We start from the raw sequence: 141,434 nt of genomic DNA, 5'->3' as shown, positions 1-141,434 counted from the left end.
GAGAAGGGGACAACAGAGGATGAGATGGCTGGATGGCATCACCGACTCAATGGACATGGGTTTGGGTTGACTCTGGGAGTTGGTGATGGACAGGGAGGTCTGGCGTGCTGTGATTCATGGGGTCACAAAGAGTCGGACACGACTGAGGGACTGAACTGAACTGAAGTGAATAATGATGGTATTGAGCATCTTTTCACGTTCTATATTTTGTCTTTGGAGAAATGTCTAGATCTTCTGCCCATTTTTGATCAGGTTGTTTGGTTTTTGTTGTTGTTGTTGAGATGTATGAACTACTTGTATATTTTGGTAATAAGTTCTTGTTGGTCATGCCTACCTGCCAGCCAAGTCACTTCAGTCATGTCTGACTCTTTGCGACCCCAGGGACGGTAGCCTGTCAGGCTCCTCTGTCCATGGGATTCTCCAGGCAAGAATACTGGAGTGAGTTGCCATGCCCTCCTCCAGGGGATCTTCCCGACCTAGGGATCAAGCTTATGGCTCCTTCATTGCAGGCGGATTCTTTACCACTGAGCCACCAGGGAAGCCCCTTGTCAGTCATATCATTTGCAAATATTTTCTCCCATTCTATAGGTTGTCTTCTCATTTAATTTATGGCTTTTCTTGCTTTGCAAAAACTTGTTTTAGTGAGTTTCATTTGTTTATCTTTGTTTTATTTCTATCGCCTTGGGAGACTGACCTAAGAAAACACTGGTATGATTTATGTCAGAAAATGTTTTGCCTTTTCTCTCCTCTAGGAGTTTTATAGTGTAATGGCTTATGTTGAAGTCTTTAAGGCAAGTCAAGTTTATTTTTTAGCATGGTCTGAGAGTGTGTTCTAACTTCAGTGATTTACATGGAGCGGTTCAACTCTCCCAGCAGCACTTGCTGAACAGACTGTCTTTTATCCACTGTATATTCTTGCCTCCTTTGTTGAAGATTAATTGACCAAGGGTATGTGAGTTTATTTCTGGGCTCTCTATTCTGTTCTGTTGATGTATGTCTGTTTTTATACCAATACCACACTGTTTTGGTTACTGTAGCTTTGCAGTATTGTCTGAAGTCTAGGAGAGCTATACCTCTGGCTCTGTTTTTCTCCCCAGTATTGCTTTGGCAGTTCTGGGCCTTTTATGGTTTCATATAAATTTTTATATTTGTTCTAGTTCTGGGAGAAATGGATAAGTTGATATGGATCTCATTCAATCTGTCCATTGTTTTGGGTTGTATTGTCATTTACCAGTATTAATTCTTTCGATCCAAGAGCATGGGGTATCTTTCTTTGAATCCACTTTAATATCCTGTGTTAGTTTTTTATAGTTCTCAGCATATACATCTTTCACCTCTTTGGTCATATTTATTCTTTCATGTGTGGTTGTGGTGTTTATTTTGGTGCAATTTAATTAACTGATTACCTTTGTTTATGTATTTATTTGGCTGTGCTGGGTCTTAGCTGGATACATGGGGTCTTTGATCTTTATTGCAGCGTGTGGGATCTTTAGCTGAAGCATGTGAACTCTTAGTGGTGGCTTGTGGCATCTTGTTCCCTGGCCAGGGATTGAACCTGGGCCCTCTGCATTTGGTGTGCAGAACTGTAGCACTGGACCACCGGGGAAGTCCTTGTGCAAATTTAAAAGGTGTTTCTTTTTACATCACCTTTGTAGTATTTCATTGTCAGTGTAAAGAAATGCAAGCAATGTCTTAATGTTAATCTTGTATCTTCCTACTCTGCAGAATTCCTTTATTAAATCTAGTAGTTCTAGGGTGGAGTTGTTAGAGCTTTCTATATGTAGGATCATGTTATCTGCATCTAGTGACAATTTTACTACTTCCTTTCCAATTCTGATACCTTTTATTTTTATTTAGTGTCTGATTGCTGTGGCTAGGGCTTCCAATACTATGTTGAATAGAAGTGGTGAAAGTGGACATCCTTGACTTGTTCCAGGTTTTAGTGGGAAAGTTTTCAGCTTCTCACCATTGAGTATCATTTCGGCTGTGGGTTTGTCAGAAATGGCTTCTCTTATGTTGAGATGTGTTCATACTATACTCAGTCTGGTAAGAGTGGTTATCATGAATGGATGAGAAATTTTGTCAAATGCTGTTTCTGCATCTGTTGAGATTGTCATGTGAGTTTTGACTTCTGTTAATGTGATGTATTACATTGTTTTGTGTACGTTGAACTATCCTTATGAATTTAAGATTAATCCCACTTGGTTGTTCTCTGTGTCATTGGATTTGGATTGCTAATATTTTGTTGAGGATTTTTGTATGTATATTCATCAAAGATATTGACCTGTAGTTTTCTTTTTTTGGTGGTGTCTTTGTCTGTTTCTGGGGTCAGTTGGCTTCATAGAGTATATTTTGGAGTGTTTTGTCCTCTTCCATCTTTTGGGAGAGTTAGAGAAGAATTGGTGTGAGCTCTTTCTTTGTTTGGTGGAATTCTCCTGTGAAGCCATGTGGTCCTGGATTTTTGTTTGTAGGGAGACCTGTTTTTCTCTTTTTTTTCAATTACAGCTTCTATTTCATGTCTAACAATCAGTCTAAATTATCTATTCTTTTAAAAAAAATGTATTGGAGTATAGTTGCTTTATAGTATTGTGTTAGTGTTTTATAGCAAAGGGAATCAGCTGTATGTACTATACATATGTGTATATATACCCCCTCTCCTTTGGATTTCCTTCCCGTTTAGGTCACCAGGCAGCACTGAGCACAGTTCCCTGAGCTACACAGTGGCTTCTCATTAGTTATCTATTTTATACCTAGTAGTATATATATGACTATGCCACTCTCTCAAAGCATCCCACCCCTCTCTTTCCCCTCTTGGTGTCCATATGTGTGTTTTCAATGTCAGTAACTATTTCTGCTCTGCAAATAACTCTTATTGTTACCATTTTTCCAGATTCTACACATACGGGTTAATATGAACATTTGTTTTTCTGACTCACTTCATTGTGTATGGTGGTCTCTACAATTTTAGTGTCTTCTTATGGCTGAGTAATATTCTGTTATATGCGTGTGCCAGATCTTCTGTGTTTTAAATGTTTATCTGGCTTTTCTGGGTCTCACTTGCAGTGTGCTGGATCTATCTGTACTTGGGGCACGTGAACCCCTATCACTTGGCGGCATGTGGGATCTGGGTCCCTGAGCAGGGGCCGAGCCCAGGCGTCCTGCCCAGGGAGTGTGAACTCCTATCACTTGGCGGCATGTGGGATCTAGGTCCCTGAGCAGGGGCCAAGCCCAGGTGTCCTGCCCGGGGAGTGTGAACTCCTATCACTTGGCGGCTTGTGGGATCTAGGTCGCTGAGCAGGGGCCGAGCCCAGGCGTCCTGCCTGGGGAGTGTGAACTCCTATCACTTGGTGGCTTGTGGGATCTTGATCGCTGAGCAGGAGCCGGATCCAGGCGTCCTGCACTGGTAGTGTGAACTCTTATCACTTGGCGGCATGTGGGATCTAGGTCCCTGAGCAGGGGCCAAGCCCAGGCGTCCTGCCCGGGGAGTGTGAGCTCCTATCACTTGGTGGCATGTGGGATCTAGGTCCCTGAGCAGGGGCCAAGCCCAGGCGTCCTGCCCAGGGAGTGTAAACTCCTATCACTTGGTGGCTTGTGGGATCTAGGTCGCTGAGCAGGGGCCGAGCCCAGGCGTCCTGCACTGGGAGTGTGAACTCCTATCACTTGGCGGCTTGTGGAATCTGGATCCCTGAGCAGGGGCCGAGCCCAGGCGTCCTGCCCGGGGAGTGTGAACTCCTATCACTTGGCGGCATGTGGGATCTAGGTCCCTGAGCAGGGGCCAAGCCCAGGTGTCCTGCCCGGGGAGTGTGAACTCCTATCACTTGGCGGCTTGTGGGATCTAGGTCGCTGAGCAGGGGCCGAGCCCAGGCGTCCTGCCCGGGGAGTGTGAACTCCTATCACTTGGTGGCTTGTGGGATCTTGATCGCTGAGCAGGAGCCGGATCCAGGCGTCCTGCACTGGTAGTGTGAACTCTTATCACTTGGCGGCATGTGGGATCTAGGTCCCTGAGCAGGGGCCAAGCCCAGGCGTCCTGCCCGGGGAGTGTGAACTCCTATCACTTGGTGGCATGTGGGATCTAGGTCCCTGAGCAGGGGCCAAGCCCAGGCGTCCTGCCCAGGGAGTGTAAACTCCTATCACTTGGTGGCTTGTGGGATCTAGGTCGCTGAGCAGGGGCCGAGCCCAGGCGTCCTGCACTGGGAGTGTGAACTCCTATCACTTGGCGGCTTGTGGAATCTGGATCCCTGAGCAGGGGCCGAGCCCAGGCGTCCTGCCCGGGGAGTGTGAACTCCTATCACTTGGTGGCATGTGGGATCTCGGTCCCTGAGCAGGGGCTGAGCCCAGGCGTCCTGCACTGGGAGTGTGAGCCTTAGTCACTGGACCTGCTGTGTCTCCTTCATCCACTCCTTTGCTGTTGCCGTTTTTAAACCCATTATTTGTTTGAAATGTTTGTTGTTGTTCTTGATCACGGTGGTCTTCTGTGTGGCGCAGGGGCTGCCCATGGTGGCGGCTTCCCTTGCTGCGGAGTACAGGCTGTTGGTGCGCAGGCTTCAGCAGGCGGCACCTGGGCCTTAGGACACGTGGGCGGCAGTAGTTGCACGGGGACTCAGTAGTTGCGGCTCTCAGGCCCCGTAGTTGTGCTGCACCGGCTTACTTGCTTCGCAACATGTGAGGTCTTCCCGAGCCAGGGCTCGAACCAGGGCTCAAACCAGGCTCCTGCATTGGCAGGCAGAATTCTACCCACTGTGTCGCCGGGGGCAGCCATTCCTCTCTTGACGGACACTTAGGTTGCTCCCATGTCCTGTCTACTGTGCATAGTTCTGCAATCCACACTGGGGAGCGTGTAACTTTTTGAATTACGGTTTTCTCTGGGTATATGCCCAGGAGAGGGATTGCTGGGCCACATGGTAGCTTTAATTTTTAGCTTTTTAAGGACCCTCCACACTGTTTTCCATAGTGGCTGTGCCAGTTTACATTCCCACCAACAGTGTAGGAGGGTTCTCTTGTCTCCGCACCCTCTCCAGCATTTATTGCTCGTAAATTTTATAACGATGGCCATTCTGACCAGTGTGAGGTGATACCTCATTGTTGTTTTGATTTGCATTTCTCTAATAATTAGCGATGTTGAGCATCTTTCCTTCCTGGTGCCTACTGGCCATCTGAATGTCTTCCTTGGAGAAATGTCTATTTAATTAAAAATGCCTTCCACCCATTTTTTGATTGGGTTGTTTGTGGTAAAGTTTATTTACTTGTGAGTGCAGTGGTGGCTCTTTGTTGCTATGCACTGACTTTCTCTGGTTGTGGCGAGCAGGAGCTGCTCTCTCACGAATTCTCATCATGGTGGCTTGTTGTGGAGCACAGGCCCTGGGCCTATGAGCTTCAGCAGCTGCGGCACTTGAGCTCAGTAGCTCTGTCTCCTGGGCTCTAGAGTGCAAGCTCAGGAGTTGTGGCACACAGGCTTAGTTGCTCCGTGGCACGTAGAATCTTCTGGGACCAGGGATTGAACCTGTGTTCCCTGCATTGCAAGGCTGATTCTTAACCATTGGACCACCAGGGAAGCCCCAACTTTTGGTTTTATTGATTTTTTCTATTGTTTTTTGATCCATATTTTATATATTTCCTCCTTGATCTTTATTATTTCCTTCTGCTGACCTTCGGTTTTGCCTGTTGTTCTTTTTCTAATAGTTTTAGGTGGCAGGTTAGGTTGTTGGGTTTTGTGGGGTTTTTTTTTTGAGATTTTCTTTTTTTTTTTTTGAGGAAGGCCTGTATCACTGTGAACTTCCCTTTCCCATAGATTTTGTATGGTTGTATTTTCATTGTCATTTGTCTCAAAGTATTCTTTTTTAAAAAAAACTTTTTATTTTGAATTGGGGCATAGCTGATTAACAACGTTGTGATAGTTTTAATGGACAGCAAAGGCTCTCAGCCATACAGATAGATACATGTATCTCTCCTCCGCTAAACTCTCCTCCCATCCAGGCTGCCACATAACACTGAGCAGAGTTCCATGTGTTATACAGTAGGTCCTTGTTCATCATCCATTGGAAATATAGCAGTGTGTCCCTGTCTATACCAAACTCCCTAACTATCCCTCCCCACATCCTTCTCTCTGGCGACCATATGTTCCTTCTTTGTCTGTGAGTCTCAAGGTTTTCTCTAATTTCCTTTTTGATTTCTTTGTTGGCCCATTTGTTTTCTTGTGGCATGTTGTTTAGTCTCCATGTAACTGTTTTTCTTTTCTCATTTCTTTTCCTGTAGTTGATTTCTAGTTTCATGCCATTGTGGTCAGAGAAGATACTTGACATCATTTCTGTACTTTTAAATTTGTTGAGGTTAGTTTTATGCCCTAGAGATAAGGGCAATCCTAGAGAAGGCTCCATGTGCCCTTGAATGTGTTTTCTGGCTTTGTTTTGTTTTTGGAGGTAATGTTCTGAAAGTGTCAGTTAAGTCTAACTGTTCTATCATTTAGGATCTCTGTTGTCTTACTGATTTTCTCTTTAGAAGGTCTGTCCATTGATGTGAATGGGGTGTGAAGGTGTCCTACTGTGTATTCCGATCCATTTCTCCCTTTATGTCTGTTGGTATTTATATTACATGTTTAGGTACTCCTATATTAGGTGCGGAGAAGGCGATGGCACCCCACTCCAGTACTGTTGCCTGGAAAATCCCATGGACGGAGGAGCCTGGTAGGCTCCAGTCCGTGGGGCTGCGAAGAGTCGGACACGACTGAGCGACCTCACTTTCACTTTTCACTTTCATGCATTGGAAAAGGAAATGGCAACCCACTCCAGTGTTCTTGCCTGGAGACTCCCAGGGACGGCGGAGCCTGGTGGGCTGCCGTCTATGGGGTCACACAGAGTCGGACACGACTGAAGCGACTTAGCAGCAGCAGCAGCATATTAGGTGCAGGGCTTCCCGGGTGGCTCAGTGGTAAAGAATCGGCCTGCCAGTGCAGGAGATGCAGGTTGATCCTTGGGTCGGGGAGATCCCCTAGAAGAGGAAATGTCAACCCACTCTAGTATTCTTGCCTGGAAAACCCCACCAGGACAGAGGAGCCTGGTGGACTGTATAAGCCATGGGGTTGCAAAGAGTTCGACATGACTGACCACGCAAGCACGCATATTAGGCGCATGTATGTTGACAAATGTAAAATCTTCTTCTTGAACTGATCCTCTCATCATATGTGTTGTCTTTCTTTATCTGTGGCCTTCGCTCTAAAGTCTATTTTGTCTGATTTGAGTATTTCCACTCCGGCCTCTTGTCATTTATGTTTGTATGAAATATCTTTCAACATCACCTCTTCAATCTGTGTGTGTCCTTTGCCCTAAGGTGGTATATTGTGGGCAGCATGTTGGAGGCTCTTGATGCGTATATTGATACACATATATATATTTGTTGCCATTTTAAACCTTTTTTCCATAGTTGATTATTTCTCTGTTGTTCCTCTTTTTTTTTTTTTCCTTTTTTGTGCTGTGATGATTCCCCTTCATTTTATGCTTGTGTTCTCTTCTTTTTGGTTTTGGTGAATCTATTTTATGTTTTTGATTTGTGGTTGCCCTGGTTTTCAAGTATCCCTGCCTGTATCTGCTTGATTTGGACTGGTAGTTATATAGGCTCAAAGACATGTTAAAAAATTTGTATTTTCTTACTGGTGTTCATGTTTTATGATTTTTGTCTCCTTTTTTTACATCTTCATGTTTACCTTTTTGCTGTTCCTTGTGTTTGTCATCTCTTTCACAAATAGGTGTTTTTTTTTTCCCCCTTCTTGATCTATATACTGGCTAATTTAAATGATTTACTTTTAACATTCAGAAAACTAAGATCATGGCATCTGGTCCCATCACTTCATGGGAAATAGATGGGGAAACAGTGGAAACAGTGTCAGACTTTATTTTGGGGGGCTCCAGAATCACTGCAGATGGTGATTGCAGCCATGAAATTAAAAGACGCTGACTCCTTGGAAGGAAAGTTATGACCAACCTAGATAGATAGCATATTGAAAAGCAGAGATATCACTTTGCCAACAAAGGTCCGTCTAGTCAAGGCTATGGTTTTTCCAGTGGTCATGTATGGATGTGAGAGTTGGACTATGAAGAAAGCTGAGCACCGAAGAATTGATGCTTTTGAACTGTGGCGTTGGAGAAGGCTCTTAAGAGTCCCTTGGACTGCAAGGAGATCCAGCCAGTCCATTCTAAAGAATATCAGTCTTGGGTGTTCATTGGAGGGACTGATGCTAAAGCTGAAACTCCAGTACTTTGGCCACCTCATGTGAAGGGCTGACTCATTGGAAAAGACCCTGATGCTGGGAGGGATTGGGGGCAGGAGGAAAAGGGGACAACAGAGGATGAGATGGCTGGATGGCATCACAGACTCGATGGACGAGAGTCTGAGTGAACACCGGGAGTTGGTGATAGACAGGGAGGCCTGGCGTGCTGGGATTCATGGGGTCGCAAGGAGTCGGACACGACTGAGCGAGTGAACTGAACTGAACCTATTGTGATTTTTTCTCTCTATTTTTTCCCTCTTTATTCCTCTTTAGAGAAGACTTTTCAGTATTTCTTTTAGGACAAGTTTAGTATTGCTGTATTCTTTTACTTTTCGCTTTTCTGAGAAAGTCTTTCTTTCTCCTGTTATTCTGAATGGTGATCTTGCTGTGTAGCATGCTCTAGCTTGCAGATTTTCCCCTTTCAAGACTTTGGATATATTTTACCACTCCTTTCTGGCCTGCAGTGTTTTTGTTTTTTTTTTAAGAATTAAGTGATTAATGTGTTTTGGCTGCGCTGGGCCTTTGTTGCTGCACACAGGCTTTCTCTAGTCGCGGCAAGCAGGGTCTTCTCCTCATTGTGATGTGCGGCCTTCTCACTGGCTTGTCTTGTTGCAGTAAGGGTTCTCGGCGCGCAGGCTTCAGTAGTTGCAGCGTGCGGACTCAGTGGTTCTGGTACACAGGTTTAGTTGCCCCGTGTATTATAGGATCTTCCTGGACCAGGGATGGACCCACGTCCCCTGCACTGGCAGGAGGGTTCCTAACCACTGGGCCACCAGGGAGGTCCCTCTAGTTTCTTTTTTTACAGTGTTCTCCATTTCTGTTGACAGCCTTTTTAAATTCCCTCAGCATTTTCATTGCCTCCTTTTTGAACACGTCTGTTAGACTGAAAAGGTCTGTGTCCTTGCTCCTTCAGGGGAATTTTCTTGGTCTTGTAACTAGGAATGGTTCCCCTGCTTCTTCATTTTGGTTGTGTTTCTCTTACTATGTGAGTTAAGGAGAAGCAATTATCTGTTAGAGTCTTGGAGAACATTTTACATGCAGGAGCATCCCTGCATAGCTTGTGTGGTTTTCATTATTTTGGGAGGGCATGAGGGCAGTTACTGGTGTGGGTGCTTGCTGTCTCTTTCCTCAGCGTGTGCTGGCCGTTATCCCCTTGAGAGAAGATGTGCAGGTGCGTGGCCTGCACAGGCTCCAGGAAGGCGGGGGCAGCAGTTGGTGCCCGATCCCGGCACCCTCAGCAGCAGGAGCAGTCTGTGTCGGCCTCTGGAGTCTTAAGATGGCAGCAGAGGCTCACACCCACCCCTGGAGCGTATGTAGGTGGCGCCCTGCTGCCTGAGAGCGTGTGGAGAAGGAAGCTCCTATGGCAGTACCCCTCTCTTGTGCCCACCCCAGTCATAGCCCAGGCTCCTTCCCACACTCGCTGTTGTGGTGACCACACCCTAGCCCCTCAGGCTGCCCCACACAGCCAACCCCAGTCCTCTCCTGGGTCTGACCTCCGAAGCCCGAGCCCCCAGCTCCTGCTCACCCCAGTGCAAGCGTCTCAGGCTGGAGAGCGGACTTCCCAGTGTAGAGAAAGCTTTTCACGTTTACCGTGCCCTCCCAGGGGCTCAGGGCCTGTCCTGATTCCTTTCTCTCTCTCTCTCTCTTTTTTCTTTTGCCTTATGCAGTTACGTGATTTTCTCACCCTTTTGAAAGTCCTGGGTCTTCTGCCAGCGTTCGGTAGATGTTCTGTGAGAATCATTCCACATGTAGATGTATTTTTGATGTATTAGTGGGAGATGGTGAGCTCCATATCTCACTCCTCTGCCGTTTTGACGCAGTCTCTGTTATATTTTAGGTTCAGCATCTAAGTGGCATCACAGGCATTTCTCCTTCTGACCTCCTTCACTTAGTGTGGCTGTCTCTAGTTGCATCCACGTTGCTGCACGTGGCTGGGTTTCTTTCTGATGGCTGAGTCGTGCCCCATTGTGTGCATGTTCCACGTCTTTCTCCGCTCATCTGTTGATTTAGGCTGTTTCCGTGTCTTGGCTGTTGTGAATAGTGCTGCTATGAACATAGGGGTGCACGTATCTCTTAGAATTATAGTTTTGCCTGGATATATGCCCAGGAGTGGGACTGCAGCAATCATACGGATCATATGTAATTCTCTTTTTACTTTTCTGAAGACTCCCCATACTGTTGGTGGCCACACAAACCTATGTTCCCAAGAACAATGTAGGAGAGTTCCCTCTTCTCTATATCCTGTCCAACGTTTGTTATTTGTGTAGTCTTTAATAATGGCCATTCTGACAGGCGTGTGGTAGGACCTCTGTCGTTTTGATTTGCATTTCTCTAATAATTAGTGATGCGCCTATGGGCCACCTGTGTTTTGTCTTTGGAGAAATATCTGTGTAGGTGTTCTGTTCATTTTTCAGTTGGGTTTGATTTTTGTTGTAGTTGTTGTTAAGTTGTATGAGCTGCGTATTTATTTTGGAGATGAAGCCCTTGTTGGCCATGTCATCTGCACGTATCTTCTCCCGTTCCATAGGTTGCTTGCTTAATTTATGGCTTCATTTCCTGTGCAAAAGTCTGTAAGTATTATTAGGTCTCATTTGTTTGTTTATTTTTTAACACGTTAAGTATTCTTTTAATAAATATGTGAGTACTCTTCGGCCGTGCTGGGTCTTCATCGCTGCTCATGGGCTTTCTCTGGTTGCAGCAGGCGGGGGCTGCTCTCTACTTGTGGTGCGTGGGCTCCTCACCGTGGTGGCTTCTCTTGCCGTGGAGCACAGGCTCCGGGTGTGCAGGCCTCAGTACTTACAGCACGCAGGCTCAGTTGTTGCAGTGCTTGGGCTTAGCTGCCTCAAGGAAGGTGGAATCTTCCCGGACCGTTCCTTACCACCAAACCACCAGGGGAGTCCTTCGTTTGTTTTTTATTTTTTTTTTTCTATTGCCTTGGGAGACTGACTTAAGAAAACCCTGGTATAATTTATGTCGGAGAATGTTCTGCCTACGCTGTCTTCCAGGGGTTTATGGTGTCATGTGTCATACTGAAGTCTTGAAGGCATTTGCATGATGTGAGGGTGTGTAATGACGTCACTGACACAGTGTGACTGTCCGACTGCACCAGCTGCTGGAGAGACTGTCCTTTTCCCCTTGTATATATTCTTGACTCATTTGTTAAAGGTCAGTTGACCTCAGGTCTGTGGGCCTATTTCTGGGCTCTCTGTTCTTTTCCGTTTATCCATAGGTCTGTTTCTGTGCCAGTACCACACTGTTCTGAGTTCTGTAGCTTTTTGTATTGTTTGAAGTCTGGGAGAGTCTCCCCGCAACCGCCCCCCCCCAGGATTGCTTTGGCAACTCTAGGTGCTTGATGGTTCCACATAAATTTTTTAATTACTTGTTCTAGTTCTGTGACAAATGTTGTGGATAATCCAATAAGAATAGCATTCAGTCTGTATGTACATTGCTTTGGGTAGTATGGCTATTTTAACAATATTAAATCTTTCAATCCAAGAGCATAGGATATCTGTCCATTTCTTTGAGTAATCTTCAGTTTGCTTTATTAGTGTTTTATAGTTCTCAGCGTGTAAGTCTTTCACATCCTTAGTAAGATGAATTCCTAAGTATTAATATTTTATAGGAGTATGATTTTAAAAGCTAATCATTTTGCTTTCCCTTTCTAGTATTTCATTGTTGGTGTAAAGAAATGTAACCAATTTCTGAATGTTAATCTTATGTTCTGCTATCTTGCTGAATTTGTTTATAAGTTCTACTAGTTTGTGTGTGTGTGTGGAATTTTTAGAGTTTTCTATATAAGTAATATTAATGTCATGGGACTTTCCAGGGAAGGCTAAGGAGGGATCCCTCTGTACAGCCGTGAAACAGAGGCAGCACCTGGCCTGTGGCCAAGTTGGCCAGGGAGGTCAAGGGCCAGCCGACTGTCTAAGAAGTCAGAAAGAGTGCAGGAGGAGGAGGAGGGGACTAGCCCTACCCTTGGCTGATGGATTTTGTGAATGAGTGTAAGTCTGTGATCTGTTGAGGGACGTGGCCACCTGTGACTTCTGCTCAGGGCAGTGAGGCCAGGCCCCAAATGTAGTGGGTGCTCCTGTAGTCCTCTGTTTGGGCCCCTGGATGCAGTTCTGGGTCTTGGAAATGAACCGAGAATGGGTAGGGAGGGGAATTGGGCTCCAGGAGCCACAGAGGGAAAACTCGCCCAATGAAGTCACCATTGTGTCTGGGTGCTTGTCTCACGGATCTTCTCAGGTCCAAAGGGATGGAGTGATTTAACCGGAAGGTGAGGAAGGAGAAGGAGAGACAGCCAGCAGAGAGGGGCCTCAGGCTCGGCAGGCTCCTTACTAGCCAGAGAGCTGGTCTCTGCCAGGTGCTGTGGGCTGCACCAAGTCACCTAACTGGCTACTTGGTTTTCACGCCTCAGAACCCTCAGTCCCGGCCACGGGAGCTGTAGCCCAACAAGTGGGGCAAGACTATGCCCTTTGCGGTCCCTTCATGGTCACTCCAGGAGATGTTGCGGGAGAGGGAAGTGTCACGTCCTGGGACCCGCAGGGTCACTGGGACAGGCCACTGCCAAGGGAGGGTCCTCAGCTTCATGCAGGAAAGAATTCAAGATGGAGCCAGAGAAAAGCAGACGCACATTTGCTGAGCGGAATACATTCCATAGGCAGAATGTGGACCAGCTCAGAGCTTGAGAGCAGGCCTGGGGCTCGTAGGTGTTTATGGGATAAGTAATTTCATCGCTAACAAGTGGGAGGAATATTCTTACTATTTCAGGGAATGGTGGGGATTTTCCAGGAATTGGGCCACTGCCCACTTTTTGACCTTTTATGGTTCGTCTTGGAACTATTAAGGCGTAAGGGGGAGTAATTTTGAGTCAATGACCAGACTATTCTCAAGCCACCTTGGTTTCAGCTGGTTCCATTTGGTCTTTTTTGCATCCCAATAGCTGTGTCCCTCCTTTATGTATCTCGTGTTTGTGTCCTGTTCTTTCCCTCCTGTCTCATGATAACTGCCACATGGGAGGGTAACAGGGTGTGGGACTCCCAGAGGTGAAATCTGAGCCAGCTTCCTGGTGGAGGGGGCTCTGAGAGCTGCATGGCTGGGGAGGGAGATGGCCTGAGTCCCAGAGAGAGGACAGGGAAGGGCCATGGATAGGGAACAGAGGCCCACGCAGTGACCCGGGCGCAGTAGGCAGCATCCTCTGGAAGGACGGTGGGCGTGAGCAGAGCGCTGTTTCCTCCGGGAGGAGGCAGTCCCCTGGGGGAGGCTGGACACCAGCTTCTGGGACTGGTATGAGCCAGGGTAGTGGCTTCAAGGCCACAGAACAAGGTCCTGCTTAGACACGGTGGCTCTGACCCGCCTCCCCCGCCCTCGGCCACTCCAAGCATGAGAGAAGCAGCTTCCGGAAGGACAGTTTCTTCCCATAGCTTGCAGAGCTGGCCCCAGAGTGGGCCTGCTCTCCTGAACCCTCTCACCGGACGCCCTACATTCTGTAAGTAAGAAGGGGATTCTGCCGCATTGCTGGGTTCACTGGAGAACTGTAGAAGAGGACTATGCCGTGTCCGCCTGGCTGGATCACAGCACAAATGAGGTGTGACGGCCGTATGTTTGTGCAGCCCGGGAAATTGAGGCCCAGAGAGCAACTCTTCTAAGCCCACAGAGCAAACTAGAGGCTCACTGCTTCTCCTCCAAGTGGCTGTTTCCTCAGGACACATTCCCAGGTACAGATCTTCTGGGTTAAAGGCTGTGCATATTTTTAGGCCTTTTGACACCAGCAGCTAGATGGCCTTCAGAAAACGTCTCCAGGTCCATGCGCTTGGCAGGTTGTGAGGCAGTCATATCTGTGACCCAGCACTGCTCTGGAAGCTGTCATACTAGCAGCCTGGGACAAAGCCCCTGGGAGTCCCCCCATGATAGAACGACTCCCCCTTCTGTCTGTGGGGACTCAGGGCTATTCAAAGCAGCCCTGACCTCCTGCCGTCTCATGAGGGCCCACAGGTAGACAGGCCCTGATGCACTGATTAGGGGGTGATGGGCACAGCAAAGGAACTTGAGTCTATCCCGGTGGCTTCCTGGAGGAGGCAGTGCTAAGCCAGGTAGGAGGCAGGCTGGCTGGGGACAGAAGGGAGTGTGTGTGTAGCCAGGCCATGAGGTAACCTTGTCCAGAAGCCTCCCTGGGGCTGAGCCTGACCCGAGGATAAAGCACCCCAGTTCCATCATTCTTTCCCAGGCAAGGGTTGATGTGTGGGCAGCCCCTCCCGCCAAACTCCAAGTAACTGAACTTCTCTAGCGTTCAGTTTCCATGCTCACAGTAAAATGGGAGCCTGGTAGAGGAGTTTGGAGAGCTGATGTGAGGTCTTCAGCTTCGGGCGGAGGTCACTACTGGCCCCAGATACCCAGGAGGCGGCATTCTCCTGGGAGGGAGGAGCATGAGTCCACTGGCTGGGACCCCAGGACCCCCACCAGCCAAGGTTCAGACTTGGATCACAGCATGCAGAGTCCTGCTGGCAGAGGAGAGAGGCCTCAGGCCACCTTCCGGAGGGCCTTACCTCCCCTTTGCCCTCCCCCTGGACAGAGTGGCCCAGCACCCGCTCCTTCCCCCACCTGCAGGGTCACCAAACTGTGCCCCCCTCCTTGAAGGCGGCGCGTCCACCCCCTCCGGCCTCCTCAGGCAGGGGCCCGCCCTGCAGTGTGGCTGCTTGGGCAGTGCCTGCTGGTGTGTCCTGGGGGCCTTTCCCCAGGGGACAAGGCCCTGGGGGTCCACTGTCAGCCCAGGGCCAGAGGCTCTGAGGGTGTCTGGGAGCTCCCCCACTTCCCAGCAGCCAAACCCAGTAACAGCTGCTCCCACCGTCCCTGGGGCCTGGTGGCTCAGACAAGTCACTCCCACACCTGCTGAGACAGGTCTCTTTGTTATCCCCTGGAGTGAGGCTCAGGGAGACGAAAGATCACTTCTGAAGGTGGAACTGCAGAGCAGTCTGGAAAGTGAGACTCCCATCTGGGCCAGAGAACTCATCCGCTGGGTCACCCTGGCTTGGGTGTTTCCACACCCCCTTGTTTAGGAGACACCTCTGATCCTGGTCACAGTCCCCGGAAAGGGAACAGATTCAACACAGGGGTGGCAGCTGAGGTCCAGAGAAGGCAGAGCTGGCCTTCGCCCACACAGCTTGGAGCTGGTCACCAAGTCCAGGGCAACGGAGGGATGCGCAGCTACACGGAGGCTCTCGGGAGTCCTGCGGCTGAGGGGCGCTGTGTCCTCCTCAGAGTGACCCGTCCTGGGAGGTCAGAGGCCGGCTGAGGACAGAGGGGTCCTCCCAGGACCCTTGAGTCAAATGAGGTGACTCTTCGAGCCCATCGTCTGCTGACCAGCAGACCATGGTTCATCTGGCTTAGCAGGTGTCATACGAGAACTCAGGGTGCCAGAGCTGCGAGCAGCCCTCAGTGAGTCCAACAGTGTGTGCAGCTGCGGAGGCCGAGGTCCAGAGGGTGCAGGAACCCAGCTGCAGGCCCACGGCCCTTCCGGCAGCTGAGCCTCTCCCTCGGGCCTCAGGTGGCTTAGTCCAGGCCCCACTTGGGCAGGTGCTGACCGTGGCCAGGGCCCGAGCCTGGATTGAAGGTGGTGTTGGAGCTGTGATCCCCCACCTAGAGCTGGAAGTTGGTAGAAGCCCCACCCCCAACCCCCACCTTACCCTGATGGTCATCAGGGATCCTAGGAGCCCCAGTATCATCAGGCCAAGCTCCCACTTCCTCCCCAGGCATCTGGGAGGACAGAGTTCAGAGGCTGCCTGGGAGTCGAAAAAGGCTGAAACTGTGCTCAGAGCCCAGGTGCTGGTCTTCTGCAACTGGAGTTGTAGCGGGGGCTTAGCCCTTCCCCCTCTCCCAGGGTCCTGGGCTTGAGTAGGCCGGGGGCGCCTCGGGCTCCAGGGACTCTGAAGCCAGATGGAAGGGGCCCTTGGCCAGGTTCGGGTGGGAGAGCATCCACCTCCACTCCCAGTGAGCCTGGCCCCCTCCGCCCAGGGCAGCGGCCCCGCCCCAACATGTTCCTGGGAGTCCAGATGGGGCGGGGGGTGCGGGACAGGCAGGCGCTGGGGAGGGCAGGGCCAGGCATTTCCTGCTGGCGGGTGCCAGCTCCAGTGCCCTGAAGGAGGGCTTCTTTAGTCTTAGTCAGAGGAAGTGAGCAGGGCAGATGGGCAATGTGTGCGTGGTGCCGCCGGGCGGGGTGGGGCTGGGCTGGGCTGGGAGGGCAGGCAGCTGTAGGAACCAGGAGGCAGGCCTGGTCCTGCAGGTTCCTTGCAGCCATACACACGGTATCTGCCCTGGACAGCCAGCCTGTTTCCTGCACCCAGATGCCCGGGGAGACCGGCCCCAGACCCCAGCTCCTTCCTCGCTGGTGGCCGAGCCTCTGCTCTGCAGTGGTGTGGTTAGACAGGCCACTTCACCCTCTGAGCCTCAGGAGTCTCATCTGTAAAGTGGGGAAAACTGCAGCACTCACGTGCCCCTGGCTTTCCCCCTCCCAGTGTGGGGTCCCACTCCTGGGGTCCTGGAGAAAGAGCCCACCTGGCAGAGCCTGTGCCCTCCTTGAGCAGAAGGGCTGATCTGGGCCCACAGCACAGGGACTTCCCGAGAACCAGGTGCAGTAACAGTTGATTCATGCAGGTGCAGCCAGGGGTGACCCCCGACCCCCTGGCCTTGGCTGAGCTCTCTGCCTCCCCATCCCCTGGTGGCCCCCAGCAGTTGGAGCCCCCTGCAGTCCACTGGGGGCGAGTTACCCACATCATGCTGCCTGCAGTCCCAAGGCTGGGACGCCCGCCACGAGGTCACCACCCGTCCTGCAGCCCTGCTTCTGGGGTGGTGCGAGGGGCCACAGGGGTCTGGAGTCTCTCTGACACAGCTCTGACTCAGCAGGTAGGAGGCCCCATCCTCAGCCTGGGACCTCCTCCCTAAGGCCCCAGCTCTCTCCCTCTTGGGAAGCCCCAGCACCCTGTGGCCAGGTGGAGAAGGGAGGAGGTCTAGGGGCTTGGCTTCCAGTCCCCAGGCCCTAACAGGGGGAGGCCGGAGGCAGGGCTGTGGTGGGGAGCGTGTGCCCTGGCCTCTGGGCCAGCCGCGCATGGAGGGGGGCTTGCCCAAGGATGAGCGGAAGGGATCTTGAGCTGGCTCATGCCGCAGAAGGGCCATATGGGAACAGAGGCCTGGCGAGGCCTCAGACCACAGGCCTCCCCTGCTTCCCCACCCGTGGGCCAGGGCCCTCTCCCCACTTCGGCGCCCTCCCTAGGGGCAGGTGCCGTCTGGGGGCAGGAACACAAGTGGGATGTCTTCCCTTCAGGGGCAGGGTAGCAGATGTCGATGGAGCCTGGGAGTCCATCTCAGCCACTGAAGGGAGACTGAGGCTTGGGAGGGGGCAGGACCTCGGGTCCTCGGGGGCTCCTAGAGCGTGGCTCTAGCCCAGCTCTGACTGGGCCCAAAGGGGCAAAAGGCCAGGAAGGCGAGGGGGTCTCTGGACGGATGTGTCTGAGCCAGTGGGGAAAGGGTTGCCGGGCTCGGGCCCAGCTGGGCGGTCGGCCTCCCCAGCCCGGGAGCCTGGGCTGGGCGGGGGGCAGCGGGGCTCAGGGCGGGCGGGCTGTTGATCCAGCCCAACAATGATGAAACGGCCCCTTTGTCCCGCGGCGCCAAAGTTGCTGTGACTGAAGGAGGCGTGACGTGAAAGGGTCATTGTTCCCACTTGGACGGCCACTCGGGGAGCTGGAGGACCGGCCCAGGGTCGGCCGCCTGCCAAGCTTGCAGCCCTGCCTGCTGCGCGGCGGGCGGAGTGTCCCGGGCTCGCGGCCTCCCCTCCCGGGGCCAGCTCCCTCCTGGGCTGGGCCGGCACAGGTATCCACCCGGAGGTGCCCCTTCATCCCGAACTCCATGGGGCTGAGTCCGACGTCATGGTGCTGGGGGCTGGGCTCTTCACAGACATGGGAGCCCTGCTGGGCAGGACGCCTGGGTGCCAGGAGAGCCGGGGTGGGGTGAAGCAGGTGCTTTGTCCTAGGCCGAGGAGACAGGCCTGACCGCACACCCCAAGATGTTGGGAACCCCTCCCTGACCCTTGCAGCTTAGGGGAGAGAGGCCCAGAGAAGGAACTGGGTGGCCCAGACCACAGGGCATTAGCAGCCAGTCTGCTGACACCCAGGCCAGACCTGCCTCCCCACAAGTCTCCATGCCTGGCGGACCCTCGCTCTCTCTGGACACTGAAGCCCCCCCTCTTTGCAGCTCCCACCCCTCTCCTGCTCTCTAATCCATTCTCCTGAGCACAACCCCCCACCACCATACCCCCATCTTTCTAAAACCCAAACTGATCAGGTCCCTCCTCGGCCTCAAGCCTACCATGCCGTCCACATCCAGAGAAGATTCCAGCTCTTGTGCTGCCCTTCAGCAGCCAAGGGCAAGAGGCCCCTTTAGAGACCGGAGTCTCCCTTGGCCCGTGTCGGGAGGTGACCCCTTTGAAATCTTCCCGGGGTCAGCCTCCACCCCTCTGCTCCCGCAGATCCTGCCCCTTGCAGTGCCCACCCCCTCGCCTCCTCCTGGTCCACCTGGCCTCTGGAGCTCAGGTGAGGAGCCAAGAGGCTGGGCAGGGTGATTGGGAGGGGCTGGTTCACACCCAAGCTGGGGCCCCCTCAGCCCCCTACTGTGGTCCCCCTGGCCCCAGTACCCAGACTTCTCTCCTCCAGGGCTCTCCACTGGCCCCATCAGCTGGCATCAGGCTCAGCTTGACCCAGGCTAATTAGACCCTCCCCTAGCCCAGAGGAGGCTCTGGCTCCAGCTCTAGGCTTTTTTCCCTGGAGGGACAGAGCTAATTAACCGAGAGGGTTTAATTAATCAATTAGTGTGGCCTCCAGACCCCTCTACTTTGCTGTCACGGTGGCAGGTATTTATAAACATGAGTTCTGGCTGAAACCAGAGGGGAGGACAGGCGACCATGGTGGGCACAGGGGCTGCAGAGGCCAGAGCTCCTGCCGGGCGCGGAGGGGCCCAGTCCCACCTCCTCAGCATCTCCGCAGGCAGAGGCGCAGCCAGCAGCCTGAGGACACAGCACAGTGGGTTCCCTGGGCACACAGGCAGCATGTCTGTGTGCACAGGTCGCACAGGCCTGACGTCCTGAGCCAGGCAGGTTCCCAGAGGTGCCCCAGATGGTGCCCAGAGGGCCGAAGAGTCAGCATCCTGGGCATCGAGGCCCCCAGCGGGGATGGCTCTGCACAGAGGACCGTGGGAGCCAGAGGAGGCGCCAGAACGTCAGCTGCAGGGAGAAGCTGGGAAGGCTTCCTGCAGGTGGAGGCATTTGAGCCTCGCTTAGGGAGAGGGTAGACAGGTGTGGCCATTTGAAGGGAGTGATGGTGATGCAGAGGAAATAGCTTGTCCAGAAATAGCTGGAGGTGGGACCTTTGCCGCAGGATGTCCCCTTCTGCGGGAAGCCTCCTAGATGCCTGTTGCTGTTGCTCAGTCGCGTCTGACTCTTTGCGACCTGCAGCAAAGGCCAGGCAGCCTTCCCTGTCCTTCACTGTCTCCCAGAGTTTGGTCAAGTTTGCTCAAACTCATGTCCATTGAGTCAGTGATGTTATCTAAATATCTTATCCTCTGCCGCCCTCTTATACTTTTGCCTCAATCTTTCCCAGCATCAGGGTCTTTTCCAGTGAGTCGGTGCTTATCAGGTGGCCAAAGTATTGGATCTTCAGCTTCAGTATCAGTCCTTCCAATGAATATTCAGGACTGATTTCCTTTAGGATTGACTAATGTGGTCTCTTTGCAGTCCAAGGGACTCGCAAGAGTTTTCTCCAACACCACAGTTCAAAATCATCAATTCTTTAGCACTCAGCTATGTTTATAGTCCAACTCTCACATCCATACATTACTACTTGGAAAAACCATAGCTTTAACTATATGGACCTTTGTCGGCAAAGTGATGTCTCTGCTTTTTAATACACTGTCTAGGTTTGTCATAGCTTTTCTTCCAATGAGCAAGCATCTTTTAATTTTATGGCTGCAGTCACCATCTGCAGTGATTGTGGAGCCCAAAAGAATAAAATCTGTCACTGTTCCCACTTTTCCCCCTTCTATTTGCTGTGAAGTGATGGGACCAGATGCCACGATCTTAATTTTTTGAAGCTGAGTTTCAAGCTAGTTTTCTCACCCTCCTCTTTCATCCTCATCAAGAGGCTTTTTAGTTCCTTTTCACTTTCTGCCATAATGGTGGTGTCATCTGCATATCTGAGGTTATTAATATTCCTCCCAGCAATCCTGATTCCAGCTTGTGCTTTATCCAGCCCGGCATTTCGCATGATGTACTCTGCATATAAGTTAAATAAGCAGGGTGATTGTACTGAGGCTTGATGTACTCCTTTCCCAGTTTGGAACCAGTCTGTTGTTCCATGTCTGGTTCTAACTGTTGCTTCTTGTCCTGCATATACGTTTCTCAAGAGACCGGTTAGGTGATCTGGTATTCCCATCTCAAGAATTTTCCGCAGTTTATTGGGATCCACACAGTCAAACGCTTTGGCATAGTCAATAAAGCAGAAATAGATGTTTTTCTGGAATTCCCTTGCTTTCTCTGTGATCCAGTGGATGTTGGCAGTTTGATCTCTGGTTCCTCTGTCTTTTCTAAACCCAGCTTGTACATTTGGAAGTTCTCAGTTCATGTCCTCCTGAATCCTAGCTTCAAGGATTTTGAGCATAACCTTGCTATCGTGAAATGAACGCAATTGTCTAGTATGAACATTCTGTGGCATTGAAATGAAAACTGACCTTTTCCAGTCCTGTGGCCACTGCTGAGTTTTCCAAATGTGCTGGCATATTGAGTGCAGCACTTTCGCAGCAGCATCTTTTAGGATTTTACATAGCTCAGCTGGAATTCCATCGCCTCCACTAGCTTCGTTCGTAGTGATGCTTCCTAAGGCCCGCTTGACTTCTCACTGCAGGATGTCTGGCTCCGGGTGAGTGGCCACACCAGCATGGTTACCTGGGCCATGGAGGCCTTTCTTGTACAGCTCTGCTGTGCGTTCCTGCCAGCTCTTCTTAAACGCTCCTGCTTCTGTGGGGTCCCTACCCTCTCTGTGCTGTGTTGAGCCCATCCTTATATGAAATGTTCCCTTGATATCTCCAGTTTTCTTGAAGAGATCGCTACTCTTTCCCATTCTATTGTTTTCCTCTATTTCTTTGCATTGTTCTTTTTTCTCTCCTTGCTGTTCTCTGGAACTCTGCATTCAGTTGGGTGTATCTTTCCCTTTCTCCCTTGCCGTTTCCTTCTCTTCTTTTCTCAGCTATTTGTAAGACGTCCTCAGACAACCACTTTGCTTTCTTGCATTTCTTGGGGATGGTTTTGATCACTGCCTTCTATACAATGTTATGAACCTCCGTCCATAGTTCTTCAGGCACTCTGTATACTAGATCTAATCCCTAGGCACCTTACCTATTAGATTGTGTGTCCCTGAGCCTCTGCCCCTCCAGGCTGTGCACTCTGGGACAGCCTCCCAAGATGTTGCCAGCATTTTTCCTCTGCCTCCCCCACCCACCTGGCCTCGGGAACCCACAGATGCATGGTGATGCCTTCAGGAAGGTGGGGTACAGGCTCCCTCCCTTAGGATGCTGCTTTCCTGCAGTCGGCATTGGTGGGAGCCCAGGTGGTATTAGGCTTGGGAGTGGTCAGAGACCCCAGGCCTCGGTGGAGCCCTGGGGTAGCTGAGTGGTACTGAGTCCAAGCTTGTACTGTTGGCCACGCAGCAGGCAGGTAAGTTGAGAAGTGAGTTGTTGCTACAAGGATAGTGACTTTATTTAAAAAATCAGCAGACTGAGAAGGTAGTGGACTAGAGTCCCGAAGAACCACTTCACTGGAGTTAGAATTCAGGCTTCTTTTGTGTTTAAAGGGGAGGGGACGTGGTTAGTTGCAAACCTGGTGTCAGATCTTCGGTCTCGTGGCTGTCCCTGGAACTCAGGTCATGACGTCCTGTAAACTTCCAGTAAGACAAATGTGACTCTCCGTTACACAACTGTCTATCTCTGTATGAATGGGGAAGTGTCACACCTGTAAAAAGCAGAGTCCTGAGAATGGGCTAGCCTGTATATTTCAGGCTGTGGGCAGCATTCTTTTTTCTTTTGTAAATTTTAAAAAAATGATTATTCATTGGCCGTGCTGGGTCTCCATCGCCGCCTGGGCTTGTTAGTTGCGGGGAACGGCAGCGGCCCTCCAGCTGCGGTGCGCGGGCTTCTCACTGCGGTGGCCTCTCCTGTTGCAGAGCCCGGGCTTCAGGAGCAGGGCTCACGGACTCTAGAGCGCAGGCGGGCAGGTGGGGCACACAGTTGTCCCGCGGCATGGGGGGTCTTCCCAGACCAGGGATTGAACCCAGGTCCTCTGCACTGGCAGATGGATTCTTTATCACTGAGCCAGCAGCAAAGTCCCCTAGGCAGCATTCTTACTTTGTAGCAAAAGCAATAGAAAACAAAGGCTAGAGTGAAAGAGACAGGTCCAGTGCGGGGTCAGATTGGTTCTTCCCTGTGAGAAGAGTCAGCCAGACGGGCACCCAGACCCCAGTGCGGACCCCTCTCAGCTTGACTTCCACATCTGCCCATCAGGGATGGTCAGCATCTCCCTCCCAGGGCTGCAGGGAGGATTACATGAGTTTATCACAGAAATCTAGAGGGACACACTGGCCCAGAGTGAGGGCCATGCGGCTGTGTTATTATTACGAGTCTTACCGCAATTAGAAATGCCAGAGGATCAGATGCCAGCCAGACTCCCAGGCAGAACAGCTTTGAGGGGCAGCTGGAGCCTCTGGCCCTATGACTCGGCCCCCGGTGCCTTGCTGAGTGCCCAGCACTGCAGATACACGGCTTCTCTGAATTAGAAACAATAACGGCCAGAAGTTAAAGATAAACGGTCCTGCTTTCCTTTCAGAAACCAGCTGGAAAAAAGTAGAGCGCAGGTGTTTGACCCGGAAATGCCGCTTCCAGGCATAAGGCCCAAGAGAGGAGTCTGCAGTGCAGAAAACACTGCACCCAGGGTCCCAGCCCACACGTGCCGATGGGACAGTGAAAAAGCAGGGCAGCCCGAGCACCGAGTGACCGGGCAGGGCAGAGGATGGGGCTGCCGGGGCCTGGCTCCAGGCGGCTGGAGGGAAAGCGGGAGCCAGGCCTTACTCTGGCTGTTCCCCGTCCAGGAGCACCTTCCCAAGCCCCCATGCCGGGCTCCGCCGGGGCCGGAAGAGAAGCAGCTCCCGGCAAGCCTAGGTTTGGGGCCAGTGTGAGCAGAGGACAGACAGGGTCCCGTGGGTGCAGGTCCAGGGAGGGACAGGGCTGGGGAACTCAGGGGCTAGTGAGGAGGGTCTTTGGGCAAGCGACATAGGAAATGGAGCAAAGGGATTGAGTGCGGGGAGCAGGCTGAGTGCAAGGCCCTTCCTGATGGCCCCGGAAGACACTCAGGCTCCACGATCGAACCTTCCCCAGACGCAGGCTGGGACTGGGGAGGAGCAGGCTGTGGAGCTGTGAGCAGAGGCCAGGGCTCCCCCGGGGCCGCACGCTTGGCAGCTCTCTGTGAGTTTTTCTGGACCTTGGGTCAGGGGACACTGCGGGGAGTCCTCTGGGCAGGTAGACAGAAGGGGCAAACGTCCTCAAGGGGCTGCAGCAAAGGGCTCTGCTGGGCAGAGAGAGGCACCCCCCACCCCAGCCAAGGCATCTTGGCCCAGAACCCCAGCCTTCTCCCCGGGCTGGGCACTGGCTCCTAGGCGACTCCCGATGCCAGGCTGTCCAGGGCCTAGGACGGAACTGAGGGTCTGGGAGTGGGTCCCCTGGGTCACTTTTCTCATCAGGGAACCCGAGGACCTGGACTGGGGAGGAGGCTTGTCCAGGATTACACGGGAGTCAGCAATGGCCAGCCCCGGGCGGTGCCCCTCATCAGGGGGCAGGCACAGTTCAATCAGCATCACCCACTGCTCGTGTTCCCAGGGCCTGAGAGGAAGACCCTTCATCCTGCCATCTCCTCTGAGAGCTACAGTTCTCAAGCCCACTGTACAGATGAGAAGACTGCAGCTCTGGGAGGGGCCTCCAGTCTGTGCTGTCCAATACAAGGGAGGACGCTGGTGGTCTCAGCGTGTGGGGGCACAGTGAGGGGTGGGGGCAGGGGAGTAGAGAGTCCAGTGGCCAGAACCAAGCCCAGGTCCGCTTGCCATGCGCAGTCAAGCCCATCTGCTGCCCCTAGGTTGTGGTGAAGGACAGGCAGTGTTTACTGCAGGCGCCAGTGCAAGGGAAGGGGCGGCTGGCGCTCAAGACCCTTCCACTCCCCGCAGGGTTCCAGTGAAAGGCCAGGTGAGGGAGGGGAGTCGGCAGGCCGTGTGATCAGCTTATGCGTGATTCTCTGGTTGATGGTGAGGTCACGGGACGGTGTCCCAGGGGCTAGCCTTATCCATCCTTGGGAGCCAGTAGGTCTAGGGGCTGCTGTCCTCACGGTCATCAAGTCGCTGATGTCTTCCATTCGGTGGGTGGTTTTCACGTCTGTGAAACAACTCAGGAAATGTGCCTCTGACAGTGTTATCTGGGTGCTTCACCGAGGAGCTAGAGCAGAGGGTACGCCAGGGGCAGGGGGTGGGTCTGTCCTGGAAAGGCCCACAGGCTCCTGCTAAGTCACACAAGTCTGCTGGCCCTGTGGTGGCGTCGTCTTCCCGCCCCTCCCAGTCCGCAGTGGTCCAGCCCCAGTGCGCACCCTGACCATCCTAGCCTCCTCAGGGTCCCCTGTCCTGAAGACCTGCCCCTTAGCATGTTCTCCGCTTTCTTTAAAAAAAAAAATTTTACCAATGGGTTTTAATGGAGTATGGTTGGTTTACAATGCTGTGTTAAGTTCTGTCAGTGATTCAGCTCTATATGTACATACACACGCACATTCCTTTTCAAATGTTCTTGTCCACTATGGTTTATCATAGGGTGCTGACTGCAGTTCCCTGTGCTCTCCAGTGGGACCTTGTTGTCTGTCCCTCTGTATGCAAACGCGCACATCACTACCCGCCGCTTCCCACTGCATTCCTCCCCTTCCCCCCGGCAGCCGCCGCCCATCCGTTCTCTGCGTCCGTTTCATCACAGATGGGTTCGCGTGGGTCAGGCGTTAGACTCCACGCATGAGTGGTGTGGTGGAGCACTTGTCTCTCTCTGGCTAAGGGCGCTCAGCGTGGCGTCCTCGGGGCCTGTCTGTGTGCCGCGCTTGGCCGGAGTGCCTTCTTTCTCGTGGCCGCGTGGTATTCTGGTGCGTGTATGCGGCTCGTTGTCGTCACCCATCCATCTGTCAGGGAACATACAGGTCGTTTTCGTGTCTTGACTAGTGAATAGTGCTGCTGTGAATGTAGGCGTGTGTGTATCTGTTTGAATTACAGTTTTGTCCAGGTACATGCCCAGGAGTGGGACTGCTGGATCACACGGTAATTCTCTTTCTGTTTCCTGAGGAACTTCCATACTGTTTTCCACAGTAGCTGCACTGACTTACATTCTAGGGGGTCTTTCTAGTGACAATCAGATCTTGCCAGCCCTGGGCTTAAAGCTCTTTAGGGGCTCCCCTGTCCTCTGGACCACATCCCTCCACTCCCCTCCTGGCCCATCCAGCCCTGGAGAAGGGGCTGTGACTCCTCCTTGGCCTGCAGCAGGGGCGGAAGGGCCCTGGGACTGGAGAAGGAGGTGTGGGTGCGGAGCAGGCGGATGGGGTTCCTCCAGATGCACGGAAGCCGTGGGGGTAGGTGATGTACCGCCCCCCCCCCACCCCTGCAGGTAGGTGATGAGCAGCCCTGGGAAGGGGACAGCCTGCCTGAGCAAAGTGGATCTGGCAGGGGCTGGCGTCCCCTGTCGTCCGTCAGGGCTCATCTGGCCCACAGCCAGAGACGGTGTGGCTGAGGCCTCATCTTACCCCTGGGGAGTCGCTAATGATGGTCTATAATGGCCTTGCCTGGGAAGGGATGACCTCACCGGCCACACCCTGATGAGAGGAGGCTGGAGTCAGAGGCAGGCGGCTCCTTCATCACCCTGAGACCTGCTTGGGCTTGCCTTGCCTGAGAAATGAGGGGGCCGTGCGTGCACACGCGCCCGTGGATCTGGTCCTCCACAGGGCCAGAGGGAGAAGGCTCCCAGCCCCGTGGGCGTGAAGACTGGGGGAACAGGGTGGGCAGGCCTTGCTTCTGCTCAGCGTCTCTGGCTTCTGTTAAGGAGTGTTCCCGGCCACATCGGCGCTATGCGGAGGGCCTGCCCGCTGCAGACACGGCATCCGGGGACCAGCCTGCGTGTGCCGGGCGGTGGCGGCAGGTTCCAGCACAGTCTTGCTGCCTGCCCCTGCCCTGCCCCATTCACTGGGGATGACTGTGTTTGCACTCTGGGGAGCGGCCCTGGGGGAAGGGGAGAGGCGCCTCTCCTGAGGGCTGCCTCCCTCTGCCCCAGGCCCAGCGCAGGACCCCCCGAGAGAGAGTTCATCTCTTTTGTGGGCTCCTTGTCACACCCGCTTCAAGGTGACTCCTCCACAGGTTGCAAGTTCTTTCTTGTGTCCAGCCTTAGTCACTCCTGCTGTTGCACCTGATTCATATATCACAGGACAGCCGAGGCCCCATTATCCTGCCACCCAGCCTGACATCACTGAGCTTCCCTCAGGCATGTTCCCACTCCTGGGAACATGTGCCCAGTCGGCCCAGGAAACGGCTGCTGGATGAATGTGCAAGTGAGGGAGTGATTGGCTCAGATCCTCCTGCGAGAACGCTAAGTGGATGAGGGGGTCCTTGGGGGCCCGGGCTGAGATGGGGACAGAAACGGGAACCCAAAGGGAGGCGAGAAAAAGGAGGTCAGGAGGAGAGAGACGGACTGAGGGCACAGAGAGGGGGCCAGGCGTCCCTGAGCCCCGCTGGCGGCCAGACCTCAGCCAGACGCCTGGGATGGACGGTGCCCACGGGGCGGTGGGACAGCACGGCCAAAACAGACTGGAATCGCAAGCGCTCAAGAGTGAGGGCCCATGAGGCACGACCTGGGACCCAACGTGGGGACAGGGTGTGGCCTGGGCCAAGGTCAGAGCAAGGACCCAGGGCTCCAGCCATGCCCTGTCCCTCTGTCTCCATCTCAGCCAGGCAGGCAGTGAGGTGGGTGTTGCTGCAGATGAGGACAGAGGGTCAGAGAGGCCCCCAGGCCTAGGGTTGCGTAGGAGGCATCGCCCCTCAGCCCTTGGCTGGAGGACTGGCTCCGGAGGAGACTGCCGCTCCCCGCCCCTGCCCCCCCAGCCCTGTGCTTGGGCACGCCGGCACTGCCAGGCACTTACTCAGGCTGTTGAGGGCCCAGCCCCCAGCCCAGCACCCGCGGGCTTCCCCAGCCCAGGCGGAGGGCAGCGAGAGGGAACAAAGGTCTAGTCTCTGCCTGCTCAGGCCCCCACCCCCTTGCCTGCCCCTGGCACAGAAGGACCCAGGCCCCAGGGAGCCCACGAGCAAAAGCAGCCCCCGCCCCTTTGCCCACACTGTGAGAACCGCCTCCTCCCGCCCCTCAGGCCTGGTGTTCCCCAGTTCTAAAGATGGGAAGGCTGGGGACTTCCCCCTGGTGGTCTGGTGGCTGAGACCTCATGCTTCCAGTGCAGGGGGCCCGGGTTCCCTCCCTTCAGGGAACTAGATCCCCAGTCCCGAAACCAAGACCCAGCGCAGCCAAAGAAAGGAAGATGAGAAGGCCGACAGCCACACAGCTGGGGCTCGAACCATGGGGCCCTCATGACAGACGAGTGAGGCTGAGGCTGGACGTTGGATGTAACTCATGGCGAGATGGGGCGGGACACAGGAAGGAGCCTGGTGGCCCCAAGGTGGGGAGTCCTAAGGAAGCAGCTGAATCACTCACTCTTCCCACCGTGCCCACCTACCTGCCATCTGGAGCCGGTCCAGTGCTGGCCACAGCAGAAGGGATAACGCCAGGCGGGCAGCAGAGACGGGCAGACGGGAGTCAGCAACCCAGACCCCCAAGTTCCCGACTGGGGCCGACTTGGTCAGAGGTGAAGCCCCTGCAGTGGGGCTCCCAGTTCCCCGTCTCCCACTGGGGGCCTCGCTCCCTGGGCCATGGCCTTCCAGCCCCTCCCGGCCCCTTCTGTGTCCCCTGCTCCCCCCAGGGTTGAGTCTGAAGCCTCCAGAGGGGCCCGCCTGGAGGGCTGCCACTCAGCTGCCCTGAGGAAGCCAGGCATGGACCAGGCCTCCCTGTAGGCCCAGGTCAAGACCAGGAAATGAAGGTGAGGGGCTCATTGTGCCTGAACGGGAGTGCACTGGGCATTGGGGTGTGTTGGCCCCACCGCACAGAAATGGATGCTGTGGCTCGGGGGGCTGAGGGACCTGGCTCCCACGGGGCTGGCCCACTCACTGACCAGCATCAGGTCCTGCAGGCATCCTAGGGACGGTGCAGGGGAGAGTGAGGTTGACAGATGCACACCCCTTGTCCCATCCCCAAGAGCAGCAAGAGTAAGGGCCATGGCTGTGGGGACCAGTCAGGACCTGGGGCAGCTGGGCAGTCTGGGCAGCGTCTAGGTGGGCAACGCTGGGTGTGTCTGGGCAAGCAGGGGCTCTGCTGTGTGACCTTGGTGCACAGAACGTCTCCACACCTCGCTCCCTGTCACCCAGGGGGCCAAAGCCCCAGTGTCCCTGCCGACCCACACCCCAGCTGCTCCTCCCAGCTTTGGGCGCCTCTGACCAGTCCCAGTAAGTGCCCAGCAGGCCCCTGGATATGGCCATAGTGCTCCTCCTCATTGCTCTGGCCCTTATCAGACACCACTCATTTTAAAGAAAAAATAATATTTATTTGCAATATAAACAAAGTCCCGTTGCTGGTTCGGGAATATATATATATATATATGTGTGTGTGTGTGTGTGTGTGTTTGTGTGTGTGTGTGTATATGTAGGGTCACAAATCTTCCTTCATAAGATCATAAAGCAAAACTGGCCACCCTTGTTGGCATACCCTCATTTACACAAATCTGGTGCGTTTTTCTGGGTTTTTCTTTTCAAAGGTAAAAAAGAGAGAGAAAGAGAACCATGTACACAGCATGGAAGCTTCTTGTCAATTTCTTAACTGTGGCAAGATTTTTCACCTGCTGCCTTGAAGAATCCCTGAAAACCAGCCCTGTGAGGTAAGATGCATTGGGGCAGGGTTTCCGTGGCCTCGCTCACACGCCGAGTGTTGGCTCGCTCAGGGACCCCGGCCCTCCCCGGGGCCCCCACGCAGCTCCACCACCCGGGAAAACGGAGCTTGGAGAAGGAACAAAACTGGGGAGGATACTGGAACCCGTGGCTCTGTTCTGCGGACAGCGGGCTTGGGTGGCGGGATGGACAGGCCTCACGACCCTTTCCCTGTCTGCCCTTGCTGCCCCACCACCCCCACCCCCCGGGACTGAAATGGATGTGAGTTTCTTAATCCAAGGCATGGGCAAAGCAAGCACAGGGCCGGCTTCCACGGGTTGAGGGGCTGGGAGTGGCGGTTGGAACCCAAGCAACAACCAGGGTTGGGGAGGAGACCTGGGAGGCGGGGCTGCGCCCTCCACCTAAACTTCCCCAGCCACTGGGCCTGCACCCTCAGCTAGAAACAGAGAGAGAGAGACAGAAGTAGTGGGTACGGATAAAAAGGGCCTGGGGCCCTCCTCGGGGCTGAGCCCAGAGGGTTAATGCTACTGCTGGGCCGTCCCCTGTGGCCTCCTCTTCTGCCTGGGGTGGTCTGCAGCGACCACCAGAGGGCAAGTGGCTGGGCAGAGGAGGCCAAGGTTACCCGTCCAGCCCACCACTCACAGCGGTCATCACAGGCGAATGCAGCCCCAGGTTGGGCTCCGAGAAGCAGGAGATGCAGCCAGGCCTGGGAGACCCCTGCTGTGAGGAGTGAACCACCCCTTTAAGGGCCGCTGCAGAAACGGAGGCTTCACACATGTGCAAAGTGCATTTGGTCAAGATCAACGTGGGGTTTGTCTTTTCCATTAAAACAGAAACAAAAACTCAAGAATTGCTGTTTGAAATAGGAAGAAAAACAAACTGATAACACCTCTCTCTCTCTCTCTCACTGGATCAAGAAAGGGATGAAATACTGGTTTATACAATCCACTGTTGCACATAGCCTGAAAATAACACTTTCCATTACAAAAAGGAACAATCAAGCAGAGCTTCAACACGCTCTCTGCTCCAGGGAGCTTGGGTTTACCTGCCAAAAGTAAAAAGTAAACTCAGGTCCGTGGATGTGTCTTTTAAAAAAACAGCCAAACTGGCTGAGCCATCAGCAGAAAGGAGTGTCCTGGGACAAGGAGAGGCCCCGAGGGACTCCCAAAGCCATGTGTCTGATCGCCTCGGGCCCCTCCGGAAAGTCCTGCCGGCGGAGGCCTGGCTGTGGGACGCTGAGGGGAGCTCACCTCTGGGCACAGGTGATGTCTGGGTTCCTCGGGCCAGAGGCAGCAGGCCTGGGCCCTCCCGGCGGGCCCTCTGGGGGCCCGGGGTGGGGGGGGCTGGCCCGTCGCCCCATGCCCCCGGCCTCACGTGGACTCGAGCGTGTTGAGTGGGAACAGGTTGTGGTTGGTAGGTGTGGAGAAGTAGAGCTGCTCGCTGGGGGTGTGGTTGTCACACGGGCTGCTCAGCCCCAGCGTCCGCTCGAAGTCCAGCAGCTGCCCCATAAAGTTGAAGTTGGGTGAGATGTTGGACTTTTTCCTCTTGACAAAGTCGTAGGCGTCGTTGAGCGACAGGTTCATCTTCTGCATCAGGTAGGCCACCGTGACGGTCACCGAGCGGCTGATGCCTGCTAGGCAATGCACCAGGACCCCGCACTTCTTGGAGCGGGCCTCATCTGCAATACATGGGCATGGGTCAGGCTCGTGCCTCCTCCAGGGAGCTCCCGCGGGGCGGGCACAGAGAGGGGCACGGCAAGGGACTGGTGCCGCCCGACTCTCAAGGGACTTGGTGAAGTCCCAGGCGGGTGGGACAGCAACTTGGGGTCGAGGTCAAGAGCGTGACCGTGGCGGGGCTCTGCCACAGTTCCAGCTGACATGCCTGCACCTCGGTTTCTGCTCTGTCGGACGGACCTGCTTACTCACAGGGCCCTTAGAGAGATCTGAGCCCAGGGAGGGCTCCACGAGCCCTGTGCCTGCTGCCAGTATTCCCGCTGCTGGAACTGTGTGCTACGTGTGACGTGCCGAGGAGTCACCTGCGTCCTCTCGGGTCATCTGCAGCATGGCTACCAGGGTTATCTTGTAAATGAGACAGGCATACACACACAGTGACAAGGCCACACAAGGGTTCCTGCTAACACGCAGCACTCACCCCTGCTAGCCCACCTCCTGGGGCAGCTCCAGGGGTGCCCCGAGAGCCTCCTCGGGCCATGGGCGTCATGAAGGCCCTTCCGCAAGGGACCAGCGGGCAACGCTCAGCTCTGGACTGGACCCAGCCAGTCCCTGGGGGCCTGAGTCCTGCTCCTGAATAGATGGGGGACCAGGGCCACGCCTAACAGAGGATCTTAAGTGGGGCCCACCCAGCCCACTTCCTCCACTGTTCCCCGGCCCATGTGCCAGTGACACCTCCCAACACAGCCACTCAAGTTCCGTCAGCTCTCCCTGCACCCTCCCCAGTGTGGTGCCAGGCTCCCGACACGCAGTCGGAGCTCACATGCTGGCTGAGCCGCTGACCTGCTCAGTCCTATGCTCTCCCCACCAGACCCGAGGGCAGCTGCAGCGCTGTGCCAAGGCCGTGCTGGGGACAGATATGAACGAGAGGCAGCCCTGGGGCCTGCAGGGTTCCCGCCTGAGCCCCGGGAGCCGGGCCCACTCCTGCAGGAGGTGCGGAGGTTCACAGACTGCTCCCCGGGGGCGCACACTGTCTCGGGCCTGGCACGACATCCCTTTTCCCAACCCCACGTGAGGATTCCCAGGGCTGAAGATGCAGTAGGTGCTTTATCCAGACTCGGAGACCGACTGGGGGCAAGACCAGCAGGGGAAGAGACAGACGCCACAGATTCACGTGGAACACGTTGTCTGACCTTGAAATTTGGGGCAGGATAAGGGGGGGGTGGAGAAAAGCCTCCAGTGGTGGGTGATACACCAAGATAATGGGGAAGCCTGGTCCCCAAACCCAGCTGATCCCAAGTAAGACCACTCCCTGCTGGCTTTATTTTTAGCTCTTTAAGGGGTGTGGCTGGGTCTTGGGGAGGCCGGTGCTTCATCCCCTCTCCGCCCCCGCCATCCCCGAGTCCTGTGGGATCTTGGAGCCTCACTTCTTCTCTTGTGACACAGGGAGCAGGGTTCCCCCCACCTCTACTTCCTGTTCTATCCCTTCCCCTGATGTAAAGGGGCCTTCAAGGAGGATAAAAGCACCTACAAATCAGGCTCAGCCCTGGAAAGTCGTGCGGCACCCCCTTCACCCCACACCTCGCTGGGGAGACCACGAGTGCTGAGGTGGCACCCACACCCTCTTGGGCACGTCCTCAGGGCAGAGCGGGGAAGCTCCGGATAGCCCCTGACACAACCCCTCCCCCGCCCCAGCTTCCTTCCTTCCTCCCAGCCAGGCACCTAGTTTTGGTTCCCAGTAAGCGGATGAGGCGGGGAAGCCTCCCACTTCCTGTTATTAAAGCTAGCCCGGCCCAGCTGACACCAAAACGCCCTCCACTGGACACGGCCGCCAGCGGGAAAACGCTGCCCGGAGGCTGGGCAGAACACTGGTCACCAGCCTCAGAGATTACATTCACCCCCTCGTCCCGTATCCCTTTCCTGAATCCCGGGGATGGCCGAGCCAGGGACGGTGACCTGCCGACTGATAGCTTCCAGCTGGCCGAGAGGAAGCGGGCAGGGAGGTCAGAGATAAGGAGCCCGAGTCAGCCGAGGCTGCGGATGCAGGGGCTCAGAGGGCGCAGAGCCAGATGGCAGAGCACGCTGATTTGGGGGAGGCCTTCCCCTGCCTCCCCTCGCCGCCTGGACACCAAGCCAGCCCCACAGGCTGCCGGGAACGTCTGAGGCCACCCCGAGGCTCTTTGGGTCAGCACATCCCAAGAGCTGCCAGGTCGGGGTGGGCCTCTGGCTCCAGACTACCCTTCAGCCCCCTCAGGTGCACAGTAGAGCCCAAAGGCACTGTGACAGCCCGTCCTCAAGAAACACGTGCTGAGGTGTGACGCAGGGCAAGTGAGACCGTGGGAGGTCTGAGCTCCAAACAGCACAGCCAGAAAACCCAAGGTGTCTGGACAGCAGAGTCCACACTGCTCCAGCAGCTGTGGAGAGCCCGCAGGTCGGGGCCCCGCTCTGGCCCCGAGGGCCTCGGTGACTCACAGTGGGCCCTGGTACACCCATTGGCACAGGCTGGCACACGCAGGACTCCACACAAGCCTCGACAGGCCCAGAGGTACCCAAGCCAGGCACGGGTGACACCCAGAGCCCACACATCTCGACACGCACGCCTGCCCCCCTGCCTGAGCGCGGGAGCTCTTACCAATGAAGCTGATGGCCTCGGGGAAGAACTGGGAGAGGTTCTGGCTCCAGTGGTCAGAGATGGGGATCTGCTTGTAGGTGAACTCGCCCCCGTGCTCAAAGGCGTTGGGCAGGTTGGGCGTGACGTTGAGGATATACTTGATGCCGTACTTGCCGAGCACGTCCAGGTTGGTGGAGTCCTTGGCACAGCCGAGGTAGAGGTAGGGCAAGATCTGAACAGGGAAGGCCGGCTGGCTGGGCGGCGCGGGGCTGCCGTCCGACTCGGTGGCGCTGCTGGGCAGCTCTCGGTCTGACTCCCCGTCCGAGCAGTCGGAGCTGATGCGCAGCCCCCCCAAGCCCAGCACCGCGGCGGGCGGCGAGCCGCTGGGTGAGGACGCGCCGTCCACGGTGGTCTCGCAGTGCTCCGAGTATTCTGTCTGGAACTTGTTGAAGCCACCTGTGGCCCCGGGCGGGGGGTAGGGGTGGACAGGGCCCGCGTGAGGCCGACAGGGCCACTGGCCAGTGTCCCCAAACGGGGCTCCCCACAGCAAGGGCCCGCCACCAGCAACGGGCAACACAGGCAGTGCAGAGTATTTACACATGTACCCTCTCTCCCGCTTTCTCATCTGTCCTGTGGCCCACTTTACAGATGGGGAAACTGAGACCCCAAGTGGTACAGTAACATGCCTGAGCACCATACCCTAACCCATAGGGCCTCAGGGCGCCAGCCACACCACTGACTTTAGGGCACTTGAGGACAGAATCCAGCCCATGCCTCTTCCACAGCTCCCCTGCATCAGGCACCCATGGGTGCTCAGTAATTGCTAAGCAGTAAAGGAAAGCAAACAACCCCATCTCAGGCCAATACCTCTGGGTTTGCAAACCCGCTTACAGAAGAGATCACAGGCCAGAGCTGCATCTGGGTCAGCTCCAGGCAGAGGGCCTGGGCCTTCGACTGGGAATCCGGCGCTTGCCCCCACTCCCCACCACTGCCAGGGAGGGTAGTGAAGGTATCAGCTGGTTCTGTCCCCCAGCAGGAGCAAGTTCATAAAAGGGGTCCTGGCTCCTCTTCTCCATAACCCACCTTAGAACTCAAGGTACCCCGACCCTGGCCTTGGACCCACAGAAGGGGAGGCTGCTGGGGGCTATACAGGGACAAGAAATGGGGAGCGCGCTGCAGCTAAGCATGGGCCCTGCGCCCGAGGGTGCCGCAGGCCTCCCCTCCCCTCCCGTCTGCCCGCCCCGCTGCCAGCAAGAGGCCATTTTGGAATGTTAATTGGAAACACCGGCTGCAGTCACTCGCCTCCCAGGGCTGCCTCCCCCTTCCACCACCTCTGGGGTGGCTGGCTAAGGACTTGGGGGTCTCGGAAAACCAGAGCTGGGGCAAGGGACACTCCTTACAGCCCTGCCCCAAGCACTTCCAAGAGGTGGCGATTCCCCAGTGACAAGCCCCACATGGGGATCCTCCGAGTCCCCCAAACTCTCCCTCTGCCCTGGCAGGGCTGAGGGTGGTGATTAAAGGTTCCTGTCCTAACTCTGGCCTTCCTGGGACACCCATTACAGGCTGGAGGAGCTGAACTGGTGCCCAGGAGGGCACCCTCCCTCCTTTGCCGGGGTTCAGGGGGGAACCTGGGAGCTACCATGGCCCCAACAATGGGGAAAAAAGGAAAGCCCAAGTGGGGAAAAGTTTGTTCAGACCACTCAGATCATGCCCGGAAAGGGATGTAGAGGGGGCTACTGTACCAGCCTACACCCGCACAGCTTGGGCCGGGAGCCCTGGAGGGGAGGATGCGAGCGGGGGAGACGTGGCGCCGGCTGGACAGGCCGGGCACGGGGAGAGAAAGCCGCCTCCGTCGGGGGCATCCGGGAGCCACGGGAGCGCCCCAATTCCAGACTGGGTCTCGCTGCCGCCCTTACCTTGGAGGTAGTAGGCCTGGCAGCCGTCGTCGCGCAGCTTTTGCAGGAGAAGGCCAAGCACCGAGGCGGGAGCGCCGGGCTCTGGCTGCCATTCGGCCGTGGCCTCGTCGTAGAGCAGCACGGTGGCCGCCTTGCAGCGCGTAGCGAAACGCTCCTTGTCGGCGTGGTTGGGGATGATGGAGCGAATGGGCAGGTTGCCTTTGCGGAGGCGGCGCAGCATGAGACCCGGGATGGCCAGGTTGATGGCCGTCTCGATGTGTGACGACTCGAAGAGCTCGTGCGGCCGGCAGTCGAGCAGCAGCAGGGACGCGCCGCCGCGCGCCTCCAGCTCCTCCTGCAGCCACTCGGCGCTCTTGCAGGGCATGGCCCCTGCGCCCGCCGCCGCGCCTGCCCCGGTGCCGGCGCCAGATCCAGATCCCGCACCGGGCTCCGACCCCGCCCCGGTGTCCCCAGACGCCGACGCCCCCGAGGCCGACATGTGCGCCCGCGCTGGGGGGCCGCGGAGCTGGTTTTTCATGGGGAGCGCGGGCGGCCCGGGGCCGGGGCCGGGCAGCCCTGCTCTGGGACGGCGCCCCGGCCGCGCGGGCCCCAGCCGCGTCTCCGGGCGCCCGCCTCCCGCCGAGCTGCTCGCCCGCCGCCCCGGCCTCCCGGCCTCCCGGCCTCCCGGCCTCCGTCCCGCCCGGCCCTCCGCGCGCTCCGCGGCCTGACAGCCCCAATTAAACAGAGTCTCAGGCGGCCGCGCGCCCAGGCGTCCTCGGGGGGGCGGGGCCGCGCCGCGGCTCCCGAGCTTAAAGGCGCCGCTGCTCCGCCGCCCCTCCCCACGGGGTCTGCGGGCACGCGAGAGGTGCCCTAAGCCCGGAGACCAGCCCCCTGGCCTTCGCTCGGCCTCAGCGCTGCCGCTCAGAACCCACTACAACTCTCCCAGGGGCCCAACCAAGACACTCCTGGGTCCCTATCCCGGAGCTCCCAGTTCTGTGCCTGTCCCAAGAGCTGTCCTCGGGGGACCCGCTCCAGGGATCCTCTCCCCTACATTCCCGCAGTCTCCCGGGGATGGAGCGGAGGAAAGGGGCGATCAAGCTGAGCCGAAGTCCTGTCGACTCCACTGGTTCATGAACAACTCCCAGCGAGTTCAGCACACGGGAACTGAACACCTACTCCGTGCCATTCCCTGGGCACCTAGGCTGTCACCGTTTCAGGCGGCTGCACAGTCCCAAAGAGGGCTCTGCGTTTGGAGACCTGAGGGGTCGTCTCACTCCAGCAGGTCCGAGGGGGAAAGCAGGACTAGGCAGCTGCGAAGGTAGAAAGGCCCAGGGCCGTGCCACCCTCCGCGGGCTAGATTGTAGAAATCCCCAAAAGGACCGGCCCTGGGAAGAGACAGCGGGACCTTTAAGAAAGCTTTACAAGCGGAGTGGTGACAGGCGCGGAGTGAAGCGCCACGTGACTTTTCCACAGGACCGGGGTGGGAGGGAGGGGGCCCCCTCTGTAATCTGCTCTCCTCCCACCTTTCCTAACTCACGAATCAACTTTAATGACAGGCGGGACGCACCACGCAGAGCGCCAATCGCAGCCGAAGGAGCGGGGCAGGGGGAAGGCGGGGCCCGCCAAAAGTTCCACCCAGCGCGGGCTGGGCGGGGCCTCAGCGGCACTGGCTGCGGGTGGCAGGCTGGCTGGCTCGGCGGAGGAGGTGAATGGAGCCGCAGGTAGCCCTGGAACAAAGCGGCTCCACTAGCGCGGCGCGCCTGCGCGGGGCCTGCCGCGCTTCCCATACGGAGTCAGGGCTGTCTGCGCTGGGGAGTCCGTCCCTGGCTGATCCTGCAGTCCGTCCGGTCGGTTCCCTGCCCGGCGGAGTGCGCCCACATCCTTGGGGCTTACCCCCTCCCACTCTGCCCGAGGCTGGGCGGCTCCTCGCCACCCTGCCTCTACATCCTGGAGGGAATCAGGGTCAGAGATGAATGGCGGCGGTGCCTGAGATTTGCCAGAGTGCGTGCCTCTGGAACCTGCAGGATTTGAGCTTTCTGACCAGGTAGAGGAGCGGCCCTGCGGCATTCCCCGCTACCCACCTCCCCACCAACGCCCTTTTGTCCTCATGGAGGAGAGTCTACCAGGTTTCATCCCAACCGCAGGGCTGCGTGGCAGAGGAGCAGGGATCTCTTCCACGGTTACACTTCCGGAAAGACCAGAGTATTGCAGACATAGATGGTCCTAGCATCCGAGATGCCAGGCCCAGGGAGGTGATAGGAAAAGCTGGTCTCTAGCCTCCCACGCAGGCTTGTCCTAGGGTTGCTGGGCAGCGCCTTCTTGCCTGGGGATCCGGAACGCGTGGAAAGGGCTCGCCGAGCCTGAGGGGCTCAGATGCACACTCTGCTCTGCTGCTTGCTGATAAGTTGTGATGGTTCTCACCTCTCTGGGCCTCAGGTCTCCCCAAGTGGGAGGGTGCTGGGCCCGACAGTACCCAAATAGTCCATCCCAAGTTTGTCACCCCAAGAAGGGTCCCGTTGCTGGTCGGCAGGGATGGAGACAGCGCTCAAACGAAGAGTCCTGGGATTGACTCCTCTGCGTTTCCAATGAAGGGGCAACAGGTGCCACCCCTTTGTCAGGGAACTAAGATCCCACATGCTGGGCTGTGCAGCCAAGTAGTAGACAAAAAAGAGGTATGAGCAGACACACATGGGAGAGGACCTCCTCGCTAATGAGCATTCCTCAGTGGGCTTGTTGGGGGCCTGTTGGAGTGTGGACTACAGCAGTGTTCTCATTAGTGGGGGCCCAACGGAGAGGGGCCTCTCTGTGCCCCTCCCAGGAGAGGGAGAGAGCCCCACCTTCCCACAAGTAGCTTGTGATGGCTCCCTATTCTCCCTCCCACTCCAGACTCCTCTCAGGGACAGCCACCCTGGAGGAGAAGCCTGTGACGATGCATGGAACTGGGAAGCCTCCCTGGGGGTGGGGGCCTCCTCCTGTAGTACAGGACAAGGGGCAGCATTTGGGGAGGGAGGAGGTACAGTGGAAGCAAATCAGCCTGGCCACCTGACGTGCAGCCTGGTCCCGGCCCGGTCACCCTGGCTGGAGAAGAGCCCAAAGCCTTGGTTCCTGAGTGGAAGCCCTGCCTCCAGCTGTGAACAGCTGGGCACAATGCACACAGTGGTCCCAGCAGGGCTGCCCCTGAGTGTTGGGGGAAGGGGCGGTGGACAGACACAGAACCCTCTGATGCACATACAGGGCTCAGAGCCTGACAGGATCTTGCTTAGGGTCAGACTGCAGACGCCAGAGCTGCCCCTACCCAGGGCCTTGCTCTACAACTGTGAGCCTCTCAGGGATCCTGGAAGAGGGGACCGGGTGGCCTGAGCCAGGCCTGGGATCAAAGGCATTCCTCCTCTTCAGGAATGTGGCCTTTCCTGCCCTTCCAGGTTCAGATCCTTCCTCACCTGCAGCCCCTGGAAGAGGTGCCCCACTCACTAGGGTCTCCTTGAAGGACAGGGTGGGTCCCTGGCGGTGAGTGGGGAGCTGTGGGGGGGTGTGGAGTTTTCTGCAGAACGGACCCCTCTCCCACATGCCTCAAGCCTTTGCACACACTTTCCTCAGCCTGGAGTTTTTGCACTCACTCTTCGTCCATCTTCTAGAAGAATATCCCAGCTTCTAGATTCTCTAGGCCAGGTGATCCCAGGACCCTGCCCCCATCTTTGCTCTGGACTCTATCACAGTCATAGTCACAGCCTCCCCTGCCCCACACTCCCCCTTTGTATGTCCAGCGGCCTGTCTCCCTTCCCAAGTCCACTCCTCCTGCCTCCTCTGTCTCAGCCCTCGTCCCTTAGTTGCCAGGCCTGAACCCCATAGACACGTTTGGAGCCATATGCCCTGTCTGTACACGTTCAGCCCCAGAACCACACGGTGGAGGGGCCTTCAGGTCAGTTCAATCGCTCAGTCGTGTCCGACTCTTTGCAATCCCATGGATCGCAGCACACCAGGCCTCCCTGTCCATCACCAACTCCTGGAGTTCACTCAAACTCGCGTTGATCGAGTCAGTGATGCCATCCAGCCATCTCATCCTTGGTCGTCCCCTTCTCCTCCTGCCCCCAATCCCTCCCAGCATCAGAGTCTTTTCCAATGAGTCAACTCTTTGCATGAGGTGGCCAAAGTACTGGAGTTTCAGCTTCAGCATCATTCCTTCCAAAGAAATCCCAGGGCTGATCTCCTTGCAGTCCAAGGGACTCTCAAGAGTCTTCTCCAACACCACACTTCAAAAGCATCAATTCTTCAGAGCTCAGCCTTCTTCACAGTCCAACTCACAGCCATACATGACCAGTGGAAAAACCATAGCCTTGACTAGATGGACCTTTGTTGGCAAACTAATGTCTCTGCTTTTGAATATGCTATCTAGGTTGGTCATAACTTTTCTTCCAAGGAGTAAGCGTCTTTTAATTTCATGGCTGCAATCACCATCTGCAGTGATTTTGGAGCCCCCAAAAATAACTGTTTTCACTGTTTCCCCATCTATTTCCCATGAAATAATGGGACCAGATGCCATGATCTTCGTTTTCTGAATGTTGAGCTTTAAGCCAACTTTTTCCCTCTCTTCTTTCACTTTCATCAAGAGGCTTTTTAGTTCCTCTTCACTTTCTGCCATAAGGGTGGTGTCATCTGCATATCTGAGGTTACTGATATTTCTCCCGGCAATCTTGATTCCAGCTTGTTGCTTCTTCCAGCCCAGCGTTTCTCATGATGTACTCTGCATAGAAGTTAAATAAGCAGGGTGACAATATACAGCCTTGACGTACTCCTTTTCCTATTTGGAACCAGTCTGTTGTTCCATGTCCAGTTCTAAATGTTGCTTCCTGACCTGCATATAGGTTTCTCAAGAGGCAGGTCAGGTGGTCTGGTATTCCCATCTCTTTGAGAATTTTCCACAGTTTATTATGATCCACACAGTCAAAGGCTTTGGCGTAGTCAATAAAGCAGAAATAGATGTTTTTCTGGAACTCTCTTGCTTTTTCCATGATCCAGCGAATGTTGGCAATTTGATCTCTGGTTCCTCTGCCTTTTCTAAAACCAGCTTGAACATCAGGGAGTTCACCGTTCACGTATTCCTAAAGCCTGGCTGGGAGAATTTTGAGCATTACTTTACTAGCGTGTGAGATGAGTGCAATTGTGCAGTAGTTTGAGCATTCTTTGGCATTGCCTTTCTTTGGGATTGGAATGAAAACTGACCTTTTCCAGTCCTGTGGCCACTGCTGAGTTTTCCAAATTTGCTGGCATATTGAGTGCAGCACTTTCACAGCATCATCTTTCAGGATTTGAAATAGCTCAACTGGAATTCCATCACCTCCACTAGCTTTGTTCGTAGTGATGCTTTCTAAGGCCCACTTGACTTCACATTCCAGGATGTCTGGCTCTAGGTGAGTGATCACACCATCGTGATTATCTTGGTCGTGAAGATCTTTTTTGTATAGTTCTTCCGTGTATTCTTGCCACCTCTTCTTAATATCTTCTGCTTCTGTTAGGTCCAGACCATTTCTGTCCTTTATGGAGCCCATCTTTGCATGAAATGTTCCCTTGGTATCTCTAATTTTCTTGAAGAGATCTCTAGTCTTTCCCATTCTGTTGTTTTCCTCTATTTCTTTGCATTGATCGCTGAGGAAGGCTTTCTTATCTCTTCTTGCTATTCTTTGGAACTCTGCATTCAGATGCTTGTATCTTTCCTTTTCTCCTTTGCTTTTCACTTCTCTTCTCAGCTATTTGTAAGGCCTTCCCAGGGGGTAAAGCTTGGTTGTGACAGCAGGGGCTCTGATGTGAACTGAATAGAACTGGTGTGCACCACCCCTACCGCTCCCCGCCCCATGTCCATGTGGCATGGTGACCCAGGAACTGGCACCAAGCATCAGCATCTTGGAAGTGAGTCTCCCTCTTCCCACTGGTGCCCCTGGATTTCTTAGAGGTAAGCCACCATGTTTTCAATGGCACGGGCAGGAGGGGGGAGGGTTGTCCGTTCCTGGCCCTCACATCCTAGCACAGATTTGGGGTGAGCTCCTGCTAGCTTCCACGAGGGCAGATTTTCCCACTGTGAGAGCTGAGCAGAGGCAGGGGCTGGGCACTCCAGTCCAGGGTGTCTGCTCTGGTGCATGGTGAAGAGCCAGTCTCTACCCAGGACCACTCCACAGGGTGGAGGAGATGTGCCATCCAGAGCCCTGCCTAAGACCCAGACTAGCAGTCTCTGCTTGCCCCTGAACCTTGATAGCTTCTCCCGCATACCTTGGTGAGGTGCCTGTCTGGGTTGCAGTCAGAACAGCTAGTGTTTAAGCCAGGCCAGGAGTGGACTGTGAAAGGCCTGGCAACTCTCCTGTCCCGGATAGAACTCCTGGCTGTACACATCTGTGTGTGTGCACATACACACACACACTCTTAAGGACACAATACAGGCCCAAACACACAGATCTATGTGTTCACACATACATGCTCACAGGCACAGATGTGTGTGCAGAAGAACAGAACACCAATCCCTGGTGATCCAATGCTCTGCCTTCCAGTGCAGGGGACAAGGATTTGATCCCTGGTGGGGGAACTAAGATTCCACATGCTGCGGAGCAACTAAGCCTGTGAGCCACAGCTACAGAACCCACATGCTCTGGAGCCCACGTGCCACAACTGAGACCTGACATAACCAAAAATAAAATAATTATAAAAAAACACACAAATACAGTAACTGGTTGGGGTTGGAGCCAGACCCTTAGGTAAGGCATTCCCTTCCTAGGCCTCGGTTTCCTCGTAAGATGGACAGCCGAGCCCTGCTTTGCTCACCTCACTGGGGAACCTGGGGTGGTGCAGGGCCAAGGAGGTGACTGCTGCACTGGCGTGAGGGCAAGCGGTCCAGCCTTTGTGCGGGGACCAGGCCTGCTGGACGGCAGTCCCAGGTCAGCCAGCCGTGAGCAGGGCTTGACGTGTTGCCCAGGCCGACCAGCCCGGCAGACCCGCCTTCTGGAGGGGAACCCCAGGCCTGAGAGGGCTTGTAACAGAGGGCAGGTGGGGTCATGAGAAAGGCCTGGCTGGGCCATGAGCAGGGCTTGAAATGTTCACTTGCTCACACAGGGGGCCACAGAGGCAGGATACTCAGCCTGCTGCAAGCTCAACTGCCCATAAGTAGGTAGAGAGTGGAAGTGCACTCGTGCAGAAATATCCAATACACATGTGCAGATACTCTCTGTGACATGTAGACAGAGTATGTCTGGGCACTTGCCTCCCAGTTAAGAGGGGTGCCCACAGAGAACCCAGAGGGGCTGTTACAGGCTGGTGGAATCCACCGTCACCCAGGCCCACCCTTCCCTACTGGCCCAGGTTGGGGTGTTCTGGGCTGACTAGTTCTGGATGGAGTAGAAGGATCTATCCCTGCCTGCCTCCCCGCGGGGAACGCCAGGCCCCGGTGATGGCAGAGTTGCACGGACAGGCTGCTGCCTGGGACAGCTCTGCAACTGCAGAGCCAGCCTATCCAGCCTCCTCCCGCGCGGCCCAGGTGTTGAGGCCCTGAGGAGCAGGGGGGAGAGTGGCTCACACCCGGGAGAACCAGAGGACAAAAGCCAGCAGATGGAAGCCAGGACAGAGCTCTGGGAACTCCCCAGGGAGCCTGGAGAAGGCAGAGGTGGGGAGCCTCTCCTCCCAAGTGGGCTCATTTTTTGAGAACCTGCCCTGGACAAGGGAACGTGGGAACCTCAGAGGGAGACTAGACGGATGTCATCCTCTCTTCCCCAGCTGCCCACCCAGCAGCAACTGCAGGCCCTCGGCCAGCCTCCCCAGGTGGATTCCTGGGGCTACTCATTTGAGAGTGTGGCTTTCCTGGCCAAATACCAGCCCAGAGAGTCAGCCTGAGAGTCAGCAGCTCGGCCATGATTCTTCCCGGGCAGGCATTACTAGTCAATCACAGCACTTGCTGCACTATCCTCAGGCCTCAAAACCAGTTGATTACCTGTGGTAGTCAAGGGAGACAAGACCTATTTGCTGAATTCCCAATTCATAGCCGGCCCAGCTGGCTTCACCCTAACCTCCTCCTGCTTCCTACTCAGTGCCCCAGACACAGAATCCCTGCCTCCACACACTTCCTCCCCTGCTCTCTACCTACTTATGGCCGGTTAAGCTTGCAGGAGTTGGGGTACAGCAGGGCTGGGTATCCTGCCTCTGCGACCTCCCGTGTGTGAGCCTCCTTGCATCACCAGAGTCCCCCATGAGGTCACCCAGAGACCTGGGCCCAGCCAGGCCTTTGCCATGATCCCACCTGCCTTCTGTTCCAAGCTCTCTCAGGCCTGGAGTTCCCCTCAAGAAAGGGAGGTTCCACTGGGCTGGTCAGCATAGACAAGCTGAACACGTCAAGCCCTGCTCACGGCTGGCTGACCTGGGGCTGCCGTCCAGCAGGCCTGGTCCCCGCACAAAGGCTGGACCGCTTGCCCTCATGCCAGTGCAGCAGTCACCTCCTTGGCCCTGCACCACCCCAGGTTCCCCAGTGAGGTGAGCAAAGCAGGGCTCGGCTGTCCATCTTACAGATGAGGAAACCGAGGCCTAGGAAGGGAATGCCTTACCTAAGGGTCTGGCTCCAACCCCAACCAGTTAACTCACTTACCCACAGCGCAGTGAGTCACAGTGGCCAAGGTGATGGAAAGGAGACACACAAACACAGGCAAGTGGGACGGGCAGATATGCCTGCCTGGGGCTCCCACACACAGGCCCCTGTCGTCTTCCTGATCAGGGGCCTGCCTGATATTCTCAAGGCTTGTTTCCTTCTGGTCTCATGTCCAAGCTTTGCACCAGCCCTGTGAGGGCTGTCAACTCTTTTTGACCAGTGGGGAAACTAAGGCCCATGGTTACAGCCTCAACTGGGCAGGGGGCTGGGCCCCAGACTAAGAACCAGAGCTCCGCTCCCCCAGTCCAATGGTGCCCAGGTGGCTCTGGCCTCCGCCGGAGCCCCTTGCTCTACCAGCTCTCCCATCACTGGAATGGCGGGGGGCCCTCACTGGCAGGGTGGGGGACAGACGTGGGGCATGTGCAAGGAGGCGTGTGCTATCCAGTGTGCTCCCACGGCTCATTCTTCTCACGACCCAGACCCTGTCCACTGCGGCTCCAGTCTCCCCAGGACCATCTCACTAGCCTCCTTCCCTGCCCCCTGCTCCATCCCCACAGTCCATTCCCCACCCAGCGGCCAGAGGGATCTTCTGAGAATAAGACCTGGTCCTTCCCTGCTTACAGACCAGCGTGGCCTCAGTGATCTGGCGCGGCCCCTCTCCCGCCTCCCCTCAGGGTCCAGGGTCCAGGGTCCCCCAGCCCAGGCCCCTGCAGCACCCCACCTGCTGTCTCCGCAGGGCCTTAGCACTCACTGGTCTGACTGACTGCATGCCCCAGCCCAGGCCCCTGCAGCACCCCGCCTGCTGTCTCCACAGGGCCTTAGCACTCACTGGTCTGTCTGTCTGCATGCCCCAGCCCAGGCCCCTGCAGCACCCCGCCTGCTGTCTCCGCAGGGCCTTAGCACTCACTGGTCTGACTGACTGCATGCTTGTCCCCCCCATCCCCGCCCGGCCTCCAGAGCCAGTGTGGGCACCAGAGGTGGCTGAGTCCGAATAGGGATCCGACTTCCTTTTGGACTCCTGGGTCACCAGCCATGAGCAAGGTCCTGTGATTTAAAATGCCTCTGGCCCTTCTCTGCCACACTGGAGGATCCCAGCAACCTCTCACTTCCATTCATTCCTCACTTGGCCCTCAGCCTGTCCTGCATGGGCTGCCTGGAGTCGGAAGTCTCCTTACTGTGACGGGGTGGCTCCTGCTCCCACCGAGCCTGGCAGGCCGTCCTCCCTGTGCTCAGGCTGGTGGCTTCGGTCTCCCTATTTGACAGCACAGGCCCCCACCTGACCAGGGGCATCTCATCCTCCCTCTGTAGACTGAGCGCAAACTCCCACTCCCGGTGGACCCAGGGGGTCCCTCAAGTCCCAAGTCTGAGTTCCAGTCCTGCACACCACCATTTGCGAGCCTGGAAGAGGGGCTGGACTGGGTGGGGAAGCCCCCTATGTTGAAACTGAGGTCACCCCTAGAGGCCCAGGAGAAACAGCTCAACAGCCCCGAGAAAGCAGCAGCCAGCTCCAATTTCCTTGCAGTCTGGAGGAAGGTGGAGGAGAAGAGCTCAGCAGGTCCCCTGCCCTAAAGTTGTGGGTGAAGGCGAGCCCTCTCCTCTCACACACCTCTCCCCAAAACCTCTGCCATGGGCTGATCCTCCCCTTCAGGATTGTGGACAGCACCACATGAGCCCACCTGGGGCTCAGGGATGGAAGCCAGGGCTCTGGGGGTGGAGCAGCCACCCTGTCACCCTTGGCCTCCTGCTTGACTCCTCTGATTCTTTCTGAAGCCATCTCTGCAAGGAAGGGCCTGGAGCTCCAATGGTTTGTTGGGGCAAGGGGTGAGGTTGCGGGGGAGGTGGCCAGAGGGTGCCTCTGGCAGGTATTCCCAGCCAGAGCAAAGACAAGGAGCGGTGATGGAGTCTGGGGTGGTGCTCTCTGTCTTGCGCAAACCAGCTGTGGTTTTTCAAGTAGCTAGCTAGCAGTGGCAGGCCCCTGACAGTAAAGTCAATCCAACCTTCCAGGCTGGGAGGGTGGAGGTGGCCGGGAATTCCCAGGGCACCTGGCGGGCGGATGTGCCAGGGGCCTGGGATGGGTGCTCCTGGTGGGCCAAGGGGTGGTGCCTGGTAGGTCTCTCTGTAGCTGCCAGGCCCAACTGCCTCATTAGCATCTGCCTGCTGCCAGCCTGGGCCTGTCTGGTCCACTCCCCATCGGCCCACACACCGTCTTTCAGGAATCCCTCCCATGAGGCCCTGGCGCTGACAGTGACGGCGATCACGGTCACGTGACCACGACGAGGCTGCTGGGTTGAGGCCTCAGTGCTCAGCCCCGTTGCAGGTTTCATGGCCAGCAGTGTTTCCACGTGGGCTCAGCTGTCCGCTGGCCGCCTGGTGCTGAACGTCCTGTGCGCACAGGCAGGCAGGTGTGGGTGCTTGCCCTAGGCAACAGTCTGGGCAACTCCTCTTCTTGATGTGGCCTCACCCAGCCCTACTCCTGCCACAGGGGCACATGCCCCCCAAACCTGGGGCACTCCATCCGTGCAAAGACTAGGGTCCCCTGGGAAGAGGAGGGACCAGTAGAGTCTCGGGGCTCCTAGTGGGGCCCTCGGAGGTGGTCACAGGGAGGACCTGGGGCCGGCTTGGCTTACGGGACCCTGCTCCCGTCCCTGCCCCTCGCTGTGGCTTATGCAGTCTCCAGCGAGAAGCCAGCAGTGCCCTGACGGCACAGCCCTCTGGCCTGAGCCAGAGCGGTGGCTCTGAGACGGGCTCGTGGGGGTGAGGCACTGAGGGCAGTTTGGCCAGAGCTGGAGCCCCCTGTCAAAACGTCCCCAGCGGGACTTCCCTGGCAGTCCAGTAGCTAGGGCTGCACTCCCGACGCAGGGGGGCCGGGTTCAATGCCTGGTCAGGGATGATGCCACATGCCGCAACTGAGTTTGTATGCCGCAATGAATGATCCCGCATGTCGCAACAAAGACCCCGAAAAAATTTTGGCGCAGCCAAATTAAAACACCACAAAATAAAAACCTTCCCCAGAACCACTAGGCCAGGCCAAGAACTCAGGCTGGGGAGTGGCTGGATTCCTCAGGCCATGAACTCTAGTGGGACACGGAGCACCCACCGTGGGAGAGCTGGGACCCGCAGATCTGGGGTGCTGCTGTGGACTTGGCTGGCTCCCGGAGGTGCCCAGCCTTTCCATCTAAGGGGGGGGTGGGGCAATACCTTGGCTTACTACTCTAACTCTCAGGGGTGCGGGACAGCCGGGAGGGTTCCACCCTGGATTATCAGAGGGAAGGGTTGCTTAGGCCTAAGGCGCTCCCAAGCGGCCCCATGCATGGCGGGCAGCAGGGACGGGAGGAGTGGAGACTGGCAGCCTGACCAAGGGGCCTGGCCGTAATGCTGACTCCACCAGCAGCCTCCCCACTCCGGGCCTGCATCCTCCTCTGAACACTGGGGTCCATACAGAACACCACACGAGGCACGAGAGAAGCGCTTGGGAAGGGTCCCGCCCAGGGCCGAGCACGTGTTTCCCCGTGCTCAGCCCTCTTGTGCCTGGACAGTGGGGAGAGGGCCCTGGGGGCGGGCGGCGCCCCCTGTGGGAAGGGCTCCTGGAGCAGAGGCTCGGGCCTGGGGCTGGTATGCAGCTGTGCTGTGGAGTGCGGGCAGCAAGGACTCAGCAGACAGGCTGTGGCACCAGCAGGAAGGGTGACAGGAGACAGCAACTCTCCTGAACCTGGAGCGGGCAGCTGCCTGAGCTGAGGCTGATGTGGGCGGGGAAGGCCCTGTCCCCAGCCTCATGCCTCAGTGCCCACAGCAGCCCGCCGAGCTCCCATGGGGAAGGGCAGGGAGGGACTGGGCATCACGCCTGGCCCTCCCTCCAAGGCTCAGCCACACTGGCCCCCGCACACCCTTGCTTAGCTGTGGCTGCCATTCAGTCCCCACCCTTTGCTCAGTCTGGGCAGACAGCAGCCCCTGTTCTGACCCTCGGGGAGCCTTTCCTAGCAGGGGGCTTTGATCATGCCTCCTCAGGGCTCTGCCTGTACAGCTGTCCAAAGCAGGGTTCACAGAACGCTAGTCTCACCAAGCGAACCTGGAGAAAGAGGCTCACGTGGTCAGATGTCTGAGAAACACTCTGAACTCTGGCCCTGGCTGCAGAGCCTCAGGGTGTGCTACAGGCTCTGAGAAGTCCTGCAGGGATACAGCAGGCTTAATTTTGGCCATATGGACCACAGCATCCGTTTTTTTGCATAACCTTCACTCCCAGCCCACAGCACTGCCCTCAGCCTGTCCTTCAGGAGAGAAAATGGCTTTATGTTGCCCAGCAGCTGCTCAGACCACGCTCTCTTCCCTGCACTTCCCTTCCCATCTTCAGATGAGAGGCTGAAGGTCATCAAGAGCTGCTCAAAACCCCATGTTCTCCCTGTGATCCGCCCCAGGTGCTCTGAGGTCTGCTTTCCACCAGCAGGTCCAATGCCGCAGTGGGACCGGAAGTCATCCTAGCTCCTGGGGAGGCCAGGATGATTAAACGGGCGCCGGACAGAGATGAGCCGGATGCCTGGCCACACTTCCCCTAACCAGTGCAGCTCCCGTGGTTTCCAGCTCAAGGCTGCACAGGGAGGCTGCTCCTCTCAGCATGGGGGCTGTGGACAAGGCCCCCTCCCCAAGAGTTGTGTTACCAGGCCTGAGGGGCTTCTAATGAGTTCCACATGCAAGTGAGGGCCTCTGAGAGGAAATGGGAAGGGGCTGGGGAGGGGGAAAGGGGCCTGAGAGGGGATTGGAACCATGTGTTTGGAGAAGGGGGACAGCGAGGGAGAGCAGAGGCCAGAGGAGGGAAGACTATCCTCACAAGTCCTGCTGCCCTCCTCGCACAAGGTGACTGCCAGGCTCCCAGCCCCGCAGGAGGGCCCAGGCCAGCCGTCTGCAGGGGTGGAGTGGGGAAGGGTGGCAGCGGCAGGGGAGACCCCTTAGAGGGCCCACTTCTCTCCTTCAGGCAGAAAAAGCCCCAAATCCCTGACCCTCTGGACTGGGGTTCTGAGCCATTAAGAGCAGGATAGAACCAGGTAGGTGGCAGGGCCCACGGGGGTGTGAGGAAGCCCCTCCACAGCTGGCCAGCAGCAAGATGCTCATTCAGATCCAGCCCAGCTACCCTGACCCCACTGGAGAGCCCTGGGTGCAGCAAGGCCACTGACCTGTCCGCTCTGTCCTCTAGGCTCAGAGGTGGGCAAGGAGGCTGGGCATGTGGGCTGGCTGCTCCTCCTGCCCTCCCTGTCCAGTGGGGGCCATGCCTGGGCACTCAGATTGGCCTGGTGGCTAGAAGCCTCATAAGAAAAGGCTCTGTAGGGTCCATGTTGGCACGTGGAGTGGGGTGTCTAATCAGAGACGGCGGTTAGGGAGCAGATGGGAGGGCCTCACGGGGTACAGTGGGTCGCCCTCCCAGGAGCACTGGTTGAGCCCCAGGTTTCCAGCAGGCCAACCAGGGCCAGGCCTGCAGTAGGTATTGTAGCCAGCTAGCTGGCCCACAGGAGTGGATGATGGGGGCCTGGCCCTTTACCTCCCACTTACAGCCACCTCCCCAGGCCACGCACTGGAGCCCTGCTGGGACAAAGCCTGTTCTTACAGCCTTGTGTGAATAGTCTCAGCACATCTTTCCAGCACCTCTACCGGCCTCTATTGTTCTTACCCCATGTTGTGGATGGGCAGACCAAGGCAGACAGGTGAAGTCAAAGCGCTCCTGGCAGCAGAAGAGCAGGTGCAAAGGCCCTGGGGCCGGAATGTTCCTGGTGTGTCCAGAGCGGCCTGAGGGGTGGCTGGAGGGTGGTAGGAGATGAGGGTCGGGCAACAGGCAAGGTTGAGTAGGGCCTCCTGGCTGCGGTGAGCATTGTGGCCTGTACTTAAAGGAGGCTGGGGAACTGCTGGAAGGGGTTCAGCAGGGCTGGCATGAGCTAGCTTACAAGTTTTCTTTTTATTATTTATTATTTTTTAATCTTACAGCTTGGCTGACTCTGGCTGCTATGCTGAGAACAGATGGAGTGGGCCAATGGCAGAAGCAGGCCAGGCAGGAAAGGAGCAAGCCTCATCACAGCAGGTCTGGCTGCTCAGGGATGCTTGCTCCAAGTGCTGGGCAGACTCTCACCTAACCTGCCTCAGACTAACCCCTGGCCCCTCAAGAGGAGCCACCAGAGCTGAGGTTCCCCTAAGCCAGAGGCAGTTAACCCAACAGAAGACCCTGGGAAGAAATATAGATGGCCAACAGACACATGAAAAGATGTTCAATATTGCTGATTATTAGAGAAATGCAAATCAAAACCACAATGAGATATCACCTCACGGCAGTCAGAATGGCCATCATCAAAAAGCCTGCAAACAGTAAATGCTGGAGAGGGTGTGGAGACAAGGAACTCCGCCTACACTGTTGGTGGGAATGGGTAGCCATTATGGAACAGTATGGAGGTTCCTCAGAAAACGAAGAATTACCATGTGATCCAGCAATCCCTCTCTGGGCCTATATCCAGAAAAAACTGTGGTAATTCAAAAATACACATGCAAACCTTTGTTTGGGCTTCCCAGGTGGCTCGGTGGTACAGAATCCACCTGCAATGCAGGACATGCAGGTTCGATCCCTCGGTCGGGAAGGTCCCCTGGAGAAGGAAATAGCAACCTACTCCAGTACTCTTGCCTGGAGAGTCCACGGACAGAGGAGCCTGGCGGCTGCAGTCCATAGCATTGCACAGAGTTGGACACAACTCAGCAACTAAACAAACACCACCACCACCACCTGTGTTCACAGCAGCACTATTCACAATAGCCAGGCCATGGAAACAGCCTAAATGTTCATCAACAGATGAATGGGTAGATGCGGTACACACACTCCGGGGGCTACTACTCAGCCACAAAAAAGAACGAGAGACTTCCCTCGTGGTCCAACAGCTAACACTCTGTCTTCCCAATGCAGGGGGCCTGGTTCAATGCCTGGTTGGAGAACTAGAGCCTGCATGCTGCAACCAGAAGACCCTGTATGCCACAAGGAAGACACGGTGCAGCCAAATAAATAAATACTAGAAAAGAACAAAATGATGCTGTGTGCAGCGACGTGGACGCAACTAGAGATTATCCTACTATGTGAACAAGTCAGAGAAAGACAAATACCACGGGACGTCACTTCTGTGTGGAATCTACAATATGACGAACTGATCTATCAAACAGAACCATGAACATACAGAACCAAGCGGTGGTTGCCAAGGGGGAAGGGGCTGGGGTTAGCAGATATAAGCTTTTGTATATGGAATCGATAAACAACGTCTTACTGTAGCACACAGAATTACATTCACTATCCCTTGATAAACCACAATGGAAAAAAAGAATATATATAACTGAATCACTTTGCTATACAGCAGATATTCACATTATGAATCAACTATACTTCATTAAGAAAATATTAGAACTGGAAAAAAAAGAAGACTCTGGGATATGTTTCAAGGGGCATGGGCATCCTTGTGGGAACCTCACTAACGGCCCTATTCCTAAGCACACCCCAACTGAGGGTGAACTGGACCTAACCTCAGGACCAAGGCCACCCTGGGAGCAAAGGTTAACTTCACAGTTGGGGCCAAGAAGTCGCACTGCAGCAGCCCAGACTCGGGCCGGCCCAGGCCTCCACCACAGGAAGCACTTTCTGTTTCTAGTTAACAGGCACCTGTGAGGTGCTGCCTGGAAGGTCCGGGAAGACTAATTACGTTGCTTCTCCTGCTCCAAGTCCCAGAGGCTTCTAGCAGACCCAATCCAGGAGCAGCTGTCATGGGGAACAATTCTGGGGGCTGAGCTGAGGTGGGGGTGGGTGCTGGCCCCGCAGAACACAATCAGCGCTCCCAGCCCCACCTTGGGCGTGAGGGTGTGTCCTTGGGTGACTCTGGCTGGGGTCAGTTTGAGGGGCTCAGAGCAGAGGTGGCTGGGGTGTCATAGGAGCTTCTGGGGGAGCTGGCTGGTTCCAGAGGGACCTGCCAGGTCAAGGCGCGTCCCTGGGCGGAGCCTAGCTGGGCAAAGGCAGGGGCAGGGCAGAGGTCTGGAGGAGAGGCCAGCTGAGCAGAGCATCTGCAGGGCACCGGTGCCCTCGGCCAGGCCTGAGACCAGGAGAACAAGACGGACTGGGTGAACATGGGCCCCAGGTGCCTGGGGACGGCCACGGCTCTGCAGTCGGTCTCCACACCAGGGCTGAGGCCAGCTGCCTAGCTGGAGGAGGCCGGAGGCCAGAAGCTGACATCAGTGTGCGCGGCTGAGGGACACCATGAGCCCACTGGCTCCTCCAGGCCTGGCCTCTGCACACCGAGCACCCGAGGGAGAGTCAAAGTCCCGCTTTCAGAAGCAAGTGCTCGTGCCTGCAAGAGCAGCTTCGGGCTGAGAAACAGAAGCTGCAGGACAGGACTTCCACTCCTGCCCAGGGCCCTTATCTAGCGGTGCAGGTTTCTCACAGGTGGTAGGAGACTGGGGGGCAGGGGTCGAGGTTCCTGCCACAGCAGCACACCCAGCAGCACACCTGAAGTGAGACCATGCTCAGCCTTGCTCTATAAATAGGTTCTTGGGAGAGTGTTTCCACACAGCAGCTCCCAGCCGGAGGAGGGGCTGGCACAGAAAACTTCCTAATGGCTTCGCCCCAGGCTGTCTGGCCTGGCTCCAGTCTCATCCTTGAACCTGGATGTGAGGGCCCCACGCACTGGGTCTCTAGAGACTTCCCCAGAGTGACTGAGAGTGAGCCTGGGGTGCTAGGGTGACAGCTGGGGTGAGTTGGAGCCCACCCAACAACGGGACATGGCCTGGTGTCAGGGTGGTGACGCTCACAGGAAGTGAGCTAGCGCCTTCAGTCTGCCACTGCTGCCTTGGCAACGTGGTTCCCTTGGCAGCCTGGAACAGGGCAGGGTGGAGGGGATGCTTGGAGAAAACTCTGGGGCTGATGTCTGTGCCCCTTAAATGACCACACACCCATGAAGGCTGGAGCCATCAGGGGCTCATCTTGAGCAGATCATTTAGGAAGACAAGGCTAATGACAAAGAGCCGGGACAGTGTGACTCACCACCCTCGAGCCTGCTCAGTGGGCTGGGTTTCCGGGATTCCCGGCAATCACAAACACCCACCCCCAAGCCTGCGCTGGCCCTAGTGGCCGCCTTGGAGGGCCTGCCTTCTCGGGTGGGGGTTGGGGGGTCTGTCTGCCAGCCCAGCTCCCTCACCACCACTGGGGATGCCCATGGCAGCGGTCATGGGGTCAAGAGACCAGAACTCTGGTCACGGAGAACTTCAGAGCCAGCACAACTCTGGGACCATCAGACTGCGTCCTCCTGGACACAGGCCAAGTTCTGGAAAAGGGGTCTGAACCGCCAGAAGTCTCTCTCCAGCCACACACTGAGCACACTTGCTCTGGGCACCTTCTGTGCCCAATGGATCAGGAACTAGCTCACAAACCGTCTCCACAAGGTTACTGAGCCTAAGGTCACGGAGCTAGCAGGGGGCAGAGCGGACTGTGGTGGTGGGTCAGGGGCCCGCACCTGCCTGCTCTCAAGCAGCACACCCCTGTGGAGATCAGGAGACCAGGGACAAGGTTGCTGCTGGATGTGAGGATGGCAGTCTCCAGGACAGTCTGGCTCATGCCCCTCAAGTCTCTGGAGGGACACAGGTCTGCGGGGACCCGTTGACACTTAGCCTGTCTGGGCTCCTGGGAGTGGTGCCTCAGGAGGAAAGGGTGGTGGGCTTGCCACAGACAGGGGTTGGACTCTGCTGCTGCTTTCTGTCTCGGTTTGGAGCCTACCTGACCTGCCTCTCTCTTTCTCTGGCAGGAAGTACAGATCCATTCCCGGAATCTGGCAAACGATAGGTAGGGGGCTGCAACTCAAGTCAGAGACACTTGTTTCATTCCGCATGGTAGGAAAATTAGAGCATGAAGGGATGGGGGTGTGGGGTTGGGATCTGCCATGAAGACGTACTTCCTAACAAAAGCCCCCTGGCCTAAAAACATCTTCCTAGGCAAAAAAAAAAAAACACCCTGCAGTTTGGTTTTCTGGAATCTCAGTTATCAAAATCCAAAAGTAGGAGAGAGGACAGCTAAGCTGAGGCATTTACATTTCTAGAGGACTGCTTCTGAGCTTGGCAGCACAACTGGGGGACTGGTAAGAGCCCCAGCCACAGGGGAGCTGCTGGGGTGGGCTAGCAGGGAGTGTCATTTGGGGAGACAAGAAAGGCCGTCACGGGGCCTCCAACCGGGCCAAGTCACCTCACGTTCCCCGTCGCCAGCCGCTTGTGAGAACCCCCCAGCAGACCTGCCAGCCACCAGCACAGCCAGCATCACCTAGCTGAGCCTCGCACTGCGCCTCAGCCTGGTCACTCACACTGACCCCCCGGCTTGGGGGCGGCAGGTCTCTGTGATGTTTCAAAGACAAAGACAGCTCTCCAAGAACCATCCTCCTCCCCTGTCCCAGGCCTGGCTGGTGACTCCATCAGTGCAGGTGAGGGTGGCAGGAAAGCCTTCAGGAGGCCCTGGTCCAACCCCTCGTGCAAAGCCCTCCCAGACAGCCCGTGGGCACAGCTCTGTCCCCCTCCATCTGGGGAAGCCCAGGTCACGCCGATACCTTGGCACCAGACAAGCTGTGTGCTCTTGGGGGGTGGGGGTAAGCAACCCTGTCTAGACTGTTTATATCTGATAATGGTGGTGGGGAAAATACCACACTACAGCCTCCCAGGCCATTTCCCAAATCCTTAACAGACTCTCAAACCCATTTTTTCTCACTGAAGAGGGGATATTTCAGAGAAAAATTAAAAACTCGATCCTGGTATAAACTGAAGGCATGACGGGCAGCAACCCTGCCTGGTCTGCGAGCAGAGCTGGACACAACGCCTTGGAGACCCAGCTCCTGTCCTGCTGTCCCCAGCAAGGGCCACCTCTCCTCTGGAGAGGACCTCGCCTGGACAGGCTACTCCAATCGCCATAGCCCCAACATCTGGGAGCTCTGGCTCCACCGACCACAACAAGGCCGCCCTTGTCTCGTCAGGGGCAGGGCAGCCAGCCTGGGAGGGACGGACAAGCCTGGCCCACAAGCTGTGTCCCCCCGAGCAAGCTGACTTGGGGCCACTCGGACTTTCCTTAAAGGCCTCCAGGGCAACCTCCCCAGTGGTCCAGTGGCCAAGACTCCATGATCCCAGTGTAGGAGACCCAGTTCGACCCCTAGTTGGAGAAATAGATCCCCACGTGATGCAACTAAAAGTCTGAATACCACAACAAAGATCCCACATGCAGCAACTAAGACTGGGCACAGCCAAATAAATATTAAATAGATAAACCATATCTCCTTTAAAATAAAAAAGCCTTCAGAGACTGGGAACCATGACCTCCCGAGGCAGCTGAGGAGCTTACCTGACAGTTTAGACCAGCAAGACTTCCGGGTTCTTCTACATACTAGCAGGGCCATGTGGAGGACTGCAGCAGGTTCCTGGGGCTCTGAAACGTCCTGAGTCGTCAGCCTCTTGCCCATCCAGCAAGCTCCATCCTCCTGGAGGGACAGGTGGGCCAGGGAGCACGGCCCTGTCGAGTGCCTACCTGGTGGGGTGGTCACCACTGCTACCTGACACAAGACCCTGAGGTTCAGAGGTCATATCTCCATGTGGAGGTCACACAGCTCAGCCAAATGCAGAGCCTGAGGCCTGACTCCAGACTGAAGCTCTCTCCCCACCCAGGTGGCAAAGCAGCTCCCCCAGGCTCGTTCACCAGGACTCTAACAAAGGCTGCCTCTTGCCAGCCTCAGCTCTGAGGCATTCAGCCTCTGCTCCCACCTGGAACCTGCAGCAGCTGGGAACCTCACTAGCTGCCTGGTACTGACAGTTCCTGGGACTCTACCACCACCCGCTCCCCTAGGCCCCTGGGCCGGGCAGGTATGTTGGAGGGTAAATACCTCCCTGGCTGGCTGGGCCCCAAGAGGCTGAATGCAGAGATATGGACGACACCCAGAACACTTGCCTGGCTTTCCTGCACGGATGCAGGGAAGCAGCCTATGGAACCCTCATGAGCAAGGGGACAAGCAGGTGCCTGAAGCCTCCAGGTCCCAGCTGAAGCAGCCGGACGCGCCAGCCAGAGGGACTCTGGCTGTCCTTGCTCCTGAAGACCCTGAACAGAGGCAAGCAAGGTGTGCAGGGCTCTGGAGGTGATGCTGGCAGGGGCCCTCCCCAGATGTCATTTTGTTCTCCCTTTATGGACCCTGGGGATGGAGGGACTGATTAGGTCTCACTCAGAACAAGCCATTCCAGTGACGAGCTCCATCAAGTTCATTTTAATGTTCAGGTTCCTTTGCCCTCATGGATGCAGAGGAAGAAGCCCCCAGGCCCCAGGAAACATGTGGGATAGAAATCAAGGCCACTGCAAAGCCACCATCCCCTCCAGAGGGCTTGTTCCTGGATAAATCGGACAGATGGGCCCACTTTGGGCCTTTTGTCAGATTTAAAGGAAACTATTGGCTCATCCAACCAACAAGTGGTCCACCTCTACTCTGGAATGCAGGACAAAGCCAGTCACATGGCAGGAAGGTCAGTAAGGGACGAGTGAAAAGCAGGGTGGCTTGGGGCTCTCGCCTCCAGAGGAGAGCTCCAACTCAGGGCTCCTTAAGACTCCAAGATAACAAACATTAATGTGAAGCGGCTCCTTCACAGTAAACTGGGCATATCATTTGTGCATACGTGGGCCTGGCCTATGGGGGTCTCCCATCACCAGGTGGAGTCTCAGGCAGACAGTTGGGTGGAGGGCATAGGTGCACAGCCCCTGGGCTCTGGGGTGGATATGGATCCCAGGGCTGAATCTTATTTATTTACCCACGTGTCCAGTACAATCCCCGACCTGCCACCCCCCGAATCGACTGAGCTCTTGATTCTCGCTCCCCTGATCAAGGTGTTGTTCTCTGCATGATTAGCTGCTGGTTCTCCAGACACTGCTTCAGCTTGTCTTCTGTCAGTGTCAGCCGCTGCTCCAAGATGGAGACCGTCTGCAAAATAAATGGTCAGGCTCAGGATGGAGGGGCCCCTGGGCTGCCCTCAGCCAGGCCTGCTCAGCTGCCCTGGAACAAACGCCGTCTTTTCCCACCCAGGCTCCTGCTTGGTGCCCTGTCCCTGGGTCCTCATGTCTGCTCCTGCTGGTGTGGAAAGGTGGTTCTCTGCTGCTTGTGGGCAGCAGAAGGGCACAGTGAGGGACAGCAGGCCTCGTGGCCTGACATTTAGGCTGAGTTACAGAGCAGCAGCACTTGCTCACCTGGGCCAGGCTCTGTCCTTGCAGAGACCATCAACCATCTCCATCCCGAAGGTGAGAAAGCTGCACCCACAAATGAAGGGACTCCACCTGGGCCCTGCCCAGGCCTTTGATCTGTACAACTGGAGAGGCTTCCCAGGCTTGGAGGTGAGAACCCTGAGCCCATGAGGGCCACTGCCCGTCCGAGTCCACTGGGGACCGCTGCAGGAATGTGCTGTCTGGGGCTGAGGCCCTAACGCCCTATTTCTGAGTCCATTTTCTCCACTATAACAGGAACGATAATGTCAAGCTCACAGCAGTCCTGGAGACTGTGAGGTGACAGCATGGGTGCCCAGCACGTGTCAGCCTGGCCCATGTGGCCACGGCGACAATTCTCATCATGTTGGCCTCTGGGGGGCAGAGACTGACTCTCTGGCCTCTCCTGCACACCCGGCATGATGGCTGCTCTGCCAACCTGGCCCTCAGACAAGGCTGCAAAACCTGCCCACCCCCCCGCTCTGCCTTTGGACAGAGCATTGGCAGAAAGGCAGGAGTGTCCAGGCCCACGCAGGCCCTGGGAGAGTGCACCAGGAATGAAGTAGGCTTGGTTCCTTGCCTTGTAGCCTACAGGCATTAGAAAGGGCTCAGATTAAGAAACAAGACTTTCTCTTAATTTCACCCATTTGTGGGCTTTCCCAAGAGGTTTTGCCACCTTCCCTGAGGCTCCATGGAGGCTCTGGGCCTTGGTCCAGTAGAAAGGAAACTTTCCTTTCACATATTTAATAAAACACTGAAACATTTGGGGAGGGAGTTTCCCCTCTAAGGCTGCTATAAATTCTCGCAGCATCCCACACGGATATCAGCCTCATGGAGGCTGCTCCTCCTGGCGGCTGGCCCCTCCTGAACAAGCTGGCTGGGTTGCAGGGGCTCTGAGCCCCAGGGCACAGGACAGAGCCTGAAAGGCTGCTGCCTGTGGAATACGAACTGGCAGCCTGAGAGGCAGAGCTGAGCTGAAAGAGACGATCACATTCCCCTCTACTGGCCGGCCAGCCACGGAGGGGGTCTGCGGCTCGTGAAAGTGGCAGCGGAAATAGCCCCCGGCTGGCCCAGAGTAGCATTCCTGGAAGTTTCCACTGGCTGCTGCAAAACCCACAGTGAGCCAAGCTCCAGAATCATTCCTCATCCAGACTTTTTCCAATGGCCCTGGACTCCAGGCCGCAGTGGGGAGCCAGCCAGCTTGTCCTCCTCTGGCCAGCACTGCCCCCCAACACACACACACTTAAAAGAAATGTTTTTCCATAGGGACTGAATTGCCAAATGTGGAGGCAGTGGGTTTTGGGCCAATGTCAATATCAGGGGTGCCACGCATTTCATGGGGCTAACTAAGTAGAGTGTTCCATGGCGGGTAGGGAGGCGGGGGTTACTCAAGCTCAGTAGAAATATGGTCATTAAATTTGATGATGTTAAACTTCTTTCAACAAAAAAGCATTATCTATTTCACCTCAAGCCACTGAAATGGAAGGTGTTGGGAGGTCCTTCCTTTGGGAGCTATAAATGCTTGAGGGGGTGTTTCATACCATGTTATAGACAAATGGGCTGGGAAAAAAAAGCCCACCCCTCTCAACTCTGCAGGTTCTCCCCTTCCCCTAGGCAAGCTTCTGGAAGAGCCGCATCATCTGTTTGGTCTCCACTCCCCCACTCCTGGTGTGCCCAGCCTAATCTGCCAAGATGCTGGCTGGCAGCCACCAGGCGCTGATCTAGTCCACCAGACTCTTCCCAGTCATGTAGGATCCCACCAAACCCCTTCTGAGCTGGAGGAATGGCCGGTGAGACCAGCACAGCTTTGGAATTCTGTATGTCAGAACAATCTCTTCTTCACAAATCTGTCTTAATAATCCTATCCCACTAGAGCATGGGACCTCATTTTCATGGGAAACAGTTATCCCTTCTGATAACGTGAAGCCCGGAAGCCCTGATTTCTGACTTGCTGATGCGCCTTCCTTCCACCAGAGAGAGGGCTTCCCCAGTGGTGGAAAGGCTCCGATGGGGGCAGCCAAGTAGCAGGAGTCAGACGTGCTCAGGGCTGGCAGCACACGCAGTGAGAGGCCAGGCAGGCCACCTGCAGGGAGCAGCCAGGCCCCCACTGTACTCCCCGGCTGCTGGCAGCAGTGAGGAGGCAGCAGAGACCCTCACAGGGACAGATGAGATTCTGGGCCATGTCCTGTGGCCAGTTTGCACTGTGACCTTTACCTGTGGGCTCAGCATGCCTCCGTGAACACGTGCTGCCTCGGCATCCAGGGCAGAGCCCTGCCCTCAGTCCTGCGCACCTGGGGCCACACCAAGCAGGCTGCTCACAGCTTACCCCACCTCATGCCCTGGTCCAGCCCTGGGACTTTTCCTCCTGCCACCTGGTGCCCATACTCCCCCAGGCCTGGAGACAAGGCCAACCTGCCCTGGAAGGTGAGGAGAAGCACTGGAAAGGCAAACACCTCTGCAGTCCCTCTGAGTCCATGCTCCCAGCCCAGTCACCTCACTTTCCTTTTATTCAAGGGTGAATGACCTGGTCCCAGCCTCTCACAAATCCCCCACAGGGGTGACAGTCGGGTGTTGTGGCAGGTCCCAAAGAAGGAAATGGTCCAGCTGGACGTGGTGTCATAGGATTAGCAACTTAATTTTAAGGAGGGCCAAGGGAAACGGGAGAAGGGGCCGAGGAGTCAAGGGTTCTGGCTCCTGGGCAGACTGGTCTGGGCAAAGTGTCTTGGAAAGACAGCCATCACTGAACTGGTGATTCAATGGCTAAGACTCTGCGCTCCCAGTGCACGGGGCCTGGATTTGATCCCTGGTCAGGGATTAGATCCCACACGTCGCAACTAAGAGTTAGCATACCATAATGAAAAGATCCTGCACGCAGTAACTAACAGCCAAATTAATACACAAATAAATGAATATTAAAAAAAAAAAAAAAAAAGACAGCCATCAGCCGGGACTCTGGGGTCCAAATTCTTCCACAGAGAGGGCCCTCCCATCTGTTGACCTTGGAGAAACCAGGCAGCTTCATACACTCTCCTTGGCCCTGTGCCATCCAGACACGAGGCCCCCGAAGCCCAGACCTGAGGGAAGACCCAGGATGGGCTCGGGGTGGGGGTGAGGCAGTCCTGACTCTCTGCTGAGCTTGCTCTTTGTTGCTGTGCGGGCTTCTGTCTCATTGCAGTGGCTTCTCCTGTTGCAGAAATAGGCTCTATGGCTTGCAGGCACGTGGGCTTAGCTGTTTGGCTGCATGTGGGATCTTCCCGGACCAGGGACTGAACACGTCTTCCCCTGCATTGGCAGGCAGATTCTTTACCACTGAGCCACCAGGGAAGCCCCATCTTAATTCCTGACACACACAGCTCCAGGGGCTGTTCTTGGCAGCTGACATGGAGTACTCACAATGTTTCAAGCACTCCAACATGACCCCTTAGGGCGGGAGCATTTATCATCCCATATTTTTCCAAAGAGGAAACCAAGGCACAGTGATATTAACCTGCCCACAGTCACACAGCATACAAATGACAAACCTGGACTGTGAACCCTGGTGGCCTGGCTTCAGAGTGAGGGCTAGCGTGCCATGAACTGCACACGTCTACTTTATCCCCATCCATGTGTAAGGAGAGCCCCAGCCTAGTCCTCTTCCCCTGGCTCACTGTGGCAGGGCCTGAGGACTACCGGCCCTGGGCCCCAGCAGTTTTGATCGCCCCTCGCCCTGTGCCCAAGCTCAAGCTGCCTGAGGACACAGCCATGGATCTCTCTTTTGACCCAGTGGTAGCCACCTTCTGTCCAGGCCACTTGGTCTGGTGGCTCTGGATTAAATGAGCAGAAGCAGCCGGAAGGGATACCCCCGACGGTCACCCAGCACTGTCCTCACATCATCTGGCTACTCTCTGAGGCGGTTCCCAGGCCTCAAACACCTCCCATGCCCACGAAGCAGTCTCTTATCTAGCTGAACATTTAGGTTTGGAATTACCATGAAAGTCACAATTTTGAGCTATGAAAAGGCAATGCTGCTGCTGCTAAGTCGCCTCAGTTGTGTCCGACTCTGTGCAACCCGACAGTCGGCAGCCCACCAGGCTCCCCCGTCCCTGGGATTCTCCAGGCAAGAACACTAGAGTGGGTTGCCATTTCCTTCTCCAATGCGTGAAAGTGAAAAGTGAAAGGGAAGTCGCTCAGTCGTGTCCGACTCTGTGCGACCCCATAGACGGAAGCCCACCAGGCTCCTCCATCCATGGGATTTTCCAGGCAAGAACACTGGGGTGGGGTGCCACTGCCTTCTCCGATGAAAAGGCAGTAATATAGGGGTACATCGACAAAAACCTTTTGATTTTAATATGTATGCAATGACAAGCGACCCTAACACCCTTATTTTAGATACTATCTCTCACTGGGGTGCTCTCCCTACAAGACAAGCAGTCAGACCCCAACTAAGTTGTGGGACTCGCCCAGGTCACCACTGGCACCTGACCCCTCACAAGACTGGGCTCCACTTTAAATGAAGCACCTTCCTCCCTGAATCAGAGCAACAGGAAACAGAATTCGGACTCCATGCCTGGACAGTATCACTCTTTGCCCAACACTGTCTGCCTCCCAGGGTCACAGCCATCGGGGAACCAGAAGTTTCACTTTCAAAGTCACACCTGTCAAGAGAATCACCTGGGGGCTTGTTCCAGAAACACCTTCTCCTGCTATTACCAACAATTTCCAGGAAGCCACAGTCCTCAAGGAAAAGCATTCCCTTAGAAACACTCCTGTTCGCTGTTCAATAAATTCTGTTGTTTCTCTAGACCAAGGGCTGGCACACTCAGTCTGCGGACTGGTTTTATAAAAAAGGTTTTACTGCCATGCCCATGTGCTCACATTTGTCCATGGCTGCCCCAAGGGCAGGTGGAGTGGTTGTGACAAACTCTATGGCCCACAGAGCCTAGAATATTGACTGTTAAGGAAAAGCTTGCCAACCCTTGCCGGAGACACTTTCCTCACTCCCTCAGATCATCTGGGGCGTCGCCCTGTGCTGGCCCCTGCCAGGTTCCGGGTGACAGTGGCGCACAGCACACAGGATCAGTTGGCCCCACAGGATGCGCAGAGAGTGCGAGGCCAGTGCTAAGCAGCTGTCGGGACTGCAGTGTATGCTGGGAGATTGCTGGGTGCTGCCTGGTCAGAACCAGGGGAGGTGGCCCTAGGAAGTGAGTGGGCTAAGACCGAGGGGGAGCTCACCAGGAGAGAGGGGCAGGAAGGCCCTGAGGTAGGAGGGAAGGCAAAAGGCAGGAGATGCCTGGCAGGAGGCAGGAGTGGGGTCGGCCCTGCAGGCCATACCCGGCAGCCCCAGCTTCAGCCTCAGAGCAGCAGGAAGGGGCTGGGCGCCTGAGGCTGGGTGAGGCCCCTCTGGCTGCTCCATGGCGATGGTCTGGGAGTGGCTGTGATTAGGTATGATGGTTGGTTGGTCTGGAGGTGGTGATGGGTGGGCTAAGGACGAACATGGACAGACTCAGAGCCACGAGGTATGACCCACCACCGCCTGGTGGTGAGTCAGATGGGGAGAGAGAAACGAGAACACAGGCTGAGAGCGGGCACAGCCTGAGGCCCCTCCGAAAGGGCCAGGCAGGCACGGGAGGCAGTGGAAGAAGCCTGGGCCAGCAGCAGGGTTATTTTGCATTTCTGAGATGATCCTCATTAATGGGGGTAGAGGGGGCCAGGGGAGACAGGAGAGGAAGAGGGCATTGAATCCACAAGCCCCTGGGTACTGGAGAGCAGAAGCCAGTGCAGTGCCGGGGACTCTGGCCAAGGTGCAGGACCACGTCAGTGATGGCACTGAAAACCCCTGGAAAGAGCCTGGCCCCTTCAGCGGGTGCCAACTGAAGGACCACCCAACCCAGGGACTCCATAGGAAGCAGGATGCTGGAGGCATTGGGGACCAAACCCAAGAGCACGGGAGAGGCCAGCTGGGGCCAATGGGTGGGGTTCCTATCATGACCTGGTCAGAACCCGCTGAGGAAAACCCCCTGGGAGAGACTCAGCAAGGCTGAATCTTCTGAATCCTGATTTTCCTGCTGAGGGGGGAGAAGACATTGTGACCTGTCTCCTACGGGGGCGACACTGACAGGGCGAGACGCTCCTCTCGCTCACAGTTCAACAGTGAACTGTGATGCTTTACGAAACACCCTGAAGGGCCTTCTGAATGTGGTGTAAAAATAACCAATTTTAAAGAGACAGGCTTTTATTTTTAGTCCCTTATGAATTATAGTGACGCCTGAAGGAGTTGCACCAAAATGCCAGTCCTCGGTGCTAAGTCTGGCACCTGGGGCCCCAAACTCCAAGTGGGAGGGAACGCAACACGGTCAGATGCCTCTTCTCTGCTGGCATCGAGTCACCAGGTGTCTGTGCCCCCTCAGGGCACAAACTGCAGGGACAGAACCTGGGTGTGTGTATCTCCTCTGGCCTCCAAGGTGGCCAAGGGGAGCCTCAACCCTCACTCCTGCCACGGGGCCTCGGACATCTGCGACGCTGGGAGAAGTCAAAGCAGGTACGTGGGGCCTCTGCCCGCGAGGGGCTGGGCAGCTGTACTCCCAGGGGCTCCGCTCCGGTCCAGGGGAGAGTTCTGTGGGCATCACACGGGGGAGGCGAGAATCAGTGCTCCCTGGGAGAATAATCCCCCACCTTGGGAAGCCATGGAACACAGCAGGACAGGTTCAAGTTACCTGCAGCCTCAGGGAACAGCGCGGTCCTTTCAGGCACACATGCTCCCTGGCCTGGTTTCCTCTCAGGTGAGCTTGTCCTGCACTTTCCCTCAGCTCTTTCCCCCATCTCTCATTTCTGGCTCCTTCTTAAGCCTCTTTTCCCATCTCTCTTTTTACTTTGTGTTTAGGGAGAACGCAAGAAGACATGTGTTGACCTGGCCCACAGGGACTGAGCTCCGCATGAAGTCCAGCCCCCGACCGGGCTCACCTGCTCTGGGGCTACAGCCCAGGCCAACCCCTGTGGGAAGGAGAGTGCCAACCCTGACAGGAGGCCCCAAGGCCTCTGCGAGGAGACAGCGCAAGACAGGCCAAGCGCCAGGTGCACAGGGGCAAGGTCCCAAGGCAGAGAACACAGCACTCTTGTGGCACTGCCAAGAGGCCACAGCGGTAGGTTTGGAGCTACCAAACAGGGAAAAAAGAGCAGTGGCCACAAGGAAAGTGGAGGAGGGACCCCAGGGCCCTCAGCCAAAAAGGGACAGGAGTTGGGGAGCCTCCACTCCCCGGCACAGCCTCAGCAGACTCAAATTTGAGCAGGTCCATCCAGGGAGAATGGCGCTCCTGTGGCCAGTTTTCCAAGTGCTGGATCCAGAGGGGACCCTGGGAGCAGAGGCTCAGCTGGGGAACTAACCACGGCTCTTAGTTTCACAACAGGTAGTGAAGCGGGGCTGAGTAAACTGGCACTTCAGAACACAGACCTAGCTGCACCCTCCAAGCCAGGTCCCTCCCAGCAGCTGCCACTCTGTCCAGAGCCACCACTGCCACCATCTTGACTGACGACCTCTTGCACACTCCCGTGTGCAAATGCAGCCGGAAAACTACTAGCACCCTAAGTTCTGCAAAGCCCGGAGGGGCCTCAGGACACCCCGAGCCCTTCTGACATCATCAGGCCCTCGCACGCCCATCGGGGCCCATCCCCGGCGGTAACCGAGACGCTGGCTCCTGGGGGCTCCAGGCACTGCAGCGCTGCAGCACCAGTCCTATCTGGGCAGGCTGCTGGCAAAGCTGCCACGACTGACAGTGAGCACCACCTTGAAGGAGGGGAAAGAATGAGGATGTTCTCTCTACATTTTTCTCAGCTATCGGGCGAGTTCCTTACAAAGCTTCCCGTGCGCAGGTGACTCACTGCAGGCTTCCCCGCCATCCTCCCCGCTGCCATCCAGCTCGGGAACAGCCCTTCTTCCCGCAGCCCTCGACCCGCAGCCACGGCGCTTCCCCATCCACACTCTGCTGTGAGCAGAGCCCCAGGGTGCTCGGGGCCCCCTGTGGAGAGTAGTATTGGATTCTATGGTTGAAAGGCCCTCCTGTGTCTCCCTGGAGCAGGGGAGACAGGTGGCTCAGAGGTGGACACCGTGGCTGAGCCCACACAGATGACGGAGGAAGAGAGCTGACATTCAGCCACATGTCCCCTCCAGTGCACTGACCCATGGTGAGGGGAGCTCAAATCACCCTGGGAAGGCAGTCTCATGGGAAACCAGGAGACTGGGGGTCTCTCAGTCTGGAAGGGAAGAAAGCTGAGAGGGCTGGGGGTAGGAGAGCCACATGAGCACACATCTGCTACAGAGTGGGAAGGCGGTCAGGCTGAGAAGGGAGACATGCAGGGCAGAGGCGCCACCGGGGAGAGGGTGGGGGAGGGCAGGGCAGTGGGGAGCATCCAGGGCGCTGAGCGGGCCGGGGAGGCCTCAGGAAGGGCTGCCACAGGGGGCCCCTCTGCGGCCGTGTGTGGCTGTGCGCGGCAGCGCTGTCAGGACTCTGCCCAAAGAGCCTCCTCGCCTGGCCCCAGGACCCCCCTCACACAGGCAGTGCTGTGGGCCCCCCACGCGGATGGAGGACCATCCCCGGAGGGAAGGCCTGGATGACCACTCCTCAGTCCTCATCCCTTTGCCTTGGCTTCCAGGACACATCCCACCCCCCTGCCCTCCACACCACTTCTGCTGTATTTCTTTTCTGTTCAACAGCACAGGACGAAAGGCCAGGCTCCTGGGCCTGGCACTCAAGGCCTGTGTTGCCCATCACCACTGCTCTCCTGCCCCACCCTGCCTGCTCAAAGCCCCACTCCAGCCCTGCGCCCCTAAGAAGTACTCCTTGTCCCCACCCCAGCGCCGGTCCCTGCCCTCCTCCTCTCTCAGCACGTCATGGTGCTGACACGGGTGTGGGCCTTAGAAAACGCCGGCCTCCCCCTTTGTCCTGGGCAGTGAGAGCACAGGCACCGGGGCTGTACTGCCTGCGTTCAGACCTGAACTTTACCACTACCTTGCTGAGTGGTCTTGGCAAGTTACCTGACCTGGACTTCAGAGTCCTTATCTTGTAGAGCCATCGTAACACTTTAGCTAACATTTACATGGCACTTGCTCTGGGCAGGGGTTCACCATGGGAACATGGCCCTCTGGCTCACAGGGGCCCTGGCTGAGGCCCCAAAGACAGCCTGTGGTCAGGCCTCGCAGAGTCTGAGCCATCAGGGCACGTGGTGGTCTGGCTGCTTCTTAAAGTTCTCCTGTGACGGAAAGTTCCTTTTAATCACTTCCAGGCTTGTGGTTGATTCTGGCTCCTCCAGGCAGTCTCCCCAGAGGGGCTGAGGCACCCCAGCCCCCTTCCCTCAACACAGGAACCAGATTCCTGGGGGGAATGGAGGGTCCCATGTACCCCGAGTCTCAGGGAGAGGGCACAGTCACCCAGCCATGCCACTGGGGCACTCATGTCAGGCGGTGGGCAACATCCATTGGCTCAGCGCCCCCGACTCGACTGTGCTGCACAGAACGTCTAACTTTCCTTGGGTTTCACTGCAAAGATGGAAACATGTGGAATTAATCTCCCCTGTAGCATGCTTTTGACTTCACTCAGATTTTAAAGATCTAAAACAGATGCAATAAAAGGGGAATCTCTTTGCTGTGGGGTCTTGTGAGCTATCAAAACAGCACAGGGCTGCTGGGCCCAGCGCCTGCCTGGCTCAGCCTCGTCTCCTGGCAGCTCCAGCTCCAGCTCTCAGGGTGGTACACGTCCGTGTGTACACATGCGGGGCTCTAACTCAATGGTACCCTGGCCAGCCAGCCGCCACATGTCAGAGGTGAGTGGGGGCGGAAGAGGCTAACCCATCTCCCTCGGGAAGGGCTGCTGGTCTGGGCTCGGCTCTTCCCATCACCAAAGGTCTGTGTCTCGGCCCCAGCCTGAGACTGGCGCCTGAAGGTCTGTGGGCCAGAGGCCTTCACGTCAGAGGTGTGAACGCCCGCTCACAAGCAGCCGGCTGATGGCCATCAAGTGCCAGCCTCACAGGCACGGAGTTTCTGTCTACCCTGCTCCCAGGCACAGCCCCGGGCATGTCACAGGTGCACACTGACTGCTGGATGGACACACGCCAGACCGAGTGCCGCGAGGATGCAGAGCAGGCAGGTCCAGGTCCCGGGGCACCCGAGGATGACCCTGCCTGGCTGCTGAGGGACATTCCCCCAGCTTGGTTTGGATCTGGGGAGGCTTGAGGGAGCGGTGGAGGAGGGAGAGGAGGGCAGACAGCCTGGAGCCCGAGGGGTTGCTGCCAGCTGGCCTGGGGAGGGAGGAAGCCTCCTGACCTCAGCAGGAAGTGAGGGTGTGCAAAGCAGGACAGAAATCCAGGAAGCAGCCCAGTTCCTCCCCTTCCCCCGCCCCCCATGCCCGACCTGTTGGGACTGAAGGCTTCGAGGCCTGAACTTTAAAGGTGAAGGAATGGAGATTCCCGCTCATGCTGATGTCTGTCTGATAGGTTAACTCGTCCAGATCACACACAGCTGATGCACAGAAAAACAAGCTTCTAAAGACATTCCCCCCAAGCTGCCTGGGCTCAGCAACTGTCTTTTTAACCACTCCTCATCATCCCGCAGCCTGCTGCCAACATCACAAAATGAGCTTTTGTCCCTTGAGCCCTCTAGTCCACATTTCTGCTTCACATTATCTCAGGGATATAGGATTTCTCCAGCGTTTCTGCACCCCCCCCACCCCCACCTCTAATGAGGACTAGTTCTCTTCAGGAAGTACACGGAACACTATTTTCTATTGGTGGATTAGCTATGGGATTAGAGAATCTTGGCTAATTTACCTTCCTTGTGACTTTATAACAATTCCTTTTAAATAAACACAGGCTTTTCCATATTACTGCTTACCCCCAAAGAAGAGGCTGTAAAAAGCAGGTCCACTCACCACCATCCATAAAACTGGATGCTCCTGGGACCATGAGGTGCAACCCCCACCAGGAGGAAGACCTGAACCATACACTCTCCACCAACCCTGGCTTCTGCCAGCCATGAAGAGGCCACCTGGGAAGCCTAGGGTCAGGGAGGGACACGACCCCAAGGGGCAGGATACCAGGCACTACGCAGGCTCTGCTGCGCTCTGGCTCGAGGGAGAGTCCAAACAGGGCATGAACCTTGGCCACCTTCAGTATCCCATTCCTTCAGATACTCAGATTTTTAGCAGTCCATATACAATAGTCAATTAGCCAACACCCAATAAAACACAACTGTCACAAGTCAGAGAGATTGCTCGATAGCTTGCTAGAGGTCTGAAAACCTCAGTACAGCCTGGCAAGTCAGGTTGTGGCCCTCATCCAACAGGCCTGCCACAGGCATACAGGACTCACAGGCTCCCCCTGCCCTGCTGAGTGCCCACTGCCCATGCTGGGAGACCCAGCCTCTCATCTTGGGCAGTTTGCTAAAGCCACCAGCTAGGTACTGTTCAGAATAGGGGTTACAGAACCATTTCCCCCAAATGCCATGCTCTGCTCAGCTGAAAGCTCCTTTCTGCTTTTTCTCCTCCACCCAGCCATGGCTACCATGGGGAGAATGAGGGTCTGTACCAACAGTCCAGGCCCTCAGGGCCCCCTGCTGAGAGGCAGAGAACAATGGCAGGCCCGACAGCAGCCCCTCGCAGCTCCCGTGGTGCTTCATTCAGGAGGGCACCAAGGGGCCAAGCGGTCAGCTAGGGCTTGGTTAATCTCAGAGCTGCATAGGCCCATTTGGGGCTGCCCGTCACAACCAGAAGACTCATGGGCCCCTTCTCATGACCTGTGCTTGACCCTTCTCGGGACGGCCCTTGGGTCCCCAGAGCAAATCGCCCGGGTCCCCTTCCTCCGTCCTCTGAGAACTATCCAGAGCCAGGCGGAATGAGAGGTCCCTGCTCAAGACCAGTGCTCCAGCTGCTGCTCTCCCCCCGCCCACCACCGCAGCTCCAAGCCTGCTTGGGGCCTCCCAGGAGAAATCTCATACGACCGTGAACACTCCCAGGCCCAGAGGTAACCGCAGCCTTCCCGAGCCCATGTGGTGGGCGGGAGCATTCCATCTGCAGCTTCTTTGGGGAGGGGGTGCTTCTGCCACAACCACAGACGGGACAGAACACAGAGCTGCCACCCAGCCCCCTTCACGGCCCATCTCTGAGTATGGCCAGCAGCACCGGCCCTGACTTGGTACTCCCCAGGCCTCTGTATTTGCAAAGCCAGAGAAGCCTGTGGACAAACTGCCAGAACGAGCAACAGGGCTGGGGGAGGGCCAGGGCCAGCTGCTCTGCAACCATCTGGAGGGGGACCCAAAGTGTCCAATAGACCAGAGTGTCTTCAGTCCCTTGTCCCCAGGAAGTAGCCTCTTAACAGGAAAAACAAGTCTCTTGTCTCCCAATCCCGAGAGGCAGGAGCCCCGTCTGTCCTGAACTCAACTGTGGCCCCAGGGCAGCCCTTAAATATCCATAAAGAGGCTGGCAAGCCCACTTGGGATTGTACACAGGCGAGGCAAGGTGGAGGCATGCAGCTGAGGGAGGGCCTGCTCTGGCAGAAACCAGCAACAGTCATCCCCGTGGCCGTGTGTGCGTGTGCCGTGGGGGAGGGGTCGGGGGGACATGCACACACCCCACAGACAGGGGTCGCTGGCACTTTCACTGTACACCTTCCCAACAAATTCCATCTAGACACCCCTGGGAGGACACGCCCCCAGATAAAATGGAGAAACTGCTCGAAAATCTGGAGTCTGTTTCCACAAACAACGGTTGGTCTGTCCAGGAAAGAGGGACTCTGAGAGCCCCTCAGAGCGGTCAGGCAGCTCAGTCCATGGCACGAGGGCCCAGGAGTCCCACACCTCCCACCAGGGTACAACCAGAAACCCCACCTGAGCACCCCATCAGAAAGGAAACTGCAGGGACCATGGCGGGCGGGGGGCTCAAAGCAATGTGCCACTGTATCCAATTCCCCAAAGCAAACAGGCCAAAATCCTTATCCTCGTTGAGTTAGGTCATCAGAGTCACAACAACCTGGACCTTCTAACCAGCAGGGCTGGGTGGCCTGCCCCCGCCTGCTTCCCACGGCTTGGGTTCCAGTCCTGGAGCCCAGCAGCCCCGTGACTCACAGGAACCTAAATGTCTGACATCACAGTCTTGAGCACGGCTGCCATGAAAAAACACAGTTGGGACAGGAATTTCATGGCTTGATATTTTTAAAAAGCAGCAAGACGTGAAACTGGAGTCAAAAATAACTTTGCTGTGGGTTTCTGAGGCGAGACCACTGGTCGCCTGCTGGGCCCAGGCCCCTCACTGCAGCCTCCCTGCTCCCAGGTACTGTCCACACGGCCGCGCCTCAGCCCTCGGCCCTGAGGAAGATGCAGGGCCTCCACAGCTTCCAGTCGCCACCTACCCTCTGTCACTCAGAAGGAAGCAAAGGGTGCCAGGGTGGGAGGTGAGGACGCTGACTGTGAAAACAGCTTCTCCCTGCTCACTGGTTAGTTTCCCAGCACCTGGGAAAGGGACCCTGAAATCATTTGGCAGCACCCCCACAAGAACACAAAGGGAAAGGTCAGGGCCTCTGTAGACACTCACGGAATGTCTGTCACCAAGCAGGCAGGCCAGGCAGGGGTCCACCTGGAGCCCTTCCTCTCGGAGTAGCCACAAGGGGAGGGGCCCGGCCAGGGGCAGCAGGGAGCGGAGACTCACAGAAAGAAGGCCATAATAGTCTCAGGCCCCACCTGAGATGCTAACCCCTGCTGCCCACCTCCAGGACAGATAGATGGGCAGGGTCTAATGTCTCCCCTCCATGGAGGAGGAAACCACAGCTTCCCCAAGTCCACACAGACGCAAAGAGGCCAGGCTGTGCCAGAGCATTCGGGGCTTCCGACTCCTGGCTGGAGCTCTGCTCTGGCCTCACGCGGGCCTCTGCAGTCAGGCCATCTATCTCAGGAAGAGACGACTGACTGGAGCAGGCCCAGCAGGACGGTGACAGGGTGGCCGCAAGACAGAATGGGGGTGGGGGGCAGGACAGGCTCCCAGAAGGAGGGGGAGGGCACATACATGGTACACAGCCGCCACATCCATGACCTCAGCCCGAGCTCCTCTTGAGAATTCCCATGAGGGGTTTTGAAAAACAAGAAGTCTCCCAAAGAAAAACCTAAATCTCATTGTTAGGGAATACATTTTCCGCAACCACCATTACAATGATTCAGTTCAAAGGATGGCTGTCAAAAGATGTACATACATCTTTGCAGAGCTTCAGTCTTGGCCCAGCTGCCTGGATCTGGGTTCAACGCTCCCATCTAGTGCCAACCCCCCACCCCGAGCCACCTGATTTTCAATAGGCACCCCGGTCCCTCCTGCCACCTCCTGGACCTGGGGAAAGACCTCCGCTTTATCTCCCTCCCATCCTAATGCCTAGTCAGACCACTAGAGCCTCCTGGCAGCTCAAAAGCACACCTGGGACTCCAGCAGTTACAGAGGCCTGTGGCATGTCTACTCCTGGGTCACCTGACCACACTGGTGCGCTCCCACTCGGATCCCGAGAACATCTCCCTCAAGTCCTGCTTAACAGTCGGCACCAGTCTAGCACCCAGGTAACCTGGAGCTTCCCCACTGCGCTCAGAGGACACGAGCAGGCTGGGCTGTCCCCACTTCACATGCGAGAAGGCTGAGGCTCTGGGAAGCCCCGTCCCTGCCCAAAGTTACCAAGGTAATGAGCAACTGGAGCTCGCCCCCAAGTCCAGGAGAGCAGGTACGCCCAGGCTAATGGGCAGTGGCTCACTGAACTGAGCAGAGCAGCCTTGACACCCAAGGGTAGACCACGGCTCCCCACAGGTAACAGGGACGTGTAAGGTGGCCAGGTGGGATCAAGGTCCTGAGGAGCTCAGTGGCAGTGAAAACCCAAACAGCAACTCTACAGGGGCAAAAGCAGGGGTTCTCTCCAACACAAAGAAGGGCCAGGACAAGGGGGTGTGCTTTCTGGCTAGTGGCCTCAGAGGCTGGGCCACTGGGCTGTAACCACAGACCACTAAGCAAAAGCGTCCAACTGTAACCTTCAGGAAGGTGAGGTTTGGCCTGCAGATAAACTCAGCGGGTCACACCCGCAGGAAGGCAGGCTGAGGACCATGAACCTCCACAGCGGGGTGCCGGCTGTCACCTGGGACTCTGTGACTCCACTAAACATCCTGGCCACTGCCCACTGCAGCCCCAGGCTTCCTCCCTGAAGGATGTTCAGCAGGACAGAAGCCCGTTGTCCCTCTCAGAGGCTGCTCAGAAGTAGACCTCCTTGTGGGGGAGGGGAGGGGCAGTGAGGTAAGGGAGAGGGGACTTTGAACTAAGTAGGAGTCAGTGTTGGGGTGGCCGAGATACCCTTGGCTCCTCCAGAGCACAGGCGTGCATCAGATGGTGAGAAGCACTGCCAAGGGGCAGCATCTGAGGCCAGTACCCACAGGAGGCGCAGAGCCCGGCTGAGATATCCACACAGGAACAAGGACGGCAGTGGTCATCCAGCTCTACATCTGAGGGGAGCCTCCAGAAAAGATAGTCCACGGCCATGCTGGTCCTAAAAGGAGGGGCCAGGGACCCTCCAACCTGAATGGGGCAGCTCTCGCTGGGGCTGAACACCTCAGTGAGAGCCTCAACTCCAGGAGAGGACGTGAGCATGGAAAACAACCGACGACCGAGCCCAAGGTGGCATGAGATTTAGTGCAGACACTCCCCCAACACACACCATTTCGAAAACAGGTTGCACTCTAAGACCTCGATGGGGACTTCACCTTGAACCCAAGCCACACTCTAGCTTCCAGGAACGCACACCGCCCAGCACAGCGGGTGACTGGCTGACGGGCTGGGCCTTTGGTCAGGCGCAGCGCTGTCTGGACTTGCAAAGGGGCTGAAAGGTGTGAGCCCAGCCACAGGCCAAGGCAGAGAGGCTCACTTCTTCCCTGGGATGCCAGTTTCTTACGAAGTTGCTATCAGACTCCTGACTGCTAACACATAACAGAACCTTCTGTGTATGCCTTTAAAACACAGTGACAGGAAATGTTTTTAGTGTTATACTCCTCTGGATGCAATGAGGCTATTTTTAACCACCCTCTCAGACTTGATTTCCAATTTTATCCTATAAAGTTCTAATTCATTCCACCTCCCCTGATCTCTCACTTGACGAGGCTGTGAAGAACACGAGGCAGGCTGGGCGCTTTCTGACGGCTCTGTGGTGGGGAGTGTTTTCTAAGTCTTTGCTTCTCCCCCTCTCAGCACAGGCCTTCTCTTCCAAGGCTCAGGGCGCTCAGGGATGTCAGTGTGATGTGCACACAGTCTCACCATCCCCCCTAGTTACCGACGCCTGACATTTCCCCTCAAATGTCCGTTCGGCAGTGGGTCCAAGGCGTGCCGTACTAGCTGGGATCCTGTGACACGTGGACCATGGGACGCCACGTGGAGGAGCTCTTAGAACTTAGCCTGGAGCCAGCGGTACAGAAGAGACACCATGCCACTTCACCCCCATCTCCATCAGAGATTCAAGGGTACTCTGCCTCCTTCCTGCGCCCTCCCTCTACCTGTGAGCTGGCACAGAAGAGGGGTCTACACCCAAAGCCAAGATGGGCAGGAGCCTGAGGACCTTTACATCCTGTGGTCGCCCAGGCGCCATGCCACCTACATGCCTCACGCTGGCTGTGCTGGACTCTGCCCACTGCTTGGATGCGCTCGTGGATCCCACCTCCACCCCCAGCCCAGCCCTGCAGGCATCCGCTGCTCCCTGCGCAGAACTGCTCTTCTGCCCCAGGATGAGAGGCCCCCTGGGTATGCCCACGGTGCTGGCTGCCACCTCTCGCCAGGGCATTCTGCTTCACTGAAATCTCTGCACTGCACAGACCGCTGTCCATGAGCAGCCCGGTACATGTGTGCGCCTGGGGGAGGGGGGGCCACATGGACCTCAGGGATGAGGGTGGTCAGTGCCGCAGCTAACATTTATGGAGCAGCTACCCAGGGGTAGGCATAGTCCCAACACTGCTTGCAGACTCATGGTCTTTAATTCTGACCACAAATAGGGCAGGCTCGGGACTTCCCTGGTGGTCCAGTGGCTAATACTCCGCACTTCCCAACACAGGGGCCCTGGGTTCGATTCCTGGCCAGGGAACTAGATCCCACATGCCACAACTAAAGATCTTGAGTGCTGCAACTAAGACCTGCTGCAGCAAACAAATGAGACGTGGCAAATGAGTGACAGACAAGCACGCTGGGGCCTGAAGAGCCACAGGGGTATCTCTAAGGCTGCTCGGAGGACAAGGAGCAGTGCCAGCTCAAACCCAGAGCCTGGCTGCCTCTTGGCGCCTTGACTCTCTGTGCACAGTTCTTGCATGTCCCCGGAGTGCCCACCCAGTGAAGAGTCGAATGAACGGACAGTGTTTCTTTCAAAGCTCTGCTGTGACCCAAGCCAACACTGGGTGGGCACTCCCTGACAGGATTCAGTGTTGGTGATTTTGGGGTCCAATGGCTTGGTCAGGGATTGAATGGCTCTGAGAGACAGGATCCCAGGGCAGGCACTGCCATTTCATTCATTTGGGCTGAAGAGTAAGTACACTATAATTATGTTTTTTTAAAAACCCAGGACTGGCAGGCCAACTTCAAATGGCCTGAACGCCAGGCCGAGTGCAGATGGGGGGAATCACGTCACAGCCTACCTGGGTGAGGACGTCCAACTGGCCCACGATATGCTCCAGCGTGCTGGTCAGCGACTGGGGCAAGCTCACGGGCTCCTGGGATTGGCTCTGCATCGATTCCTGACTTCTGCCCCTGCCTGGCGGGACGAGGGGGTCCACTTCTGGCTGAAGACGATGAAAGGAAAGAGAGCCCTTTAGTCTTAAGGAAACAATGAGGAAAAGAAGAGCCCCTCAAAGGATCAAGGGGAAAATCACCAGCAAACTTGAGAAGACGAGTTCCAAATGCTGGTGAGCAAGGGCGGGACTCCACCTCTGGGCCCTCCTTTCCAAGTGGAGACTGAGAGCAAGGAGCGGAATCAAAGTAATTGGCAGTCCAGGCTGCAGGGCCCTGAGAGGGATATCAGGTTGGGCTCTTCGAGGTCCTCAAGAGAGGCCGCGGGCTGCCAGCTCTTTACAAGGCCTGTAACCTTCAGAGTGACGCCTCTCCGAGTCCAGGGCCCCTGAAGTCTATGCTGGACCCCGAAGTCACCCTTCCTCCTAGTTAGCCCAACGACCACTCCCCACCCCAGGGATGGGATGGCCCAGAACTAAGGGAAGGGTCCGGCCCTGCCCTGGCACAGATCCCCTGGGGAGACAGATTCTCTGTGAAAGTGCTGGTCCAATGGCTGGCGGAGTCAGCATCCACAGGACAGGTGCCCCATGCTGCTTCAGAGAAGACTCCAGGAACCTGAAGGACTTGGTGCTCCTGTCTAAGATCCTCAGTCCCCAAATGCAGAAGCCATTCTCCCCTGCCACCACCGTCACTGGACAAGTGACTTCCTAAATGGACTAATCTAGTCCAATGCGTATCTCCCCAAAGTTAGGCACTGCCCTACACACAAAGGCTTTTCCAGACCCCGGAAGCATCGTGCACGTGTGCAGCAGAGCAGGATGCTGGGAACCACCTGGTTCCCAAGGACATAGTGGCAGATGCCTCAGGAAGATACAATTCCTCTATGGACTTGTTCCCTGTGGGAATGACATGCTCAGCGAGGCTGACACTCTGCAGTGTCAGTTTTGAGGCCAGCCCCAAACCCCAGTAACTTGTAAATGCAGCCACCCTTAGGACTCCATGTTTTCAACCACAATCTGACTGACAGACATTCAAAATGTTACATGTCATTCTTTGGCTTCTGCCAGTCCTCCAGGGCTCGCCACAGGCTCTGAGAGAAAATTCAAGCCCCATGACAGGGGACCCTGCTCTAGCCTGCCTCCCTCCCCAGCACTGCTCCCACCTCTGCCCTCTGTGCCCAGCTCCCAGGCTCCCCTCATGCACCCTTTCTTTCCCCTGCTCCAAGCATCCTGATCCTCCACTCACCCTGCAACCCCTCATCCCCAACCAGAAGCTCCTCTGTGCTCCTGCACACCTGGACCTGCCCGACCCCTATCCTGCTCCTCCAGCCACTGCATCTCCAGAGACAGGACACATGAGCGGGAAGAATCAAAGCCAGACCGCCCACCACCCGCCCACGTGTCCGTGTCTCTCCCTGTCTCCTGCCTGCACGCATCACTCCTCTCCCTTCTAAACCCAGGACACATCACTGGGCTCAAAGCCTGTCAACTCCCCAAACACAACAGAGCCCAGGCACTCCAGCCAGCACTGCCCCATCCTTCACAGCCATGGCCACTGCAGGATACCAGCTACGACCGCGGCTCTCCTAGGATCAGCAGCCAGCGGGCATCTCATCTGAGCTGGCCCATCTCCGAGACAAATCCAGTGGCTCTGCGCTGGGCGTGCTCCCCTGGACAGGCCTCAGCATCCTTGAAAAAAATCCACCCAGAAGACAAGTACCGACCAGCAAAGAAGGGGAGCTCAGCACATGGCCCCTACCTGTGTATTTCCCTTTATTAGGAAAGTGTTCTAATCTCATAGCTAACAAACTCTCAAGTGCACGTCAATTTGGACTTGGAAAAATGCAGGCCCCAGTGCTTAAAGAGAACTTGAATGTAAGACACAAATCTGAGGAGCATAACTGAAAACAGGGGCAGTGCCACATCCACACGCCTGCTGTCTGCTGTGGCCATTGTTAAGACCTTGGCCCGTGGGGCCTGGGGGTCTTCCAGTCCTCTACAAGTTGTTACACTTCAGCTCTCAAAGCCCATCCATCCCAAAGGGAAATGCTTCAGAAGCCTGGACTGGCCTTCACCACAGCGGCCCCCAGACCCAGGCAGTTCTGTTGGGAGACAGAGCAGAGTGCAGCAGGAAGAGCAGGGACTCAGACAGCCCCTGGCCAGCATCTGAGCTCCACCCCGGACAGGCTAGGTGGCCTGGGCAAGAGTTTTAGTCCCTCTTAGGGCCTCCACTTCCTCATCTGTAAAATGGGGGTGACAACTGGGCCTGCACTTCCAAGGGCTGGACTGTGAGGAACGCTTATCTACGAATCACCCACAGGGAGGAGCCTATGCCCACTGCTTCCAAAGAACCCCGTTTCAGACACGCACGCTCTTCCTTCTGTCACTGAGTCCCCCTGGCTCCCTCAGGAAAGGCCACCAGAGGCAGGATGGGAACCTGGCAGCCCTCTGTCCTGACAACCAGTGTCCTCAAGGAGTGACCAGTTGGGCGCTACCTGCTGCCTGGGAAGGACGGGATGGAAATTCTGAGTGTTTCTGCAAAATGGCTCAGAAACAGACAGTGCCAAGCCAAGCCTCTGGAGGCAGGGGTGGGGATGAGTGCCACTGACTTCAGCAACAGGAACCCTCCTTCTGAGCCCAAGCCAAGCCACTCCAAAGGAAGACTGAGGACAGCAGCCACATGCCCCAAACAGGGCAGCGGCCTCAGGAAGAGAGGCTGCAGGAACCTGAGCTCAGACAGGAAGTAACTGCCAGAAGGTACCCAGCCTCCAGCCTTGCTCACAAGTCCAGGGTTCTGCCTGCCCTGGGCTGTCCCTCCAGCCACACCATTTGCTCTTGCTCTTGCTTTCACCAGGACTACAGACATTACAGCGCTTACCACACTGCCAGTCCGGCACATAAAGGACTCTGCTGGGGTTTACTTGTCGCCCATGAGCCAGCATTGTAGAGGCCACTTAACTTAATCCCTACAGTGACCCTTCACAGCAGGCATCACTGGCCTTCACTTTCAGATGGGGAAGCAGAATCACGGAGGTTAAATAACTTATTCTAATACAGGAAATTACAGCTAGGATCTAAACTCAAAGTACAGGCAGTTCCTGACAGGAAGCAGCCTCTGACAGGGGACATCACCTGTGGATTTGCTTCCACATGCCCAATGCCTCTCTTCCATCCTCATGGAGGCTCCCAGCTCCTGGTTCTAATATTTTTTACGTCATTCCCCAGCCCCACCTGCCCTGGAATGCTTGCATGGCAGAGCTGAACACAGAGCTGGCAGGCCCTCCACACACACTCGATGACACCTCAAAGAGCCACCATGACAACATTCCTGTGGAACGACACCTCCCCGCAAGGCAAAGGGCCAGCAGTTCCGCCCCACATAGCTGCTCACCTGCACTCGAGCACTTTGCAGATGTGGCATTCCTCAAGAGCTTGGCAAGTAAGTGACAAAGCAGAGATAAGAAGAGGATGGGCGAGAGTAGGGAGAGGCGCACGTGACAGGCTGTGGGTAATGACAGTGACGGGACATCAAGAGCAGTGCTTAAGGGATTGTCTGTTCAACATCAAAGGGTACTAGGGGCCCTGCCTGGCGGTCCTCAGCTAGGTCTATCACAAGTAAAATTGTAACAGCATTCAGTTCAGTTCAGTCGCTCAGTCGTGTCCAAATCTTTGCGACCCCATGACTGGCAGCACGCCAGGCCTCCCTGTCCATCACCAACTCCCAGAGTTCACTCAGACTTGCGTCTATCGAGTCAGTGCCATCCAGCCATCTCATCCTCTGTCGTCCCCTTCTCCTCCTGTCCCCAATCCCTCCCAGCATCAGGGTCTTTTCCAATGAGTCAACTCTTCACATGAGGTGCCCAAAGTACTGGAGTTTCAGCTTCAGCATCATTCCCTCCAAAGAACACCCAGGGCTGATCTCCTTCAGAATGGACTGGTTGGATCTCCTTGCAGTCCAAGGGACTCTCAAGAGTCTTCTCCAACACCACACTTCAAAAGCATCAATTCTTCAGCGCTCAGCTTTCTTTACAGTCCAACTTTCACATCCATACATGACCACAGGAAAAACCATAGCCTTGACTAGATGGACCTTTGTTGGCAAAGTAATGTCTCTGCTTTCCAATATGCTACACATACATATGTAGGGAGCGGCACCAAGTCAACAACTTTTACTCTTACCAAATAAAAATATCTTAACATTACAAGAAAAAAAAAAGGTGCAACTCAGAATTATGCTGTTGTTCAGTGGCTAAGTCGTGTCCGACTCTTTGTGACCCCATGGACTGCAGCACGCCAGACTTCCCTGTACTCCACTATTTCCCAGAGTTTGCACAAACTCATGTTCATGGACTCAATGATGCTACTGAACCATCTCATGCTCAAATATATGAGTCAATGTAACTTTGTGGAAATCTCACTTGGGCTCTGCGGGTTTCCCAACCCTGGCACAGGATCCTGGGCTCTCACAGTAAGCTAACCTGCTTGCCTCAGTTTCCGTTGCTGCCAGCCTGTCATATGCTACCAGGAGGTCAGCACTACACACAGTAGGAACTGCATAATATCTGTGGTTGCTGACAGCCACTCCAATACACAGGTAAGCAACCCATGCATCTTCATTATAAAACCAAGTAAGAGCAGGGCCTGCAGGGCCTTCCTGGACAAGAAGTCAAGCCATCGGGGTAACTTCTTGACTGTTCTCCGCACTGACTACTCTGGTCTCACGTTTCCATCATCATCAAGAAGCAGACACGGATAACGAGCTCCCGCCCAAGATAACCCCCTCCTAACAAGAAAGAGACAGACAATCGAAAAGGGTCTGAACTTACCTCTGGAGAAGGGAATGGCAACCCACTCCAGTATTCCTACCTGCACAATTCCATGGACAGAAGAGCCTGGTGGGCTACATTCATGGGGTCGGAAAGAGTTGGACATGACTGACAGTTCAGTTCAGTCACTCAGTCATGTCTGACTCTTTGCGACCCCATGGACTGCAGCACGCCAGGCCTCCCTGTCCATCACCAACTCCCAAAGCTTGCTCAAACTCATCTCCTTCGAGCCGGTGATGCCATCCAACCTTCTCATCCTCTGCTGTCCCCTTCTCCTCCTGCCTTCAATCTTTCCCAGCATAATGAGTAAGTTCTTTGCATCAGATGGCCAAAGTATTGGAGTTTCAGCTTCAGCATCAGTCCTTCCAATGAATACCCAGGACTGATCTCCTTTAGGATGGACTGGCTGAATCTCCTTGCAGTCCAAGGGACTCTCAAGAGTCTTCTCCAACACCACAGTTCAAAAGCATCAATTCCTTGGCACTCAGCTTTCTTTACAGTCCAACTTTTACGACTGACAGTTGACTTATCTTAAATCAGAGTGTAGAGATCACAGAGCAAACAACTAGCCTGGAATGTAAGTAGAGACAGACTCTTCCAAGAAAAACAGGAAGTGAGCATCGGTCACCTCCGGCAAAGCCTGCAAAAGTGGGACACCGAGTGCCATCAGGTTCCATGTTGCAGCCGCAAGGTGGAGGCCAGTGGAGGGGAGAGCCCGGGACGAGGGGAGCCTACACAGCTCAGAGGGCCTTCCAAAATGGGGAAGGAGCACATCCAGGCTGTACACTGTCACCCCATTTACTTCACTTACATGCAGAGTACATCACGCGAAATGCTGGGCTGGATTAAGCACAAGCTGGAATCAAGATTGCCGGGAGAAAGAGCAATAACCTCAGATATGCAGATGACAAAAAGTGAAGAGGAACTAAAGAGCCTCTTGATGAAAGTGAAAGAGGAGACTGAAAAAGCTGGCTTAAAGCTCAACATTCAGAAAACTAAGATCATGGCATCTGGTCCCATCACTTCATGGCAAATAGATGGGGAAACAGTGGAAACAGTGGCAGATTTTATTTTCTTGGGCTCCAAAAATCACTGCAGATGGTGACTGCAGCCATGAGATTGAAAGACACTTGCTCTTTGGAAGAAAAGCTATAACCAACCTAGACAGGATATTAAAAAGCAGAGATATTACTTTGCCAACAAAGGTCTGTCTGGTCAAAGCTATGGTTTTTCCAGTGGTCATGTATGGATGTGAGAGTTGGACTATAAGGAAGGCTGAGTGCCGGAGAACTGACGCTTTTGAACTGTGGTGTTGGAGAAGACTCTTGAGAGTCCCTTGAACTGCAAGATCAAACCAGTCCATCCTAAAGGAAATCAGTCCTGAATATTCATTGGAAGGACTGATGCTGAAACTGAAACTGCAATACTTTGGCCACCTGATGCAAAGAACTGACTCATTGGAAAAGACCCTGATGCTAAGAAAGACTGAAGGTAAGAGAACAGGATGACAGAGGATGAGATGGTTGGATGGCATCACCGACTTGATAGACATGAGTCTGAACAAGCTCCAAGAGTTGGTGATGGACAGGAAAGCCTGGAGTGCTGCAATCCATGAGGTCGCAGAGAGTCAGACAAGACTGAGTGACTGAACTGACTAATTGAACTGAATGGTCTTCTCCACAGACCTCCACTGGGCATTCATTAGAAAGATGGGGTGGGAAGGGTGGGGTGCAGGGATGGAAGAAGACCATCCTTGAGGGTGCAGGCCTGGAGGAGGAGAGTAGTCACAGAAAAGGCACGAAGCCCCACCAAGATCCTTGTCACCTGTGGAACACAACTCTTAACCTATGAGAAGAGCAAAAAGAGATAAAACCCTTTATTCCTGTGGGAAAGGCAGGAAACCATCCTGAGAGATCACTGAGGTCTTCAAAGGCTGAGGGAGGGGCAGCACTACTGAGAATGCCCTACTCCTGAGACCCATGGACACGGAGCCTAAGCCTGAAGCTGGCCCAGGACACAGAGAATCCCTCCAACAAAGCTAGCGAGCAACAGGCAACAAGCAGTAACAGCCTACTGCCAGGGCTGGGACAAGACCACGGACACAGACACTCTCTGAGGGGCAGGCCCCCAGGCTAGACTGAAAGCTTGGGGTGAAGCAGGAACACTGAGAAAAATTCTCCAACACCCAGACCTCACTCTAAATGCAAGGTAATGCTAAACTAAGCTCAACTCCCGGTAAGACTATTTACGTCAGCCTCTGCCATCCTCAACATGTTGACTGGCATTCAATAAAAAATTATGAGACACTCAAAACGGCAAAGAAGAGACTTCCCTGGTGCTCCAATGGTTAAGACTCTGTGCTCCCAATGCAGGGGCCCAGGTTCAATCCCCGGTCAGGGAACTAGATCCCATATGCCATAACTAAGTTCCAGTGCAGCCGAATAAATAAATAATAAAAAGAAGAAGAAATGACTACTGATAAATGTAACAACATGGGTGACTGTCAAAATAATTAGGTCGAAAGAAACCAGAGTAAAAGGAATATATATCTGTATGATTTCATTTATATCAAATTCTGAAAAATGGAGAAAGCAGATTAGTAGTTGCCTGGGGCTGGAGGTGGATGGACAGGATTGGCTACAAAGAAGCACAAGGAAATCTGGGAGATGATGGAAATATGCTATAGTAGTATAGAATATTGTAATCACGGTAGTGATTACATAACTACTGAAACTCACAGAATGGTTCGCTTTTAAAAATGGTGAATGTTACTATTTGGATATTAATAAGTCTGACCTAAAAAGATGCAGTTACAACTGAAATGTCCTTGGGACCCCACCAGCCCATCACACGACACTGCGCTTGACGCTACCCATCACTGCCACTCTGTTCTCAAGGTGAAAATCCCTGCCCGGCCAGGGGACATTAGCAGTGGGTGAGACCTAAGGCTGAAGACCACAGGTGAGGTCTGTGAGGGCCATCACTGGTCTGGGGGTGATGGTTTCCAAATGTAGACATCCCTGGTTGTTAGCAGATGTCCCAGGCAGGGTTTCTTAAGCAGCAGCCACCCAGTCTATGGAACTTTGGCCTCAGCCGCTCGGGGTCCATACACAGCTTGCCAGTCACGAGCGAGCGAGGTCTGCATACAGCTGGCTGGAAGCCAGGAGTGGCTGGAGTTTTACCATAAAGATGTCACAAGCTGACCTGACAGAATGGCCCCCTCTGGTTGGGTGGGGTGGTTAATTATTAACATTTGCTCAAGGCTGAAATTTCTCCTTTTCTTCTAATCTCTAACACTGGAACTTGTCCTCTGCCCAGGCTGCTCCAGAAACAGAAACTCTGTAATAGACCAAAATATCCAGAAACTACTGCCCAAGGCTTGGGTCTGACTAGAGAGGGGAAATGGGAGTGACCTGGGTGGGCTCACTGGTACCCTCCTAGTACAGACCCTGAGTGCAAAGCTGGAAGAAATGGACAGACACACACACCATGGTTAAATCTCTTCAACCTAATCTCTCATCCAACTGCTCATCACATAGTCTGCTAAGCAAGGGTATAGACTCACACACACAGACATTTCTTGGTTTTCACCTCATGCCTTTGGCTTTGACACTTGGCCCCACAGAAAGTTAACAGTCATCCAGTCTGCCTGTCTCCCTGTCTGCTAAACCTGGCCTTGGCGAGGGGAGCAGGGGACAGAGCCGAGCTCACTCGGGCTCCCCTCAGCTCCGGCCTCTCCAGTGGAAACAGGCACAGCTGTTTTCTCAAGTCAAAGCTCAAAAGAAAGCTGGTACTGTGTCCCTGCACATATTTGTGGACTAGACCTACTACAGTCTTGTCTGCCCTATAATTTAGGGTTCCGGCCTGGAGTCCAACAAGAAAGGAAACTTCTGGTTCTAAACATAGCCCTGAACCCAAGAGGAATTCTGGCTTCTTAAAATCATCTAATTGTTCTGCAGTCTTGCCAATGTTCTTTCAAGCCAGCCCAAGCACGAGCACTGAGTTTGGTTGCCGCTGCTGGCTTCTGTGTCGGGTACGAGCATGCAGGGTGCCGCTACGAGTCCTCCACACCAGACTCCCAAGAGGGCGGGGCCCTGGGTCTTCTGTGCACTGAGTGAGCCAAGAGGCCCAGCAACAAGGGGCTGGACGACATCCTCTGAACCTAATCAGACTCTAAAAAATGACAGATCCCAACTCAGTGTAAGAGCCACCTTGTGACCCCGGGCTCCCACCAATGGGAAGCAGACAGGGAGTCCTCTGAACTAAGAATCTGTGACCTGTGAAGAGGTCGCAGGATGGGTCTAACATGGAGGACGAGGGATCCACATGCCTGACCCACACCTCCTCACTCAGAACCGGTGCTGTCCAAATGGCAGGACAGCAGGTGGCTTGGCCCACTTTCACACCTCACAGTCCCCTCCTGAGACACCCTCTGAGGCAAAGACCATGCCGCCTGAGTCCTCCTATTACCCCTGCATGGGTCATGTGCCTCCCTGGCATGCAGGAGATGTTAAATGTACAACCAGGGAACCCGCTTCTTCTCAGTCAGGCCCAAAGCAAAACTGAGGCCCCCACCCCCAGCTATGTCAGCCACTCCTGGGCTCAAAGCCAGACATCTCCTGCTGACTCCCCAGCCGCGCTGTCCAAGGGTTTCCAAGTATCTCCCCCTACACAAGAGGGCTGGTTTATGAAGCCAAATGTCTCAAAGGTATGAAAGGAGGGCCTTGGTTATACACAGGAAACGGAAAGGCATTCCAATGTCCAGATATGCCTCCAGCAGCAAAAAGTAGGACTGTCCTACTGAACTGACCCATGAGAGAAGCTGCAGGGAGAAGGGAGCGAGGATGAAACGGGGAGAGAGAGGCTAAGTGACTGCAAACTGGTAGCCGCAGCCAGGAAGCAAGCAGACCATCGTGCAGGGAGAACGCGCCTGTGTGCAGGGGAGATCCTGGCCCTCTCCTGGTCCCAAGGCTGGAAGAGACCAATCAGGCCTCCAGGAGCGGAAACCCCCAGGTCATCACACCTGGTACAGCCAGAATCCCACACTGCCAGGTAGCAAGGCAGAGCCCAAGGTCAGGGACACAAATGATAATGAAGAGGGCGGGGCAGGCCGTGGGGTCCTCCACGCAGCCCAGGGAAGTGCCAGGAGGGCGCTATGAGTGGAGCACCTGCTGCCAGTCTGCCCGGAGTTCCCGGAGCAGGCGCACCTCTGGAGCACTCTGAGAACCAACATCAAGAAGCAGACAACGCCACTGTGCGGTGCCCAGGGGGTGACTGACACCTTTGCAGGAGTGCGCTCTGAAGTTTTTCGCTCAGTTCACCGCAGGCTGGGTGCAGAGTCCCTACGGTTGCTACCTCCTGCCGTGAGACAGAAAAACCTGCTCTCCACACCACGAACACCTGAACCGAGACACCCTGGGTGGGAAATCAAGGCTTCCGATAAAGCTCAAGCATCAACGGCAGTTTTTGTTTTTTAAACTGCTCTAATTTTAGACTTAGAGAAAAGCTGCAAAATATAGTACAGAAAATTTCCATATATCCCTCCCCCAGTGTTAACATCTTACATAATCATTAGTACAATGGTCACACCAGGAAATGAACACGGAGACAATTCCATTATCCAAACCAAGGAAGGGCTCCACTCAGGCTTCACCAGTTTACCTATTAATATCCTTGAATCCTGACGTTCCAGAACCCTATCCAGCATCTCCCTCCATATTTAGTTTTTTCTCCTTAGTCTCCTGCGATCTGTCCAGTTCCTCAGCTTTCCCTTCTTTTCCATGACATTGACACTTTAGAAAGATTACTGGTCAGTTACGTTGTCAAACACCCCTCAGTTTTGGTCTGTCTGATGTCTTCTCACAGCTGGAATGAGGTTATGCATTTTCGACAAGAGCACCACAAAAGTCATGTGTACGACATCACAGGGCTCATGGGGACAGGTCTTCTGTATGAGCGACACTGACCCCGCTGCCAGGTTTCTCCAATGCAAAGCTATGTCTTTCCCTGCACAGTCAGTCAAGGGGGACTGTGGCTTTTTAAAAAGGAACGTGTGGCTGTCATTACGCACTGTGTGTGTCAGCCCAGCTTGCTGATGGCTGCAGCTGCCCAGCAGATGAGAGGCATCTAATGAAGATGAGCAGCAGAGCCGACGTCTCTGGAAGACGCCGAAGCTCTCGGTGACAAAGAGGAACAGTAGCAGTTTATTTATAGATCCACTTGAAGACAGCTCATTGTAACTACTGGAGTTGAATGTTTAAAACCTCGGGAACAAAGACTGGCTATTTTAAACTCTCCTTGCACTTGGTTCAATGGAGAGAGAGTTAGAGACACTGATCGTCCCCAGGCACCACTCCCACCATTCGGTAATTCATATTTTGTGCAGCTTCTCAGGACGTGAGCAAAGCCTGTGAGACAGATAGCCAGGACTGGCCCTGCCTGCCCAGCAGGGGCTGTGGGCCTCCAATGAGCCAAAGCCCTCACCCTGGTGCTGCCTAGGGAGGAGCCATGGGAGGTGGCCTCCTCCCAACCTGGGGTCTCACAGCACCCCTTTCCTGGAAAATGAAGTTGCACACAGCTGTTGTGACTCAAGGCTACAGCACCTCTCCACCTCCCTCCCCCTGCAGGCTGCGAAGGGGGACAGCGCACCCCAGTGGACGCCTGCCCTAGGACAGCTGGCGGTGGCAGGCCCACCTGTGCTGATGCATGGCGGGGGGCGGGGGGCGGGGGGTGGGGGGTGGTGGCGCTGGGGACAAGGGCTTCCCAGAGCTCAGAGCACACAACTGTCCATGACAGTGGAGCCCCGAGGCCGGCCTGGCCTGGCCCACCTGCAGCTCTGAGCTAGAAGCACTGAGCCTCTCCACGTCCCAGGACCACGCTGGGAGGGAAGATGTGGGGTTTCTCAAAGACTCCCACATCCTTCTTTGAACAAACAGCACAAAACAACATTCTTGACCCAATGAAGAAAAATGTGAATATGCACTAGGCACCTGATATTAAGGAATTATTCATTTTGTTGGATGTGGTAAGAGCTTCAGTTATTTAATCAAAAAGAAGTCTTTATTTAGGGTAAAATAAAATAGCTGGATTAAACAAAAATATTTCAATTCTTTTAAAAACTGTGGGAGGAGACAAAAAACAAGGTTGGCAAAATGCTGGAGTGAGGTAACAGGTACATGGTGGGGTTCACTGTATTATATTCTTTTTGTGCTAGCTTAGTAATTTCCACAAAAGGTTTTTTTTTTTGGAGGTTAAAAAAAAAAAGCTTCCAAGTGACAGGAATGAGTTGTGGAGTCGAAGCCAAGCAAGTGGGACCCCAGGAGGAAGGTGAGGTACAAGATCACTCCCACTCTGGTGTCCTGACACTTTTAAGCACAGGAGGCAAATTTGGCTAAATCTACAAACATCCAGGATAGCCTTTGGCACAGCCATAGAGAAAGCCCCAACTGCACCAACAGCATTCAGTGAACCGTGCAGCAGTGTCCAGAACTTCAAAGAAACTAATTTTAAGATAATCTCCATGGAAACCATCTATTCTGATTTTTTTCCATGGTAACCAATGAGAACATAAACATAAGCATTATTCAACACCCTTATACCACACGGGCCATGCTGCCATCCAATCTGGAAAATATAAGCTGCAAAGGGCTTTTTTCCATTGAAAATGAAAAGGAATGAAATGAAAGGAAGACTAAAACTTATAGTCCAAACATGCGGATTCTCCCACCCTCCACAACCCACACCACCCCATGCCACCTAACCCTAAGCTGACAAACCAGGCCAACAAGTGGTTTCCTTCCTTTAGCCTGGGACCATCAAACGTGCCAAAAGCCCAGAGCCAGAGCCTGCCTCCAGCCTCACACACTCCACCCATGCTGCCCACAGACAGCAGGCATGTGTCCACTGAACTCAGATTTCCTGTTCCAGAGGCATGCTGGGCACCACATGGATACAGAGGAAAAAGTTAGGCCTGCAAATAACTGACTGCAGCAGAGAGGGGCTGCTCTCGTAAGCAGTGCTCTGGGTGAACAGAGCAGGAAGAGTCTGCAGCCTTCCTTCTGGGAAGGCTGCATGGAGGAGGTGCCATCTGGAAAGAGACTGAAAGGATGAACGCAGCTCTGCTGCGGAACAGAGAGGGTGGGGCCGAAGAACCACAGTCAGATGTGAGCAACTGAGTCTATCATTTCTTCCATTTTCAGGTTTCTGAGTTTGAAAGCTCCATGGAAAAAGCAAGCAAGCGGGGGAAAGGTGAAAGAAGGCAGGCAGGCTGTGGCTCCAGATGCCAGTGGCCTCAGGTCTTGCCCACCCTCCCTGCTTTGTGTGCATGGCCTCTGCTGGCTTTCTGTGGAGAGGAGGCTTGTCGGCATCGCCTAACCAGGCTGTGGGTGCTCATCAGCACTGCCACCAAAATGGCAGCATCACAGCAGCGGCCCCACAGGTGAAATAGAACACCCAAGGCCTGGGGCCTGTGCCTGCCCGGGACCTTTTAACCTCAGAGCAAAGCGCCACAATGTCAAGGACCCACTGTCCTGCGATTTGGGCTCACATGTGCAACTGTGGGGGCTTCCCAGGTGGCGCTAGCGGTAAAGAACCTGTGTGCCAATACCGGAGACAAAAGAGACGCAGGTTCCATCCCTGCATCAGGAAGATCACTTGGAGGAGGGCATGGCAACCCACTCCTGCATTCTTGCCTGGAGAATCCCAAGGACAGAGGGGCCTGGCGGGCTACAGTCCATAGGGTCACAAAGAGTTGGAAACAGCTGAAGCGACTTAGCACACGCATGCAACTGTGCAATCTCCACTGACCCTGAACCCATGCTTTGGCTGCCAGGGGGAAAGGAAACCCAAAATAGCTCTGAGACCCTTGAAAGAGGTAAGAGAGCTCTCTAAGGTGTGAGCGCACGCCCAGGTTCCTGCACCAGGTGTATTCTGACACACTCAGAGCGGGACACAAGGGCATCCAGGCTTTGACTGGATTCCAGAGTCAAGTTCACCCATCTTCATGGCACTGTGACTGTGTTAATGTGCCTTGCCCTGGATTTCGGAGACTACACCCCCGTTGGTTTAGTCATTAATAGGCCTTCCTTCCTAGGAATTGTGCCTTTCTCCTCTGGATAGGGACCTTGTGACATAGATGGGACTTTTTCAGTGGCAGGAAACTACCATCATCCCCTTGAGAGGGCAGCTGGAGAAGGGAGTCCAGCTTCTGCCCATCCCACCACCCCAGCCTCTGGATGTCACAGCTGTCAGGGCCATTTCAGGGCTTGTTCCTGCTCTTATCTGGAGGCACTTCCCCAAAAGGCTCTACAAAGACGACTTCCACCTGGGGGTTTAAATGTTGGGCCACAAGCACCGAGGCCATCTCAAGCTCAGGTGGCCCACCAGAGACTCACCCACCAACTTTTCTAAAGGCCCTGCAGGCCCTGGAGGACCAGAGGTGACCTAGGCACCCCCATCTGCAGGGTAAGAGGTGAACACTGAGGACAATGCAGGAGGCAGCTGGCGTGGAGAATGTGGGTTCAAGCACTGATGACTGGACTGACGAAGCGGCACGAGGGGCCAGGACAGCAGCCCACAGAGGATGACGGGCTCAGCAGAAGCTCAGAGGGCTGCCTGGGGTCCCACCCCCCCCTCTAACTGACCGGTAATAAAACCGCACATCTGCCTGCTCAGTTGTCAACAGAGCCCCGCAGGTTTAAAGAGTGCCTTTAGGTCTAAAGAGACCACAGGGCAACACTGGGATTTCTTCTAACATGGCACAAAGACCAGAACCAACTACACCTCTTTCCAAATTGGGCTGAAGGGGCGCCAATTCTCCAGGCGCCTCTCCCAAGTCGTAGAAACTTCCTAAGATGGACAAAGGTTCTCTCCTTCCAGCCATCTCCCTGCCCAGCATCCCAGGGTCTCAATCTATTGGTTTCCAGCAGCATCAGCATCATCAGAAATTTGTTAGAAATGCAAATTCCCTTACTGAATCAGACACTCTGGGGAGGGGACAAGGTGAATTTTAACCCCTCAGGGAAATTCTGATACATACCAAAGTTTGAGAACCACCACAAGAGGCTTGCTGCAGTAAATGTCAAATGTTTAAAGGCTTGTCTCCTCACTACAGGGCCAGGAAGCCAAGTAACTTCTCCCAATGCACTTCCACAAAATCCTTCTCCTGCTTGTGAAAAACAACCTGTCCCTTCTGGGAAGCGTAGTAATTATTTAACATGTGCCTGGTGGCAGCCCTGACCCACCTCCCAGTCAGTCAGTGCAGCCTTTGGAAGGAAAAGGAGGGGGGATCCTGCCTGCTTCCCAGAACTGGACACAGCGGGTCGGAGGGAAGGGTGCTGGCCTCAGGGAGCTCTCTGCTGCGTGTATTGGGATCTCTGGCACTCCTGGACAGTGCACAGTCATGGCACCCATCAGCCACGTCCAAAGCAGGGAACTTTCTTTAAAAATTGTAGCCTGGTGGTACAGTGGATCAGAATCCACCTGCCATTGCAGGAGACATGGGTTTGATCCCTCATGCAGGAAGATTCCACATGCCACGGAGCAACTTAAAGCCCAGGAGACACAGCTACTGAGCCTGCGTGCTGCGAGCCCGTGCTCCACAACCAGAGAAGCCATCGCAATACAGAGAATGGAGAGTGGCCCCCGCTCTCCACAACCAGAGAAGAGCCCGGGGAACAACAAAGACCCAGTGAAGCCCAAAACAAGTTAATAATTAGAGTCTGGGGGCTTCCCTGGTGGCTCAGATGGTAAAGAAATCTGTCTGCAGTGTGGGAGATCTGGGTCGATCTCTGGGTAAGGAGGATTCCCTGGAGAAGGGAATGGCAACCCACTCCAGTATTGTTGCCTAGAAAATTCCATAGACAGAGGAGCCTGGTGGGCTATACTCCGTGGAGTTGCAAAGAGTTAGACGTGACTACTGGAAAAAGACAGAACAAACACTGAGCTTCTTTATTTCTAGGATCCTCTAGCTTCTCAAGGAAACTAAGAAACCTGGAGCACTTTCTAGGACTTCCACTCAGGTAAAGGTGGGGGAACATGCAATCCCAGTGTGGAGTGAGGCATCTTGTGTGAGGACCTGTCACCAGAGTCAGCAAAGGCTGCTGCAGATGCCCCGCCCCACTCCCACCCCACCAGATGGTCTTCTGCAGAGTGAGCTCGCAAAATGGAACATGCCCGAAGGAGTAATGTAGGCTGGTGGGGAGAAATCAGGATACAGAGACTCCAGATGACCTGCCTGAGGTCACAGAAGCAGCCTCAGCCTTGGCTGGGGACAGGACACAGGGGCAGTACTGCCAGCCAAGGTCTTAAAGGGACTCCCAGAGTCAGACGTTTCCAGCATCACCCCCCTCCCCAGCAGGGCTGCCTAAGAATCTTTCCCCGGCACCCATCCTAGTAAGAGTGCTGTACTCACCCCAGGAAGCGCCTGGCCAGCCAGGTCTCTGGTTGTCCTATACGGTGCCCAGCCCATCTCAGGTGATCTGGAGATGCCTCTCAGAAGAGGAACCTTGGGGTCTTAGAGTGGGTGATAACAGGGATGGGTAGTGGGAAGTCAACTTTCACTGAGGGTGATGGGCATGCAGACACCAGAGGCCCCAGGGGAACTGCCAGGGGTCAACAAGCACATACACACAAGAGAGACAGAGGGCTGTGTTTCTGAGTCACCAGTCTGTCCTGTGCAGGGCTCGGCTATCTGGCCCGGAGGCTGAGGAAGACAGGATGCTTTTGCCCCTTTACGAAATGGGGAGAATACCTCTTGCTTGTTTCCAATTAAGAGTCTCTCAATTTTCCTAACAGAAAGGCTGAGACCTAGGGACACAGCCTTCATCCGAGCCTGGGTTGCTCACCAGCAGGTGACCTTAGGGCTCAGGTTTCTCCTCTGCGCAGCACCAGGGGTGGGAACGAATGCCACAGGAGTCACACAGAGATGGCCTATCCACTAAGTCCCAGGAAACATGAAAACAAAGTCCAGACCCTGCCAGGCCCAACAATGGCCAAACCAGGCAAGCAGGCGCTGGGAGGGTCGGGGAGGCTCTGCTTTCCTGTGCCTCTCACCAGGCTCTCGATGCCCGTGCGCCTGGCACTCTCTGACTGCTTGAGGATCAGAGATTAGGCACTTTCAGGGTGGCATGGCCTTAGACCACTGCTTGAGGATCTGCTGCCAAGAACCCCCTTTAATAGCTTGGAAAATTCTGAGCCAGAATTGGCCTCAAGTAGAGAAAGGAGAGGCTCTTCTCTAAGACATATAAACTTGGGGTTCATATCTGCTCTAATTACTCACAATGCCCCATCTACAGATCCATACTTCTCTTCACTATGAAAAGTGAATGCTGGCCACAAATGTGTGTTCTCACCAAGAGACCCAAGTCTCCCAAGTTCCTGAGCAAGAATGCAAATCTATGAGACAGGTGGAGATGGGTCCCTTCCCTACCTTGATCTGATGACTCCTCAGGCCAGGGCCCTGCATGAGAACCCAGATCTTGAGCAAACGCCACCCAGGACTCCCAGATCCTCAGCATGGGACAAGATCCAGTGCCAGGGCTCTCTGGGCCAGGAATCAGGGCCCAAGAACCCTTAAGTCAAGCCCAGTCTGCAAACAAAAACTGTGGGAACTAAAGTAGGGGTACAGGGGGTGTCAGGGGCTCCATGGACCAAAGGAACTAAGAAGAAGAAATGGACCACCCTGAGTGAAGGCTGAGGCCTTGGACAAACAGCCTCAACTAACCTGGCCTCCTCTTCCTGGGGACAGAAGAGGAGGGCTAAGGTTCGGGGGGTCCTAGGCACTGTGCCCCAAGGAGTTGCGGAGGCAAGGGGGAAAGGAGGGCTGCTTCCTCCCAGCTCATAGATTTGCTTTCATGTGTGGGAGCAGAGAGGACTCAGGCTACTCATCAGGATGTATAACTGACACCTGCAAGAGTCTGGAAGCCACACCAGCCCTCACAGGGACAACCTGCTGAGCAGAGTCAACCTCCAAGATGACCTGGTCAGAAGCGCCCCAGGCCCTGGCTTGCTGTCCCTCATCACAGCAGGGGCAGGGGGCTTGTCTAGTTCTGTCAGACAGAGGAAGGAAAACGAACATTCTAAAAATAGAAAAAAGGAAAACAAAATTTAAAAATAGAGCTTGGTGAGCACTTGCCATGTGCTAGGCATGGTTTCAAGTGCCTGCTTGATGGGTAACACCTCATGCGATCTCATAGAGGAGGAGGAGTCCGCATCTTCCCACCTGAGCTGAGTGGAGAAAAGCCCTTGGCCCGAGACCTCAAGGTTCTCTGAACTGGAGGGCAGCCAGCTCAGAGAACTCAGGAAGTGGTTTTCTAGTTTTACTGAATTACCTAGAATTTGGCCTTCTTAACCTCCCGCCCCACCCAGCACAACCTTCCTTCCTAATTGCACAACAGGCTCTCAGATGTTTGGAGGGAGGCAAGAGTAAGATTGTTATCAGAATAAATGCATCCTTGCTATGAAGAACGATTTTAGGATGCTTCTGTGGTTGAGGCAGAAGTCAGCTACAGTGGCTGGGACTTGGAAAGCAGGTGCCAAATCCAAGGTCGGCCAAGACACAGTGGTCAACAGCCGCAGGGACTGAGCAGAAAACACAGGAGGGAGTGAGAACCCTGAGAGTGAGTGAGAGAGGGCGAGGTAGCCAGGGCTGGGGTAGGAAACAGAGCTCGATACAGTCCCCCAAAGACGCCAGTAAAGCCCCTGCCACAGACAGCGTGCAGGGACCCCACAGGCCCCTCTGGAGGCATTCACCTGCCTGAAACCTCCCAACCTTCTTCCATCACGCAGCACACCACAGGGCAGAACGTGGTGTTTCCTGCCCATTCTCAGCCCAGGGCACGGGCTGTAGTCCTGCCTCTGCAGGCTTCCAAGAAGAGAAAGCTCTTTAGCCATAGTCCCGAGATCCCTTCTCATCACAACTCAGCCAAGAATAGAGGGAAAATGGAACCCATTATTCTCATTCTGAAGGGCTGGGAAATGGCTTTTGCTTTTCAACATGAAATGTGTCTAAAAATAAGCTGTGAATTTCAACCAGAGGTTGAAAATAGCTCCGGCACTGAACAGAGCTCTGTTCACAGTGGGCTCAAGGATGGCCTTCATTCCAAGAGCAAGCACTGAAGCCACAGCCAGAGCAGGGGTCCAGGCCAGGGGCTGTCATAGGATCACAGGGCCGCCCCTGCCATGGTCTGCCCCTCTGGCTTTAGAATGCCAAACTCTAACAGGCATGTGGTCCAGAATTCAAGATCCAGCACCTGGCCCAATGTGCTTCTAACATCCCCAAATGCCCAGGGGTGACTCATGTGGCATTTGAATCTGAGACCCAGAGTGTAAACAGGGCTTGGGGGGAGAAGGGGGGAGGTGGACATCGGGATCAAGAGCTCCCTGGCACGGCGGTGGTGCTCAAGGCTCTCTGGGAAGCCAAGCCACCAAATCCTCACCAGGCACTACACCTCAGAGCCAGGGAAAGCCTGCAGGCAGGAAGGGCAAGAACACACTTTAAGTGTAGTAAGGAAAATCAAACTGTTAAAGGTCTTTTTCTGCTGTTTACCATCACCCCTGGAGATTCCAAAGTTTGATAAGCCAAACATTTCTACAAAATGGGCTTGTGTTACAAAGCCAGACTAAGAGACCTGGGCCACAGTTGCTTGGTTGGGGGAGAGCCCAGACCTGGCCCATCAAGCAGGATCACAGGCTCCAGAGTTAGTGGCATCCTCAAGCCCCTCCCACCCCCAGCCAGCCCTGCTGCAGAAGCCCCTCTCCTGGGCTCACTCCCAAGGCGGAGTCACTGTAGTGACTCTCAACCAGGAGCAGCGCTGCTCCCCACGGGACACCTGGCAGTGTCTGAAGACATTTCTGACCATTACAACTAGGGGTGGGGGGTGCTACAGGCAAGCCAGTGGGATGCTCCTAAACACCCTACAATGCACAGACAGCCCCCACAGTGAAGATTCATCTGGCCCAAGGGATCAACAGCACCAAGGCAGAGAATCCCTGCATTGCTGGAAGAATGGTATGTGGACAGAGTTAGAGGGGTGGGGGGTGCCTGAGGAGCTGAGACACCCTGGTTGGCCACAGAATCAATCACCAGCGCTACCTCAGCGCCTGGGAAGCCCATGGGCAAGAAAGGAAGACTACACTTGTCAGCCTGCCTCCCCACCTCAGGGGAAAACCTAGCCACTGAGCTGCACTATACCAACTAACTCACCTCAGTTTGGGAAGATGAAAAAATTCTGTGTACAGTGGTGGTGATGGTTGCCCAACAGTGTGAATGTCCTTAATGCCACTCAACTGTACACTTAAAAATAAGCACAATGGGGGCTTCCCTGGTGACTCAGTGGTAAAGAATTTGCCTGTTAGTGCAGCGAACACAGGTTCGATCCCTAGGTCTGGAAGATCCCACATGCCACGGGACAATTAAGCCTATGCACCACAGCTACTGAGCCTGGGCTCGAGAGTCCAGGGGCCATAACTACTGAAGCCCGCGAGCCTACAGCCTGTGCTGCACAAGAGAAGTCACTTCGATGAGTAGGCCACACACCGCAACTAGAGAAAGTCCTCCAGAAGCGAGAGAGGCCCTATATAGCCCCCCAAAATGAAGAAATCTTAAAAAAAAAAAAAAGGCAAAATGGTCCACACACCACAATGAAGATCAAAGATCCTGCATGCTGTTAAGATCCAGCACAGACAAATAAATATACATACATATACTTTTTTAAAAATAGGCAAAGTGATGAATTTTATGTTACATATATAAAACAAACCAAAAACCCCTCAGCTCTCCTCTTTGGCCTGGGAGTCCTGAGGTCAGAGCTGCCACTGAAAGTGCACGCTGGTGGTGTGTGCGTATGGGCGTGGTATCTCTGGAGGAGGACCTACACGCCAACTCAAGAGTCTCAAAGGGGCCTGTAACAAACGGGGAGAAGAGCCTGAAACAATGACTTTAGGATTAAAAAGTCACATCACTTTCTGGGTTAGCAGAAGTCACCTACATCAGACGTGGGGTCCTGGGAGCCTGCCTGTAGGGGTATTTGGGTCCCACTATGGAAATGGAGGTTTGAGAAGAGTGAGTGTTTTCGGACCACGGAGCCAGGGCGCAGACTCTAGATCCCACACCCCTTTCCTGATTTGAGCCCCACGGGGTAATGCCCAGTGGGCAGAGGGCTTGAGGCTAGTTCGGGAACAAATGTTTTTCTGAGGCCTGCTAATGGTTCGGCCAGACCCTACCCTGCCTTGTCCTGTTGGCTTTCCCGGCCCACACCCTCCATCCTAGATGACCAGGCCCTGCAGCTGTGGGAAGCAAGGGTGCCCCATACCCTGTCTCTGGCCCAGACTTAAGGGACATGGGGCAGCTGTCTAAGTTACTTTCCCAAAAGCTACCAGAAAAGGAGCATGGGATTCTCCCCTTGCTGCTGATTACTAACCATTCCCAAGAGACAGATAGCAGACCCCTCTCCTGGGATGGGGAAGAGCTTCCAGCCAGCGCTCTACCACCTGCAGTTTCTAGCTTAGTCAGCCCTGCTCAGGGGGGCCAGCATGGTGGGCTCCCAGGACTATACACTGTGGCCGGTGACTACGCCCCAGGTGTCTCAACCGTGAACGAGAACAATCACTCAGAGCACTCATTGTGACGAGGTCAGGAATACACAGGGCACTACACGTCAAGGCCTCAACAGGGTGTGGTTCACCATAAATATCCAAGAGACAGGAAGCTGTAGAGGAGGTGGGCATGGACCCCAAGGGATCCCAACCCCACTGGAAAAACCCCCAGTCCAGACAATGCTTTTATAGGTGGAAGATGAAATAGCAGCAAGCAGACCACTGGGCAACCCCGCCACCACTCTCCCAACAAAACCAAAAGCTGAGAACTGGACGCTCCTTTAGCAAATGGGGAGGAAGAACAAAACCTCTGGGCCAAGGGCAACTCTTGGAAGAAAAGCTTTAAACCCCAACCTGGCGTGTTCCTAGAGGGAGTCCCACACATAAGACGGGCCATGGGCAGGGTGGGGCCCTCTGCTGGAGCCAAAGAAAGCCCTGGGATGGACTTAGAGGCTTCCTGGTTCTATTCTGGGCCAACCTTGACTCGCTAGGGGCCTTGGGCAAGCCGCTTCCTGTTGTTCAGGCCAGCTTCTGCATGTGGGAGAGGCCAAGCTGCCACTAAGGTCCAAGCAGGAGAGATTTAAGCAGCCTGCACCAGAGCTTACAATCGGCACGGCTCCACCTCCTTGGATCAATGTTTATTTCAGCCAAAGCTGAAAGTTACCTTCTTCAAAGCGTGAGACCATATTGGTTATCTTTTTTACCCCAAATATTTGTCCAAAAAATATTGTAACTATTGAATATTTTAAATTCAGGAACACTGAAAGCCCTTTTACCAACAAAGGTACTAAAAATGGTTTGTGACTGAGGAACTTCCTTTCCATGGTTTAAAACGAAAAGGAAGTGAGAACAGGGCTGGGGCCCTTCCCATTCGTCCTAGCTGTGGCTTCAGGCCCTGCACCCTCTAGGAATCTGACAGTGCGCCCAAGGCTCGGCACCAGGGAGGTCCTTCCTCTCCTTAGGCCTCAATCAGCCAGTGGCCTGAACCACAGAAACAATCCCCCAGCAGACGACACGGGGCCTAGGCATCCGGCAGTCTACGCTGACAGCCTCCTCACATCTTGTTTGTTCACTCCGGATTTGAAACAAAGCACCACAACCGCCTAAGAAGTTTCTGGTAAATCATGACATCTTACCAGGGTCTCTTTCCTGGAGCCTGCCTAAGCCTGCAGCGCCCCCACTGTCCCTGAGCCCAGTGCTGTTGACCATGACGCAGTCAACCAGCCACAGGGCTCAGTCAGGGTAACGCCTGTCAGGCTACTTACCAGAGTCCCAGAAGAGCTGGCCCGCGTGGCCGGGGGCCTCTGCTTTCTTAGCACTTCTCCATAATCGACGACGTCAAAGTTACTCTTCCAAACCATCACCTGTCGAGACCGACAAGTGCACAGAATCAGGAGGAGAAATACCCCTTACCTATCCTTCACGGAGAAAATGGGCCCAGAGGCTACCGCCAAAGTTCTGGGCCAATGGTGGGACTGTGGTCCCCACCCGGCACCCCACTCATCTCTGGACCTGCCCCACCTCCCTGGAGAGCAGACTTTTTGAACAGGCCCCGAGAGGATCGGGCGTTCCATCAGGGTGGAGAGTCGCCATCACCACTGGGCCTCCACACTGGCTGCTCCCTGTGCCTGGGGCATCCCAGGTCCAGGCTCTGTATACCTAGCACATCAGGCTAAATGTCTGCCCTAACACCACCTTCTAAGAGAGGACTTCCCTGGCCCTCTTGCTAGTTTTGATCATAGCTCTCTATTTCCTTCAAGGCATCACTCAGTCGTTGTTTAAATCTCTGTCCACTTTCCCATGTTTATCACCTATCTCCCCACCAAAACAGAAGTTCTTTACAGTGGCAGCCTGGCCAGCCTCACTGTGAGAAGTGGTTCAGATACAGACTCCAGGCCATACCCCCAGGGTTAAGATCCTGGCTACAGCCCTTAGTGTGTGGCTCTAGGCAAGGGACTCAATCTCTCTGTGCCCTGGTTTCCGCATCTGTGAAATGGGGATGAATGGTAGTTCCCACCTCACAGGGCTGCTATAAAACTCAGACACTGGCCCCAGGGAGAAGTCTGGCCCCAGAGAGAAGTGGTTAACACATCCATTATTCTACATCCCACTGGGAGGATCTTCACGCCCTGAGGTTCCTCTTACAAAAGCTGCGTAAGAGTGCTCCCTGCTGGAGGGTGTCAGCACTCCTCCAGGGCCTCTTCCAGGACGGCAGGAATTGTGAATTGTGTCCAGCAGTCAACTGAGGCCACAGAAAAACTGCTGGATCCTCATAAGATGGAAACTCAACGTCCCCTGATGCTTCCCCCATCAGGATGCAGCCATAAGCCTGGTTCTGTGGGAAGCTGCTCACCACCCACAGAGCAGCACTGTTCATCAGCCCCAGCTGATGGGGATCCAGGGTCTCTCATTGGTCCCCTTTACAAAAAGAACGGCGGCACTCACCCCCTTGTTTATAAGGTTCTGGGCAATGCACCAGTCTAACTGTTGAATAATCCTGAGCAGAGGAATGGCTCCCAGGAATGTGGAGAGAGAATGTCAAAAGCAATTCCTAAAAGGCTCTCAGAGCACACAATAAGAAGGCAGCTGAGGAGCGGACAGCGGGAGCTGCCGATGGAGGGCTCAGGGTGGGGACCCTACTTCCTACCAGGGTGTCTCTTGTGCCTTTACCAGAACTTTACTTATGGTGTGGATTTATTAGTCTCCCTAGTCTTCTAAGCAATGAGCCAGGACTCCACACCCAGGGAAGGCTCAGGAATCTCCTTGGTCTTCCTCCTGCCTTGTCTGGTCAGCACAGGAACTGGTGCTGGTGTGGGAAGACACCTGCCATCTCGTAGCTCTGCTGTGCCTCCAACCACCCTCTGCTTTACTGACAGACTGAACAGAAATCAGCTAGGGCTGGAGCTCACTGGGAAGCCAGTGGGACTGTCCTGGGTGAAGCCAGGAGAGCTGTAAGGCTCGGAGCAGCAGGATGGACATTTTGGGCAACCTACCAGGTCACACTGCCTCAGAACAGCCACTCTTTCCTCCCCAGGTCTGGGAAGTATGGTTTTCCAGCCAAGCAGCGCTGCACCAGAACCCGGAGAAAGATTTCCAGTGGGAGGCCTACCAGGCCCCAGACTTCGGGCCAGACCCCAGGGACATGGTGGCAAGGCAGGACAGGACCTCCTCACACATGTTCTAGCTCTGCAGTCGTGGAGCTGGAAAATGCCGTCCCTCAGACAGCACACGAGCAGGCCAGGGAGCAATGGCCGGCAGACAGTGGAGCACAGCCTCCAGCCAAGTCCTAGCTCAGACTCAAGCTTCCTCACCTACAGAACGGCTGAAGAAGGTCCCCCGGGGCTGCCCCGAGGGCTCAGTGAGGGGTCACACTCTTTCCGTGTTGCCCACGTTACCAGGTCCACGGTAAGCATCCAATAATTATCTAATTATTCACCTAGAATCAGGAAAAAGAAGTTCCTAAAAAACTCTGGGGACTTCCCCAGTGGTCTACTGGTTAAGTCTCCATGCTTCCAATGCAGCAGGCACTGGTGTGATGCCTGGTCAAGAAACTAGATCCCATATGCCTCATGGCCAAAAAGAAACCGGAACAAAACGCCCTCTACTTCACCTTTCTCGTGGCAGCACTAACCCAGACTCCTCCCAGCCCACACTGGTTTGAGCAGCAGGAGTTCTGCAACGCTGCCATGGTGGGCGCCTGCAGCACACCGGCTCTGGGGCAGCAGGGCGCTGCTCTGAGCACCCTACCCCAGGATCCAGCCTCCAAGGCTGCTGAAAGCCCCCAAGGAAGCTGGTGAAACCCAGGTCCCCCACCCCTGCGGCACTTCAGCCCACTGTCTGTCCTCCTCAGTATCACTGGGATCCTCGGACCATTCTTTACTTACTTGTTCATCTGAACCGCCCGAAGCAAAATACTCCCCCGTTCTTGAAAAGGCAACCGTGGTGGCTGGACCCTGTGAGAACAAGCCAAAAAGAACAAGCACCAAAGGTCACTCTAGATCCTCAACGCACTGGAAGAAACCAGAATCTCACGAGCGACAGTGACAGCAGGCCTCAGGGTTCAGCACCTCACCCAGCCCGTGTTCCCCCCAACCGTGGGCGGAGGAACCGGCAGGGGCCGATGCATGAGCACGACTGCTGAGGCTCCGTCCCAGGCACCACTGACGACGGCGGGCCATGAGGCCAAGGCCAGGATGGGCGAGACCGTCTGTGCTGACAGCCTTGCTAGGCCAACACCACTGTCCTCAGCTTCCAGGGGGAAGCCAGAGGTCAGAGAGGTGCACTGACTTATGCAGGCCCAGCACTGGGGCCAGAACTTGGTCCCTTTGACCAGACCATGCCCCACCTCGTGTCCCTCTAATGAGTGCGTCACTCTCCTCATGCTGGGGCCCTGGGAGGAGACCTGACCCTCTGGCTTCTCAGATGCTGAAGGTCCTCACAACTGTCCAAAGGATGATGCCAAGCCCATCCCTGGCCGTACCCTGAGGGCCAGTGAGCACATCCAGGCTTGAGGTAGGGGACATGATCTCCCGTAAGGAGCGAGGACTCTTCCTCAAACGCCTGCAACCCACGGCAGAAAGACACACAGCAAGTCAGCTCAGCACACCACCGCAAACCATTGCTTCCTTCTGGCCAAACTTTAATGTGGTTCTACCTGGCATTCCCCAAGCAAAGCCAGATGAAGGAGGTTCTCTCCTAGAGGACGACGCTGCAGCCGCTGCCTACGGCCACCTCGGTCCCTCTAGAGTAGCACAGGGAGCAACGGGAACCCCTGCTGCCCGTGGGAGGGGCCTCTGTCCGTGGGGCCAACACACCCAGGACAACAGGAACACTGGGAAGCACTTCCACTCAGTGCCAGAAAGACCAGACACGTTGTAGGCTGGAAAGGGACCCGAGGTCACGGAGCAAGGGCAGCTGCAGCCTGCCCGGAAGAGAAGGCAGGTTAGACAGAGCTGCAGGAGAACGCACGTCTGCCTCCGTCTCTGAAATCTACCCACAGCTCCTCTTCCCTGAGCTGCCCATAAAGGGGGGTGAAGAAGAAGTACAAGCTGGCTAACGCCAAGCGCTCAGGCTGCCTGGAGCGCTCCACTTGCCCTGACGCACTCGATCCTCAGGCACGGCCTGTATGTTTACCCTGGAGGACAGGGCTGAGGGTTGGGTATGAAGCCTCCAGCCGTGCCTCTCACTGCCCTCCTGTGCAGGTGGGGCCCAGGGGCTGGGGTCACAGAACCCAGGAGTGCTGGGCAGCCATCCACCAGGACAAAGCAGATCCACTGTCCCTGGCGGGAACCACGTCCACTTGCCCGGGTGAGAAACCGCCACCAGGAGCGGAGCACCACGGCTGCAGGTGCAGGGTCTGGGTGCAGGGTGGGAGCAGGTTACGATCACCCAGATAGCCTTCCAGGAGGACAGTCACCACAGGCTGACAGGACTTCAGGGGGGCACTTTCAGGTGGCAAGTTTACCTGAGTCTTAGAAATCTCTCAACTGTCCCCCACTTTCAATATTTTGATGAATATATAGCTACACTACATGAATACAAAGATAAAACGACAAAAACTGTTTTCATTCTGAGGAAAAACAAAAAGGAAAGAGAAAAGGGAAGGAAAATAGTACAGAGTGTATCGAAAAGCCGGGCTCTCTGCCTGCCCAGAGCTCGCTGAGGAAGGGCGGGTTTCCAAGAAGTCACAGCAACTAAGGAACCGAACAAACACTCGTGGGTCAGTCCCCTTTCCTGTTGTCACTCAACACCAGATGCCAGCTTGGGCACAAGATGCTGAAGGCCAAGCGGCAGCAGGACCACTGAAGAATGTGGCCAGCAGCCCAGTCTGGCAGGGGCATCAGGACCAGAGAGCAGGTGCTGGAAGTCCTCCAGGCAAGAAGAGCTAGAGCTACCCCCAGGGTCCAGGTCCCAGGAAACGCCAGGGAGGGTGCAAGCGACATGGGTGCTCTGAGGACCCCTCAGGGTGGAGGCCCACGGTCCTCCCCACTGGTGCCCATTTACCAAGAGGACGGCACGGCTCCTATGCCAGGCCCCTCGGTGTTCCTTCCACAAAGGCTCCTACCCTTCCACCCGGGGTGCACAAACAGTCCGGGGCACTTGAAGCACAGCCCAGAGAACGGCTGTCCCTGGGCTCTGCTGTGGGCCAAAGTCATCACGGACTGCAGCGCAGACGCAACTCTCCACTGCTGATGATCCGCATGCCAAGCCTCGGGAGGTCTTTGGAGACCCAGACTACCCAAATCTTTCTTGGTTTTCAGTAAATTCATTTAAGGCTACAAATCTGCCTCTGACTGCCACTGAGCACGCACCACCTTAGATCTTAGATCCCCAAAGCTTCCACTATGCGGTATTTTCCTGTCCTTCATCCCAGTGTCCCGTTTCACTGGGACTCTCTGACGTCCAGCAGTTATTCAGGAGCATCCTCTGGTTTCCAAACCCTGGGGGCTGGGGAGTCTCTCTCAGCCCTGGCAGGGGCCCGGTATGACGTGTGTTCTCTGAGACTGCCCTGCGTTCACAGTAACTGGCTCCTTTCAGTACACTCATCCACCGGCTCAGGGCAGGCATGGCGCCAGGCTGTTTCTTCCCCAAGGCAAGGCCCAGGGCCTCTCCAGTGCTTCCTGAGCGGTAGTCTGAGCAGCAGCTCTCACTGGGGCCCCGGCAGTGTGGACCCAACCTGTCCCCCGGCCACTGGGGGTGCCCATCCGGGGTCCAGGCCCACTGGCGGGGACGCCGCATAGGCTCTACCAGCTCCTTCCCTGCTCCCTCCCCGGATCTGGCCAGTTGGAGCCTTTTCTGAGATGATCACCGGGAGCACTGGATGCAGCCAGGGCCCCCACCTCCCTCTCCCCACTGACCCAGCTTCACGTGGCCCTCGAGCTTGGCTGGACTCACACCCAGTCATTTCACCACACACTGCCTCTGCCTGGACAACCTCTAGATCCAAGGGACCCACACTGGCTAGCTCCTTCGCATTCATACAGCAAAGCATCAACGGCAGGGGTAGGGAGGCAAAACAAAGGATGCCACAGCGTTTAGATCCCACAGCTCTGATGACCCTCACCCCGCGGCCCCTGCAGCTTGTCCAGACCTCTCCGCACTCCTCTCCTTCCAGCCTGAGGCCCTGCACACCTGAACCCTGGCTATTGTGTCGACAACAGTTACAGTGGAAGGCCAGCCAGGCACCCCCATCACCACTACCCAAGTGTTTTGATGTTTTTCACTGGCTTCCAGCAAACACAACGGAATGTCACACCACATGCCCCACGCCAGAGATAGAAGCATGGCCATCAAACACACACACAGAGATCAAGGAGGCCTCTGGCGTGGGTGCTTGACTCTGACCCCTGTGCTCAGACAGAGGCACCGTAACCCAGCCCCACCAAAACTCCGAAAGGGAGGCTCTACACTGGCTCACTCAAGCTGCTGTGGCCTGGTGGATGTCCTTTCAGGGAGCCCCGTGGACAAGGAACAGCCCCCTAGCTCCTAGGCTGCTCCTGACCTTAGCCAAGGACACCTGTTCCCAGGCCTTAACCTGGGCTGCCAGCAGGGAACAGAGGATCAGGCTGAGTTCCTGTTAACTTCCGTTGGCGCTCATGAACTATTCTCCTCCCTCTTATGTTCCCTCACCTCTTGCAGGAGGAACCCAGCCATCGAAGCCAGAGCTAAGCCTCTCAAGCAGCAAAGCGAATCCCCCAAATTAACCGACTACATACGAGCTGCAGGGTGCAGAGAAACACGGCAGGAGGGGCTTGTTCGGAGGACTTCCTCCCGCCTGGGGCAGCCGGGGCGGGCCCACATGCACAGGCACTCTGTCCTGCTGCTGCGGCTCCTCCTGGGAGGTGAGCCCCACTTAACGCCACTCCCCCAGCTCCAGCCCAGGCCCCAGCAAGGCACAAGCCGCCAGGAGCATCAGCTGACCCATTCTCAAAGCCTGTGATTTCTCAGCAACCGAGCTCAGCCCCTGGCACAGACAGACGCTGTCCTAGTTTGGGGTTCTGGGCCTCAGGTGATGGGTGCTCGCCCCACCGAGGGCCAGCTGTGGTGTGGGGAACCACGGGCCTGCTGGTCCCTGTGTGGTTCCATCACTCCACAGAGACACAAACTCCAACTGCACAGCCACACGCACCAGATTTAACTCCCCACCCACGCCCCACCTACCATCCTCTCCCAAATAGCTCTGGGGACGAAAACCAAATGAGCATGGCTCGAGATTATGTTTCGGAAAATACAGAAAAATAAATCTGTATTTCTAGCACACTGTCCCCACGTGTGCCACACAGAACTCCGGGCCGGGGGGGGGGGGGGGAGGAGGGGAGGGGGAGGCCTTGCTCGGGGCAGTTGGTGGGAAAGCCCTCTCCACTGTGAAGTGAGGGGTGCGGTGGGATGAGGAGGCTCCCGTGCAGTGACAACCCGAAGTCTGTACCGGCTCTGGCAAGAAGCAAGGACTCCCTTCCCTCCTGCCTAAGTGTCCCAGTCTAGGCGGGTCTCCAAGGGCAAGACTTTCCAGAGCCTCAGAGAGGGCACTGTCTTCCGCAGACAGCCCGGTGCCATCAGATACCACGCTGTCCTCCAGGGGTCAGGCCCCGGAAGAGACCCGATTAAAGAAGGGCCATGCAAGCAGGCCTGGAGACCAAAACAGCAGTGGGACAGACCGCTCAGGGCAGCGGTGGGACAAGGACTCTGGCTCAGAGAATCACTGTACCCCACCCACTGGGGGATGGATTTTAGGAGCTCTGGACAAAAGTCAAGTCAGAGTGAGAGGATGATATGGAGCAAATGAGAACAACCCTAAGCAAAAGAAGAAGCCAGACAAACCCTACAGAGATTCTGGGGGTGAATGGGAGGAGGGGAAATGGACACATCCCATCCCAGATGGGAAAGGGGTGACGGCCATCAGAGCCCCCTACCATGAACCCAGTTTCCTAACAAACACTGTCCACCCATGGTGCCAGGACCATTCCCGGAACAGAAACTGTAAACTGCCTGTTAAAGAGCTCTCACCTAGGGACTTCCCTGCTGGTCCAGTGGCTAAGACTTGAGCTCCCAATACAGGGGGCCTGGATTTGATTACCGGTCAGCAAACTGCCACATGCCACAACCAAAGATCCCAAGTGTCACAACTAAGACCCAGCACAGGAAAATAGATAGATAAATATTTTAGAAAAAAGAGCTCTCACCTAGAACAGCACGGGGTCATTTTCCAAGAGCTGCACAGAAAAGGGACTGACCCCTGTGAGGACCTACTATGTCTGGTGCTGAGCAACACAGACATCCTCTCCCATTATGGCAGGTACAGGTGTCATTCTTACAGAGGAGCAAAGGCTGGCACAGGCAAGGTCTTGACCACTGTCAAAGGGTAAGAGATGGTGCCAGAATGGTTTGATCCCAACACCCAAGCCCTTTCCTCCCTTTTGTGGACCCCCAAAACTCATGCTTTTCTGGCTGAACAAGATGAGAGAGTGCCCAGCGTCTTTTCTAAACCAGAAACAGGTGGGTATAAGCGGTTCAGTCCTGGAAATACTGGGGTGGTTCCTTAGAAAGCTCGGCATCAGACACGGCTGTGAACTTTCCCCAATAAAATATATCAGACATTTGGCCTCAGTCAAAGCAGCTGGCAAAGGTGACCATGAGGGCTCCTTTCCACCAGATCACTGAGAGAGAAATCACCCCAGTGTCCCCAGGGAAGAAGGCGGAGGAAAGAGGACAGTGCCCCATCCCCAGGTTGGCAGAGCCTCTCCACTCTGTCCACTCTCCACCTGAATGGCAGACTCACGTGGAGGCAGAGGGCTACCCCATCTCTCAGACCCAGAAGTCTCCTCGGCCCGTCCCACACCCCTGCCCTGGCAAAGGGCACTGTCTGCTCAGCTGGAGTTTGCAGACCTGCTGCCCTCAAGCAGCAACAGCAGCAGGGCTATTGAAAAGCCAGGGCCCACTTGAGCTGGAGCCAGCAATGGGCCTGCCCAGCTCTCTGGCCTGATGCCCAAATCACTTGCGGACACTCACCCCAAAGAAGTCTCTCAAGAGCCACGCGAGCTCCAGTAGCAGCCAAGGAGTCGTTTCAGGGGCACAGCATGTGTGATGCCAGCTCCCATGAGGCAGGAGCCTCGCTCAGTCACCAGTCGCACCCCCTGAATGGCCCTTTGTGGCTCAGAATCCCGAAGCCGGGACTGCAGGGAGAAAGCCCCAGAATCCTTTAGGCTCACAACAAACTAGTAACTCATGTCCGCCCCCAAACCCACAAGTCAGCCGGCCTCTCAGGGGCCAATGGAAGTGTGGCCAGTCACACACCAGAGAACCACCAAACTGCCAGCAGGGTCAGACCCCTGGGGCACCAGCTGCCCTGGGTGCTGCACGCGGGCGCAGCCCAGGAAACCCAGGCCACCACAGGTGATCCCGACCTTAGCTTTGCGCTTGGCATGTGGCCGTCCTGGTGCTCCTGCGCCTTCAGGAGATGGCAGACTTCTGGCCTCAACCCAAGGGAAGAGAGCTTCTGCCCAACAGCTCTGCCTCGTCGACCCTTCCTTCTCCACTCTGACCCTTCCTCGCTCTTCCCCCATTAGAGGTGGTTTAGGCCGGCCCTCTCGCAGGACACAGAGATACTTCCTTGGCACACACAGAGCCCCCTCTCTTGGTCAGGGTCTGGTTCACCCCAGCACCAGGCCCCTGCGGCTGACTCCTCTCAGCTGGCCTCTGACCCCCAGCCTGCACTGTACCTTCTCACAGGTATGGAACTGGAGGCCCAAGGGGGTTGCTGCTCCATGGAGCAGAATAACTCAACAGCCCTCCCTCTAAAGCTCCCTCAGGGCTCTGCCTGAGGGCGATCACAAGGAAGTCCTCAAGTCCAAACCAAAGCTTCAAGGGGATCCCTCTCCCACTGACCAGAATGCTGTCATCCAACAGTGAGGCTGGAACACAAGAAGCCATGAGGCCTGCTGGTTTCCTACACAGACCAGTGATCTATTACTAAGAACAGGAGTGAGATTACAACTCAGCTTCTAACAATCATACATATGGGGTCAGCGGGTGTGCTGGAAACTGTAGATATCGTTAATTGACCCCGTTCAACAACCGTAAGCTGCCTAGACCATTCTCTGGGCCTCGGTTCCCCAACCAGGACTCAAAGGTGCTTTCAAATCTGCCAACTACTCTGTGGGACAGAATCCCTGGGCAACCGGGGCCACTAGGGAGCCACGGGGCTGCTCAGCCACAGGCTTTAGGAAGTGGCCAGTGACAGCTGTGCTGGGTGAGGCCCTCAGTCACCTCCCGGAACAGAATGTGGAAGCTCAAGTCGCCAAGGAGCTCAGCTGCGCGTCTTACTGGAAGGACAGGGCCGGGGGCACTTCATGAGGGGGGAGCCTAAGACCAGACGCTGCACAGAGCACGCGGGCAGAGCTGCACTCCTCAGCCACGGTACAGGTCCTCTCCCTGGGGCTTGGCCAGGGCAATACATTCTCCAACAGGGCAACACAGGTGTCCAAGAACTGTTCCAGGGTGGAACCACTCTGGCCCGATAGCACGCACAGACCCTCACAGGTCAGGGACGTTTACGGAGCACACTGGCTCCCAGTGACAACACAGGTCAAACCTCCACAGGTCTGTCCCCTCAGGGAGAGAAAAGGCACTCTTGCTCCCAGCCCAGATGTCCACCTGCTCTAGGTATTCAGGTTGGCTGGTGGGCTGTTTTTAATAACTGCCCCAATCAAGGCTGCTCAACCGCACTATCCTTTCTAAGGAAGGCACACTTAGCTGACTGTGAATCACCCCAAACCCAGGCCCCTAAAGCCCACAGCACACCAGTGCTAAGTGTCTGTATTTGGTGGGAATTTTCAAGGGTCAGAACAGAAACAAATGTGAGCCTCTCACTCCAAGTCCCACTTTGATCTGAGCAGCACTCTGGGGAAGAAGCCCACGCTGCTTCACCTAACCCTCCAAGTACCAACCAAGACCCAACCTGCCTCTCGTTTCGTAATGCATCTCATGCCACCTCAGCTCTGCTGATGGCCCCAGGGAGTCCCCTGCTTGCCACGCATGAGCCCCAGGGGATGGGGCCACTGCATCCATTTCAAACCCATGACGGCCAGCCCAGCAAGCTGGGGAGCAGATGACATAATGGACAGGCAGACAGCAAGATGAATAGGGGTGAGCTTGCTTCTCTTTCTTCCCCCTTCCTCTGGGCACTGCAAGCTTGGTGATTCCTGGAGCCATTTCCCATTCTCCACACCCCAAAACTACCAGTTGTCCTCAGCCTAGCTCCCACATTCCAGGTTCAACAGCAGACAGGCAACCACGTGATTTATCGTGGCCCCGTCTTGCTTCTCTGGGAGAACAACATCCACAGGCTTCCATGCTCTGACGCTGGGCCTGAGCTCAGGAATGCCCCTATAGATGCTGCATTCGAGGCTTCTCAGGCTCAGAGCTGAGTCAGCGGTCTGAAGAGCGCTCACAAGAAAAAGGAAAGAATGGTGTGCACCTGTCTGCACGGTATTTCCGTGCACGGCTTCTCCTTTATCATCGGAACACAAGAGGCAGCAGCCTTCACGTGGTTTCCAAATGCCCTCCTGGTTATAAAACTCCACCCAAAACTGGTTACGCATGAATCTAAGTAATCAAATCGCCAAAGGGATAACCAAGGTGATTCCCCCACAGGCTGACAAGAGCAGCAGTCACCTCAGCCCAGTGGCCGCACATGACGCCCAGATGTGTCAACATCAGAGGAACAGGTCCGAGCTCCTGCACACCAGACATATCTCTGACAGACAAGGGATCACCACAGCTGATGGCAAGTGGCCTCCACGTCCCAAGGAAGCAAAAGAAAAGGCCTGTGCCCCCACAAGACCCAGCCAAGGCCCTATACACAACTCAGGTGGCAGTGGGATCCAGAGGGCCCTGGGGTAGGCACCTCAACACAGCTGCTGGCCCAAGAGGCATGAGCACCGCAGAGCCTCCCTCAGCCCTCGAGAGTGCCCCCACTCTCCATCCTCCCTGCACCTGCTCACAAATAGAGAAGTGGACAGATGGAAATGCTCTGGTCTCTGCCCCAACAGGAGACACTCTGCTGACCACTCTGCTCAGCAGGAGACACTCAGCCACACCCAGCCCGCCTCCCACAGCGCACCCGCCGAGGCCAGTGCCCAGTCACTGCCCCACAGGGAGCCGAGGCACAGGCACGTTGCTAAAAGGGGCTCGGAGAGAAAGCCCCTCTCCTCGAGTCAGCTCCGGGAACTCCTCAGCAAACGTGTGGGGAGACTTCCCTCCTTCATGCCCACCTCCACGAGGCACCTGTTGTTTCTGCCTCCAAAGGGCTCCAGGAGGCTTCATGGCTGTTCATGGAATGGGTCCCAGGGCTCTCCTCAACCGTACCACCAAGGGAGGCTGGAGGTCACTTGGGACAGACTCCATTCAGCCTAGAGAAACCCTGCCAACCACATCCAGACGCCTCCTTCCCCACCCCCATCCAACTGAAGCCCTGTGCTCCCTCCTCAGCTGCTGCCCCAGGCCCAGCGCTTCTGCAGAGGTCACAGCTCTCATGGGTAGGACACCTGTTTCTGCACCTCACCCCACTGCCCAGGCTGTGGGGGGATGCAAAACGCTCCAACGGCCCCCATCAGGCGCCAAGGGAAGGGTCACCTTGAGGCAGCCCCTTCAGCCCAGGCCACGCCACCCCGCCCAGGCTGACGCCCTCACCTGATGGCCGTGGAGTGTGTAGAGCAGCCGGCCCTCCATGAGGTCCAGGATCTTCAGGGTTGAGTCACTGGAGGCCGTGACCAGGTAGTTCCCCGACGGATGGAAGGAGAGGGCATTCACCGCCGCGCTGTGCACTGGGGGAAGGACGGCAGTCAGGCGCAGGCTGGGAGGCCCGTGAAGCCAGAAGACAGCACGCGGGGCCAGCCAGGGCTCCACATGGGGCTGGGCCAGGGCAGCCAGCATCCCGAGCTGCCTTGAGGAGCCTCCCAAGAACTTTCCAGGAGGGCAGCACAAGCAAAGGACAGGAGGAGGCCCACCCAGAGCCGAGGGCAGGCCGTGGGAGACGCAGGGCAGGTGGGAGCCCAGGGGGGCAAGGCCAGGGGATCAAGCCATCCCTCTGCCTCTCCCTCCTGACCAAGCCATCAAGCTGGAGACGGACAGAGTGCTTGAACATGACCCTCACGAGGCCTCACATGCTGCCACTTCAGGGAAACCAAATAGAAAAGAGAACCCCTGACATGCCAATACGATGCCCCTCATTTCAGTTCAGTTCAGTCGCTCAGTCGTGTCGGACTCTTTGCGATCCCATGAATCGCAGCACACCAGGCCTCCCTATTCATCACCAACTCCCGGAGTTCACTCAGACTCACATCCATCGAGTCGGTGATGCCATCCAGCCATCTCATCCTCTGTCGTCCCCTTCTCCTCCTGCCCCCAATCCCTCCCAGCATCAGAGTCTTTGCCAATGAGTCAACTCTTCTCACGAGGTGGCCAAAGTACCGGAGTTTCAGCTTTAGCATCATTCCTTCCAAAGAAATCCCAGGGTTGATCTCCTTCAGAATGGACTGGTTGGATCTCCTTGCAGTCCAAGGGACTCTCAAGAGTCTTCTCCAGCACCACAGTTCAAAAGCATCAATTCTTCGGTGCTCAGCCTCCTTCACAGTCCAACTCTCACAGCCATACATGACCACAGGAAAAACCATAGCCTTGACTAGACGGACCTTAGTCAGCAAAGTAATGTCTCTGCTTTTGAATATGCTATCGTTGGTCATAACTATTCTTCCAAGAAGTAAGCATCTTTTAATTTCATGGCTGCAGTCACCATCTGCAGTGTTTCTGGAGCCCAAAAAAATAAAGTCTGACACCGTTTCCACTGTTTCCCCATCTATTTCCCATGAAGTCATAGGACCGGATGCCATGATCTTCGCTTTCTGAATGTTGAGCTTTAAGCCAACTTTTTCGCTCTCCTTTCACTTTCATCAAGAGGCTTTTTAGCTCCTCTTCACTTTCTGCCATAAGGGTGGTGTCATCTGCATATCTGAGGTTATTGATATTTCTCCCGGCAACCTTGATTCCAGCTTGTGTTTCTTCCAGACCAGCGTTTCTCATGATGTACTCTGCATAGAAGTTAAATAAGCAGGGTGACAATATACAGCCTTGACGTACTCCTTCTCCTATTTGGAACCAGTCTGTTGTTCCATGCCCAGTTCTAACTGTTGCTTCCTGACCTGCATACAGATTTCTCAAGAGCAAGTCAGGTGGTCTGGTATTCCCATCTCTCTCAGAATTTTCCACAGTTTATTGTGATCCACACAGTCAAAGGCTTTGGCATAGTCAATAAAGCAGAAATGGATGTTTTTCTGGAACTCTCTTGCTTTTTCCATGATCCAGCAGATGTTGGCAATTTGATCTCTGGTTCCTCTGCCTTTTCTAAAACCAGCTTGAACGTCAGGGAGTTCACGGTTCACTTACTGCTGAAGCCTGGCTTGGAGAATTTTGAGCATTACTTTACTAGCATGTGAGATGAGTGCAATTGTGCGGTAGTTTGAGCATTCTTTGGCATTGCCTTTCTTTGGAATTGGAATGAAAACTGACCTTTTCCAGTCCTGTGGCCGCTGCTGAGTTTTCCAAATTTGCTGGCATATTGAGTGCAGCACTTTCACAGCATCATCTCTCAGGATTTGAAACAGCTCAATTGGAATTCCATCACCTCCACTAGCTTTGTTTGTAGTGATGCTTTCTAAGGCCCACTTGACTTCACATTCCAAGATGTCTGGTTCTAGATTAGTGATCACATCATCATGACTATCTGGGTCATGAAGATATTTTTTGTACAGTTCTTCCGTGTGTTCTTCCCACCTCTTCTTAATATCTTCTGCCTTGGTTAGGTCCAGACCATTTCTGTCCTTTATCGAGCCCATCTTTGCATGAAATGTTCCCTTGGTATCTCTAATTTTCTTCAAGAGATCTCTAGTCTTTCCCAATCTGTTGTTTTCCTCTATTTCTTTGCATTGATCGCTGAAGAAGGCTTTCTTATCTCTTCTTGCTGTTCTTTGGAACTCTGCATTTAGATGCCTAGCTTTCCTTTTCTCCTTTGCTTTTCGCCTCTCTTCTCTTCACAGCTATTTGTAGGGCTTCCCCAGACAGCCATTTTGCTTTTTTGCATTTCTTTTCCATGGGGATGGTCTTGATCCCTGTCTCCTGCACAATGTCACGAACCTCCGTCCATAGTTCATCAGGCACTCTATCTATCAGATCTAGGCCCTTAAATCTATTTCTCACTTCCACTGTATAATCACAAGGGATTTGATTTAGGTCTGAATGGTCTAGCAGTTTTCCCTACTTTCTTCAATTTAAGTCTGAATTTGGTAATAAGGAGTTCATGATCTGAGCCACAGTAAGCTCCTGGTCTAGGGAAAGAACGTGAGTGGGATGGGTGAGAAGCCAGTGAAGACAAGCTCTAGGGAGCCAGTTAGGCTGGGGTTCTGATCCCAGCCTCCCAACTGGCCCACCCTGGCACACTGAGCTTGCTCTCCTTCTGCGGCACAGCACCCCCCGTAGGGTGCTGTGGGGATGCTACCAGCTGATGCCTGGGAGGCGTCTGTGCAGAGCGAGCCCTGATGCCCCCGGCACCACCCCAGGCATCCGACGCTACTCCAGCTCCAGCCCCTCCGTGCCTCTTCGCCACCGCTCTAGCCCAAGCCCCACCATCCACGCTGGTGTCCCTCTCTCCAAGATCTGACCCCCAGCCCTGTCGGCTCCCTAGCCGGAGGACCTTCCTACCCCTTGTTCCCCTTGGGCCGGGAAGACCCTGCAGCTCAATATTCAGTAACCGCCCCAGGGAAACCTCCCTTGACCTCGCCATCAGGGCCTTGTTTTAGCCTCCTGAAGCACCATGATCCTCTTCAAAGCAAGGGTTTTGCATTTACGTGCAGTTATTTCATTCCCCACTGGGTCCCCTAGAGACCATGTGCTTCACCAGGCAGGGGCTGCGCTGGGTCCTTGGCTCCTGGCTCAAGGCCTGACACTGAACGGGTCTCAAAAAGCAGTTGGTGACTGGGACCCAGACAGGACACACAGGGATGGGCAGGGCGAGGACCAGCCAGCCACATCACAGCTTCTTAGAGCAACTGCTGAGAAGACGTGGTGCCTTCATACCCACTACTACTGGCCTGGGGGCGGCTGGTGGGGCAGGGCGGCGATCAGCGGGACTACAGTAACCATGAACCCATCACGCCAGAACAGCCATAAACACAGAGGCAAATTCTGAAACCAACCCCTCACCCTGGCACGTGAGCGTGCAGGAGCCACTGCTGGGCCCATAAACACCCCCACCATGAACTAGTCTCCACAGAGCCGACAGAGGTGCAGGCAGCCCCTCAAACTGCAGGCTGGCCAGACGCCGGGGACTGTGGATGCACAGTCCTGAGCACACACTTAGGGGAGACAGCCAGGACCTTACGTAACACGATATTTAGGTCTGAACACTCTCAGCACCAGAAACTCCAAGAGATGGCCTGGAGCGGGGCTGCCAGGATCCCCAGAGTCAGCTCCTGGAGCCAGAGCCCAGAGTCCCCACAGCCCTACACACTGCTACAGCCAGGGCCAAGGGAAAGGGGGCAGCGCCCTCAGTGCTCACCAAAAACAGGGACGTGGAGAGCAGAGGAACAAAGTCACAGCAACCCCAGCACCAGCCACACACAGCGGCAGAAAGAACACGAAGAGCGCAGAGTGTGACCAAGACGCCCACGTGTGGGGGGAGCACCCACATGGGCAGACCCGGAAGCAGCGTGGACTGAAGCTCCCGACACAGAGCAGGACTTCTCTCTGAGGAGGACAGGAACAGGGGCACCTCTAACTGTTCATCTACATACCTCCAGAATGTATTTTTTCAGCATTAGACCATAGTCACTATGATAACACGACTGAGTGAATGCTTAAAAAGTCAATCCTTCCTTCACCCTGAAAGAGTGTCAAGTCTGGGGGGCAGGAGACAGGGTCGTGCAGGCACTTAGGCTGCGAGCCTGCTCCTGAGGGGCTGGGCTCGCCAGAAGGCAGCTTCACACTCGCGGTGAAGTCGGGGCTGCGGGTTGAGGGAGGCAATCACAGCAAGATCCCCTGCACCCTCAGCGCCACAGCAGACGGCGTGGAGAGTCAGCTGTGCACCACGCCCCCCCCACCTCACCACACCCCCATCTCCTCTTGGGCATCCTCAAAATGCTGCTCCTGGCACTTCTGCCTCCCTGAGCCTGGAGAAGGGCATGCTATTCTTGTTTCTGCAGCCCCTGGCAGCCTGCACTGGCATGAGTGCCACCCCCGCCCCGACCTGAGACAAAGCTGGGAGAAGCAGCAGCAGCATCAGGCAGGGAGGCAAGCTCAGGGAGCACAGGGCTGTCCAGCACCGGCCAGGCGCAAGGGGCAGGGCGCGGCTGCCACGCCAGGGCCTCCCACCTGGTCAAGCCCACCCAAGGGAGGAAGGGTGCCCGAAGCCTGGCTCCATGATAAATGGCAGGAGTAGCAAAGGCCTCTTGGCTGGAGTAGAAATACCTGGAACCATTTACTCCAGAAGAGGGCTCAGCCCAGCAAGCCAGGCTTTTGGAGATGTGCCAGACCCCACAACCAACCCCCTTTCCCCACTTGCTCAGCTGCCTCATCCCCCAGCCCCGTCAGCCTGGGGCAGCTTCTCCAGCTCTGCAGAGGGTGGGACTGTGCCAGGGAGGCCTCATAAGAATTAGCCCTGGATGACAGTCCCCCTGCATGATGGAGGCCCAGCTGCCCCACGAGGGGGTGAGCCTCCTGTCACAAAACCCTGAGCAGTGATGGCCCACAAACAATCCACTTTTCACCAAGGCCAAAGCTGCAGGCCCTCCGCCTGGCTCCACGGCAGACATGAGTGACGGCTGATGGCAGGCTGCCCATCGGGCACAGCTGTGTGCTACACCCCACCCCCAGCACTACCCCAGAGAAGGGATGCCAACTCAAGGTCAGAGATGAACCAGCTCGAGGTCCTACAAGTCACCAGGGTGCCAAGGAGGGGGCCTGAGGTCACTGCAGACCCTGCCCCCAGTAGTGGAACAGGTCACAACTGCGGCCTAAGGAGACACCTGGGCATTCCCAACCTGCCTGCACAGCTCTTCCTGCTGAATCCTCAGCAAACCTGCCCCCCTGTCCAATGGGCTCCAAACTGGCCAAGGGACCCCAGCAGGCCCCTTCCAGGGACAGGCCACACCAGTGCCAAGCCACACCACATTCCCCACCCCACCACAAGGGGCTCGGCACCTACCACCCAGGGCGGCTCTCACAACACAACTGGCATCACAAGTGACACAGAGGCTGTGGGCTTACAAGAGCTATGGGTTCACACGATGAAGGTGCTCTGATAGCAGCAGCAAAGACGCTCCAAACACTGCTCTGCAGGAATGCTGTGTGAACACTGGCTCAGGGAAGGCGGGGGAGAGGCAGTGTGTTGGCCAGATCAGGTGGGACAGTGCCTGGCCTCACAATCAACCCTTTCAGTCTCCAAAACCCCAAAAGGGTGCAGACCTGCCCTGTTGGCTACACAGCAGCTTTAAAACCTTCCATGACCATGTCTGGGGTAGGGTGGGGGTATCCACGGGGTTGCTAAGGACCAATGTACAGAGAAGCTGGGACTCTGAGCTCTAACTGGAGTTTCTGGAGAGAGCCAAGTCCTCTCAGAGGCCTTGGGCAAATAAATGACTGGAATCAACACAGTGTGAGGAACCCGGAGCTTCTTCGCTGCACGACCCAGGCAAGCCTCAAACACCCCATCTGTGAAATGGGGAGCAGCCCTGCGCTGCTGACCACCCAGGCCTGTCCCTGGATATCGAACACACACGTGCCTGGAAAGCCCAAGGCACATGAAGGGATCTGGGACAAGGCTGCTCAGATGTCTGAACAGTCTTAGTGTGGGCTCCGAGCATATGGCGCCTAAGCCACCTCCGTGGGGACTGGCACTCCCGGGGCTCCAGCGCCCCACCAACTCCTTGCTGAATTGGGAAATCAGAACTGCTCCCCGCAGTGACAGGCCAGAGCAAGACACTCCTCGCCTGAGACAAAGGGTGCCAGCCACCCGCTGTCGCCCAAAGTGATTCTAACACGCCAACAGGGGACGGGAAGTACCCTCCACAGAGCAGGACTTTGGTGGGTGGCCACAGGCGGCCTGGACTCGCTGGCCACACACTGCAGTATCACAAACCAATTTCTCAGAAAAGCACAAGAGCCTTAGGCACTCAAACTCCAATCCGGGGCGACACTGGACGCCACTGGCCTTAAAAGCTCTCCCCTGGGTGTCTTAAGGGGTCAGGAAACCTGCTGGGGTTTTCCGCCTGCTGCCAAGAGGCCTGCTGCCAAGGGGCCGGGAGGCCCTCTCGGGGATCCAGCCTCCCAGGGGTGCCCCTGCCTCTTGGGGTGGGGGACAGCTGCTACTCAGGAGCCAGGAGCACCTCTCAGGTCGAAGGTGCTGCCACAGCACTGTCTAGGGGAGCGGCTGGACCTGAGCAGACCTGACCAGGTCCCTGCCAGTGAAGAGGGGCAGGGGTGGACCCCCTACCAGTGAGCTCGGGCCCTCGAGGTTTCCTTGAGCCCTGGAGGCTGAGCCCAGGGGTGCTGGGATAAGCCTGCTGCCTTGTGACCAGCCGCCGTGTGCCACACACTGGGCAGGGAGCTCGGGGGGTCCAGCTGTTTGTGGGGTGCTCCAGGCCCACGAGGTTTCTGGTCCCTAAGGGGGGATGGTGCTTAGGAATCAAATGCTTCAGGCTTGCTGAGCGGCTGTCATGAGAGGAAAGGACAGCTGTATTAACAGGCTGAAATTCCTCTGCGGAGCCTGTCAGCCTCATGCACCTCAGGCCCCCTCAGGACTCGACCTCGGATGCCACCTGAGTCCACCCACCGCCCCCCAGCCCTGCCAGTCATGGACCTTCCACCCCCACCTGCTGCCAAGCCTGCTCCCTCAAGAAGCCGAGGCACCTCTCCCCAGCACCCTCTACTCTCCTCCACTGCTGTGGGTCACCACACCCTGAGCACCCTCTTCAGGACACCCCACTTTCCTCTGCTCTCCTCAGCCCTCCACTGCGGGGAGACCAGGCCCCCACTCGTCACTCTGGATGCTCTGTGGATCTTTTCCTCCCACGGCCCCTCAAGCTCAGGGGTGCAACCCCAGATCCCAGGCTCAGCTGGCCCCTCCACCCATAGCATCAGCTCTGCCTCCATCCAGTCTCCAGAACCCATCCTCTGGGCCTGACCCCTGCCTCACTCTCACGTCTAGCCTTCACCCAACATCGGGCATGGACAGCCCTCCCACCAGGCACATGGCTTCCTACTCAAGCAGGCTCTCAGCACGCTATCCTCTCAGATGCCTGTCACCTCTCCACCTCATCCCAGCATGTCCAGCCAGGACACGGGCTACAGCATGGCATTCCAGGCCCTTCCCTGCAGGCACCTGTTGCTGTACCTCGTCAATACCAGGCATCTGATCCATCAGAGGTGTGCCTGGACTCTCCCAGGGTCACCTGGAGATTCTCCCCATCAGTATGAAGATTTATGTGGTAAAACCACATATCCAGTACTAGACTGTAATCCTCATTTGGATTCTCCCATCAGATCCTCACAAACCCCATCAGGCAGGTTACCACCACCTCTGCACAGACAGGAAGCAGAGTCCAGGCACTGCTCTGCCTCATCACCTCCCTGCCCAAGGCCCCCTGACCTCACACTCAGAGACAGCATTCCCGCCCAGCACCACCCTGCTCCTCCCACCTCCCCACATCAGTGTGCTGATATATCCAGTTTGCAACTTGGGCCTGGCCCAAGGCAGAAGAAAGGCCTCTAAGGCTGAAGGAGAGGAGAGGCGTGGTCTCCAAGGAGAGGGTAGACCCCTTTGGGGCTCTGTTCTAGAAGCTGCTGTCTGGAACAGCCATCAGTGACAAACTCCAGGGTTTCCGGTCCAGGCAAGAACCACTCTGGTGGCTGGCCCCTGCCACCTGGTGGTGGTGTGCAGTACTGCAGGCCTGGGCCAGCAGGGCCAGTCTTGCGAGGAAACCAGCCCTCAAGACTCCAGGACAGACTCAGCAGCAGCAGCAGCATCACCACCACCGTCACCGTCACCAACACCGCACTGACGCAACACAGAGAGGCACTCTCTAAGTTCCTGTCATGGACCAACTCGTTACACCAACACCACCTATGAAACACGTCTCATCAGGGGTACACAGGAGTCAAGTAACCTGCCCAAACTCACCCAGCTATCTCCACCAGGTGCTTTTCAAGACCAGGATCCATTCTCCCTTCTTGGAAGATCTGTTCCTTTAGTCACCCCAAGAAAATGCCAGCCTCAAACATCTAAGACTCGGAACAGCTTGTTGGGGGTGCAAGGAGAGAACTCTGAACCCCACACCCCACAACTCTGTACAGATATGTCCTTCTCCGCTTACTCCTTGGAAGGAAAGTTACGACCAACCTAGACAGCATACTAAAAAGCAGAAACATTACTTTGCCAACAAAGGTCCGTCTAGTCAAGGCTATGGTTTTCCAGTGGTCATGTATGGATGTGAGAGTTGGACTATAAAGAAACCTGAGCACCAAAGAATTGATGCTTTTGACCTGTGGTGTTGGAGAAGACTCTTTGAGAGTCCCTTGGACTGCAAGGAGATCCAACCAGTCCATCCTAAAGGAGATCAGTCCTAAGTGTTCATTGGAAGGACTGATGTTGAAGCTGAAACTCCAATACTTTGGCCACCTGATGCAAAGAGCTGACTCATTTGAAAAGACCCTGATGCTGGGAAAGATTGAAGACAGGAGGAGAAGGGGACGACAGAGGATGAGATGGCTGGATGGCATCACCGACTTGATGGATGTGAGTTTGAGTGAACTCCGGGAGTTGATGATAAACAGGGAGGCCTGGCGTGCTGCGGTTCAAGGAGCTGCAAATAGTTGGACACCACTGAGCGACTGAACTGAACTGTCCTTCCCATTTTCGGGTGTGAATTTTGCAAGTGATCCCATGAACTTGAAACTTAGTCCCTAATTCACAACCACAGTTCTTCAAACTACTGCAGCTCTGACTCTTCCTGGTCTCGCCCCAAATCCCCAGGTCTGCCTATCCATTCAGCCTCTGGCAGAACTCCCAGCACCTCCTGTGGCACCTCACCAGCTCCCTTCCTGGGTCCGCATCCCCACAACTGTGGTGAATCACAGTTCTGCCCAGTCACACCTACCCTGAGGCCAGTTCCATACCCTAGTAGCTTCAGCTATCTCATCTTGAGCTCACACAAGTCTGACCCCAACCCCATCTCCCTCCTGGAGCCTGACACCAGCCCATATTGACAGCCCGCCACCCTGCCTTCTAAGGGCTACAATTAAATAAGGAGACACAGCACCACGGCTGTGTTTACCAGCCTGGCCCCTAACAAATGGACCCTCCAAACAGCTCCTGGCTCCACATCTGTGGAGGACACCATGGAACCAGAGGTGGCCAAGGCCCCACCAACACGGACCTCTTTTGACAAACCTGTCCCCTTCATCACCTCCAGAGCTATCAGCTTGGCCCTAGAGCACAGAGCATTCATTACAGGGGGAGGCAAGTGGCATGTGCGGCCCCTGGGAAGTGCCCCTCAAGAAGCGTCCTGGCCAGAGCCCCCATTTGCCCTGCAGTGTGCGTGAGGCTCTGCCACGTCACAAATGGCCACCAGAGGGCTGGTGGATGCCAGGTGGCAACCCCTTCCATCCCCTAGCCAAGTTTCCAGACAGCCACGCCATAGATGACCCACCCCTGGAGATCCCAACAGACCCAGGACTCCCCACAGCTAGCCAGGGCTGTCCTCAGGCCCAGTTCAGCCCCACAGCCATGAGCTGGACGCCTGGCGCAGCACAGTCCCACAGCAGCCCCCCGGGGACACTCACACTGATAGTGCTGTAAGAGCCGGTGAGTCCGCACGTCCCACACCTTCACCGTGTTGTCCATGCCGGCAGCAGCGACGCACGTGCCACTGGGGTGGAAGTCCACGTAGGTGACAAAGCTGGAAAGAGGGGGCCACCGAGTGCTGTAGGAGGCCTGACTCAGAGCAGACCCCAGAGCGTCCAGCGCTTCCCTGTGCCACGCATCTGCTCATGCTGCTCCCCTCAGCGCAGAACACCTCCCTGCTGCCCTGTGTCTTTAACGGGCGGCCAAGGGAAGGCAAGAAGGAGAGGGTGAGGAAAGAGCTAGGAGTGACCTGGGGGCACTTCCAGAAGCAAGTCCCAGCACAAACCTCTAAATGCAGGCAGAGACACTGCTCTTCAGACCAATGGTCAGCCAGCTGTTTGCAGGCTTTCAGTCAGAGCTGGCGCCCTGACCTGAGCCAGAGGCAGGGCAGGTCCTGACAACTGAGGCCCAGACGAGAGGGGCCAGCAGGTTCCAGACCCTCTGCTCACCTATTCCTAGGAGATAAGCCAAGGGCCCTTGACAGACTCATGTGGGACACTCAGGACGGTACTGTGGCCTCGGGAGGGGCCCTGATGGGGGGGGGTCTCAGCCTACTGGGGGCAGAAGCTGCGGCTGATTCAGGGACCCAGATCAGGTGAGTCCCTGCTCAAACACAGGCTCCTCCCTCTCAATGATGCAACACAATACGAACAGCCACCATCTGCTACAAGAACCGATTACCCTTTCATCTATAAAGTCGTCACCACGGAGAACATACTAACATCCTTTTGGGGGTCTGGGTTCAACTTCTTCAGACACACACGTCACAATTCTGAGAACTAGAAAATGAAGGGAAAAGAGAGCCCCAAGAGTTTCATCCCTTGAGGTTAAGCCTCTTATTGTTCGTGGGGATGGGAATGAGGCAGAACCCTGCACGCACGCACGCACGCACGCACGCACAGCCAGGGAGCAACAGAGACATGGCTGAGGGCCCCAAATGCCACCACCGGAGGCCCCTACGGCCTTTTGATGCCCTAGTCTGTGCTGTTCTCGGGGGCCTACAGGGAGGGGAGAGGATCTAGGAACTTACCCGCCATGCTCACAGTACGAGTGGACGCACTCCCGGCTGGTCTTGTCCCACAGTTTGACAGTTTTGTCATCACTGGCGGATACGATGAGCCGCCCATCCGGGGAGAACCTGAACCGGGGGGACAGGAGTCACACCACCAATCAACAGACATCGCAGGCGCCACACATCGCCTTCCAGTCACTCTTCTTGAGCTGCCCAGCACAGGAACGCGCTGGGGCCACACACCCTGCTCTGACCCCAAGTGATCCTGGGCAAATGCTCTTCTCTCTGCAAGATGGACCAGAAGGGTGCCCACCTTCTGGTGAGCAGGTAAGAAGCACGGTCACACACAGGGCCCCCGACACCGCACATGGCAACGTGCATGCCGACTCCAGTGTTGTAGCATCAAAGTGGCCCAGAGCTCACTGTGGACACCGCCATCCTGCCCCCAGAGCCCTGAGGCCATGTGCGACTCAGAATTGGTCAGCAAAACCAGGTGCCAACCAAAACGGATGGAGGTTCTGGAGACCTACCACCAAAGGCCTGGTGTGAGTTCAGCCCTCATTTGCTGGCTGGGCTGCTCCCGCTCTCAGAAGCCCAACGGTGCAGGCCTCTCACAACAGCCAGAGACCTCCCAGGACAGGGAGCCAAGTGCCCGAGAGGACAAGTAACTTCTTGGGGTCCCCAGAAAAGCACAGCTCAACAGTCCCCAACCTCTGACTCCCATGGTTTCCCGGGGTCCCCAGACACCCCAACCTCTTCCCCTGAAGCACACAGATTTGACATGTGAGATCTGTTGAAACAAATAGAATAAACCAGAAGTAGGCATAGCTGTGTCTGCAGCTTTTAGGCCTTGAAAAGTGCTTTCATTACCTGGCCCCATCCCCACAGCACTGTCCCCACACCAAAAGGAAAACCAGCTTCCAGACCAACCCATCAGAAGCCTGGGTCCCCATTAGGCAGCTCTGGAGCAAAACCCACCTCTGAGGAGCAAAGCATCCAAGAGATAAGAAGGCAAGCCTCAGTGACAGGGGCCCAGCTTCTAAGCTCAGCTCCGCCACTTACTCTCTGTGTCGAAGGACAAGATACTGCATTGTTCTGAGCCTCAGGTTCCTCATCTGCAAAATGGCAACGATGCCACCAACTTGCAAGACTGCCACGAGGAGCTAGAAGAAAATGTCTAGGGGTGGTATGACGTTATCTTGTTGTTGTTGCTATTGGAATAAGTGGCCCTGATGACCCACTTTGGGCTGCATCAGCACGGATTATCAGGGGGTCAACTGTGGCCAGCAACTGACTAACTTATCCCTCATGCATTAGCTCAGTGAAGATTTGACAGCTTACAATATGAGAACTATTAATGTTCTTATTCACAGATAAGGAAGTTGAGGCTCGCGAAAAGTAAAGAGTGGCTAAGTAACTTGTTCAAGGTCAGGATGCAGACACCTGGCATCTTTTTTGTACCCCCAACCCCTGAGGTCTCTCCAACAATCTCAGGTAGGACTACACTCACCTGGCACAGCGGACCCAGTTGATATGCTGGCTCAGGGAGAACAGGAATTTCTGGCGATGAGTTGACCACACCTTGACTGTCTTGTCATCAGAGGCTGTCACGAAGGACTGGCCATCACTGCAGAAATGGACGCTCCTCACTGTGGCCGTGTGTGCACGAAACACAGTCGACTCGCCTTTGCTACAAGGATGGGTATCCAGAGTCAGGAAATCCGTAAACCCTTAACAGCAACATAAGGGCACATCGAAGCTCTCCCCACTCCTCAGGACCCTCCCAAAATCAATCCAGGCCTGAGTGCCCCAGTCCCCAAATAGGGAAGCAAGAGCCTCCCCCACAGGAGCAGAATCCCAGCCCACCTCACCCACATGCAAGCAGCATCACGTGGGATCCTCCCAGATGGCTGAGGTCAGCCCAGAATCTCCCTGCGGACCCTGAGGGGAGGGCCCTGACTGAAGCCCAGCTTCTAACAGCGGCCCCTCAGAAGTGAGGCAGACGTCCTACTGTGACCAGTCCAGCACCAGGGCCAAGACTCAGACAAGCCCCTTCATGTCTTTAACTCACACGTTGGGTACCCATATGCGGACAGTCTTGTCGCGGGAGCCAGAAGCAAGCAGGTGTCCCGAAGGGGAAAAGTTCACACAGGTTACGGCGTCCTTGTGGCCAGCAAATCGGTAGGCACGGGACTGGGGCTTCATGTGCCACACCATAAGGCACGAGTCCATGGAGCCACTGGCTGAGGCGAGAGTGGACATGTGACCCTCAGCTTGAGCAGGCTGGAGCCTCCACCAGGAGCTGGGGCAGGGTGGGCAGCAGGGAAACTCAGCTTCACAGCCAGCTCCATCTTCCCCATCTTCAGTCACACTTCCAGTGACTGCTGAGCAGGGGTTTGGAGACCCTGTGGCCTGTTGACTCTCCAGGCAGCAGGTCCACACAGAAACCAGCCCAAGAGATACCCATCACAAGCCAGCCCTGGGCTGCAAAGGACCCAGGTCTCCCCAGAGACACACTGTGAGGTTCTAGAGAGCAAGTCCTCCTAAAACTGGAGAGCCAGCTCAACCCAGTGGGCTTATTACCATTAAGAGGATCCATCAGAAGGGCCCCAAAACAGACCCCAAATGACTTGGGTTTCCTTTTAACCTCCAGTGTATCATGAAACCAGCAGTCTCTGGCAGGGGACCTTGATGATGGGATGAAGGGGGAAGCTCATCCATAGAAACAAGAAAGCTGCAGCCGTGATAGCCGTGTTTGAACCCTCAGGTGGCCAAGAACGGGGCACTCAGCTGCAGCCTAAGAGCAGTGGGGGGAGGGCACACCCGGCTCTGCTCCACAGCCTTCTCGCTGGTGGGCATCTTCAATCAGAAGGCGTGCCCATGGCACTGTGGACAGCAGAATCAATGAAGACCGAAGGAAATGCCACCGTTTAGGCTCATTCTGAGGCCAGACCTCAGAGGTAGACGGGGTATGGAAGGAAAAGCCCGGAACTAGGTCCTACTCTCAATGGCTGTATGATCTTAGCAAGGTCCCCAACCTCTCTGAGCCTCACACTCCAAGTGCAAAATGGAACTCAGAAAGCCTAGTGCCCAGGGCACTGGCTGCTGAAGCAGGCTGCAGGTCTAGAGAAAGCACCTGAGTTCTCACTGTGCCCTGCCCCCTCATGCCTCACCTCCCAGGCAGAAACTTGACCTTCTCAGTCCAAGATGCCTCCTCTTACCCAGCTGCTTTGTGTTGAGACTGAAGTCCACAGAGGTGACTGCATCTCGATGGCCCTTAAAATGCCTCTCCAGCGAAGGGTCCTCCTGAGGGAGAGCCAGGGTCAAATGTGTGAAGCCTGGATGAGGAAGGGGCTTCCCTAGGTCCAAGACACTTCCTAGAACAACCAGGAGGGTTTTTAAATGCTCAAGGTATGATCCTTTATATAGGAAAATTCTAAGGAATCACTAAAAAACTATTATTAATAAACAAGTTCAGCAAGGTTACAAGATACAAAATAGACAAAAATCAAGTATATCAACAATGAACACTGTGAAGAATAAAAGTATGAAAACAATTCCATTTATGATACACAAAGAAAAAACTTAGGAATAACTTAACAAAAGATGTGTAAAACACAGTGAGAACTAAAAAAAAAAAATCACTGAAAAAAGTAGGAGGAGACCTAGATAAAAGGCTCCAGTTCAAGCTGGAGTACAAGTGTCTGTGCTCATCTCCTGCAGGAACACGAAAACCACAACTAGCTGTTGAACAAGCATCCACAGGAGGACGCTGGAACCCACCAGAAAAGATATCCCACATTCAGAGACAAAGAAGCCGAGGCGAGACAGTGGGAGGGGCACAACCACGATAAAACCAAATCCCGTACTCCCTGCATGGGTGACACACAGACTGGAGAACAGTAATGCCAAACGAGCTCCCCACTGTTGTGAAGGCTCTGAACCCCACATCAGGCTTCCCGCCTGGGGATCCCACAAAGGGACTGGGAATCCCCAAGGAATCTGACCTTGAAGGCCAGCGGGATTTGACTACAAGACTTCCACAGGACTGGGGCAATCAGGGACTCCAGTCTCGCAGGTCACAAACAAAACAAAATAAAACCAAGACTCAGAGAAAAGGAGCAATGACCCCACAGGAGACTGAACCCAAACTACCTGCTAGTGTTGGAGGGCCTCCTGTGGAGGCCCGGATCGGCAGGAGCACACCACAGGGATGGGGGCACTGGAAGCAACGGTCTGGGAAGGTTCCCCTTGGGGTGAAGCCTCTTGGAGGTCACCTTAACTTGATTATAGACCCCACAGCTGGGTGCCCTCAGGCCAAACAACAGGGAAGGAGCACAACCCCACCCATCAGCAGATAATAGGATTACAAAGCTTTCCTGAGCAAGGTCCTGCCCACCAGAGCAAGACCCAGTTTTTCCCATCACCAGTCCCTCCCATCAGGAAGCTTACACAAGCCTCTTGCTGCTGCTGCTGCTAAGTCGCTTCAGTCGTGTCCGACTCTGTGTGACCCCATAGACGGCAGCCCACCGGGCTCCCCCGTCCCTGGGATTCTGCAGGCAAGAACACTGGAGTGGGTTGCCACTTCCTTCTCCAATGCGTGAAGTGAAATGTGAATGGAAAGTCACTCAGTCATGTCCGACTCTTAGTGACCCCATGGACTACAGCCTACCAGGCTCCTCCATCCAGGGGATTTTCCAGGCAAGAGTACTGGAGTGGGGTGCCATTGCCTTCTCCTACAAACAAAAAAATTCACTGGATGGCTTAAAAGCAGAGTGGAGTTGAGAAAAGCATTTGAAAATAGATTGAAAATTTTTCAGTCTGAAAATGAAGGGGGAAAACGGAACAAAACACAAGCCTCTTAGCCTCCACCATTATAGGGCAGACAGAAGCAAGAAGCACAGTCCCACAGTAACGAAAACAAAGCCCACATTACAGAAAGTCAATCATGATGAAAAAGCAGAAAGGTATGTCCCAGGTGAAAGGACAAGACAAAACCCCAGAAAAACAACTAAATGCAGTGGACATAGGCAACCTGACAGAAAAAGAAATTAGAATAACGGCAATAAGATGATTCAGGATCTCGGGAAAAGAATGGAGGCAAAGACTAAGAAGGTCCAAGAAATGTTTCCCAAGGACCTAGAAGACCTAAAGAACAGACAGACAGAGGTGCATGGTACACTGGAAGGAATCCACTGCAGAATACATGAGGCCGAAGAACCGACAAATGATCTGAGGACAGAATGGTGGAAATCACTGCCACAGAACAGAATGCAGAAACAAGAATGAAAAGAAAGGCAACCTAAGAGACCTCTGGGACAACATTAAACGCACGAACACTTGCATTATAGGAATCCCAGGAGAAGAGAGAAAGGACCTGAGAAATTTTTTTTTTTTTTTTTTAGGACCTGAGAAATTATTTGAAGAGAGGCTATCTGAAGACTTTCCTAACATGGGAAAGGAAATAGTCAACCAAGTCTAGGAAGCACACAGAGTCCCAGGCAGAAGAAACCCAAGGAGGAACACACCAAGACACACAGTAATCAAACTGACAAACATTAAAGACAGAGATAAAATACTAAAAGCAACAAAGGGAAAATGACAAATAACATACAAGGGAACTCCCATAAGGCTAACAGCTGATTTCTCAACAGAAACTCTACAAGCCAGAAGGGAATGGCGTGATATATTTAAAGTGATGAAAGGGAAGAACCTACAACAAGAATATTCCAGCCAGCAAGACTCTCCTTCAGATTTGATGGAGAAATCAAAAGCTTTCCCAACAAACAAAAGTGAAGAGACTTCAGTACCATTAAACCACCTTTACAGCAAATGCTAAAGGAACTTCTCTAGGCAGGGAACTCAAGAAAAGGAAAAGACCTACAAAAAGTAAACCCAAAATAAGTAAGAAAATGGTAATAGGATCATACACATTGATAATTACCTTAAATGTAAATGGATTAAATGCACCAACCAAAAGACACAGACTGGCTGGGTGGATGAAAACAAGGCCATGTATGCACTTCCAATACCACTGTATCATGACTGGTCAACAGAAAAATAAAAGAACATTACCACCAAGTTAGGATCTAATAGAAAAACCTGTAAAATCCACTTTTTAAAGTCCAGATGCATATCAGAATTACTTTGAAATTTTTTGAAAAACACAAATGTCCAGGTAGTGCTTTTTTTCTCCAGCTCCAGATGTTTCTAATGAGCAGTCATGTTTAAAAATAACTGGACTATATGACCTTGTTTTGTCAGTTTTCATTCTGATCCCAAAGACACGCAATGCCAAAGAATGTTCAAACTACTGCACAACTGCATTCATCTCACACGCTAGCAAAGTAATGCTCCAAATTCTGCAAGCCAGGATTCAACAGTACGTGAACAGTGAATTTCCAGATGTTCAAGCTGGATTTTGAAAAGGCAGAGTAACCAGAGATCAAATTGCCAACATCCACTGGATCATAGAAAAAGCAAGAGAATTCCAGAAAAACATCTACTTCTGCTTTATTGATTACGTGAAAGCCTTTGACTATGTAGATCACAGCAAACTGTGTTTCAAGAGATGGGAATACCAGACCACCTTACCTACCTCCTGAGAAATCTGTATGCAGGTCAAGAAGGAAGAGTTAGAACCGGACATGGAACAACAGACTGGTTCCAAACTGGGAAACGTCAGTCCATACATCAGTACGTCAAGGTTGTATACTGTCACCCTGCTGATTTAACTGATATGCAGAGTACATCATGTGACATGTCAAGCTCGATGAAGCACAAGCTGGAATCAAGATTGCACGGAGAAATAGCAATAACCTCAGATACACAGATGATACCACCCTTACAACAGAAAGTGAAGAACTAAAGAGCCTCTTGATGAAAGTGGAAGAGGAAGTGAAAAAGCTGGCTTAAAACTCAACATTCAAAAAAACAAAGTTCATGGCATCCATTTCCATCACTTCATGGCAAATAGGTGGGAAAACAATGGAAACAGTGACAGACTTTATTTTCTTGGGCTCCAAAATCACTGCTGATGGTGACTGCAGCCATGATTAAAAGACGCTTGCTCCTTCGAAGAAAACCTATGACCAACCTAGATAACGTTTTAAAAAGCAGACACGTTACTTTGCTGACAAAAGTCCATCTAGTCAAAGCTATGGTTTTTCCAGTAGTCATGTATGGATGTGAGAGCTGGGCTATAAAGAAAGCTGAGCACTGAAGAATCGATGCTTTTGAACTGTGGTGTTGGAGAAGACTCTTGGAGAGTCCTTTGGACTGCAAGGCAATCCAACCAATCCATCCTAAAGGAGATCAGTCCTGAATATTCATTGGAGGGACTGATGCTAAAGTTGAAACTCCAATACTTTGGTCACCTGATGCGAAGAACTGACTCCTTGGAAAATACCCTGATGCTGGGAAACACTGAGGGCAGGAGGAGAAGTGGGTGACACAGGATGAGGTGGTTAGATGGCATCACCGACTCAATGGACATGAGTTTGAGCAAGCTCCAGGAGTTGGTGATGGACAGGGAAGCCTGTGTGCTGCAGTCCATGGGGTCGCAAAGAGTCGGACACGACTGAACTGAACTATACGATGATATATTATTTCTATCTGGTTTGTCTCATTTTTCTATTTCATATTCGGTGCTCCCATTTCATTCAGTTTATGTTTTCCAATTTCTCCATCTCTTTTTTTTTTTTGATGTTCTTTCTGAAGCCTTTATCAAGTATAGTAAAAAATCTTTTATATACATATATATAAATATATACAAATGTATAATATATATATTGAAGAAAACTTACGAATTTTTTCTAGTTTGTTTCACTTATTCTATTTCATATTCAGTGCTCCCATGTCATTTAGATTATGTTTTCCGACTTTTCCAACTCTTTCATTTTTTGATGTTTTTCTCAAGATTTTATCAAGTTATCAGGTGTAGTAGAAAAGCTCTTGTATACATATAATAAATAATATATATATATTTTAGAAAACTTAGGAATTTTTGCCTAAAAAATTTATGACATTTTGATTCCACTTGTTTGACTTAGTATGAAATGTAATGCAATATATCTAATTTTTTAAAAAGATATGCAACAAGCAACAAAGGTTTATTGTATAGTACTCTACAGGGAATTATAATCAATATTTTGTAATAACATAATAAAAATAATTTCAAAAATAGTATGTGTATATGTATAACTGAATCACACAGACAAAAAAAGAATTCTATTTTTTGAAATTGTCCTATGTATGAGATACAAAATTTTTAATGTATTTGTGTAGGATGTCAGATTAAATTAATATAAATAGAAATCTATATTTAAATTATTAATGACATCATTCAAGATGCTATTTTTTCTGCCCTTGATAAAACAGTCTCAGACAAATGTTAATATATCTCACAATGATTATATATATTTTTTCTTTTTCCTTTATTTCTTCGATTTTTGCTTAATGTTTGCTTCTTGTTATTAGGTGTCTAATGGTTTATGATGTCTACCTTGTTTGTGAATCATACCTTTCATCATTAAAAATATTCATCCTTGTTTCATTTAAAAATAAATTAATTTTAAAAAAAGATACAGATAAATGGAAAGACATCCCATGTCCATAGTTTGGATAACTTAATATTAAGATGCAATACTCAAGTTGATCTAAAGAGAGTCAATAGAATCTCATAAAATTCTCAGGTACTTTTTTATTTTTGGCAGAAATTCACAAGCTAATCCTAAAATGCATATAAAATATGACAGCCAGAATAGACAAAATATTTAAAAAAAAAAAAAAGGACTTCTCTCGTGATCCAATTTAGAATCTGCCTACCAAAGCAGGGACAGAAGCTCAATCCCTAGTCCGGTAAGATCCTACATCCTGCAGGGCAACTAAGCCGATGCACCACAACTACCGAGCCCACCACTGACCTAAGCAACAGGAGAAGCCACCACAGTGAGAGGCCTGCGCAACGCAACTAGAGCAGCCCGTGCTCACAGCAACTAGAGAAAGCGCATGTGCAGCACTAAGACACAGCACAACCCAAAATACGTTACTCGGTTAAATTAATAAAGGTTTTAAAATAAAAATAACGTATAAAAACAGAGGGGTGCTTCCCTGGTGGTCAGCGGTTAAGAGTCTACCCTGCAGTGGAGGCAACACGGGTGTGATCCCTGCTCCGGGAAGATCCCACACACGGAGAAGCAACTAAGCCCACGCGCCACAACTACCGATTCTGTAGTCTAGAGCCCAGGGACCTGCTCCTGAGCCTGCTTGCTGCAACTACTGAAGCTCATGTGCCCTGGAGCCCGTGCCCCGCAACAGGAGAAGCATACAATGAGAAGCCCAACCGCCCCGATCTCGGCAACTGAACAAAGCCTGCGCGCAACAACGAAGATGCAGCACAGACAAAAATAAATAAATCTTTAAAAAAAAGGCGGGGGGGTGACACTCACTATAGAAAATAATCTGGTAGTTTCTCAAGAAGTTAAACATAGTACTTCCCTGGTGCTCCAGTGGTTGAGAATCTGCCTACAAATGCAAGGGACATGGGTTTGACCTCTAGATTCCACATGCCACAGAGCAAATAAGCCTGTGTGCTACAACCCCTGAGCTCTAGAGCCCTTGAGCCCCAATTACTGAGCACACGTGCTCCAACCAGTCAAGCCCACCCTATGCTCAGCCACAAGAGAAGCCACCAAATTGAGAAGCCCGCACAACGAAACAAGAACAGCTCTCGCTCACCACAACTAAAGCCATGAACACCCAGCAGTGCTAAAGATAAAAAGAAACAAATCATTTTTTAAAAACTTAAACACAGAGTTATCAAATGACCGAGCAACTGTAGGTAAATACCCGTAAGAACTGAGAGCATTCTCACACTAAGGCTTGTACAAAAACTTTCACAGCAGTATTAATCATAATAGCACCAAGTGGGAAAAACTTACTGTTCATCAACAGATAAATGCATAAACGACATGTGGTACATCTGTACAACAGGATATTTATTCAGCCATGAACTGGAAACAGGTACAGCTTTGAAAACATTATGCTATAAGTGAAAGACACCAAAGGCCACATTTTGTCTGAGTCCATGTATATGAAGTGTCCAGAATAAAGACAGAAAATAGATTCGTGGCTGACAGGGACTGAAGGGGCCGAAGGGAGGGGACGCAGGGGAAGTGGGGAAGAAGTGAAGCAACTGCTTAATGGGTACAGGTTTCCCTTTGGGGTGATCAAAATGTTCTGGAAACACAATAATGCTAACACAATACTGTGAGAGTACTAAAAACCACTGAATTTTACACTTCAGAAGGGTGAATTTTATGGTATGTGAATAACATCTCATCAAAATCATTTTTTCAAAGACCAAGGAGAGAAAATGGGGACTTTCAGCAACCACCATCTCAGGAATTGGATCCCATACCCTCCATCCCACTGTGGACTGACTAGTAAAACCGAAGGTCCACCCTGAACAAGCCCTTGAGGCTCTACCACCACCTCCACTCCCCCCAACATCAGAGAAGCTGTAGCTTAGGAAGACATGGAGATAATATTCCAGAGACTTCTCCATCCAACAGTAATTCGTGTTAGAGAGTTATACCCCAGCCACGCAAAATCTCTCATTATCCCAAATATCAGTAACCTCAACGAAGCATTTTGGGGGGACCAGAGAGCCCAGCAAAACCTCCTCTTGGGGAAAACCCGTCCTTGGTGCAGAGGAAGGACCCCAAGGAGTTGTAAGCAGAACAAAGGTTCCCGTTCCCCATGCCCCGCTCCACCCCCAACACACCTGCCTTTCACCTAGAGAGGGAACGGCAGCTGGGGGAGGGCGGGGCACAGAGCAGAAACGGCTCCACCTGAGCTTCTTAGAAAGAACTAGGGTAAAACAGTACCCCCTCGAGGGCACGGTCAGATCTGCCCCGAGCCAGCGGGCCCCTGAAATCTCCCAGCATCCTCTTTTCCAATGCCACAGGCTTTCTGGTTCCTCGTTTCCCCCAAAGATGGGGAACACCATTAGGGGGTCAAAAGGCCTGCTTCCCAGTCCGGGCCCTTGGCTCACGTGCCCAGACACCTAAGAAAGCCAACAAGCCACCACTCAGCGTCACTGACTTTCACAACCCAGCCAGAGAGTACCAGGCAGGTTGAGTTTTCAAAACCTCTCAAAAAGAGGGGCTTTGGAGTGCTCCCCACTGGCCTCTGGAAGGACCTGGGGCGGAGAGGCAGCCTGTCACACTGACGCAGGCGTCCCGGGGGCCTAGGTGTTCCCGCACAGGGAACAGGATACACTCTCAACAAGCCCCCCGTTCAGCCACCCACTGCTCAGGGAAACGGAGACTGAAACTAGAGAGGCCCGGCACTGACCCCAAGTCACACCTCCCTCCAGTCAGGCCGTGCTAGTGTCTGCCCAGCTGGGAAGCAAATCCCGAGGGCAGAGGCTACTGGTTTGTTAGCCCCGGCAGCGCGAACAGGGCCTGGCTCGCAAGAGGCGTTCACCAGGTGCCCGAACTCAGCACCGCCTGCACCGACCGAAATCTGGGGCCAGAGAGGACCTGCTCGGAACCCCGCGTCCCACTGTCCCCGCGGAGAGACTACAGCTCGGGCGGCCGCCGCTGACAGAAACTTACCGGGCAGTGCGCGGTCATGGCGGGGCCGGGGGCGCCCAAGGCGCCGGAGGAGCGTGAAGGAGCGGCGGCTGCCGTTGCGGCGCGTTCAGTTTCCGCGCCCCCAACCGCCGCCAATAGTAACGCGGGTCTCTGCACCTCGCCCCGCCCACCGCGGTTAAAGGGGACGCGGTGCTTCAAGTTTTTGCCCGTCGACCGGAAAGAAAGCTGTAGGGCCGGGTCCACGGTCTCTGCGTCTAGCGCCACTTGGCCAGTCAACCTACGGACGGCGGCGCCAAATGCCTCTGTCCACCGTCACACATTCCCACTAAGAAACTGAAAAGTCCAGGAATAAAGGGTTCCCCCACCGACCCGTAGCCAGGCTAAAAAAGACCATGTACAGAGCCTTCTGGGATTGCGGTTCCAAGACGGTCCTCACCCTTGTGTCTGGAGGGTACCAGGACTACATTTCCCATGATGCCACGAGGGTGGGGCCGGGATTAACCACCCGAAGCCAACACTTGAAGGATCCCGGAAGTAGAGGGTGTGGTTCGATGTGCTTGTGTTCTCTAAAAGCGCCCGCGAGGCCGGCTTTTCTACCCCATTCAGAGCCAATTATTGGCCCTTCATGAATTCTTTAAGTGGTTCGCTCCTCCGAACGCGCTTAAAACAAGTGTCTGTTTAAAAGAACGCTAGTCACCCGGAATCACATCCGTGGAGTCGAAAGGCCTGGGATATATTGTCAGTTCTTGCCCTGATTCGCTGTGTGACCTCGGGGAAAAAGTAACCCTGCTCTGTGGACCTCAGTTTCCCAGTTTGCGATATGAGAGGGTATTTCGCAGCCTGGCCCTCTCAGGACCCTCAGCGCTGAGTACCCGATGTAAATTACAATACCAGTTTAAAAGAGGAAACTGCCGGGACCTGTCCACCAGAGGCCGTCCTTGCTCACTTTCTGCTGTCCTTAGACGCGCGCCCCCACCCCCACCCCAAGCTGGGCCTGATCTAGACTGGGCATTTTTCAAGATTTGTGAATCTTCCAACACCTCTTCTGGTGAAGTATGCATTGGTCAATACTTAAAATGAAGCAGGGCAAAGGCTAACAGTATTGTCAAGAAAACATACTGGTCATAGCAAACACCCTCCTCCCACAACACGAGAGGACTCTACACATGGACATCATCAGATGGTCAATACCGAAATCAGATTGACTATATTCTTTGCAGCCAAAGATGGAGAAGCTCTATACAGTCAGCAAAAAAAAAAAAAAAAAAAGACCAGGAGCTGACTGTAACTCAGATCATGAACTCCATATTGCAAAATTCAGATTTAAATAGAAGAAAGCAGGGAAAACCACTAGGCCATTCGGGTATGACCTAAATCAAATCCCTTATGATTATACAGTGGAAGTGAGACAGAGATTTAAGGGGTTAGATCTGACAGAGTGCCAGAACAAATATGGATGGAGGTTCATGACATTGTACAGGAGGCGGGGATCAAAACCATCCCCAAGAAAAAGAAATGCAAAAAAGGCAAAACAGCTGAGAAAAGAAGCGAAGCTAAAGGCAAAGGAGAAAAGGAAAGATATACCCATCTGAATGCAGCATTCCAAAGAATAGCAAGGAGAGATAAGAAAGCCTTACGTGAACGATGCAAAGAAATAAAGGAAACAATAGACTAGGAAAGACTAGAGATCTCTTCAAGAAAATCAGAGATACCAAGGGAAAATTTCATGCAAAGATGGGCATACTAAAGGACAGAAATGGGATGGACCTAACAGAAGCAGAAGAGATTAAGATGAGGTGGCAAGAATACGCAGAAGAACTATACAAAAAAGATCTTCATGACCCAAATAACCACGATGGTGTGATCACTCACCTAGGGCCAGAATCCTGGAGTGTGAAGTCAAGTGGGCCTTAGGAAGCATAGCACTACGAACAAAGCTAGTGGAGGTGATGGAATCCAGCTGAACTATTTCAAATCTTTAAAAATAATGCTGTTAAAATGTTGCACTCAATATGCCAGCAAATTTGGAAAACTCAGCAGTGGCCACAGGACTGGAAAAGGTCAGTTTTCATTCCAGTCAAAGAAGGGTAATGCCAAAGAATGTTGAAACTGCTACACAATTGTACCCATTTCACATGCTAGAAGGTAATGCTCAAAATCCTTCAAGTTGGTTTCAGCAATACATGAATCAAGAACTTCCAGATGTACAAGATGGATTTAGAAAAGGCAGAGAAACCAGAGATCAAATTGCCAATATTCGCTGGATCATAGAAAGAGCCAGGGAATTCCACAGAAACATCAACTTCTGCTTCGTTGACTTCACTAAAGCCTTTGACTGTGTGGATCACAACAAACTGTGAAAAATTCTTCAAGAGATGGGAATATCAGACCACCTTACCTGCCTCCTGAGATACCTGTATGCAGGTCAGGAAGCAACAGTCAGAACCAGACATGGAACAACAGACTGGTTCCAAATTGGGAAAGGAGTATGTCAAGGCTGTATATTGTCACCCTGCTTGTTTAACTTATATGCAGAGTACATCATGTGACATGATGGGCTGGATGAAGCACAAGCTGGAATCAAGATTGCAGGGAGAAATATCAATAACCTCAAATATGCAGATGACACCACTCTAATGGCAGAAAGCAAAGGGGAACTAAAGAGCCTCTTGAAGAAAGTGAAACAGAAGAGTGAAAAAGCTGGCTTAAAATTCAACATTCAAAAAACGAAGATCATGGCATCTGGTCCCATCACTTCATGGCAAATAGATGGGGAAAAAATGCAAACATTGACAGACTTTATTTTCTTGGGCTCCAAAATCACTGCAGATGGTGACTGCAGCCATGAAATTAAAAGACACCTGCTCCTTGGAAAAAAAGCAATGACAAACCTAGACAGTGTATTACAAAGCAGAGACATCACTTCATATAGTCAAAGCTATAGTTTTTCTAGTAGTAATGTATGGATGTGAGAGTTGGACCGCAAAGAAGGCTGAGCACTAAAGAATTGATGCTTTTGAACTGTGCTGCTGGAGAACTCTTGAAAGTCCCTTGGACAGCAAGGAGATCAAACCAGTCAATCTTAAAGGAAATCAACCCTGAATATTCATTGGAAGGATGTACACTGAAGTTGAAGCTCCAATAGTTTGGCCACCTGACATGAAGAGCTGACTCACTGGAAAAGACCTTGATGCTGGGAAAGACTGAGGGCAGGAGGAGAAGGGGACGACAGAGGATGAGATGGTTGTATGGCATCACCGATGCCACCCAATGGACATGAGTTTGAGCAAACTCCAGGAGATTGTGAAGGACAGGGAAGCCTGGGATGCTGCATTCCATGGGGTCATAAAGAGTGAGACACAACTGAGAAAATGAACATAAACAAAACAAACACTGATTAAGATTTGGCCAGGCCCCTGAGGTTTCTCATGATATCCAAGTATCTAAGATGGTGTGTGCCTGGACCTGCAAACCAGAGCCCAGTGCAGTGAACTCAAAGACTGACAGTGGGTCAGGGAGCAGGGTTGGGGCTGGGGAGGTGGGGGGTGGTGAGGGGGTGGGGGGTGGAGTTGGCATGTGGAGGAATGAGTCTCTTCTTTGGACTTGGAAGGTCTGGGGCCAGACACAAGAAATAGATATATTTTACCCCTAAGAAGGAAATGGCAACCCACTCCAGTACTCTTGCCTGGAGAATCCCATGGACAGAGGAGCCTGGTAGGTTACAGTTCATCCAGTTGCAAGGAGTCCGCAGGACTGAGCGACTTCACTTTTCACTTTCACTTTTTTTAACCTAACTTCACTGTGATTTGGTTTAAAATTGGTTCCTGTATGTTAGAAGGGGCTTCCTATGTTAGAAATGTTCAGGCTCACTTAAGTTATACACTATGAAATTCTCCTTAAAACATGTATAGTATCACTTACACACATCCCAAAATTGTTCAGCACTGTTCAAATGACAGTTTTCAAGCTTTTCCATCAACATCTGCATCTTACTCAGCTATTCTCTTGCCTACTGGCCAAATACTTAAAATGAAAACACTAAAAAAGAAACAAATACAGAAAACCATATCTATTACACATACAGATTCATTCATTCTTGTTGTTGGGTGGTAGTTTTGCTTTATTTTTGTCAGTTGTAGTTAGAGAACACCTCTGGTCTACAAGAGTTCATAATCTACAAAACCGCATTTATAAAATCCTTCGGTAAAGTGATTTTTAAATGTCAGGCTTGCTCAAAGTGAGAGGCAGTGGAAGATTTTACTCATCCTCTCTGGTCTTTCCAGCTCCCACTGTCTGCGATTCTTACACCTCAGGAAGGAGGAACTGAGGATGCCCCCACTGGCTCTTGCTCATTTATTCACCATAAAAACGCAGAGGTCTGAGAAAACCACACAGACAACCTAGGATCCACCACAAGCACAGTCTCCATAAACCAAGACTGGCGGCTCCACGTTCCATGTTCTGCTGGAGCAGACTGAACCCCATTTCTGACTGGGAACTCCATGGGAGCAGGGGATGCTCAGTGTTGGAAGAGCTTTAATGTTGTTGGGGGGATCTCCATGTTGAGGAGGCTCGGAGAGACCTTTTCCAAGTTCCCCTGTGGCAGACATGTCTCTGTCCTGGTATACAGCCCCCACACAGGGCCCCTTGCAAGGGCCTTTCACCCTGTCATCACTCCCAGACCCCCTGCCACAAGGGACATGTGGCCCTCCTAGGGTAAGGGTGAACCAAGATGGCGCTCTGGTAGCAGGTCTCCCTGTTGTGGGAGTGACCCCTGCAGGATGACCCCCCCTAGGAAGACCCATTGCAATCCTGAGCCCCAGGGGAACCCATTGTGAAACTGGCATGCCCCTGCAGGTCAGCCTTCTTATAGGGGAGGCCCACCCCAAAGTGGGGAGAGGATCCATGGAGTCCCCACCCTTCAACCTCACCTAGCTCTGCTCAACTATCCAGCAGCAGTGGCCACTCTGGGTATGCACACAGCTTCGGCCTGCCCCTGCATGTTGCAAACAGTGGGCAGCATGACTAGAGTCACCACGGCAATTCCTGGGACGATAAGGTCAGTGGACCCAGGGGACTCTGGGGCCAGTTTTCAGAAAGACAGAGCTGGCCAGTAGCCACATTCCTCACCATCCACTCAAGCCAGATAGGGATGCCTCTGAGTACTTCTACCCACACCCCATAAGCATGACAAGCATGAAGCATGACCTCTCTCCCATAGCCTCAAGAAACGCCAAGAGAGATGCTGGACCTCCATTTTACATTGTCCAGAGAGAGGGGAATGGGCCAGGCAGCCCAACTATGTGGAGAGGGAATTCCACAAAACTCAGGCTCAACCCCCAACCCTGGCTCTGCACACATGAGCTGGGAGAGGGATGCAGACATTCACAGAAGATATAAATTCAATTTGAACCATTTCCACTAGAGAAAGCTTTCCAGTAGACAATTTGAACAGGGCTTCAGAGCACTGGTTCTCAGCCCTGGCCGCCATTTAGAACCTCTGCAAGTGGGGCCAGGCACCGGTGTTTTTTAAAAGCTCTCCAGGTGAGTCTAGTGGGCAGCCACAGCTGAGAACTTCCTCTTGAGATGAGTGGAACCGAGAGATCTTTCTGTGATGATGAAAATGTTCTGTATGCACACTGTTACACAAGGTAGCACTGGTCACATGTGACTGTCAAACACTTGAAATGTGGCTACTGTGCCTAAGAAATGGGATTTTAAATTTTGTTCCATTTTAATGAATTTAAATGTAAGCAGCAGTATGTGGCTAGTGGCTACGATACTGGACTGCACAGCCCTAAAATAGGGACTGGCTCTATGGCCCTGGGCAAGTCACAGAGCCTCTTAGACTTTGGTCTCCTGGTGAGGCCGGGGGGAGGGGCACAGTGTCCAGTCCACAGTAGCCAGAGCAATTCACTGTCCCCAAGTCCCACTGCCCAGCCGAGGAGGGTTTGGAGTGCTCAGTTGCCCAGTTGGTTCAACTCGTTGCAACCCCAAGGACTTTAGCCAGTCAGGCTCCTCTGTTCATGGAATTTTCCAGGCAAGAATACTGCAGTGGGTTGCCATTTTCTACTTCAGGGGATCTTCCCAACCCAGGGATCGGACCTGCATCTCGTGTTTCCTGCATTGGTAGGCAGATTCTTTACCACTAGCACCACCTGGGAAGCCTGAGGTTTGGAGACACCAACCCAAACCCAGGGGACTTGGGCAAGATGGAAGGATGTCAGGTCACAGCTCCTCAGGTCCCCTCACAAATCTTTGCTGGCTGCCCTCCCAAGCACCTGGGGTGGGAACACAGGGCTAGATACCCAAGAAATTAGAATACTCTCAGCCCTGAACTGTGGTGTGGTATAGCACCAGCAGACTCTTGAGAGTCCCTTGGACTGCAAGGAGATCCAACCAGTTCATTCTGAAGGAGATCAACCCTGGGATTTCTTTGGAAGGAATGATGCTAAAGCTGAAACTCCAGTACTTTGGCCACCTCATGAGAAGAGTTGACTCATTGGAAAAGACTCTGATGCTGGGAGGGATTGGGGGCAGGAGGAGAAGGGGACGACAGAGGATGAGATGGCTGGATGGCATCACGGACTCGATGGACGTGAGTCTGGGTGAACTCCGGGAGATGGTGATGGACAGGGAGGCCTGGTGTGCTGCGATTCATGGGGTCGCAAAGAGTCGGACACGACTGAGCGACTGAACTGAACTGTGTGGACAATTTTCATTTATCAAGGAGTACAGCAAAAATAAGACTGGGAGCTGACTGTGGCTCAGATCATGAACTCCTTATGGGAAAATTCAGACTTAAACTGAAGAAAGTAGGGAAAACCACTAGACCATTCAGGTATGACCTACGTCAAATCCCTTACAATTACACAGTGGAAGTGAGAAATAGATTCAAGGGCTTAGATCTGATAGAGTGCCTGAAGAACTCTGGACGGAGGTTTGTGACATTGTACAGGAGGCAGTGATCAAGACCATTCCCAAGAAAAAGAAAAGCAAAAAGGCAAAACAGCTGAGAAAAGAAGAGAAGCTAAAGGCAAAGGAGAAAAGGAAAGATATACCCATTTGAATGCAGAGTGCCAAAGAATAGCAAGGAGAGATAAGAAAGCCTTCTTATGTGAACGATGCAAAGAAATAGAGGAAAACAATAGAATAGGAAAGACTAGAGATCTCTTCAAGAAAATTAGAGATACCAAGGGAAGATTTCATACAAAGATGGGCACAATAATGGACAGAAATGGTATGGACCTAACAGAAGCAGAAGAGATTAAGACGAGGTGGCTAGAATACACAGAAGAACTATACAAAAAAGATGTTCATGACCCAGATAACCACGATGGTGTGATAACTCACCTAGAGCCAGACATCCTGGAGTGTGAAGTCAAGTAAGCATCACTGCAAACAAGGCTTGTGGAGGTGATGGAATTCCAGCTGAGCTATTTCAAATCCTGAAAGATGATGCTGTGAACGTGCTGCACTCAATATGCCAGCAAATTTGGAAAACTCAACAGTGGCCACAGGACTGGAAAAGGTCAGTTTTCATTCCAATCCCAAAGAAGAGCAATGCCAAAGAATGTTCAGACTACCACACAATTGCACTCATCTCACACGCTAGCTAAGTAATGCTCAAAATTCTCCAAGCCAGGCTTCAACAGTACATGAACCGTGAACTTTCAGATGTTCAAGCTGGATTTAGAAAAGGCAGAGGAACCAGAGATCAAATTGCCAACATTCTTTGGATCACCAAAAAAGCAAGAGAGTTCCAAAAAAACATGTTTTTCTGCTTTATTGATTACATGAAAGCCTTTGACCGTGTAGATCACAACAAACTGTGGAAAATTCTTCAAGAGATGGGAATACCAGAAATACTCCTGAGAAATCTGTATGCAGGTCAAGAAGGAACAGTTAGAACTGGATATGGAACAACAGACTGGTTCCAAATTGGGAAAGGAGTATGTCAAGACTGTATATTGTCACTCCACTCATTTAACTTATACGCAGAGTACACCATATGAAATGCGAGGCTGGATGAAGTACAAGCTGGAATCAAGATTGCAGGGAGAAATATCAATAACCTCAGATACACAGATGACACCACCCTTATGGCAGAAAGTGAAGAAGAACTAAAGAGCCTCTTGATGACAGTGAAAGAGGAGAGTGAAAAAGCTGGCTTAAAACTCAACATTCAAAACACAAAGATCATGGCATCCAGTCCCATAACTTCATGGCAAATAGATGGGAAAACAGTGGAAACAGTGACAGACTTTATTTTCTTGGGCTCCAAAATCA

General features: G+C 54.3%; 2 protein-coding genes across 3 annotated transcripts; both read right to left on the bottom strand.

Moving 5' to 3' along the window:
- Window positions 1-29,087: 29,087 nt before the first annotated feature.
- DUSP7 (dual specificity phosphatase 7) lies at window positions 29,088-36,102 on the bottom strand. The gene is made up of 3 exons (XM_068982064.1): window positions 35,586-36,102; window positions 33,691-34,125; window positions 29,088-31,066 (listed from the first exon to the last, which is right to left on the bottom strand). Exons 1-3 carry the CDS (start codon window positions 36,100-36,102, stop codon window positions 30,759-30,761), a joined length of 1,260 nt encoding a protein of 419 aa, XP_068838165.1. The 3' UTR covers window positions 29,088-30,758.
- Window positions 36,103-56,582: 20,480 nt separating this feature from the next.
- On the bottom strand, window positions 56,583-133,224 carry POC1A (POC1 centriolar protein A). Of its 2 annotated transcripts, XM_068982187.1 has the most exons (11): window positions 133,167-133,224; window positions 124,767-124,851; window positions 123,617-123,788; window positions 123,056-123,235; window positions 121,564-121,671; window positions 120,473-120,588; window positions 110,276-110,409; window positions 100,474-100,542; window positions 97,855-97,953; window positions 75,081-75,224; window positions 56,583-57,161 (listed from the first exon to the last, which is right to left on the bottom strand). In XM_068982187.1, the coding sequence occupies exons 1-11, from the start codon at window positions 133,182-133,184 to the stop codon at window positions 57,063-57,065; spliced, it is 1,224 nt and encodes a 407-aa protein (XP_068838288.1). In that variant the 5' UTR covers window positions 133,185-133,224; the 3' UTR covers window positions 56,583-57,062. The 2 variants fall into 2 exon arrangements, with proteins under 2 accessions (XP_068838288.1, XP_068838289.1); XM_068982188.1 differs by lacking the exons at window positions 75,081-75,224; window positions 133,167-133,224 and having other exon boundaries at window positions 124,767-124,860.
- Between the last annotated feature and the right edge of the window lie 8,210 nt (window positions 133,225-141,434).

This window comes from Capricornis sumatraensis, chromosome 10, assembly GCF_032405125.1.
Source record: "Capricornis sumatraensis isolate serow.1 chromosome 10, serow.2, whole genome shotgun sequence".
NCBI lineage: Eukaryota > Metazoa > Chordata > Mammalia > Artiodactyla > Bovidae > Capricornis > Capricornis sumatraensis.
The sequence above is the reverse complement of the archived record's forward strand: the minus strand, read 5'-3'. Positions and strand labels throughout refer to the sequence as shown.

Excerpts from the sequence above, each read along its gene's own strand:
- DUSP7 (XM_068982064.1), bottom strand. The coding sequence starts at position 36,102 with ATGAAAAACCAGCTCCGCGGCCCCCCAGCGCGGGCGCACATGTCGGCC. Across the intron at positions 34,126-35,585 it reads CCAGGCCTACTACCTCCAAG|GTGGCTTCAACAAGTTCCAG; the intron begins GTAAGGGCGGCA and ends CCGGGGCCACAG. Across the intron at positions 31,067-33,690 it reads CGAGGCCATCAGCTTCATTG|ATGAGGCCCGCTCCAAGAAG; the intron begins GTAAGAGCTCCC and ends CATGTATTGCAG.
- POC1A (XM_068982187.1), bottom strand. Across the intron at positions 123,789-124,766 it reads TCTCAACACAAAGCAGCTGG|CCAGTGGCTCCATGGACTCG; the intron begins GTAAGAGGAGGC and ends CTCTCGCCTCAG. Across the intron at positions 110,410-120,472 it reads GCTCTTACAGCACTATCAGT|TGCACAGCGCGGCGGTGAAT; the intron begins GTGAGTGTCCCC and ends TCCTTCCCCCAG.